This window comes from Pantherophis guttatus, chromosome 9 (genome assembly GCF_059756535.1).
Source record: "Pantherophis guttatus breed Tessera chromosome 9, ASM5975653v1, whole genome shotgun sequence".
In the NCBI taxonomy this organism is placed as follows: Eukaryota; Metazoa; Chordata; class Lepidosauria; order Squamata; family Colubridae; genus Pantherophis; species Pantherophis guttatus.
Window position 1 is genome coordinate 15,058,543 of NC_142071.1, and position 143,672 is coordinate 15,202,214.

General features: G+C 42.2%; 5 protein-coding genes and 1 non-coding gene across 15 annotated transcripts in view; 3 read left to right on the forward strand and 3 right to left on the reverse strand.

Moving 5' to 3' along the window:
* DUSP26 (dual specificity phosphatase 26) overlaps positions 1-2,379 on the forward strand; it is an 11,318-nt gene extending 8,939 nt beyond the window's left edge. Inside the window, exons 3-4 of the mRNA XM_034436901.3 lie at positions 1-75; positions 1,755-2,379. The exon at positions 1-75 is cut by the window's left edge and continues 140 nt beyond it. Coding sequence (XP_034292792.1) covers positions 1-75; positions 1,755-1,954 — 275 coding nt within the window. The 3' untranslated portion in view covers positions 1,955-2,379. The remainder of the gene's footprint in view (positions 76-1,754) is intronic.
* Positions 2,380-17,024: 14,645 nt separating this feature from the next.
* RNF122 (ring finger protein 122) lies at positions 17,025-60,507 on the forward strand. 8 transcript variants are annotated; one of them, XM_087875713.1, is made up of 8 exons: positions 17,086-17,407; positions 17,702-17,852; positions 38,113-38,261; positions 38,361-38,517; positions 46,725-46,770; positions 52,973-53,014; positions 56,321-56,400; positions 59,513-60,507. In XM_087875713.1, exons 4-8 carry the CDS (start codon positions 38,408-38,410, stop codon positions 59,625-59,627), a joined length of 393 nt encoding a protein of 130 aa, XP_087731839.1. In that variant the 5' UTR covers positions 17,086-17,407; positions 17,702-17,852; positions 38,113-38,261; positions 38,361-38,407; the 3' UTR covers positions 59,628-60,507. The 8 variants fall into 8 exon arrangements, with proteins under 8 accessions (XP_034292787.1, XP_034292789.1, XP_034292788.1 ...); XM_087875711.1 differs by having other exon boundaries at positions 17,105-17,407; positions 56,318-56,400; XM_034436899.3 differs by lacking the exon at positions 38,113-38,261 and having other exon boundaries at positions 17,068-17,407; positions 56,318-56,400.
* Positions 60,508-70,825: 10,318 nt separating this feature from the next.
* Positions 70,826-70,923, reverse strand: LOC117677077 (small nucleolar RNA U13). The gene has a single exon (XR_004594636.2). It is a non-coding gene; the product is annotated as a small nucleolar RNA U13 (small nucleolar RNA).
* Positions 70,924-70,932: 9 nt separating this feature from the next.
* On the forward strand, positions 70,933-79,384 carry TTI2 (TELO2 interacting protein 2). Of its 3 annotated transcripts, none has more exons than XR_015729364.1 (7): positions 70,933-72,545; positions 74,166-74,352; positions 75,127-75,219; positions 76,181-76,368; positions 76,467-76,610; positions 77,291-77,422; positions 78,034-79,384. XR_015729364.1 is itself a non-coding variant. In XM_034436902.3 (7 exons), exons 1-7 carry the CDS (start codon positions 71,884-71,886, stop codon positions 78,202-78,204), a joined length of 1,608 nt encoding a protein of 535 aa, XP_034292793.1. In that variant the 5' UTR covers positions 70,933-71,883; the 3' UTR covers positions 78,205-79,384. The 3 variants fall into 3 exon arrangements, 2 of the variants coding, with proteins under 2 accessions (XP_034292793.1, XP_087731835.1); XM_034436902.3 differs by having other exon boundaries at positions 77,260-77,422; XM_087875709.1 differs by lacking the exon at positions 77,291-77,422.
* MAK16 (MAK16 homolog) lies at positions 77,510-86,694 on the reverse strand. Its single transcript, XM_060693519.2, has 10 exons — positions 86,575-86,694; positions 85,649-85,698; positions 84,495-84,604; positions 83,792-83,856; positions 83,006-83,157; positions 82,803-82,857; positions 81,650-81,724; positions 80,337-80,447; positions 78,909-78,965; positions 77,510-78,632 (listed from the first exon to the last, which is right to left on the reverse strand). Exons 1-10 carry the CDS (start codon positions 86,587-86,589, stop codon positions 78,438-78,440), a joined length of 885 nt encoding a protein of 294 aa, XP_060549502.1. The 5' UTR covers positions 86,590-86,694; the 3' UTR covers positions 77,510-78,437.
* Positions 86,695-88,571: 1,877 nt separating this feature from the next.
* Positions 88,572-118,445, reverse strand: SLC18A1 (solute carrier family 18 member A1). The gene is made up of 16 exons (XM_034436903.3): positions 118,319-118,445; positions 116,885-117,074; positions 115,736-116,084; positions 114,995-115,053; positions 113,406-113,489; positions 112,309-112,401; positions 110,947-111,036; positions 110,649-110,692; positions 110,269-110,329; positions 109,183-109,278; positions 98,400-98,478; positions 97,362-97,413; positions 91,988-92,051; positions 91,493-91,612; positions 90,345-90,478; positions 88,572-89,555 (listed from the first exon to the last, which is right to left on the reverse strand). The coding sequence occupies exons 2-16, from the start codon at positions 117,024-117,026 to the stop codon at positions 89,442-89,444; spliced, it is 1,581 nt and encodes a 526-aa protein (XP_034292794.1). The 5' UTR covers positions 117,027-117,074; positions 118,319-118,445; the 3' UTR covers positions 88,572-89,441.
* Between the last annotated feature and the right edge of the window lie 25,227 nt (positions 118,446-143,672).

The following is a 143,672-nucleotide window of genomic DNA, read 5'->3' on the forward strand; positions in this document are numbered from 1 at the left end:
CGCCCACCTTTGATATGAGCCCCTACTTTCAGCCTGCTGCAGATTTCATCCACAAAGCCCTGAGCAAGAGTGGAGGTGAGTCCATGGAAAAGGGTGACTTGACTCATGACTAGAAGAGCTATATAGTATGTGTGCATGTTTCTCATTCAAACTGTACAATCAATTGATATTCCATTGTTTACAAAATAGAGTATCTTTCTAATGCAACATTGCTGACATCCAGTTCATATTCTCAGGTTGTATATCCAGCTTGAGTTTAGCATATAGCAGCTTCCCAAAATATATCAGTTGGTATTTAATAGATTTATTTTCTTCTTTTTTGCTTTCTAAGGTGTTTTTTTTTCTAGCTAGATCCCTCGCCATGGGGAGAGTTGGGGGAGGTTTAAACATTGGAGTGCAAACTACGAAGTAAGGATTCCTTGAAATCATACTGGACCTTTGATGATGAATATGTCTATATAGAGTAACTGGTAGCCCTCAAGCAGAATTTACATTGCTAAGCAAGATGGTTCTTAAACCAGTTGCACCCAATTTTACAACCATTTTGCCATAATTGCTTAGTGAATCATTACAGTTGTTAACTGAATGATGTGGTTGTTAAGCGAAAGTGACTTCCCCATTGTCAGAAGCCGGCTGGGAAAGTCACAAGTAGTGATCACATGACCCAGGATACGGCAACAGTTGTAAATACATGTTGGTTGCCAAGCACCAAAATTTTGATCACATGACTGCTGTAATAATTGTGAGGACCAATCATAAGTGACCCCCACTGCTTTCACTGGTTTTGTAATTTCAAATAGTCATTAAATAAATGGTTGTGAATCGAGGACTATCTGGATCTGGGAATTTTCCATCTGTAGTTCTCGGTGGGGTTGCACTCTCCCCAGGCAGAACTGGCAACTAACATAGGGATCCTCTTAGATTCTCAGCTCTTGCCTAAATAGCTAATAGTCAATGACCAAGAAGGCTTTTGCTCAGCTCACAAGATCTGACAGCACGTGCATGTTCTGGATCCTCTTTATAAAACATCTGGTGGGATTTGGGAAGTGTACCATCTCTCTTTTGGTACTTGCCACCTGGAATGGCCTATCCCTCACCCATACCCTAAGATGTAGGTAATTCAAATTTGTTGGTGTTCTGTAAGGCCTTGAAGAGTTGGTTTTTCCTCCTAGATATAAAGTCAAAATATTGGATGATCCCATCTGTAATCATTTGAAATTGAAAGATTATAGTGTGGGATCGATGGTGATATGTTGTGATTTTTGTTTCTGGCTTCTGGTTTGCAATTCTATGGAAGCTGCCAAGAGTCAGTTTGTGAATTGGGTGACCATGTAAATAGATCGATCGATTAAATAAATGTCAGGTGCAAAGAATCAAGACTACACATTAAGTTCCAGTGAAGCTGATTTATTGCTTTTACCTATAAAAAAAAATTAGTCAATTAATGGTCAGCACTAAATTGGTGCTAGATAAGAGTTAATTAAAGAAGGGTTGGACTGGGACCACTTGTGGGAACATAAACTGCAGGCTGATTCCTCTCTTGACTCCATCCCCAGATTATTGCTCTCCTTCTCCTACAATAAATAAATAATTTCAAATTATGCCGGAAAGCTAATAAGATGTAGTGTAGTATCAGGTTCCTCAGGGCAGCTGACAAAAATCTGAAATAAATGATTTCCCCTGAATCTCTGGGCCCCAGATTTCTTCATGATGTTTGATACTGACATTTTCTTAAATTGACCTTCTTCCCATAGGGAGAATCCTTGTTCACTGCGCCGTGGGGGTAAGCAGATCAGCTACCCTGGTCCTTGCCTACCTCATGATTTATCACCGCTTGACTTTGGTGGAGGCCATAAAGACCGTCAAGGACCATCGAGGCATTATTCCCAATCGGGGTTTTCTACGCCAGTTGATGACCCTGGACAACTCCCTAAGGCTGAACAGAAGACTGTAAGCAGATGAGTCATTGGGAAACCACGATAGTGTAGTTTGTGTTGGTAAACATGAGGCATTACTAGCATAATTTGGGCTCAAGTAACCCTGACCTTCCATAGATCCTGCCTCACAGAAGTTCAGCTCTAACATTTCAAGATGTACTTCCAGTGTTCTCAGTTCTCAGGTTCAGGAGTCAACTAGAGACGAGCAAGTTCAGGTTTCTGAGAGGAAGAGGTTTTCTTTCTCCTTTTCCCCGTTGGCTTTCCAAAGCCACTTTCCAAGACAATGTCCCAACCTCATACTGAGGAAGTTTTTAATGCTGAAATTCCCATGGAGTGATATGACTTGTGATTTGTTTCCTCCTATTTGTTTCTAGCTTTTGTTTTAAAAAATGGCAAGCCCCAATGTATTTTAACAATCAAAATAAAGTTCTACAGAACACAAGGATGCTAAATGGATTTTATTTTTCATATCCAAGCTGAAATTTCAGCTGAACCTTTCAGAAATTTCTGCCACATTAATGAATGGAAAAACATGCTAGAAGATTTCTTTGAATTAGAAAAAAGAAAACATCCCCATAACACTACTACTAAAAAATTCGAAAGGAGAACTTGGTTTACGATATCTTCCATTGGTATTTAATACAAATAGAAAGGCTGCAGACTAAAGAGAATGCTATAAAATACGCCTCAATTTATGACCATAATAGAACCAAAATTTCCATTGCTAAGCAAGACAATTATTATTAATTTTACAACCTTTCTTGCTACAGTGCTTGTTAATCACTGCAGTTTTTAAGTTAGTAATACAGTTGTTAAGTGACTCTGACTTCTACATTGACTTTGCTTGTCAGGTCACAAAAAGAGATCACGTGACCTTGAGACACTGCAACCGTCATAAGTATGAGTCAGTTGCCATGTATCTCAATTTTGATCAGGTGACCATGGGGATGCTGCAATGCTCATAAGTGTAAAAAACAGTCATAAGTCACTTTTTTCAGTGCTATTGTAACTTCAGTCACTAAACAAATGATTGTAAATCGAGGACTGCCTATGGGATTAAAAAAAAACAAAAGCTTAAAAAGTTAAGCTTAACTCCTGATGTCTATAGGAACATATCCATCTTGTTTCTTTGACAGCGTTGTAGAAATAGCCTTTTTTCTAGCATAGTTTTGAAGATGTCAACCTACAGTACTGAAATTGCTACCCTTCTAAATACTAATCCGGTCTGACCCTGCTTAGCTTTGGAGAATCTGTCAGGTCAACAGGGAGCCTGTCTTCGGCAAAAGGAAGGTATCTATTAAGTAAGTGGAAGGGCACTGAAAATTTCAGTGATTTTTTTTTTCTTCTGAAAGGAAATGTCCTGGGGTTGAGCTCAGAAGGCAAAAGAACAGCAGGCATACCTTTTCACTGAAGACAAATCATGGAGTGTCTGGTTAAAAAAAAAATTATTATTATTATTTTGGTCTGCATGCTGATTGAAAGCTTTTCTTACATTGGAGTTTTTCTGGCTCCATTTAGCCTTAAAATAAACTGGAGGATGGATCAAAACCCATCAGCATGTCTAGTGCAATAGTTTTATATGCATAAATGCTAGGCTTAATAAAGAAGCAGCTTGTCATACTTCAGAATAAACACCAAGGGGCGGTAGAACCTGGAGAACTAATGATAGCAGCTAAGCAGAGAAACAGAAATGGAAAAATATAATTCTATTTGGCTTCACTGTTGAAAAATAAAGTCCTTCTGTTATTAATATTTCTCAATCCCAGAAGCCCATCTAATATGTGCCAGGGGCAAAAAATAATGGATGGAAACTAATCAAGGAGAGAAGCAACCTGGAATTAAGGAAAAACTTCCTAAAAGTGAGAACAATTAACCAGTGAAACAGAAGTTGCCTTCAGGAGTTGTGGGTGCTTCATCACTGGAGGTTTTTAAGAAAAGATTGGAAGTCATTTGTGTGAAATGGTATAGGGTCTCCTGCTTGAGCAGGGGGTTGCACTAGAAGACTTCCAAGGTCCCTTTTCAGTTCTATTTTGATTGATTGATTGATTGATTGATTGATTGATTGATGAGGACAATGCTGGGAGCTGTAGCTCAGCAACTTCCGGAGTACTACCAGATCCTCAACCCTGCTATAGAAGGTTAATTATAGGATCAGACTCCTCCCTAAGCTACTTGAAAATAGATATACACAAAGATTTTAACTTCTAGAGTAGCGCTGTGCACCTCCATTGACCAAATATAGCAATCAGAGAACAGGTTTGAAAGAATTTGGGTTATCAGTCCAGACAAAATTGGCAAGGAAAGAACGATCAAAGGCTGCTGATCCCAGTAGCTTATATTACATTATATTTCAGCTAGAATTAAAGGCAGCATATCTTAAATACTGATTGTCTGGCTTCCAGACTAAAGATCCATTAGGCTGGACACTGGAAAAGCTACAGTGGCCTTATATCATAATCTAAACTTGGAAATAAAAATTGGAAAATTTGGAAGAGATTAAATGGAATCAATATCTCCTCCATATTCCCCTTTTAATTGCCTAATGAGAGAAAATGTGTAATAAAGATCTGGAAACAAAGAAAGGCAGCTCACAAAATATATCACTTTCAGCCCACTAATTAAAAAATGCAAAACAATTTTGACACCACCACCCCCATCTGTATGCACTGACACTATCACAGAAAATGTCTCATCCTGAGACTTCCTGTGACGTCACAGCAGCCGGAGGAGGCAAGGGATTCTTCTCCCGAGCCGATTCTCCATTTGCTGTACCCGGCGGCTTCATTGAAGCTTCTTTGAAGTCAACACCGAGTGGGAAAGCTTGGTGGAAAAGAGGGGAGTTTGCCAGCTCCATGTGGAAAGTGCAGGCTGCACGAAGAGACTGAATGTGCCCCGATGTCGGCACAGTGAGAGGATGCCTGTTATGGTGCCCCGAGGCTGTGGCTATACTGCTTGAGGAAGTCTATTCATCCAAACCAAACTAAAAGACTGATTCGGTAATTTGAGACTGTGATTCGATTGGAAGCCGCAAGGTAGTGGAGTTTAAAATCTTTCCTACTCCCAGAGCCTAAACTGAGTGAGGTGGCAGTGAAGTTAGTTGGCAGTTTGAGAAGATTATCAACCTTAGATTATAACTGATTACTGCGATCTGATTTCACCCTGTTTTTACAACTGGTGAATTTTGAATTTTGACTTACTGTTTGGGAATGTGATCCCCCACAGACCTTGAAAGAAAGAGTGCTATGCTTCCTTTGATTTTCCTATCTTTGACTTAGTACTAACATTTTCTGTTTTTGAAAAATGCCATTTGTATGAGCAATCACTTTTGAATTTGCTTTTGTTGCAAGAAGAGCTGGAGAACTGGAGAAGTTGGTGTCTGCTGCCATCTAGTGACCAAAATTGCTAACTACACCTAGATTCATTATAGTTGGACTTTTCCACACACACACCCTTTTTTCCCCTTTTCCTTTCCTTTCCTATTTCTTTTTAGATAGCCAGTAGGAATTAGATACCCAGTAGGAATTAGTGAGCAAATTTACCCCTAGTGTGGTTTGGACATTGGACATAGCAAAGTAAGAGTGAATTTTGATAATAGGTGGTGAAACCATTTGGTGTTGTATAATTGCTTGGAAAGACTTTTTAGGAATATCCAAAATGGCTACCATGACTACTACTTTGAAGAAGAAGGCAATCACAACCTCTTCAGCCTCATCTCCAGCCACTACCTCTGTGACACTACGAAGATCATCTGAAGACGTGGCTACTCCGGAAAAAGCATCGACGCAAGATATTCTCCAGTCTATACAGAAAACATTGATTAAAAATCAAGATTCAACATCAAAAACCTTGGAAGAGCTGAAGAGGAATGTTGAAACATTAACTATTGAGACAAGGTTGTTTCATGCAAAGTTTGAGGAGGTCCAAAATACTTTGACTAATCATGAGGAACAGATTCAAGCTTCCGAGATAAAGACCGAGAAGGTGACATGTAGGATGGAGCGGCTCGAACTCCGGCAAGCTTTGGCTAATAAAAAAATTGAGGAAGAGATTATCTTCCTCGAAATGGATAGATCTGGCTACTTCTAACGATTTCAGAATGTCCCTGAAGAGAAAGGTGAGCGCTTGGATGTACTAATGGGAGAGATCATTGCAGGAATTACTGGAAGAGATTTTGCAGAAGTTTCAAGAGATATTGTCGATGTGTACTGAGTATATACCAGCTATGCTCAGCACAACAAGCTCCCTAAAGAGATCCATGTTCAATTTACTAGAACAGCACTAAGAGATGAAGTGTTTTGGAAAATGAGGGACCAAGCTTTTACCTACAAAGATAACTGACTAACAGTATTGCCCCAGCTCCCGAGACGAGTACTAGACATTCGGAGGAAATATGACTTTTTGACAACATGGCTGAGGAAGCAAGGGACACGTTATCGTTGGCTTCTACCGGAAGGCCTGATGTTTACCTGGCAAGAACAAAGGTTACGATTGGAATCCGTACAGGAAGCACAGGATTTCGCGGAGACCTATATTAATCTTAGTGACCAAGAGAGTGAAGGTGGTAACCTAGGTAAGAGCCAAGAAGAGGTAGCCCAGGAAACAACAGCCACAGAGCATATTGGACATGACAAAGACACAGCCCAATCTGGAGAAGAAAGAGGAACAAATTTCCAAATCAAGACCAGATCCCAGAAACTCAAGAACGCAGGTAAGTAGAGGTGCTCAACCTATTTTCCGTTAACATCAATGGCCTGAATGCTCCCACTAAGAGGAAAAAGGTCTGGGCTAAACTTCAAAAAGATAATTATGATATTATATGTTTACAGGAGGCCCACATAAGGAAAGACCACTCTAAGATTTTAATTTATCCTAAACTGGGGAAGTTGTATGTATCCTTGGCCGACCAGAAGAAAAGGGGAGTTGTTGTTTACGATCAGAGAGGCCTGGTGAAACGTCAAGTATATGCAGATATAGAGGGTAGGATACTGATGTTAGAGATTAGTATTGGCCAAAAAATAGTATTGTTAGTAAATATATATGCCCCTAAAGTTAACCAAATGGGTTTCTTTAAAGATTTGTATAAGAAAATTAATGAATTAAATTACGAGCATGTATGCATAGTAGGTGACTTCAACACGATTACTGATACTTCAATTGATTATGATCCAGGAAAGGGCTCTCCTAAATATAAAAAAGGGCATAGGAAGGTACTCCCTAAAACATGGGATAACCTAAAAACAGAAATAGGGTTAAGAGACGTCTGGCGAGACTTCCATCCTATGCAAAAGCACTTTACATATTTCTCCCCCAGGCACAGATCATGGTCTAGGATAGATATGGTCTGGTCAACATCAGATCTGAAAGAAGACATAAATTCAGTTGAAATAGGGACGAATATATGGGCAGACCACCACCCCCTGGTAATAAAATGGAAGGGGTCCACTAGAAGAGCGAGATGGTCTATGAGGGCTGAGATCATGAAAGACGAGGGATTTATAAATATGATTAAAAAAAGAATTAGATCATTTTTTTACTGAAAACAAGAGAGAAGATACTTCCCTTCAAAATATTTGGGATACTGTTAAAGCAGTAGTTAGGGGATTGGTAATAAAATATACAGCTACCAAATGGAGAAAGGAGAAGGCCAAATGGATTGAGTTAATGGCTGAATTGGAGAAAGCTGAAGGAGAGCTGCGTTTAGATCCGCATAATAATTTGATTAAGGAGAAAATTGACTTGATTAGGCATGAGTTATCTATCCTAGATCAAAATGATTTGGCGAATAAAATTCGGAAATGTCGACAAAATCAATTTGAGCATGCTAACAAGCCGGGCCGGTGGTTGTCATATAGATTAAGAAAAGAGGCAGAATCTAGAAAGATTGAATTTTTACAGGACTCTATGGGAAATTTGGTAGGTACTACAGAGCAAAAAGCAAAGGTGGCCCAAGATTTTTATACCTCCTTATATAGCCAAGAAATCTATCAGGAAGATAAACTCAAGAGTTATCTTCAGAATCTACAATTGGAGATGATTCCGGATCACTGTAAAGAAATTTCAAATGCAGAAATTACAGTTGGGGAAATAGCAGTAGCTATCAAGAAACAAGCCAATGGCAAAACTCCAGGACCGGATGGGATTCCTAGTGAATTTTATAAAGGAGTCTTGTTGTGGCTCCGTTACCTGAGCCTGTGTCATCGGCAGGAGAGGACTCCAAGAGTGAAGGAGAGGAGTTGGCAAGGCCTCCCTCTCCAGGACCCTCCTCTCTGGCAATGCCTTCGGTGTCCGCCGAAGGGCAAGAGATAGGGCCGGGGCCAAGCACGTCCATGCAGCCACAGATGGACAGTAATGAGGGTAATGAGTCTTAGCTGGATCCACGCCAGCGTCGCAGAGATAAGTGCGCACAACAGAAGAAAAGGTGTGCCCGAGATTAGGCTGAATCACTGGACCACACCCCACAAGGTATAAAAGGGAGCATGGTGACGAGTCAAACCTTGTGACGAACAAAGCTGAAAGCTTCCACGCCATTCTGCATTGCCAGACTTTTGTTATAGACCTTGCTGGATTATCTCTGTAATTGACTCTGTAATTATTGAGCTGTTTCTTTTGATGTACCAGAAGTGGGGAGAAGTTATCTCTCCTCTTCGTAAGTAATAAACTCTTGGCAGGCAGCCACTAGGTTGTTGCCAAATTCCGTTATCATAAGGAAAAGGATTTTGCCGGCTGGTTTGGTCTTTAACCCTTGAACATCTGTTGGTGTGTGTGCGTGTGTGACGGGGACAGAACATCTTTGACTCACTTAGTTTGCATATTAAAGATCTATTTAATGAGGTTTTACTATACTCTAAGATACCCCGGTCCTGGACGCAAGCCTACATTTCCCTAATCCCGAAACCCGAAACAGATAAAACTCTGATCCAGAACTATAGACCAATCTCGCTCCTGAATGTGGATTATAAAATTTTTGCGACAATACTAGTTGAGAGACTCCGGGTGTTCCTGTCCTGATTTATCCACCAAGACCAGAATGGTTTCCTGCCTCATAGGCACCTAAGAGATAACGTAAGGGTAGTATTGAATGCCTTAGAATACTATGAGACACACTCTGATAAACCAATTGTAATGATTTTTCTGGATGCCCAAAAGGCTTTTGACAGAGTCAACTGGAATTTTATAATACAACAATTGGAAGTGATGGGTTTTGGGCCTCAATTTACAAGGGCAGTTCAAGCCATCTATTCTAAACAGTCAGCAAGGCTATTGTTTAATGGATCACTATCAGATGAGATATAGATTTATAAAGGTACCAGACAAGGATGCCCTCTTTCACCGCTGCTATTTATTTTAACACTTGAACCACTTCTTAAGACGATCAGGCAGGATTCGGAAATTAAGGGCTTAAAAGTTAAAGGGGAAGAATACAAACTCCAAGCATTCGCCGACGATTTGGTTTTCATATTAGAAGATCCCCTTAATATGGGACCAAAATTACTTACTAATTTAAAGTAATTACCAAAATTACTTACTAATAATTAGATGAATATGGGGGGGTAGCGGGATTAAAAATCAATAAGGATAAAATCAAAATGTTAACAAATAATTTGTCAGGTGCCCAAAAGGAACAGATATTTAAGTTTTTTGACCCAATTAATCCCCATAATACTTTGGATTATGGGGATTAATTGGGTCAAAAAACTTAAATATTTAGGTATTTGGCTTACAAATAGATGTTCTTCTATCAAAGAGCTCAATTATTCTAAATTATTAATAGACACAGCGAATGAAGCGGAGAGATGGCGGCATATTCAGATCTCATTTTTGGGTAGAATTGCCACGATAAAAGCCCATGTTTACCGAAATGGATCTTTTTATTTCAAACGGCTCCTGCAAGATTGGATATTTTTTTTTTTTTAGGAAATTAGACCAAATTCTAAGTAAATTTATTTGGCAGAGTAAAAAACCCTGTATAAAAAGAAAAATGCTGCAAGTGCAAAAATAAGGGGCGGCTTGGGACTCCCTATGTGGGAGCTTTATTACCAAGCTTCATCCCTGGTTTGGATAAAAGATTGGGTGATCCTCTCAAGAAAGCACATTTTAGCAATTGAAGGATATGATTTGCAGCAGGGATGGCATTCCTTCTTGTGGTCTCAGAAAGACAAAAAATCCAAATATTTTACAAATCATTATATTAGAGGAATTTTATTAAGGGTTTGGGAAATGGTGAAGAAGCAAGTTTACACACAGATTCCTAAATGGGTGTCTCCGTTAGAGGCAGTGACCCTTCCGACTGTGCACAACACAAAGAGGAACTGGGTTTATGGTGACTTGTTGGATGAAGTCGGGAGACTTAGACCTAGAGCCGATCTCCAAACTAGAGGATTAGATATAGATTGGTGGTCCTATGCGAAAATTCAAACTAGATTTGCTAGGGATAAATAGGAACATGGTATTTCCCTTCATTTACAAACTTTTGACAAGCTTCTCCTAGGTGGCCGAAGGAAATTTATTTCCAACGTTTACAATTTTCTTCTGTCCAATTTTATGGTGGAGGAGATTGTAAAGGACACGATGATTGCCTGGGGGAGAAATATTGGAACAACAATTCATCTTGATGCATGGCAAAATGTATGGAACAAAACTATGAAACTGACCCTTTCTTCCCTGTTCAAAGAAAACTTTTATAAGATGATCTACCATTGGTATCTCCCCCCCGCCAGAATCGCTAAGATGTTCCCAGGATCCTCTGATAGATGTTGGAAATGTGGGTTGGCCAAGGGTACTTTCTTCCATCAGTGGTGGATTTGTCCGTCAACTAGACGCTATTGGGGGGAAATACAGCAGTGGCTGCTGGAAATAACAGGTGTGAGCTTTCCCCTGCACCCAGACCTCTACTTACTCGGAATAAGACCGGACCACATTGACAACAAGGATTGGTATATATTTGTCCATGTCTCAACAGCAGCGAGAATGGCATTTGCTCAACTGTGGAAAGATGCAGATACGCCCCCTGACCATCTGATAATAAATAAGATTCTTTGATGTGCTGAGATGGACAGGCTAACATATATCTTAAAAGATAAGAAAGATTCAACATATAATAGAAGTTGGGACAGATGCTTTGTCTGGCTTAAAAAAAGGTTAAACCTAGGAGATAGGTGATAAGATCGTCTAATTAGATTAAATAGATACTTAATAGGTTATATAATTCTTTATAATTTTGAAAAAAACAGGCCAATTGTTTTGCAGATAATTAAAAGAGCCTGATTGTATTGAAATGTTTGGTTAGGATGATATTAATTAATATTAATTGGAGAGTGAGCTTAACTCTCGGTTAGTCATGTTTGTTGTTTCGTTTTAGTCTTGTGTTTATGTGTTCCTACATTTCACTTCTTATATTGTTTTCCAATCATTATTATGTGTTAATTTTACTGTAAATATTTAATAAAGATATTTTTTTAAAAAAAGAAAATGTCTCATCCTGTTTACAGACGTACAAATGTATTTTATACTTATCTCTCAGAAAGCTCATGAAATCAGCTTCTCCAGAATATATTGATTTTATTGCCTTCATAGTTCATACCTTTTTGCTAGCATTTTAAAGTCAGCTGATTGAAACTTTGACAAACGTCCATAAGACATCAGAATTTTGTTTTGATACAGCAGTACAATGGAGTCATATTACAATGATGATAACAATCACTTGAAATATTTTCATTTTGCAAAATATCCTTGGATCCAAATTCCTGAAAGAGCATCATGTCCATTTATAGAGGAAATAAAAGATGACCTGGCTAGAAGTGTGGGCATCGTAGTGCAATAATAAATGAAGCCCTCATTTGGGAGAATCTAACCAATGCCAGACTGGGCTATTGGCAAGCAGTACTTAGTTCTTCTTGTGTGTAGTAATTATGCACAATTGTGCACAAAAAGAAAGAGAGGAACTGCACACTTGGTGAAATTAAAGCCCTTCTTCAAAGGGCTGGACTCATCAATATGAGTCCATCCAATATGAGTCCATGAGTCCATCTCGGTAATCTGAGGTCATCTAATGACCACTTTTCTATGTACAGCCAACATATTGAGAATTCCTCTTATTGTAGTAATGGCCTTGCAGAGAAGACTTTTTTGTAACAAGGAACCTTAACTAAGTAGTGGGTGATACTGATACCAGATGTATTAAATAACCAATCCTCAATTGCTACAAGGTCTCAAGAGTTAAAACAGAATGTTATACCTGTTTGGGTTCCAAATCAGATGTTCCTATCGTTACTTCTTTGTTGAAAATGTTGTATGATTCTCTCTTCATTCTAAAGTGGTCCACAAAATAAAAAAAGCCAGGTGATCTCTGCCTTTTGGCTCAGAAGTTAAATATGATATAAATGCAGAAGGGAAAGAGGGATGGGAAGGAAAGGAAAGGAAAGGAAAGGAAAGGAAAGGAAAGGAAAGGAAAGGAAAGGAAAGGAAAGGAAAGGAAAGGAAGGGGGGGAAACAGAAGATATTTCACATCTATCAGACAGCTGGAGGCAGGGCAGAAGAAGAAAAGCATCAGTGTAATAAACCTTAGCGTGGCTGGCTTCACAGCAACTTTTTGCTATTTTTAGTTGCCCAAACAAAACTAAAGCAGTGGCAGTGATATGATCTCACCCGATTCCCTTGTTGTCTCTTTCCATTTCTGGATAACAAAGCTAAATGAAGAAAAATAGTTTAGACCCTTCTTAGATCCAGGGTTGCCTGGATTATACTGTTCATATAACACATCAGCCCTCCAAACACATGTGTCAACACTGGGAGTAAATGAACTACCCTGAGTAGGCCTCCTCCAATGTAAATCATGCTGAATTTAAGGCTAACTCAATTACAGTGGAAATGGGCAGGCTGGCAAACCAAGTTCCTCTTTGTTGTCTTTAATAGGCAACTTTTGCATACATTTAAATCTTTCATCTATAGTAGATGGTCAGCAGTTTCCTGGAAGTTTCAAACTCCAGGTGGGAAAATGAATAAGGGAGATTGTCACACCCCAACATTTATAATTTTCTTCCAAAGATTCTTTCCAGACACATATTTATTATCCATTCCAATTTGAACATTTTGTAAAGCCTTCACCTTAGACAAGATGGATACTTTCTTGGATGTTTTAAGAGTATTCCTATGCACAGGAATTTATAATCCATGTGGTGATGGTTCAACAGAAACTTTAGATCATGGGCTATTAAACTGTTTCCTATAAACAGATCCTTACATATCCTGTCTTGAAGAAATTTCTAAGTAGGGATATATACTTTTATTCAGTATCTTGTTTGTACAGTATCTGGGCTGTATTACAGTCACAAGGCTGTAATAAATAAATATTAAGGGAGATCTATCACTTGTAAAAATCTATAGTTTTCCTTCAAAAATGCACAGCTCATATTTCACAGGCAATGTTCCTGTTTTGCCAAAACAGAAAGGAAAGGGGAAGGGAGAGAAAGAGACAAACACAGAGAGAAATATTGCTGCAACTAAATAATGGAATACTGGTTTAGCCCAGCCTTTGTTTGAAATGGCAACATTGCTCAAAGACACACTGGCACTAGCATATGGTAAGTCCCTCCTCAAACAAATATTTGAAAGCAATGTCAGATATTTATTGTTGTTACAAAATACTCATTGTTTTCAGTGGATCTTGGGGTTATGTGCCTAAGACATGAAAGATTGCAGGCTCGGACTATAAATCTATATGAATCCAGTTTGTGTAGATACAACAGGGAGCAGGAAAGACATCTGGAGGGACAGGAACACTTGTTTCTTGGGTACCTCTTGGGACTTGTAGGAGAGGTAGGTTCACGGTGGCAAAAATCCCTTTTAATAAAACATACTGGTCAAAAAAGATGCTACTAAAGCCCTAATTTTTGGAAGAACCAAACACAACACTGAATTAATAATGCTGTGAAAGATAGTCTTCAACTTGAGTCAAATTCCAACACTGTTATTCTGTTTTTTAAAAACAGCTCCTATTTACTATGTAGATACAGACAGTGGTGGGTTCCTCTCAGTTCCGTCGAGCCGGTAGCGGTAACGATAAGACATCACCGAACCGGTTCTGGCCCTCCCGCCCCCCCTGCATTATTCTTACCTTTTATTTGGCCCCACCCCCAATCTATTGCTGCCTCCTGAGTCCCAGCTGATCGGCTAGAGGGGAAAAAACTGTTTAAACTCTTGCCATGGGGCTTCAAAGGGCCGCCCTACAGCTGATCAGTGTTAAAACAAATGAGTAGACTGGTGCCTACAAAAATAAATGGGTAGACCAGTGTCTGAAAAAATAAATGAGTAGACCAGTGCCTGCAAAAATAAATGGGTAGACCAGTGCCTCCAAAAACAAATGAGTAGATCGGTACAGCTCTGCAAGCAGTTAAAAGCCTGGTAGACCAGTACCTCTGCTAAATCCTAAAGAATTGTCACATGGCCATCAAGCCATGCCCACAAAATAAGCCATTCCCACAGAACCAGTAGTAAAAAATTTTAGAACCCACCCCTGGATACAGATATTACTTTTCTAGCAGGAATGCAGAAACAATCTGCCAACACCTTTTTCTCAGATGTTTTTCAACTGCTTTGTGGTCTTTCTAAGCATTTACCAGTTCTGATTTGGTTACTTCTCAAAATCAGCTCAAGTTTGATAATTTCACCTGCAATGATTTTACACATCATGTTTTCTCCAGCCCTTTCATCCATGTTCAGATAAGTTTTTAATCACAGTTGGGGCAAAAACCCTGATAGGAAAAACTTTTTTTAAAAAAAAATCTCTAGTCACTGCTTCAATCAAATTCTTTGCTGTGGTAATTTAAAAAAAATGAAAACTAATCACACAGAACTATCTTAGCTGTTGGTAGATGAATATCACTGTGAATTGATTTTAAATGCTGCATGAACCATCTGAGAACTGCCTATATATTAGAATGTATGAGACATAAATATTTATATATATAAATAAAATATAAGAGACAAGGGATTTGATTTCAGGGCAAGTGAATCCATCTCAAGAATTTTATCATCTTCTGTTAAATATAATTATGCCACATGAAAGATTCAGTGTGCAAACTATTCAGTCGTCACCTTGAGAAATAGGATGCTATTATTTAGGCCCTTTAAAAATTATTAATGCAATGTTTGCACTCCAACCCCCTCAAAATTCTTTCCTTATTTCTCTCTTTTGCCAGAGTTGGTGATGATGATGATTTTTCCACCAAAACTATTGAAACCTTGTAATGCACATGTCTAGAGATAGGTGAGATTCCCTGCCTTTGTGACTATAGTTGATCCAATTTTCAACCTTCCTTCAGTTCTCCCACACATGCACACCCCTTCAATGTGTGGGTCCCAAAACTACTAATTCTCTTCACTTTTCTCCTAAAAAAAAACCTAGGCCTTGAACAATACATAAGCAGCAATCACAACCAGGCTGAGAAAATGGATGCCAGACAGTGCCACACAGTCTCCAGAATGAGACTAAGTGGATGGATTTGGAAACGGCAAAGAACGATAACAGAGAAACAGCATTGGAAGTGACCTTGGAGGTCTTTTAGTCCAACCCCCTGCTCAAGCAGGAGACCCTATACCATTTCAGACAAGTGGCTGTTCAGTCTCTTAAAAACCTCCAGTGTTGGAACAACCCACAACTTCTGAAGGCAAGTCGTTCCACTGATTAATTGTTCTCACTCTCAGGAAATTTCTCCTTAGTTCTAGGTTGGTTCTCTCCTTGGTTAGTTTCCATCCATTGCTTCTTGTCCTGCTTTGGAAAATAGGTTGACCTCATCTTCTTTGTGCCAGCCCCCTAGTTATTGGAAGACTACTATCATGTCACTCCTATTCCTTCTCTTCATTAAACTTGAACCTAGACATACCCAACTCTGAAAACCATTCTTCATATGTTTTAGCCCTCTATGCATTTTTGTTGTTCGATGGAATAGAATAAACCACCACTAGGGGGGAAAGGATTTAATGAATTACATGGCTTCATGGTGGTGACCTTTCTCCATGTTTATTCTGCAGCTCATTAGATGGGACACCCACCCATTGTTTGCCAAAGCTGTGATCAGCAAAGTGTGACCCAAACAGGTCAGATTTGTTTGATGGTGGATTACAGATACAGCCCAGTAGGTAGAGGAAAGTGCAAGGTCTTCTGTGGAAGGGTTGATCTCAGTGAACAGTTTGGCGTTCACATGTGGTGTCTGTCATTATTTGTCCCAGTGAAGAATCTTCCATTTCAAGACATTTCAGTCAGTTATTCCTTTTCCCCCTGCAGCCCACTGATTTGGGGGGATTCAGTTAGTCCTGTGTGACTTAATTGCAGGAAATACCATGTCACACATCTTCTTGATTAGGCCTGAGAAATGTCTACATGACACCCTGTAGCAGACATCAACGTGACTTCCACCATCTCCCTTGAGATCTGGCAGTTTCCTTTCCACCTCTTCACTTTTAATCCATAGATTTTGCAAACTTCTATCTTCTGGCATCACCTTGATACAGTACTTTGAGTCCCCTGGAAATACAACAGCTATGATTGCATACTTTAAAAAATGGCAGCTCAAAGGAGCCCTGGACTTGGTTTCGAAGTGTGCCCACCTCCAGAAAAAAAAAAGGCAATGGGAAACAGGGAGAATAGTCTCAGTCAACTGATGGGATGCAGGTAAGGTATTGTTATTGTGCGGGAGAGGGTGCAGGAGGCAACCCTCTTTGTCTTGTACAGAATAAAGGAGTAATATAAATCTAATAAAGAAAGGAAGAGTCGCCAGGTCCCTTGACATAAAGAGCTGGAAAGGTGATCCTTTTAAAATATCAATAAAATCGGGATTCTCCACCTCCATCAGCCAAGCTCTGCCTTCCATCCAGAATACCTGCACCGCGAGCGATCCTAAGCGCAGCAACGATTGATCAATCTTGTTTTCTTTTTCTTTCTTTCTATTTTCTAATCCCCATTCTTCGTTGTTCCTCTTTTGGTTCGCAACGCTATAGGCTGGAGCCACGTTCCAAGCCAGCCAATCCCGACCCACTGCTTGGCTACTTCAAAAGCGAAGATGCTAATCGGCTCCTCTCGTCGAGGGCCCCGATTGGATGGTTGACTGGGATGGGGCGGGATTGGCCAGGCGGAGGGTCGATTTCCGAAGCCGTGTGTTGGACGCAACCCCGAGAAAGGAGCTGTAGCTCGGGTCGGTCGCTTCGCTGTGGCTCACTTCGGATTGAGCCATTCGAAACAGCCGCCCGTGGCCGAGCTGCAATAATCTCCTTCGGAAAGTCTGCCCCGGGGAAGGAGGATTCCCCGCGATTGGAATGCTGCGTCCCGCTCCAGGGCTGGGCGGAGGACGTGGGCAGAGCGCCTGATAAAGCGAGATTGTCATAGGCACCCCGCGGAGTTCGGGGTATTGTTTGCCTTTCGTTCCGCCAAGCAGCTGCTCTGGGGCCTCTGATGCACCCCTTCCAGTGGTGTAACGGTAAGTCCGCTCGATCCCCGGCAGGGATTAGGAAGGGCAAGCAAGCCCCCTCGCAAGACTCCCATGAAAACACCCTTCTCTTTCCTCCGTCCAGATGGAGGAGGCAGATTCACTCGTGGGAGAGAGCCTCTCCTTTATTGGCAGAGCTGCTAGCCCAAAGGGTGTGTGTGGAATCCTCCCCCCCCCCGCTGTATTTAGGAGATCAAAAGGGGAGCTGAGGCTGGTGGAGGGAAGAGTGGTGAGTCCGCCCCTTCCAGAAGCAGATCGGCCGGGTGTTCTTTGTCTCCACTTAAGGAAACAGCACCGCCTTGAGGTTCCCCAACCCTTCCGAACAGCGAGGCTGGAACGGGTCTATGCGTCGCCGAACGGACGGAGTTGAATGTCTTTGTTGGGGTCTCCGGCTAGTGTGGCAGGATTAGGGTTCCCTATCCCTATCGGAGGGCAGGTACTGTATGTTCCTATCCACCCTAAACACTGATTTGCGTGGGATCTGCGCGACCCTACCACCAAAGCCTTTGAAGCCAATCCTGTGGTATAGCAACCTTACTAGGTTAGGACTGCAAAGTCTGTACACCTTTGGCACATGAAACCCACATCCAAAATATGCTTGGTAGCTTTGTGCAGCATGGGAGCTCTTGGATTGGATGACCTGGTGTTTATCTTGGCCTGTTGTTAGTTTTTACCACCTTGTGCAAACCCAGCCTTTTTAGTTTATTTAAAATTCTGTATCAGTACAAACTACATTAATCCAGTAACTTGGTTCTGTTGTTCAAAGGTAAAGAAAGGTTGTCAGATAATTAGTCAGTTCCTTTGGGTGCACATTGTTCCCTGTTGAATAGTATCTAGTGCTGCCAATTTTGGACTATGACTCCCATCAGCCACAGCCAAATATTTAAAGAACATGAACACTGAAGTAAAAAGTGGACATGAGGCTGCAGGCCCCCTGCTCTGATTCTTTCACTTAATATTATTTAGTTCCTCTTGATAAAAACAATAAAGCTGGATTTTCTTACAGAGAACTATGTGCAAAACTTTTTTTCCCGTCAAACAAGACAGCAAAGCCAAGCACTTTGAATAGATCCAACAGCCACAGTCTCAAAATGGCAGTTGGACAATAAAAACAGCAAAAAGAGGATCTAATGAGATCAGCCAATCTTGTGAATTTTATCCTGGCACTTGCTGCTTAACTACTATCCTATATTCACCTCCAAAAAGTTGCTGAGCTGATCCCATTTTTGGGTTGTTTTTACTCCAAGGAAGATTGCTTGGCTGGCTGGCTGGCTGGCTGGCTGGCACATTCCTTTTGCTCAAACTTTTTGCATTTGGCTTTGGGATGTTTCTTTTCCTCCCTCCAAATGAGGAGAGGCAGGTTATAATGAATCCATCTTGGCTGAAGACACAAAGAAGCACAAAACACTCCCACCCTGGACAGTTTAGCCGGGAAGTTTCTTAAAATCCTATTTTGCGTGTTGCATTTTGTGGCAGGGTGAAGATTGGTTCCCTTCAGAAGCCTAGCAGATGATGACTGCTTTTATCATCAGTTAATTATAAGGGTAAAGCTGAACTTGGGATGAATTACTTCAAGCAGCTTTTGTTGTGTGGCTTCCTTCTTCATTTCCTCTTTTTTATCCCTCCTTCATCTCACCTCTCTATTTCATGAAATTTAACAAACCCACAATCTCTGAGCCATGTGCTTCCCAGACAATGGCAGGGAAGGGAAACAGAAGGAGAGATGGTCTCTTCTGAGTATCCACAAAGACACAGAGTGAAAGTCAGAGACTCAGTTAACCTCTTCTGCTTTGCTTGAAGCAAAGTCAGCTTCTTCCACCACCTGCAGCTTCATGGATAGGATTAGAACAAAGCTGGTTTGGGACAAAAGTCCCACCTCCCACTGTCAGGATTATTTGCAAACAAGATGCAGTAAATAAAGTATGTTTTGGAATCTTTTCAGTAAAATCTAAAACAGTTTTTCAATTGTAGATTTGCAGGTCTGCTAGCTAAATAAATTCCATTTTTTTTTCTTAGGAGGACATATGTTCCTTGTGTTAATCAAGGACTATTTCTATTTTTCCAATTTTGATGGTGGCCCAGCTAATAATGCTTGAACAATCCTCCTTCCTCCTTCCTTTTTCTTCTTCTTCCTCTTCTCTGAATGATACAAATATTAAGAGCTATTATGTGATCAGGACTATGATCTGTCACTATATGTGTGTTTCATGTACAACAATCCTACAACGTAAACAGGTTATTTCTTGTTATTGAAGACAAGGATAAATATGTAAGAATTTCATTATTTTTTAAAAAAAGAAAAATAATATGATCTTATCAGATGAGGCAAATTTCTTCCTTAAACAGGATAAAAAGAAACAAAGATTTGACTATTCCAGGCAGAGCATTTGAAATCTAATTTTTAAAAGTCAGAATTGGAACCATCTTTATGGTGTGGAACAAGAGTTGCTTTCTCTTTTTATTTCTCAGGCTTCTCACCTTTAACAGCTACATGTCAGACAGGAACACCCTGGTTCCTTCCATGCTGAAAGCAATTGTCATCTATTCCTCCTTGGCACTTCAAGGAGGATGAGAATTTAATAGTTGGTGATACTAAGATACCATCACTCAGAAACAATTTGAGGTTTTAAACATTTCAGTGGAAAGTAAGCAAAACTCTTTGTGCTCAACTACAAAGTGAGGGATGAAGAGAAAGTTGCTTAGAGTAAAACTAGAATTAACTTGTTCATGGAGATTCTCAATCATCCAGATCATGATTATCCCAAAGGTGCTGTTCAAAAAGCAACTGGACTTTCTCGGTTTTTCTCCTTGAAAACATTTCATTTCTCATCCAAGAAGGTTCTTCAGTTCAACTGAAGAATTGAAGAAGCTTCCTGGATGAGAAGCGAAATGTTTTCAAGGACAAAAACCAAGAAAGTCCAGTTGCCTTTTGAACAGCACCATTGGGATAGAATTAAAATGATAGAAGTCCAGCAGCAGACGCTCATGAGCCAGATGGTGTTCACACATCATCAATTATTTAGTTTGGGGTTAATGTATCTGATTGATTCATTGAACAATAAATCATGACTTAAAAGTATGAGTTAGCCAGGCCAGATTCACACATACCCCAAAGCTGGTATCAGCATCCTTGGAAGTGAGAGAGTATAGGGCTTATATTATGCCAACATTTTTTTAATCCAGAAAAGGCTACTTACAATTTCCAGAGATCAAGACAGTGACACAGTGACAGTGACTCTTTTACTAAGGATTGGTGATCAGATCAAAATCAAAGCTCTCTATGGTTGCTTTAAAGGGGAAAATGGTTCTCCTCTTATAGATTATCCTTTGTATATCTGGTAAATCTCTTAGAAGTAAAGTCCTAGATAAAACATTTTGGCAGCATCTAAGGAGCTTTGAATAATTGGAGACTGTAAATCTGAAAGACTGGGGAACAAATGGGCTTTTAAGAAATAAGATGAAGCTCAGTGATAAAACAGCAGGTTTCAGGGTAGATCTTGGCTTCTCTAGATCAAAAGGATCAGACAGTAGGAAGATCTAAAAGCTGCTGCAGTTGAAAGAATTAGAATTGGGTCAAGTTGGTATAATGCACCTTCCAAAATGCCAAGATAAGGAATTACTACAACCAGGCCACAGGACATTTATCCATTATATCTTGATTTACATTGCTCTTTGTCCAAACAAGCTATTCAGCCCCTGAGTTTTAGAAGTAAATATAAATATGGTCTGTTTTCAATACTAGGGTAGATTGAGCTTGACAAGTATGTTGACAAGAGTCCTTCTTTGAGGTAATGGCTAGTTTTAAAACCTTTGATAGATAAATAAATATAATTTGTGGAGTGCCACAGTACTCGGTATCTCTTCTGGGAAGTCACTTCTCCCTCGATAAAGTCAAAGGAGACTTGGTCCTTTTGCTAGAAGATCAGAATGTTCAGATGAGGAACCATTAATGTTTGGGGCCTCAGTCAAGCTACTGTCCTGATCCATTACAGAATGGACTTCTCACCTCATAAGTTTTTTCTCAAGAGGTGAGATTTACTTTAGGGAAATGAAGATGCATCACCTGTCCACCCATGGACAAGCCTACTGTATCAATGTCCATCTTTTTTCAGGCTTTCTTTTTAAAAAGCCTGTGGTTCATTCCTGGCATTGTAGCATGGTGACTCTATCTTTGAATTTGACATTTATTCCACCTTAGTTTGGAATTAGTTAAGCTTATGCTGTGTCCAAGTCTTATCTGGAGTTTACATGAAATTACTGTCTGGATGATTTAATCTGTTGATATTTCTTCTGGGTAGGAATGCTTGGAAGTAGCCTTGCAAGGAACTATCAATTGAATCCCCTCCCCACATTCTGTTGGGTAGAAACAACTAGTTAAGATTGCCTCGCTTAACCCTGAATTTGTCAGTTTCATTCTAGAAAAGAAGGAAGGCCTGGGAAAGAAGAAGTAACAAGGAATGCTCAGTTGCATATTGGCTGCAGTCATGCTTTGCAATAAGTCATACTGTGGCATGTTGGTTTTGATTTAGTGGTCTGGGCAAGCCCCGCCCCTATGCTTTCTGATTCACTGACACATCTGAATCATGCTCCTGTCATTAACTATGCCAATATCAATTACTAGTCTCTTGGTCTCTAGTCTAGTCTCTTGGTCTAGTCTCTAGTCTCAATGTGCACAGATGCTTTGTGAAGTCACTTGGGGACAAGATCAACTTAAGGGCAACTTTGCCTTTACAGTTTACATCAAAATTGTACAGCAATTCAGTTACCAACTTTTTTTCTTAAAGGTGATAAATAATGGAAGACAGACTATGCCAAAGCAATCAGGCAAACTTCAGAATCCAAAAGAAAATAAAAAAGACATCTCAATGCTGTGTTACTCTACACATTGGTGATCTGAAAGGAACTCTATTTTCTCCCAATTAACCTATTTTTAAGAGAGTCAGAGTGGAAAGGAGGTGGTACCTTAAATTTTCTGGAAATATAGAAAAAGAAAGCTATACATTCTCTAACTTTCCTTTAGGAGAGGTTGATGTTACATTCCGTTCTTTTACCCTGAATTACACAAGGTAAACTTTATTGTTGCTATTAAATCATATAGACAAACTGTATTCAAACTGGGAAAAGAAGGAAACTCCTTCTTGTTCCTTGATGCTATACTGATGAGGCAGCCTGCTTCTGGGAACCTTCTTTGCACACCAAGCAGCCAAGTTTCCATCTGTGCAATCCTCAGTGGACAGTCTTAGGCACCAGGTGGTGGAAGAAACATCAGTCAGCGGTTAGTAAACCACCTATCAGTACCAGTTGTAGCCAGCTAGATGGAGAAATAATCTGAGGTTTCTTCTAATCCTTCTCACCTCTCCTGGTAGATTATACTCCACCACTCATCTATCCACCCCCAATCTTCCTGGTAGCCTATCCTTCTCCTGCTGCCTCCTTGGCTGCTAATGTCCTTGGGTTTTTCCTCTCCTCCTTGCCTGGAACAAAGCAGCTATTTTACTGCATACGTAGACAAAAGACACCTGAAATTTGCATATTTTGATTGGGGCATAGAGTGTGCTTGGAATGTTTTTCTGGCTCCTGCTGGTGGATCATTGCTGTTTGTGCAGGCAGAAGGGAGGGAGATAGGTCAATGGTATGATGTATTGATGCAGAATGGCACATATGACAAATCTTCTACTCAATGGGCTCCTGCATTTTATTACTTACGGTTATTATTATCATGTTTCCCCAAAAATAAGACCCTGTCTTATATTTTTTTGAACCCTGAAATAAGCGCTTGGCCTTATTGCCATGCGCTCAAAAGCCCGATTGGGCTTATTATCAGGGGATGTCTTATTTTGGGGGAAACAGGGTATTTACCTGTCATGCTTGACTGCATAACAAATGAACTCTTGCTGTCTCCTTGGGAGCAGTAGTGGAACTTGCTCAGAAAGAGAAGAAAAGTGATTTTTTTTAAAAAAAAAAAACATATCAGAAAGGATGGTAAGGGAAACCAATCTACTAAACCTGCATCCTTCTGATAAGACTGACTTCTTCAAAATAAAACAACTTTTCTCCTGGTTTGGCATGTGGGCAATCAGAAGCAGTCTTAGTTGTATCAGTAATATCTGTCTTTATGGAATATAATAACTATTTTTAGTCTAAGTGTCAGTGTTTCTCAACCTTAATAACTTTAAGATGTGTGGACTTCCGTTCCCAGAATTCAAGCTTGCTGTGGGATTCTGGGAATTGTTATTCATGCATCTTCAAACTGCTACCATTGAGGAAAAGCTTCTGTGTATCTTTCAAATTCTACAGCAGTTGGAAAAATTGTCTTTAGTGCGGAGCAATGGATTTGAATTCTGTACTAAGCTGTTTCTGAGGGTCTGCTGTAGAACATATTGCAATAATTGAACTAATCTGTGCCTCCCCCTAGATAACGTGCTTAATCAGCTTTTACTGAAATGGCCTATTAAAGAAGTAGCAATGTTCCCTTCCTTGTGCAGTTTCCTACTATTATTTGGATATTCATCTTAAGAAGACAGGTATAACTTCAAAACAAACCAAAGCAGATGTATGGAAATAGTTCTGGTATATTATCAGTTCAGTGATAATTCCTCTATAGCAGGAGTCTGCAACCTTAAACACTCAAAGAGCCATTTGGACCCATTTCTCACAGAAAAGAAAACACCAGGAGCCACAAAACCCTTTCCGTGCCTGACTATTTCTTGAGCGGCCACAAAACTAGCATATGTAGTTGAATTAAATGTTCTGTTTTCTTATGAAATTTTTCTTTTCTTGGATTTATCCATGGCTGGCCTACCAGGGGTTGAAAAGCTCAATAAATCGCATGCCGGCAGATTTTGCACATTGGCAGTTGTGACACATATTTTGAGTGACAGGGAGCCGCAGCAGAGGGGTGAAAGAGCCACATGCGGCTCCTGAGCTGCAGGTTGCTGACCCCTGCTCTATAGTCATCTTCCAACTTAGAATATCATGCATTCTTTAAACAGCCATTCCTCAGTCAGGTACCTGCCACAGGTGCTGGGCCTTTGGCCATGTTGATCTAGATTTTGAAGAACCATAATCCCAGTTAACTTGGGTGTTTTCTCTGAATGCAATTTTCCCTTCTCAGAATCCCTGTAGAGGTGATCTTAGGGAAAATAGGAAATGGTTCAGATGTGAAATAGACATATCAGTCTTGCTCAACTATGATTATTCTGGTAGGCAGTAAATTCAATTTCATTGTAACAAGCAAGCTAAGAACAGGCAACACTGTTTATATAATGTAACCTCTAAACTAATAATCATGACAATTCAATAAAAACAAAGAAATAGAGGGGAAAGGCCTCAAAAGTTAGCTTATTTACAGGATACTTTCAAAAAAATATTGTGTTCCTTGCCCTTTTATTGAAGAATTAAAAAATCACATTTGAAAAACAATTCTTGCAGTTCTGTAACCAGTATTTGCTTCCTTTTTTATTTTCTGTGCATATCTGTGCCATTGGATGCTATCAGAGCTTCATGCTTTTATATGTTGGCAAGATCTTGCAATCAAATGATGCAAGACATCAAATTTAGTGGTTGATTCATTCATAAACCAACATGTGATGTGTGTGTGAAAAAGTAAACACCCCCCTAGATTCTTTGACTGGTTTGCAGAATTCTAACTATAACCAAACCAACCTTTAATAAGCATTTTCTGAGGTGTCCATTACACAAACAACATTTTTGTTGTGTTTATCTCAGTTTAGGATCCTAGGAGACCAATTAAACACTATTTACCAGGAACAAGAACAAGATTGTTAATTTTCTTTAAAATACAAAGCATGGGACTTTGTTCCTTCAAAATTTCCCACCTTCCCAGAACTTCAGAAGCACCAAATAGCACATGGGCCAGTCAAGCTAAAACACAATTGTTGGAACTAAAGAAACTGTCAAGAAGTACTAGGATGGGTGTTGGCAACCCACGGTTCCTGAGCCACATGTGGCTCTTTGACCCCTCTCCTGCGGCTCCCTGCTGACCCAGTCATGAGACCTGCTCTCTGCCCCGAGACACTGGCCCAACCCTGGTATGGCCAATGCCAACCTTGCTAACACGAGAGCTGGTGGGGTGGGAATGGGATCTGGGAGGAGGGTATGACGGAAATTAGCAATTTTATGATGTTTGTGTGTCTATATTTTTCTTGACTGTACACCGCCTTGAGTCCTACGGGAGAAAGGCGGTATAGAAATATAATAAATAATAATAATAATAATAAAAGGGGGACAGGTCAGCAGCTGAGGAGCAAGCACGAGCTGCAGCAGCAGCTTCGCAATCCCCTTGCCAGCTGTTGCAGGGCTGGGAGGGCACTCACAAGCGGGGATGCCCTCAAGCAAGTGGGGGGGTCATGTGAGGAGAAAAAGTATGGTCATCTTCAGCGAAGCTGCCGCCACCCCGGCTTGTGCTCCCTCCTCAGCCAGCCCGGATTTGCCAAGAGGAAAGAAAAGGAATAGCGAAGAACCCCAAGGAGAGCTCGCTGGGTTGGCCCAGCCTCAGCTTTCCGAGAGAGAGAGAAGAGACGCAGAGACAGACAGACAGAGGGTGGGGGGGGGAAGAGAGAGAGAGAGAAGGGGAGAAAAACAGAGAAAGAGAGCGAGAGAAATTAGAAGATGATGGAGGGAGAGAAAGAGAGAGGAAAAAGAGAGAGAAAGAAAAGAGAGAAGGGGAGAGGGAGAGGGAGAGAGAAATGAGAGAGAGTTAGTTGGAAAGAATGAGAGAGAGAGAAAAGAGCGGGATACAAATGTGAGAGAGAGAAAGAAAGAAAGAAAGAGAAAGAAAGAAAAAAAGGAAAGAAAGAAAGAGGGAGGGAGGGAGGGGGAGGAAAAAGAGAGAAAAACAGAAATGAGAGGGAGGGAAGGAAGGAAGGAGAGAGAGAGAGAGAGACCCATTTCCCCCAGAAGACACTGGGAGCCACAAAACCTGGGTAGGCATGGCCGGTGTGTGTGTGTGTGTGTGTGTGTCTGTCATGTGACTGGGTGGGAGTGACCCAGGTTTTGTGGCTCCCGGTGTTTTCTTTTCTGTGGGAAACGGGTCCAAATGGCCCTTTGAGTGTTTAAGGTTGCAGGACCCTGTACTAGGAGATAAATCAAACTTTTTTATTCCACAAAGGTTTTTAAACATAGTTTCCTATTTGAGCCAAAGTCAATAGCAGCTTTCAATTGACTTGAGCAAATCATGCCCTCTGTGAGGTATTTTGATTTTCAATTTACTTCCTCGAGTTGAGGACCTGTCATATAATTTTAATAAAGAAAAGTAAAATAAAATCATGTATTTTAATAAGAGAGTGGAAATGAACTCCAGGAATGCTGTTGTCATAGGTGGTGGCCATAATTTTACAGTTGTTCAACCTAATGGTTGTGGAAACCTACCACTAGTGGGACACAGGACAGGATTAAGGCCAGAGAGATGTCAGAACTGATTCTAACTTTTGGCCTTTTGAGACTCATCATCCTGGCAAACCTCTGCTATGGTTGGGAGAAAGTGAGCTGTTCACCCCTCTGTTTTCATTTCATCAGCCTGCAAATTGGCTTTTGCTACCAAGGTGATTCCCCAACACCACTGAGGAGGAAGCAAGAATGTAGAAGCTCATCCAAGGAAAAGTGTTTTGGAAAAGACAAGGAAACCTCGCTGTTTTTCTGCAAAATAAGGTCTTTTATCAAAGGAGAACCCCTCTTCCCCTCTTGCTTTGGGACTCAGAGCATTCCTGCATTCAGCAACTCAATAAGTACACCAGTTCTCCTTGCTTTTAAAATTCCTGCCTTATTTCTGCCACTTCTGCTCTCTTCAGGGAAAGCAAAGGTCAAGTGCTATATGTACCTATGCTTGTTGTTTGGATAATTAAAACAGTGCATTCATCCTGAAAAATCACCTTTTCTACTCTTCGTCTGTTGCTTGGTGCTGAATGGCTAGCATTTAATTATCTCTGCTTCAAGATGAAATCTCCTCTCTCAATTCATTTGCATACCTTGCTTATGGGTTTCTGCCTCTAACCTGGTATTGATGCTTTGAGTTGCATTTGTAGGGCTTTTAAGACAGTCTTCCTTTTATTGCTCCTAGATGATCTGCGTTTTACATGAAATCAACACTTTCTATTTCTTTTTTTTTAAGTTTTTTATTATTTTTTTAAAAAACATAAACATAAAACACTTCTTTTCAAAACAAAGCTTTTGATCCGGTCACAAATTAATACAAATCACTAACAAATCTTAATTTTCAATTAACATAACTTAATATTTTACTCAGTTATTTCCCTCAAATCTGTCTATTTAACTATGCCATTATCCCCAAAAACCTGTTACTTAAATCTTAAATCCTAACCAATTATCATTTTCCCCTTTTCTCTTTCATTTGCTTAGATGGATATATTTTAAAAGTATAAATCATACAATTATTGTAAACATTCATAAAATATTTAATTCTAACATAATCATTTTATTTTTACTATTGAACTTAACATTTATAATCTTTATTTCTGTTATTAAACCTAATTTATTCATTTCATTTTAACTATTAATTTCAACATACTCCTCCTTATTTTGGCTATCCCACCTCATTTTATTTTTGCTATAAAACCTAACATCTTTGTCTTTATCTTTGTTGTTAAACCAATCATTTTTATTTCTTGGCTGTTAAACACAGCATAACCATTTTGTTTTTGGCTGTTTAACACAGCATACTCATTTTTGTTTCTTGGCCGTTACACAGCATATCCATTTTTATTTTTGGGCTGTTAAACACAGCATAATCATAGTTGGTTTAACTATTGATCCCTTCTTAGTCTTTTCTTTGTTGTTTCCATCCATCTATGCATTGCTTATTTTCAAATAATCATATTTATCCTTATCCTTTTCCATGGCAATTCAACATTGAGACATGTTTCTTGCTTAAGTCATACCTTTAAATATATTTATAAATTCCTTTTAACATTTTTAATTAATCATATTTATCCTTATTCTTTTTCATAACAATTTAACATTGAAACATGGTTCTTGCTTCAAACATACCTTTAAATATATTCTTAATTTCTTAACATTCTTAATTTCTATAAAAACCTCCTTTTTATTATTACAATCCATCTTTACATTATTTTATTTTAAATCACATTGTTTAAATCTTCTTTTTTCTTTTTCCAGTCGTGTTTATCTTACTTCTTCATTTCCTCACCTGCAAAGATATATTCCTTCCATTTTCAAAGTTTTCAGTTTTGTCCCTCATAAATCATATTAAATCTTTTTCTTATTTTTATTCCGGATATAATGTATTAAGTCTCCCTCTTTTGAGCCTGTGCTTAATCCTTCTTTTGTTCCTGCACCAATATTTTAGTTATTATTGTTTCAACTATAGGAGTTCCATTATAATTTCCTTTTCTTTTCACCAAAATCCAGCTGCCTGCAGACAGGAAAAAAAAAACTCCTCCGCAAAGTCCCATGGCTTTTATCGGTAAAGCTCAGAATTTTCCATAACAAAAAAAGTTACAAAGTTTCTTTTTAAACCAGATGGTGTCTCTACAATCCACATTTTCCATTAGTCATACAAGTATTCATTTTGTGCAATTATTCTTTTAATTTTAAAAGTATCTAATCTTTTTTTTTTAGAATCCAATTCGAATTTTAAAGTATCCAGTCTTTTTACCATATCTCAATAATTAATTCCCTTCATTCTGTTCAAAAATTAATTGTTTCTCAGGTCTTTGTCTCTTTAGGGTTGCAGTTAAAACTTTCCAAAGCCCCTTTGTTGCACAGCTGCTATTTTAGGTTAGGGGTCTTCTAAATAATAATATTGCTCCACACATTGTTGCAAGCCTGGGTTTGTTGTCACTCACCCAGCTTCAAAGAGCTCGGCTTCACTCCACTTTCCTCCAGCACTTTTCTTAGCCCAGTTGTCCCAGCTTCGTGGCAGCCTCCATGGCTGCCTCCCCCCGCCGCCAACTCTCAGAGGGTTCCCTCTGACCTCCGAGGAACTTGCCTGTTCCTCTTGGTCATCCGAGGTGCCCCGCCTTTTCCCCCCTCCCTGCAGGATTGTTCCGGTCTGAAGACCCATCGGCGGCGGTTTGGCAGCCGGGGTTTTCGCAGGACTCATCAGAGCCCACTATTTCCCCGACTGTCTCGCCATGATGCCAAACCGGAAGTCAACAGTTTCTATTCTATCCGGGTGTTTCGCTGCGCTCTGAAGACCCTGTTGTTCCGCCAGGCAGGGTTACTAACATAACGTTTTAAATTGGGGTATTTTAAATTTCTGGGATTTTAATTGGAGCCTAATTATTTAATGATTTTAAATTTTAAATTGTTGTCGTGTTTTTTGTGTTTTTAAATAGGCTGTACACCGCCCTGAGTCCTTCGGGAGAAGGGCGGTATAGAAATAAAATTATTATTATTATTATTATTATTATTTCTGTACCATTTCTTTAAATAGTTCATTTGACTGGGCTTTCATCATTTCATACTTTGGGCTGGGGGAAGTTGACTCCATTGGCTTCTGTAACTGCTTTCAACCGTGGAAGTCTAATTGCTATGGCCTCCAGCCAGCATGCACCTAACATCTTAGTTGGTGAGGATGATATTTTAATCCAACATATCCAGATTGACTGTAACAAGAGGAGGCAAGGTCTTCTGAGCCTTTAACTGTCATGGTTAAGCTGATGCTGAGGAAAATTCTATTTTACTATTTTACTTGATGGCCTCGGATACTAGAGTTCTCTTCAAGGCATAGCCATCTGGGTCTGGTTTTGTGGTTAGAAGATATAAACTACCAACACATATACCATATATTGCATAGTTTTTGTTAGGGAATGGCTATTGCCTAACTGGTTGGGTTGGCAATATATATAAACCATCAATGCATGTTTGCAGTCAAAAGGTATTGTATAGCTTTAAGACTGTAATGCTGTATTGCATCATACTGTATTCTGATTGGCTAGCTCTGTAGCCAATGTCCTTAAGCGGAAGCTTGAATCATGGCTTATTTCTTATTACATTATTATTACATTATTATTGCTACCTCTGCTCCTCTCTGCCTGTTTTCTCTGCATGATCACTGCTTGATGATTGCTACTTGTTATTTTTCTACTATTTTATTGATTGTTTTAATGCTGTACTTGTTCCTGTTTGCAACTACAAAAGAACTGTTTTATTGCATATGACTACAACAACTGGTAATAAGACTTTGTTCTTGGAGTATCCCTGGATTGACATTTTAACTATCTTTATCTGTGTATGACCTGGATTTTTTTATTGGATTTTGCTTTACTTTTTCCTAAAAGTAAAAGAATATCACAACTCAGTGTGTCTGTGTATTGACAGTGCTTATTCATTATCACTCTCAGCCGTTTCTCATGTGCACACCCTTGCTACTCAAGGGTTACTCTGTGCATATTCCTCAACTGTTTTGCTACTCAATTCCTTGAGGAAGGAATGCTTTGCTTGGTATTCATGGTCTCTTCCATCTGTCTTTTTCTTTGCCATTTTAAATGTCATAATACCCTGAGCACCATAGGTCTATTTAGCTAAATGCATGAAAATAAATGCGCATCCATCTCTGCTTATCATTATAACTGCAATCTTGGTGCCCTCCAATTGTTGATGGATTACCATTGCCAGTAGCATCTATGAAAATGATTAGTATAAGTATAAGTATAAGTGTAATTTTATTTCTATACCGCCCTTCTCCCAAAGGACTCAGGGCGGTGTACAGCCTATTTAAAAACACAAGACAAACATCAATTAAAAATTTAAAATTATTAAATAAATTTGGCTCAATTTAAAACCCCAGAAATTTAAAATACCCCAATTTAAAATTATTATGTTGATAGCCCGGCCTGGCGGAACAACAGGGTCTTCAGTGCACAGCGAAATACCCGGAGGTCGGAGATCTTACGTATTTCCGGGGGCAGTTCATTCCACAGGGCTGGGGCTCCCACAGAGAAGGCCCTACCCCTGGGTGTCGCCAGCCGAAATAACTTGGCTGATGGCACCCTGAGGAGACCCTCTCTGTGGGAGCGAACTGGCCGGTGGGAGGCTATTGGTGGCAGAAGTCGGTCTCGAAGGTATCCGGGTCCTATGCCATGGAGCGCTTTAAAGGTGGTGACCAACACCTTGAATCGCACCCGGAAGACCACTGGGAGCCAGTGCAGCTCGCGCAGGAGGGATGTCACGTGGGCACAACAAGTTGCGCCCATAACCACCCACGCGGCCGCATTCTGGACCAGTTGGAGCCTCCGAGTGCTCTTCAAGGGGAGCCCCATGTAGAGAGCATTACAATAGTCCAGCCGGGAGGTGACAAGGGCGTGAGTGACCGTGTGCAAGGCGTCCCGGTCCAGAAAGGGCTGCAACTGGCGAATCAGGCGAACCTGATAAAAGGCCCCCCTGGCCACGGCCATCATATGCTCTTCTAAAGACAGCCGTGCATCCAGGAGGATGCCCAGATTGCGAGCCCTCTCTGTGGTCTTAGTGATGGGGGATATGAGGAGTTCTACAGCCAGAGAGCCACAGACTCCCCATCTCTGCTTTAGAAGTTGCATGATCAATTGCTGTCCCAATTTCACAAAATTCATTCCTTGGTTCCTTAATGAATTAGCACAAGTAGATTTTCTGGGCATTGTCAAGAGAAGGCTTGTTATGCTTTCACCTTCTCCTCTTCCTAAGGCACCCTTTCTGACTTGACTTAAGGGCAATAGAGTTATCACCCAATCTGTGTTGGTCACCACCTTTTTCAAATTTCCAACAATTTAGAGATCAACAGTGTTCTAAAGGATCAAGGGAAATTTACATGGTTTCTCTCAATCTGTTTGTACTTGGTGCCAATGAACCTTGTACTAGTGTTGAGTTCCCAGTAGCCACATAAGAATGTTATGCATGGATATCAGATGTAGCATCAACATAAGTTTCACTTTTTCTGAAATGTTCCAAGCAATATCATGATTAGATAGATAGATGGATGGATGGATGGATGGATGGATGGATGGATGGATGGATGGATGGATGGATAGATAGATAATATCATGATATATCAATTCTAAAATTAGCTCAACAGACTCTGGGAACTTTGTCCATCCACAAGATTGAGCCTAGCTTATTCCAGGCATGTTCTCAGTCACGGAGGAAACGCCGGTCACATGAGGGATGTGACTTATCCAGTTACTCTAGGACCGAGTCTACCAACAAAAGAAGTCCTGCCTCTTCCTGTATCCAGTTTTTCGACTCGGTCTGGTAGAGGACAGTCGTGTCTGTTTAGCTCTCTCTTCAACTCCACGTGGGAGAGCTTTTTGGCCATTGTTTGCTAATTTCTACCTATTCTGCTTCGTTCTCCTTAATTTGCTGGCATTTTACAAGAAAAGCGGCTAAACTTAATTGAAATCAGCTGGGGAGCGCTAGAAGCGCTCCAGCAGCCGCGAGCAGCCCCGCAGCAGCGCGCACGTGCGTTTGCACCGCCGCGCCTATTTACAGCAGTTTTCGGCGATTTTGGGGCGTTTGGAGAGGTTTCCTTGCTTCCTGCTGCTGTTGGAGCATTGTGGCTGCAGATTTGTGGCGCGAAGGCTTTTCCGCGCCTAATTTTGCCGCGCCTTTAAGCCATTTGGCTAGCGGCCATTCCAGCCTCCTGTTTATCCATCCTGGCTTCTGGATTCTTCTCTGCTTCTCTCCTGGCGCAGTGAGTTACCTGAAACACCAATTATCCCCTGTGGGTGGATTTTTAAGGGTGATTTCCCTCCTTTGCAATTCATTCTGAGCTGTAAAAGTAAATTCCTGCTCCAAAATGGCAGATGCTGGGGGCAATAAATCCCAGAGCAAAGGAAAAAGGGGCCATACTTCTGATCCTAAGGAAGGTTCCTCAGGGGACCCTGTTCCTCCCAAGGCAGCCAGAGTTTCTACTAGATCCACTCATTCCAAGAGTGCTAATCCTGCTGCATCATCAAGGGAAGAGACCAGGAGGCATAAGGCCATGGAAAAGGTCTTTCAAAAAGCTGCTTCAGAGGCCTCTAGAGTGTCTTCTGCTGTGGGGCCTTCTAAATCATCTGCCCTCCCTACTTCTAATGTGGCTGTTCCCCCTTCTCAAATTCAAATTGAACATGATTTTTCTCCTGATCAGTCTACTCTGGGGGAGCATGTGGCTGCTGATGCTTCTTCTGTATTTCCTGTTGCTAGGCCTCTATCTCCAATTGTGTCTATTCAAGCCCCTCCAAGGCAAGAACCCCCTGAGGCTCCAGCTCAATCCAGCAATCAAGGGGCTGAGGCTCCTTTGTGTTTAACTCCTGCCCTAGCTGAACTTATTTCAGTATCAGTTAGGCAGGGTATTGCTGAAGGCCTGCAGCAAAGGGCCTCTTCTGAGGTCTCCAGTTATGTGAGTCAGCAGAGTCATTCTGTGAGGGCCCAGGCTGTTGCTGATCCTGTGCAATGTGAGGAAAGGGTGGATTCCCAGGAAAATGCAAGTCAAGGTTCCCTATTTGAGGGGGAAATTGCCCCGGATCAAGATCTCTCGGATGATGAAGGTCTGGAACCAGACCAGCCTTCCTTCATTGGGCTTTTCAAGCCTCAGTTATTCAGATTCTTATTATATAAAGCTCAAAATGTTACTGGCCTGGGAAGTTCTTCTGCTTCTTCCACTCAAGGGGCGGCTTCTACATCTTCATCTCAGCATCCCTCTTCATCATTATTATTTCAGGAACCTTCCATTCGTGCAGAGGTGGTTCCAGCTCCCAAGCTGTTTTCTTATGTCATCCAAAGACAGTGGTCTTCTCCTAGTTCTGGCCTGGTTCCTAATGGTCTAGATAAAAGATTTTATAATATGGCTTCTGATTTTGCTAACATCCTTCAAGTTCCTTCTGTAGATGCACTTGTCGTGGCTCTCTCTTCTGCATCTCCTCTTACTGGCCCGTCAGAGGAATCCCTGCGCCCTGAAGACAAGAAGTTTGAGCGATCCTTGGTCAAGGACCACCAGGCCTCAGCTTGGTCCATTCAGGCCTCCTTGGCCGCTTCCTTTTTTAACAGGGCTTCCATCCTTTGGCTTTGCCAACTGCAGGAACGGCTGCCTTCTTCTGATGTACGATCTCACCAGGACATCAACAAGGTCCTAGCTGCTGTTGAGTTCTCTGCTGATGCTGCTCTGAATGCTGCCAGGTTTTCAGCGAAGGCTATCGGGGCTTCGGTCACTTCACGACGGCTTCTGTGGCTTCGTCAGTGGCAGGCGGATGTCCGGAACAAGTGGAGGCTTGCATCGGCTCCCTTCTCGGGGAACAACCTCTTCGGCTCAGCATTGGATCCACTTCTCATCGAGACGAAGGATCATCGCAAGATTCTGCCCTCCTTATCGAGGAGATCTGATCCTCGTCAGCAGAGTTCCTTTCGAGTCCATTCCTTTCGCTCTGACTTCTCTTCCTTCCAGTCCAGGCCTCAGCGGTACTCTCAGCCCAGGGGTGGACAACAGCAGGATTTCCAGGTCAGGCAGGGGTCCCGTTTCCCTTCCCGCAGGCCCTTCAGGGGGGGTAGGGGCTGTCCCTTCCGTAGGTCCCGTTAATTCTCCCTCACCTATCCCTGACTCCTTAATTAGAGGTCGGTTAGCATCCTTTGCTGACCAATGGGATATTTCAGTTTCAGGCCCCTGGATTAGATGTACGATTAGATTTGGTTTGACCCTTGAGTTCTCTTCTGTTCCTCCTAGCTTGTTTGTCAGGTGCCCAGTTTCCCATGTCAGGACCAAGCGGGTTCTGTTAGATGAGGCTATTCAACATCTTTTGGAGATTAGGGCTGTTCAATGTGTTCCCCAAGGGGAAGTCGGCCAGGGATTTTACTCTCGTTTGTTGCTAGTTCCCAAGGCTTCAGGAGGCTAGAGGGCCATATTGGATCTTAAATCCTTGAACAAATATATAGTCTATCGTCGGTTCAAGATGGAATCCCTCCAGACCATTCTCCTTTCTATCCATCCAGGTGATTTTTTGTCCTCCATCGACTTGACAGAGGCATATCTTCATGTGCCCATATTTCCGGAACATCAGAAATACCTCCGTTTTTGTTATCAGGGTAGGCATTATCAGTATAGAGCCCTTCCCTTTGGCCTTTCCTCGGCTCCCAGGGTCTTTACGAAGATCATGGCTGCCTTATCAGGCTATATGAGATCTTTTCCTGTTAGAGTTTTGTTTTATCTAGATGATATTCTTATTTTGTCTAGTTCTGAGGTTCGGGGTAATGAGGATGTTCAGGTCACCCTTCAAACCCTGCAGTCCCATGGTTTTTTGGTTAATTGTTCCAAGAGCAACCTAGTTCCTTCCACGTGCATCCAGCATTTGGGGGCTGTTATTGATACTGTCAGGTTGCAGGTTTCCCTTTCTCAAGAACGTCAGGACAGTATTGTTGAACTGGCAGGTCAGGTTAAGGCTTTGAGCTCTTTTTCCCTCCTGGGTCTTTCCCACTTGTTAGGGAAGATGGTATCTGCCTTCGGCATCATGCCCTGGTCTCGGTTTCATAGCCGGGAACTTCAGTGGTTTTTACTTCCGTTTCAGCGGTCTCGCAGGAGCACGTCAGTGGCCAGAGTTCCCTTGACCCCAGCAGTTCTTCGGTCCTTGGCCTGGTGGACCTCTCCGGCTCTTGCTCAGGGGTGCCTGTTCAGAGTTCCTCAGCGAGTGAGCATCACCACGGATGCGAGCCTCTTCGGATGGGGGGCTCACCTGGGGTCTCATCTGGCTCAAGGGCAGTGGTCGGTCCAGGAGAGGGGACTTCACATCAACATCTTGGAGCTCAGAGCCATCTTCCGGGCCCTTCGCAAGTTCGCTCCTCTCCTTCGGGGTCTGGATGTCTTGATCAGAACAGACAACATAGCTGCCAAAGCCCACATCAACCGGCAAGGAGGGACCCACTCCAAGGCTCTTATGAGGGAAGCCTCCTGTCTCTTCAGGTGGGCAGAGAGTCACTTGGCCTCCATTCACGCCTCTCACATCTCAGGGTCATCCAATGTACAGGCGGACACCCTCAGTCACTCAGTGGTGGACCAGACGGAGTGGAGCCTCGATCCACTTCTGTTCCAGAACATTGTGCATTGCTTTGGTCTTCCAGCAGTAGACCTCTTTGCGTCCGAATCCAACCACCAGCTCCCGAGGTTTTACACGAGGTTTCCTGTCCAGGGGGCCGAGGCTGTGGATGCCTTGATCAGCCCGTGGCCTTGTGGTCTTCTTCTCTATGCTTTCCCACCTCTTCCCCTCATCTCCAGGGTCATCAGGAAGCTGTTGCAGGAACAAGCCGAGCTCATCCTTCTGGCACCCTTCTGGCCCAGACAACCGTGGTTTGCAGATCTGATGGCTCTCTCCGTCGCTCCCCATTGGCAGATTCCGGCCGACAAGATCTCTCTGTGGCAAGGCCGCCTAGCTCATCCAGATCCTCAGTGGCTCCGGCTGACCGCCTGGAGGTTGAGCAGTTCCTCCTGTCCTCGGCCAGGGTTCCTTCGGAAATAATATCTACGATCCAGGCCTCTCGTCGCGGGTCAACAAACCATATTTACAATGCCACTTGGATGGCCTTCTCTGCCTCGTGTTGACGTAAGAAGGTTCTTCCTACTGCTGCTTCCATTCTTGACATTCTAGGTTTTCTTCAGGATGGCTTCAAGTCGGGACTCTCTCCCAATACTCTCTGGAGGCAAATCTCTGCCATATCTTCTATCCTTACCTGCGGCACCGCTGAGTCTGTGTCCACTCACCCTCTCATTCGTTCATTCCTCAGAGGCGCTGCCAATCTACGTCCTCCGGCCGTTCATCGGTTTCCGACCTGGGACCTGAACAAGGTTCTATTGGCTCTTACTGGTCCTCCCTTTGAGCCTCTCCAGGAAGTCTCACTGAAGGTTTTGTCTTTTAAGGTAGCCTTTCTCGTAGCGATCACCTCGGCTCAGAGAATTTCGGAGTTGGCTGCTCTCTCAGTTCGCCAGGATCTCTGTATTATTCATGCTGATCGAGTAGTTTTACGATTGGATCCAGCTTTTATTCCGAAGATCAATACAGCCTTCCATCGCTCTCAAGAGATCATTCTCCCCAACTTCTGCCCTTCCCCCCATCATCGCCTGGAAAAGGTGTGGCACAAGCTTGATGTACGTCAGGCTCTCAAGATTTATATCTCCAGGACGTCTTCCTTTCATCGTTCTGAGGCTCTTTTTGTGTCTTTCCAACCCCAGTCCATGGGGTCAAAGGTTTCTTCCACTACCTTGGGTCGGTGGCTCAGGGCTTCCATTTCCTTAGCTTACGAAGCTCAATCATTGCCAGTGCCTCGTAGTGTTACAGCCCACTCTACCAGGAGCATAGCTACTTCGGCTGCCTGGTCTACCCAAGCTTCTCTCGAGGAGGTCTGCCGAGCTGCTACATGGACGTCTCCATCTCTATTTATCCGGCATTACCGGTTGGATGTTTATGTATCGGCGGAAGCTTCATTTGGGCGACGTGTGCTGCAGCGGGTATCCTCCCAGGACCAAGAGCGGTGCTGGCCTTCTCCCTCCCAATAGGTACAGGGGCTTTGGTATATCCCTCATGTGACCGGTGTTTCCTCCGTGACTGAGAATGGGCATTGGTCTTACCTGATACGCCGCTTCTAGTCACTAGGAAACGCCGGTCACCCCCTCCCAATTGGTCTGGCACCCCTCGTGCTGGATTTTGGCTGTTGAAGGACGGGGTGGGTCCTGGGGATTTTTTACTTCTCTTTTATCTTTACAGACACGACAGTCTACCGTTCGTCCTAGTCTCAAACTGGATACAGGAAGAGGCGGGACTTCTTTTGTTGGTAGACTCGGTCCTAGAGTAACTGGATAAGTCACATCCCTCATGTGACCGGTGTTTCCTAGTGACTAGAAGCGGCGTATCAGGTAAGACCAACGCCCATTCAAACAATTGTAGTTAGAGTATATCTTAGTTTAGCATTAGGTACAAATACAACTTTACCCCCCTCTCTTTCTCATTTCTAGGATGCTTCTGTGGTCTGGGATTGATCTATACCAACAAAACGTGCACCATGCCTCCCATCACTTTCCAGGACTTGCCTCTGAACATCTACATGGTGATTTTTGGCACAGGTGTCTTCATCTTTGTACTCAGCCTTATTTTCTGCTGTTACTTCATTAGGTGAGTCATGTTTCCAAAGGAAGTCATGAGTGCAGATGGCAAAAGAGAGGAAACTCAACAAATGTGCCTAGGCTACTGGCTACAGTTTTGTATCCTCTTGCTATTTTCAGCTGAATCGATTACTTGCAAGTATTGATTTTTCTTCAATCTAATCCCTAGTTAGATTGAAGAAGAATCAATGCTTGCAGTAATTTTAAACCTCTTTGAATTAGAGCAGCAGTTTTCAAACTAAATTCCAAGGTCAACAGTAAGATCCATAGGAGCTTGTTGTAGATTCTTCCATAAAACATTGGTTGGGCTCATATATCATAAGAAGCCACTCTTTCTTTTAATCATGACTTACTAAGCAGAGGCTCTTCATAGTCTCAGGCAAAAAGCTCTTTTGCTTGCTAATCTACTTGATTCTAAATGTCAAGGCCAAAACTGAATCTGGATATTTTTGCATGCAAAGAGATTGCCCATGGAAATGTATGATCCTTTGGCATTCAAATCACATGCCAGAGGGGCCAGGATATGAAATCAGCCCTGTTGATTCAAGATAACCAACTGTGCTGTTCTTGATTTTGTCCATCTTCTCTGTTGACTTTGATTGAAGCCTCCATTATTAAAAATGTAAAAATTGGTGGGTAGAAGGATAGAATATTAGAAAAAATTGCCCATTGTTATGTCAGTTATGCTAATTGATTAGATAGAGAATTAACATATCTGAGTTCTGCAAGATCCCTCATTTTAGTGTTCCTGAAGCAAATACAAAGTAGAAAATTCCAAATGTAATTTGGAGTTTTTGTCATCTTAAACCAAGTCTTGCTCATAAAATTTCCAGGGCAACTCCTGCTACATGCTGGCAAGCCATTTCTGGCTAAACAAAAGATGCTGCTTCTCTTTAGTTTGTTCAAACCAAACTGTTACTCATCAACACACACACCTCCACAATAGACATAAACAATACAGTGGCTGAAAACTTGGTACAAATCTTAAACCGACAGTTCAAATGGTTGCTAAATGAATGACTGTAACTTGAGGTCTACCTGTACTGTAACTTATTATTAGCTGGGAATACTACTCCTGAAAAATTAATTTCTTTTCTTTGCTCACTGATTTAACTGGGCCATCCTAGGGGGTAAGCAACTTTGCTATCCATATGGTTTGGATTTCAACTCCCATCAGGCCTAAAGGGACTGTGGGAAATGTGGTTCAAATAATCTGTGCACACATGCATTCTTTTTCTCCTTCCAAACTTAAAAATTCCAAAATATTTTCATCATCATTTCTTGAATGAAAGGCGACTTCATCATGATCCTGCAGTTGAGTGTTTAAATCTTTCCAAGGATATAATTGTGACCCAATCCTGAGAATAATTGCCAGCCATTTCAGAGGACTGGTGCTTGTTCAAAAATCTAGCAGGAAACTATAGGAAGTTGGGGGGAAAGGGTCTTATTCAGAAGGCTGGAATAGATCTATTGTCCCTATGGAAGATGTCCTGACTCTTTATCTATTTATGGAAAGCTTATTTTTAAACCTTTGCAATCATCTGTAGCCAGAATGTCTAGAAAAAGCCTGGTGAATGACACAGAACTGCTGTCATCCAGCTCATTCTGGAGCTTTGGGACCACAGAACATTAAATGGAAAGATACAGGAAATATGTGGTCAGGTTTGCTTTTTTCCAGCTAATCAATATTGGCTTGGGTGTGTGTGTGTTAAGGTCAAACTTCAATTGTCCTAGTTTTGAAGTGTGAACACTGAGCTGTCAGGTTAATAAATCATGACTGATGTTTTCTCAACAATATTTACTGCAAGCTTTTCAAATGTTGTGTTGCTCTGTCAGGGGCTTAGAGTGGTCTTCAGTCTTGCTTTGGTAATTCAGCTCAGATCTTAGGACTTGAAAGTGGATCAACAGACCATCTGTCTCTAATCGGGTACCCTTTGAATGTGGTTGGGCTGCAGTTTCCTCAATTGTGGATGTTGCAATCCAATTGTATAATGCACACTGCAGAACTGTGTCCACATTGGCACCCCAGATTGGACCCATCACATTTGCTCCAACTTCATTCTCTCATTTCTTTGGTTAAGAACTGTACAATTATTCCTTTTTCTCTGATCATAATCCATATGGCTGAAAGCCCAAGATACATTGAAATGGTTGGCCTTTTATACTAAAGTAGGAAGAGGAGGCACCTTTTCCCTCAGAACACCTTCCAGATGGAAACTATTGCAGGGAAGTACAGATTATGATTTACATATGCAGAAGGTTCCCAGATTCAGTCACTGGCAGCTGCAATTCAATGTCTCAAAGAGCAGATGATACAAAAAAAATAGACCGTCTTGCTCAAGATGGACCGGTTTCCTGGTCTGATGTAAGGGAGCTTTATATCTTTGTAATATAGCAGGATACATGTCAGTGTTCCAGTGCAGGCAATGGAACAGCCAATGCACATTTATCCTAATTTCCCTAAATTCTGTATGCCAAATAGAACCACAATGCACAAATAAGAGCAGGGAGGGAGGGAGATCTTATCCAGCAATCAATGATGAAGAGAACCAAGAGGAAGAAGCTATGATGTCATCAAGATCTGCTGGAACAAATACAGTTGTACTTGCCACATCCTGTGCTTCTGTCTCAAAGGATTGAAATTCCCTGCATGAAAAATGCATCAGGAGGCAGGGAAAGTGCCATTTCTGGAGCAAAGGATGGCAACTCCCACCTATCTCAGCAGTTGTTTTGTGTTGTTTGCCTAATTTAGTTGCTGATCACACATACAATGCAGGAGGAGGGTATTATGCATGCTTGCATTGTAGACATTCCAACTATAGAAATTTGCTAAAGAATAAATAACAGAAGTGGAAAGGAGCTTGGAGGACTTCTAGCCCAAACCCCTGCTCAGACAGGAGATCCTATACCATTTCAGACAAATGGTTGTCCAGTCTCTTCTTAAAAACCTCCAATGATGGACCACCCACAACTTATGGAGGGAAGTCTTTCCACTGATTAATTGTTCTGTCTATTTCTTCTTAGATCTAGGTTGCTTGTCTCCTTGATTAGTTTCCATCCATTTCTTCAGTGCTTTGGAGAATAGGCTGACTCCCTCTTCTTTGTGGCAGGTCCTTACATACAGGAACACTGCTATCATGTTGCCCCTAGTCTTTCTTTTCATTAAACCAGTCCCCAAAATGTACCCCTGTAACCCTTTTAACAATACGTAAAGCAACTATTGCTGCTTGTATCCTTCCTTGTGGACTGATTAACATTTTAGATGTGAGATGGCAATAGGTGAGAGCATCTCCTTTGCATACAAAAGTGCCAAATCTAACACCCAGGACCTCCAGGCATGGTTGGGAAATACAAGCTGAAAATGGATTCTGAAAGGTGCAGTTACTATCAAAGAAATGAGGTGGGTGAAACAATAATTTGAGAACTGCATTTTTCGGACTATAAGACGCACTTTCCCCCCCCAAAAAAAAGTGGGTGGAAATGACTGTGCGCCTTACATAGCAAATGTTGCCGAAGCCCCACCCACCCACCGATTCCCACCCTTTGGCCTTTTTCAGCCTCCTTGCGTCATGTTTTTGGCCTCCGCATGCCCCATTTTAGACCCATTCCAAGCTGCAGGGATCTCCACAGCACATCGCCGCCTTCACAAGTCACCTTTTTGGCCTTCACACACCCCTTTTTGGCCTCCGTGCATTATGTTTTCATCCGGTTCCAGGTGGTGGGGAGCGGGGGTGGCGATCCCTGCTGCTTCGAATGGGCCAAAAACATGATGCAAAGAGGCCAAAAATTCGGCATGCGAAGGCTGAAAATGCGACGCACAGAGGACAAAAACACGATGCGCGGAGGCAGCAATTGGCGGCGATGTGCTATGGTGATCCCGGCAGCCTGGAACGCGTCTAAAACAGCATGCAGAGGTCAAAAATGCAATGTGCGGAGACTAAAAATATGATGCACAGAGGCGGAGGTGGGCTGTGACGATCCCCACAGCCTGGAACAGCTAATTGGTGGTATTCCGGGAGGCCGATCCAACCGCCAATCAGCTGCTCATGCTGAATCAGGCTGCAATAACTTGCTGAAACTGACCAGGCTGTTTGTTGCGTGCTTCAAGGACGCTAGCCAGATGAATACCGATGGATGCTGGTAGGCAGAGGCAGATTTTTTTTTTTTCCTCCCCAAAAACTAATGTGCATCTTATACTCTGGAGCATCTTATACTCCCAAAAATGTGGTATTTCTCAAACTCAGTTCCATAGGCTAGGTATAGCACTCATCCCTTTGGTACTATACACTTAGCGTTCCTCAAAATCTTACTACAGGTACTCCTCAATTTATGACCACAATTGAGCCCAAAATTTATATTGCTAAGTGAGATATTTGTTAAATGAGTTTTACCCCATTTTACAACCTTTCTTGCCACAGCTATTAACTGAATCACTGCAGTTGTTCAGTTAATAGCACAATTTTTAAGTGAATCTGCTTTCCCCATTGACTTTGTTTGTCAGAAAGTCATAAAAGGGGATCACATGGTCCCAGGACACTGCAAAGGTCATAAAAATGAATCAGTTGTCTGAATTTTGATCACATGACAATGGAATGCTGCAACAGTCATAAGTGTGAAAAAAGTGTGAAAAAGTCACTTTTTTCAGTGATGCTGTAACTTTGAACAGCCATTAAATTAACTGTGGTAAATCGAGGATTACCTGTCCTCAAGTTAATTGGCAATCTCCCATCTCTACCTCAAAAATAACTCTGGTTATTTTATCACTCTATCCCCAACATGTTTACTGCTAAAACATGCCATTTACTTTCCCAAAAGAGCTATTCTTTTCAAAGTTGCAGAATGCAACTTTTGGTCTGCGCTCTCTCTCTTTAATTTCCTTCAGCAATCCTGCCACCTCACAGAGCAATAGATTAATCTCTTGTCTTCTAGAACAGCCATGGCAACAGCATCAGTGTTTGTCTCTTATCCTGCCCCTGGCTCCAATTTAGTGTAGCTTGGACACAAAGAAACCTCTGTCCACACCAAACAGAATGATTATTCAGAGTCAATTTTCTGCTTCCTGCGGCTTAGACCAGCTGGTTTGCCTTCCTCAGCAGCAAATGACATTTGACCCCAGCATAATGTTAACTAAGCGGTGACCCAAACCTTCAAGCAGCAGAATACATGCCGGGTTCACTGTTAACGCATTTGGAACCTTTAACTGCTCTGTGGCAGCTGACTTGGGCAGCGCAAGACTGAAGAAAAGCCAAATTCTTGATGACTCATCTCTAGCCATAGTTATTGGGACAGCAGCAGTGGTGAAATCTGAACCGGTTTACTACCGGTTTGCTGGCTGTGCATGCGCAGTGCGCACTATGCACCAAATGCGAGGTGCTTGCACGCAGTGCATGCCAAAAGGAGGCCTGCGGTCAGTAGAACAGTGCACGGGTGGTGGTGGTGATGAGCTGCTGTGTGCAATCTTTTTTTTTACTTTTAAATACATTGCTTTTGAAAGTAAAACAAAAAAACCTCTGATGATCGTGCGGCTCAGCCGGGCATGGGCGGGGGTGGCAGGGATTTTTGCTACTGGTTCTCCGAACCACCCACCGCCATCACTACCGGATCAGGGAATCTGGTCTGAACCGGGAACATTTCACCCCTGGACAGCAGGGTTAATCCATGCGCCAGGTGCTATCAGCTATCAAGAGGTGAACATCAACCATTTTATTTTTTTAACTTAATGGAACTATTCCAGCCATTATTTATGGCAGGGGTGTCAAACTGAAGGCCTGCAGGCAGGATGCAACACACACAGGCCACGCCCACCCTAGCTCTGTGAAGGAAAAAACATCACAAAATGTCACATGATGGCAACGTGATACAGCAAGTTTGACACCTGTGATCTATGGAGATTTTCTGTCATGGTTATCCCAAAGGTGCTTTTTCAAAAGGCAATTGGACTTCAGTTCCGAACTGAAGGAGCTTCTTGGATGAGAAGTGAAATGTCTTTAAGGAAAAACAAAGAAAGTCCAATTGCCTTTTGAAAAAAAAGCAACTTTGGTAAGTGCAATTGTAGCAATTGATCTCCATTTGGAGGTTCATTGATTGGTTTGTTTGATGGCATTTATTTATTTATTTATTTTGTCGCATTTCTATGCCGCCCAACTCCCAAGACACTCTTTATGGCACTTCTGGGCTGCCCCCCACCCAGTAAACCCTGAGCAATGAGATTCACAGGTTACAGGTAGCCCTTGATTTATGGCCAGTTCCTTAATGACCTTTGAAGTTTCAATTGATCTACTTGGGGTGGGAGGGTACTTAGAACTTGGATTAAAAGTTCTGATGGTCACCACCATTTCCTGCAATCACTTTGGGCACCTGACAACCAGGTCATCTATGGAGCATCCTGCAGTCACATGACGTTTTTGGATGGCATTTATTTCTGATTTTCTGCAAAACTAGCCCATGGCAAATTATGAGTTTGCTTAACGACTGGTATTTGTTTAACCATCACTGCAAAAAAAGGTTGTAAAATTGGGTTGGTCACATGACTGACTCACTTTATGACCATCAAAAATTACAACTACAGTGAGCAAGCTCCATTATGGTCATAACTCAAGGCAATAGTACTATAGATGTATATACTTCTTCTTAGAGCTCTGATATTTCATGGTTTATTAGCCATATAAATGAATGCAAATACTATTGCAACCTTATTAATAAACATGGAACTCTTTGACTTTTAAGGTTCTGCAGGTTGCTACAAATAGCAGATGAGCATGGTGCAGGTATAAGTAAACATACTTGTTTTGCTTCAGCCACTTCCTGTTTTGTTTTGTTAGTTTGCCTTCCCACCACAAACCACAGGGAGAAATATAGTGGAACTAGGAGCAGACCTGGTGTAGTCTTTGCAATCATGATCAAGTGCATTTATAATATCAGGGTAGCCCTTGGCTTATGATCACAATTGAGTCCAACATTTCTGTTGTTAAGCAAGACATTTGTTAAGTGAGTTCTGCCCCATTTTACTACCTTTTTTTGCCACAGTTGTTAAATGGTTAAATTAGCAACATGATTGTGAAGCAAATCTGGCTTCCCCATTGACTTCACTTGTCAGAAGGTCACAAAAGGGGATCATATGAAGCTGGAACACTGCAACCCTCATAAATACATGCCAATTGCCAAACATCTGAATTTTGATCACATGACCACAGGGATGCTGCAATGGTTGTAAGTGTGAAAAATTGTCATAAGTCACTTCTTTCAATGCCATTGAAACTGCAAAGGGTCACTAAACAAATGGTTGTAAGATAAGACTACCTACTCTTGTGATCTATAAGTTCCTTTGTTTCTCATTTGCTTAACATGATTTATCCTTTTGAGTCTGTTTTATGACTCAGTCTGCCTTAGAAATTATCCAAGAAGTTTAAGGGAGAATCTAATATCTAATTTTCCCCCATCCTTCAAGTTAGAGACTTCTATCTATCCTTGAAGGAAAGAAAGAATCCCACAACTTTCACTTTCTATTGTATATTTAACCATTATATTTGCAATATTGTAGTCTGAAACATTTTCTCCAGCGTTTTTTATAAAATCCATTATGATTCCTTTATAATTTACCTATAAACTTGATTTTATTAGTGAGGAATTACTCTGAGAATTGGGATTAAATAAGGTAAAATGCCTATGGAATAATAATAAAAGTCAAAATAAACCAGGGACAGTCTTTCCCATGCTGAGTGTGTACTATTACTAAACTGATCAACAGAGTTTCCTTTTTTTAAAAAAAATACACAAATGTTTAAACATATCTTTAAAGACACAATGGATCGTAATGTTGTCATTCTAGGAAAACTATAATCCATTCAGCAATATTTGCCATCAGGGGACGATAGCTATTGAAGGCAGGGTTGGACTGGATATATATTTTAGTGTTTTTCCATGACAGATGGCAAAATTGTCAGTTACTGGAACAAAAACTTCTTGCCAGGATTAGAAAAATTTAACTCTAGCTAAAAATGCTGGTACCTCCTAACATATAAAGCAAAGTTTTCAAAGGCAAAAAACCCCCAAATCTAAATATGGCAAGTTCTAAAGAAGCTCATCTTTAACAGCATGACAACGACAACAAAAGATTTTGTAATCCTGAGTTCAAAAAACAAGAATTATCCTCATACATCAGTTGAATTGGAGATGTTCATTGATGATTACTAAAAATATTCCATTTTTTTCCTGCAGCAAACTTCGGCATCAAGCACAAAGTGAAAGATTTGGATACAAAGAGGTAAGTGAGCATTTTGAGTCATTTTCCTTTTTTTCCTTTCAAGAGAAAGGCTTTGTTTACAAGTGGGTAAAGAAAGGAGCCTAAATGTCACCTTCTTGACACATTGTAAGAGTTCCGTCTGTAATTTTGACATTCAAAAACCACTGCAAATTTGTCTTTAAAAACATTTGGATATTCTGATCTTCCTCCTACAGCTGGTGGGATTTGTTTATTTGCTTGTTTATTTATATTCTGTCTTTATTGTTTTTATAAATAACTCAAGGTGGCAGACACCCACAATATTCCTCCCTTCTTCTCTTTTCCCCACAATAAGCGCTCCATGGCATTGGACCTGGGTACCTTCGAGACCGTCTTCTGCCACCAGTAGCCTCCCACTGGCCAGTCCGCTCCCACAGAGAGGGTCTCCTCAGGGTGCCATCGGCCAAACTATGTCGGCTGGCGACACCCAGGGGGAGGGCCTTCTCTGTGGGAGCCCCTGCCCTTTGGAATGAACTCCCCCCAGAAATTCACAAAATCTCTGATCTTCGTGTATTTCGCTGTGCCCTCAAAATGTTGTTCCACCAGGCTGGGCTATCAATATAATGATTTTAATTGGTTTTAAATTGGGTTTTTAAATTCGGGGTTTTATATTAGGCCTACTATTTAATAATTTTAATCAATTTTAAATACTGTTTGTCTTTGTGTTTTTAATTAGGCTGTACACCGCCCTGAGTCCTTCGGGAGAAGGGCGGTATAGAAATAAAATTAATAAATAATAAATAAATAAATAATAAATAACCCTGTGGGGTAAATTGGACTGAAAAAGAGTGGCCCAAATTCACCCAGCTGTCTTTCTTCTCTAAGGCAGGACTAAAACCCAGTCACCTAGTGATGGGCCCAAAATCACGCAGCTGGCTTTCACACCTGAGACAGGACTAGAACTGAGCCTGGCATAGATGGTTTCATGCTCATCCTATGACTTTCTGAAACATGCCCACCTAGGCTTTGCCCTAGACCATGCCAACTATATACCCATCAACACAAAGCCATCTATGCCGGCAAGATGTTATGGGGTTGCATATATACAGAAGTATCCTGCCCAGGCCCTTGCAAGACACATCAAAGCACATGAACTCTGGTGGAATAAATCAATAAACTCTACTTGAGTAAACCAAGTTTCTAAGAGCTCCTGATTGTAACTGCATCAGTGCTAACATATTAATCTGAAGCACTAAGCCCTGCCATTCAGTTGCCCTCTAATCTATCATATGCTGGAAACTCTGAAGTTTTTGTTGACCACCTGTTACAGAAAAGGTATCTGATTCACTAGAGCATGTTTACATTTAGAAACTGAGGCTACGTAGTCAGGATCTCTTCCCCCCCTCCCCCCCAATCTGCTGCTTTCCAGACAGAGTAGGATTACAACTCCTGGAATTACCAAACTGATATTGACTATGCAGAAATGATTAAATACCATTTAAAACTTTAAAATACCCCAAAAATTATTTTGCTAGATGGGAAAAAGAAATCTTATGCATCCTTTTTGGGGAGTGGGGAATTATCCTGCAACCAGCTATGCTGCAAAACAGCATTAATAATAAATTTCAAATAATGTGAGGAAATGACCAAAATGATGCTCTATGCATGAGGGAGGACAGGAAGGCTTGAGAAGTGAGAAACTCTACTGCTGTAAATAATGCAAATATAAAGAACTAGCTGAATAGCTGTGCTCCGCTAAGAAACTATGTGATCAGGCTTGATAAATGGACACTTAGAGTTTGAAAATTAATGAGTAGTTACAATCGGCCTCTCCTCTCCCCTTCTCTCCCTTAGGCTAGCCCCACAGAAGCCTCTCCTCTCTATCCCCTTCTCTCCCTCAGGCTGGCACCATAGATCGTCTGGCAGTTAGGAACTCTCTTCCAAAACTGAGAAGTGTTCCTTGCAACCCTGACATCCTCTCCACTCTCCTTCTCTCCCTCAGGCTGGCCCCATAGATCCTTCTTATCCACTTCTCTCCCTCAAGTTGGCCCCATAGATCCTCCCCTATCCCCTTCTATCCCTCAGGTTGGCCCCATTGATCCTCTCCACTCCCCTTCTCTCCCTCAGGCTGGCCCCATAGATCCTCTCCTCTCGCCTTCTCTCCCTCAGGCTGGCCCCATACATCCTCTTCTCTCCCCTTCTCTCCCTCAGGCTGGCCTCTTAAATCCTCTTATAGTTAGGAACTGTCTTCCAAAACTGAGGGGTGTTCCTTGGAACCCTGACATCCTCTCCACTCCCCTTCTCTCCCTCAGGCTGGCCCCATAGATCCTCTCCTCTTGCCTTCTTTCCCTCAGGCTGGCCCCATAGATCCTCTCCTCTCGCCTTCTTTCCCTCAGGCTGGCCCCATAGATCCTCTCCTATCCCTTTTTCTCCCTCAGACTGGCCCCATTGATCCTCTCCACTCCCCTTCTCTCCCTCAGACTGGCCCCATAGATCCTCTCCTCTCGCCTTCTCTCCCTCAGGCTGGCCCCATACATCCTCTTCTCTCCCCTTCTCTCCCTCAGGCTGGCCTCTTAAATCCTCTTGTAGTTAGGAACTGTCTCCAAAACTGAGGGGTATTCCTTGGAACCCTGACATCCTCTCCACTCCCCTTCTCTCCCTCAGACTGGCCCCATAGATCCTCTCTTCTCCCCATCTCTCCCTCAGGCTGGCCCCATAGATCCTCTCCTATCCAGAATCCGGAAGCGGCGCAGCGTGACTGGCTGGGAAAATGCCGGGCTCCGACAAGCTTGGCGAAATCCAGCCAGATGAACCGGCACCGGGGGGGTCTTCGGACCGAAACTGTCCTGTAGGGACAGTGAAGAAGGAGAGGCAGCTCTGTGGCTAAAGAGGGACAGGCAAGTCCCTTGGATAGCCCGAGAAACTCTTCGATCTGGTGACAGGGGTGGCAATCAGGTTGAATCGCCATGAAGCTGGAGCCTCTGGAGCAAGCGATGTGCAGGAGGGAAGATTTGGACAGAGTGTTGGTGCTGGGTGAGTGATTGGCCACTCATAGACAATAAAAAGAACTTCACATATTTAAACTATTAAAATTACCCCGGCGTGGAAATAGCGCCTAAATAGTGACGGGGGGAGATGGTGGATGGAGAGAGAAAATGGGAATGACAAGCACGCCATAGAAGAATCCCGACCAAAGAATTAAAAGTAATTGATAAATGGAAATGTAAATTTGGAACTTGGATCTAATTTGGATTGAATTACAAACTGATTGGTTGTATATAACTGTGAAAGAAGAACTGGAAAACTGGCCTTTTCTCTTTTTTGACTTGGTAAAAACAGATGTGGATTACAAATAAAATGGCGATTTGTTAATTAGCTGAGTGGAACGGTGGATTATAGGGAGACATCTGTAGGAGAAAGAAGAGCATGACATCGAATTGCCTGTTTTGAGAAAATCTTTGAAAAAGCGAGGAAAAAAAAATTCTTGAACTTTTAAAATGATAACTGGCGAGAACTAAGGATGATATGTTTTCCTACAAGAGGATACACTTTGATGATTAAAAAAGAAGGACCTTAATGTGACTTAAAACTGGAATAATATTAACCCGGAAAGAATAAAATGGAGCAGGAATTTAACGAACTGATAAAAACGATGTGTTTAGAAATAAAGGAAATGATTATTAATTTGCATGGAAAATCAAAATTCGAGGATGTAAAGACTAAGGTAGAATGCACTGAAGATGAAAAGGAAATGACTAATGAGAAACAAGAAAGAGAGATGGATAACAAAGAAGACAAAGACAAAGAGATTGACTATGGAAAATTAAACAATTGTAATATTAAGTATGGACAAAAAGAAAAGAAACAAAAAAGGAAAAGAGGGTGGAATAGAAAAATATAAAAAATTTAAATGATTACACTGGGATTTACAGTGAAAATATAAGAAAGAGGGAAAAGAGATGGAGAATAACAGGAAATAAAGGACAAAATAAAAGATTTTATGATTTTAAAATACAAAATAAGTATACTGGGATTAACAATAAAAAGACACATAAAAGGAAAGAGAAAGGAGAAACAATGGAAAATATAGGGCAGAATAGGAGTGCAGAATTCTAAAATACAAAAGAAAGGAAGAAGAAGGAAAAAGAAAAGGCAAACAAAGAAAAGAGGGTGGAGGAGAAGAAAAAAATATTAAAAACATAAATGATTACACTGGGATTTACAGTGGAAATATAAGAAAGAGGGAAAAGGTATGGAAAACAATGGGAAATAAAGGGCAAAGGTTTCATGATTTTAAAACACAAAATAAGTACATTGGAATTAACAATGAAAAGATACGGAAAAGGAAAGGAAAAGCAGAAACTATGGGAAATATAGGGCAGAAAAGGAGAAAGACAGAAAGAAATGAAAATATATTCAGAACTGTAAAATTTAATAGATGAGTTTAACGTCAGAAAAAAAGATAAAACAGTGATATTAAGTGATTTTAAAATAAGGGGAGTATAGAGCTGTAAGAAATAAAGGGAATAAGACTTATACTCTATATTTTAAGTTTTAAATATGTTCTACTGAAAACTGGAGAAACTGCAATAAATATCATATGCTTAATAATATTGGAGGTCTATAGAATGATAGGTTTTAATAATATGAATAAACTTGTGGAGGGAAATGCAATAACTGGAATATTTCAAACTATATATCTGAAACATAATCAAAAAGAGAAAAAAAGGCAAATTAAGAATATTTTAAGAACTAATTGGATTGGGTAAAATGAGAAAGGATTAAGATGCACTTTATAAATACTGAATATATTTGAATAAGTGGAAATATATTGTTAAGATATTTTGAGAAATATATTCAATAATTGAAATTGAATGTAAAACTGAATGAAATTGAAATGATAAAAATGATTTAAATGTTATACTTGCAAGAAGCAAAGCCGAAAAAGTACATGGGTAAAAGTAAAAAAGACAAACGATTAGAAGATTGTTTGAGTAAGGGAAGGAAAAAAGGGAACAAGATGAAATATACTGTTAATAATTAAAAGGACAAGGGATCGGGGCTGCCTGGACTCCACAGTGGAAAATATTAAATTGAAAATGAATACAGCAATAGAGAGAGATGAAGGAGAAGAAGAGAGGTGGAAGGGAGGAAGAAGGAGAGAGGGATGGAAGAGTAGGGAGGAAGGAAGGGAAGGAAAATTAGAGTAGGAGAGAAGGTAAAACGGGGGAAGGGAGGAGGAGAAGGAGAAGGGAAGGGGAAGTAGAGAAGGGAAAAGAAAGTAGGAAGGGTTAGGGAAGAAGGAGAGGGAAGATTTGAGAAGATAGATTGCTGTACAATAAAAAAGATGAAGTGGAAGAAAGGCAACGCCAAACAAACAAATATAAATATACAGTATTAAGATAAAGAATGAACTGTTTAAGAATAAAAGAGAATAAATATGCAGTAAAGTTAGAATTCAGGGACAAATGAAGATGGTGTTTATGTATGCAAGTATAGAAATATTGAGATATGTTTTTAAAAAAAAGAAAAGGGGGAAACAATTTTGGCAAGAATTGTAATTAAGTAAAATGTATTTGAATTTGATTAATTGTAATAGATAAGAAATGGCCAACACTCTGTTCAAAAAAACCCAAAAAACCGTGGGTGAATGTGGGAGAGGAGATAAAACCATAGAATCCTCCCCCCTTCTCTCCCTCCGGCTGGCCCCAGAGAAATGTCTCCTATACTATCGCCTTCTTTCCCTCAGGCTTTCTAGCCCCTTCTCTCCATGAGGCTTGCCCCACCGAAGCCTGTCCTATGCTATCTCATCCTCTCCCGAGTTATTTTCAAGTTGGGAGGGGGAGTGGAACGTCTAACTAATTAGCATCAGAGCGTGTTATAATAATATAGGAAATACTAATGCTCTGATGGTCATTTCGAAAAATCCTTTCTTCGTGAGCACCTAGAAGCCAAGAGGAACATATGTGGCAAATTTCAAGTTTGTAGGCATTACGGTTCTGGAGATTTCGTGATTAATGCGTGAGTGGTTTTTGCTTTTATATATATAGATTGTAATGTATAGGCTGGGCCGGATCTCCCCAACTCAGAAAGTCTCTCCGTGGTTGTACTGTGGTTTCTGCATCAACCAATATTGTTGCTGTTTAGTAACTGTTGCTGTTTGTCTTTGCAATGTTCAATGGGATTGGCTGCTTTGGTCATTCAGCAGCAGTGCTCTGATACTAATCTACTGCCTTCCTTCCAGGTGGTTTTGAAAGGTGATGCCAGAAAGCTAAACTTACATGGGGTGAGTAAACCCACCAATGAGTCAAAAGAGTTGATTTCTCAGCAAAAATGATACTAAGACATCCTTTCATGTATTTATAGTTTGAATATGTATAGATATGATTATGCAAATATATGTCTGCAGAAGAGAGGTTTGTTGTAGGTTAGCCTGGGATTCTGTCCTGGCCTTTCAATATTTTTATAAATGTGATTAGGAGAGAGAAGGGATGTTTAGAAAATCTGCAGCTAACCCAAAGTTGGGGATGAATGTTAACATCTCATAAAACAGGTTCAAAATGATTTTAATAAAGTTTAATTTTGAGTCCTTTCCAGCAAAATTTACTTCAATGATGAGAAATGTATGATGCCACACTTAAATAGGAAAAAATGAAATGTGCAGGTACAAAACAGATGGTACCTGGCTCAACATAACCCCATTTATAGCTGTTTGCAATATGCAGGGTGAAATGAAAAGCATTTTACAAACGTGCTGAAAACTAGCACATACTTCTAGGTTTTTTTGGGGGGGGGGATGTACCATAGCAAACAATGGGTTCACGTAATGACCATGGAATTCCACTGCCCCATTCACTTAACAAATACTACAAAAACATAATGGTAGTAACATTTTACTACTGTTATAATTTACAACCATAATGTGCAGGTTCCATTTGGTCAAAATTCTAGGACTATCTATGCAGTGAGATCTATATATGGAGGACTTTCCTGACTGTTAAGCAGCACCTGGAGTCATGGGTATTCCATCACTCTGAATTTGAAACAATAGTTGGACAGACATTTGTTGGGGATAGTCTGAAAATTCATGATCTGGACAGAGAGTTGGACTAGAAGACCTTCAAAAGTGCTTCCAATGGTATGATTCTATCATTCCATTTAATGATCAGCTAACAAAACAAAATCCACTGCAGAAAACAAAAGAGGAAAAAGCCCAATATGACAACATAGTTGAATGGAGAATTGTATATACTGTATTTTTTGCAATATAAGATGTTCTGACCATAAGATGCACCTAGCTTTTGGGGAGAAAACAAGAAAAAAAATCTGCCTCTGCCTCCCACCAATTTGCTTCTTTACAGCAAATAGCCTGGTCAGCTTCAGCACAGCCTAATTTAGCACAAGCAGCTAAGTGGTGGTTGGATCGGCCTCCCAGAATACTGCCGATCAGCTGTTCCAGGCTGTGTGGATTGCCACTAGCCATTGCTGCTATCACCGCCATCACCGCCACCTATTACCACCTCCGCACGCCCTATTTTCGGCCTCTGCGTGCCCCATTTTTGGCCTCTGCGCATCCCATTTTTGGCGTGTTCCAGGCAGTGGGGATTGCCGCCGCTGTTTGGCGGTGATAGGTGGGATGCGCGGAGGCCGAAAACAGGACACATGGAGGCTAAAAATGGGGCATGTGGAGGCAGCGATAGATAGTGGTGCCTCTGGGCAGTGATGGCGGCAATGGGCAGCAGTGATCCCCATAGCCTGGAACAGCTGATCTGTGGTATTTCAGGAAGCCGATCCAACTGCCAATCAGCTGCTCATGCTAAATCAGGCTATGTTGAAGCTGACCATGCTGTTTGCTGGAAGGTGGCAAATTGCTGGGAGGCAGAGGCCAAAGGGTGGGGGCCAGCAGGTGGCGGGACTTTGGCAACATTTGCTCTACAAGATATACAGACATTTCCACCCATTTGGGGGGGGGGAGTGCATCTTATAGATCGAAATGGGAATATGTGTTATTCCTTTACGAGATATCTCTCTTTTGTTGCAAGAAACAGGTTATCTGAACAGCCTGTTTAAACTGGTTATTGAATTAACCTATTTTCCAGCTTTTCCCAATACATTCTAATAGAATACACTAAGTTGCAAAAATCATAATCAAGGTTAACACTTATCAGGCTTAAATGTTGTACAAATAGAGCTACTACTTCTTCACCTGAAAAGTTTAGGTAAACACAACCCTTAAAGGATTCTGAACTCTGAAACCGAATGCCTCTTATTGTCTTTCCAAACAAAAATTATCTTCTGATGACCATAAAAGCAGCACAATTTAGGAGAGAGGTTAGAGATTCATATTATTACCACTATTTTGAAATCAGAAATCTTCGACAATCCACTGCAAATTACTTTAGATTTGTATGCCTTAATCTATCTTTGAGATGGTAAATGGTAAGGAAAATCTTTTCCAAAAACGTTCAAGAACTGTTGTATGCTGGAATCCATTAGGCTTCTCCAACTGATCTATATTGGAACTGCCAAGTCCAGAATACCCAACCAACACAACCAAGCTAGTTGGAAGTTCTAGATATGCAGTACCCATAAATCTAGAAGACATTAAACTGGGGAAGGCTGGATTAGATAATGCTGATAGACCCATAATCAAATATGATACAAAACAATTCTCTAGAACTATTTAGGCTATGTTGTTCTCTCAGATCTATACAACCACCTATTCTCAGAAGGTTTTATATACTGCAAAGATAGTTTCTGGATTGTGGATGATTCATTTGTAGACCAATTCTATTGAATAAGCCCAGATACTTGCTGATCTGCCTTGATATCCAAGGAACCTTGAACCATGAAGTAAGTAATTTTGTATCCAATAAATCATTATTAGAAGCAAATGACTGGGCAGAACTTTTTTTTTTTTAATTTGATTTATATGCCGCCCTTCTCTGGAGACTCAGGGCGGCTTACAATATGCTAAGCAATAGCCTTCATCCTTTTGTATATTTATACAAAGTCAGCTTATTGCCCCCACAACTGGGTCCTCAATTTACCTACTTTAGAAAGGATGGAAGGCTGAGTCAACCTTGAGCCTGGCGAGATTCGAACCTGCAGTAATTGCAGGCAGCTGGTCTTAATATTAGGGTGCTTTAGACCACTGTACTACCAAGGCTCCTTTGCCTTGGTAGTACAGTGAACTTTGCCTCTTGAACACTCCCATTCTAAGCTTTTCCTTCTGTTTCCCACCAAAAGTATTGATCTGCCCCCCCAAAATCAGCCATAGTTTGCTGTGGATTCTACAACAGGTAAGCATGCATAATTCCTGCTTTGAGGGGTCTTCAGTGCTTTCTGAGCTTGTTGAGTTTCTTACAGACATTTTATTACCCAAACTAAGTAACATCATCAGTGCTAGTCTATGTTATGACTAGCACAGATGATGTTACCTAGTTTGGGTAATGAAACATCTGCAAGCTCAGAGAATACCAAGGAGCCCTCCCTTTCAACCCTGAGCTACAACCCTATTCTCCTTTATTGATGTTTTGTGGTGCTTTGTGATGTTTGCCCATTCTTTCCTCCGCCTCTTTCTCCGCAGCAGACTTGTGCCGTCTGCCTGGAAGACTTTAAAGTGAAAGATGAACTGGGAGTGTTGCCATGCCAACATGCCTTCCACAGAAAGTGAGTAGAAGCCAAGGACAGCCCCAAAAAGCTGTCTTGTGCCTCTCGTCTTGGCGAGTAGCCACAATATTCATCCAGCATCCAGCATGCCCGTGGTGGTGGTGAGGAGGTGGGCGCCAAGGATGATAAAGAGGGAGGCTATTTGTTGTATTTTGAGATATTTGAGCCAAGGGACAGCAAATGGGAAAGGAGATTAAGCACAGACCTGAATTAAATGGATAAAAACCTATCAGAGCTAATTCATCACACTCGGGAATTGTGCCAGGATGCTGTAGCCAAGAGCCTGAAGCAAACAATGAAGCCAAGAACATCTAGGCCTAGGCTTTTTTTGTCTTGCGAGTTCACTTGAATTGTGGGGGGGAGGCATTTAGACTTGGCTCCAAAGTGGGAAGGATGAGTGAGTTGAATCAGGGACGAAGAAAAAAATATATTCTTTTAAAACGGGGGGGGGGGAGAGAAGGGGAACATTAATTTTCCCAAGCAGTCAAATGAGAAATTGGGACTGTTGTGGAACACCAGCCAATAGGGCTATGAAGGTGTATAGGCATGCATGCACACACATACGTAAATTTTTTAAAAAGTAGCTGTCAACTTCAAAATAAAAGCAATCCACACAGGCCTAGCAGGGACAGTCAAAGGGCCAGATATTGCCTGGGGGCCATAAAATGCCCAGATCAGTTCTAAGGGAATGCAAATCTAGTGAAGGATACACATCTGCATCTTCCGTTTCAGGACGGAACAGATCTGTGTTTTGCAGATATCCAGCAGATCTGATTTAGAAGCAATATTTTTAGAGTGAAATGTCTATGGAGATTATCAGTCATCCAGGTGATGGTTGTCCCAAAGGTGCTTTTTTAAAAGGCAACTGGATTTTGTTTTTCCTTGAAGATGTGCTTTCATCCAAGAAGCTTCTTCAGTTCTGACTGAATGGTAGAGAATTGAAGGATTTTTATTCCTTACAGTCATCACTTGGAGTTTATCTGTGTCCTTAGGGTCACAGATTTAGGGTGAAATAATCCTGTTGTTTTACTTTGGTGTCCCATTTCTTCTTCATAACACAACTCAAAGTGACTCAGATGGAGTTGTTAAAATATTTCCCATCTTAGCATATACCAGGCTCAAATATGCTTAGCTTTAATTACTGGCAAGATCAGATGTTCTCCCTGACATCCATGGTACTGACAACAGCAGCTGGGAAAGGGGCTTTTCAGTTCATACCTCATCTGAAACCAGCATGGATGGCTGTTGCTTTCAGTTTACCTGGTTTCATACGAAAGTCCAGATATGGAAGATTTAACTGGAGCATGTCCACGTATTATAATAAATCTTGTTCCTGTTTCTTGTTAAAAGGAACAGAAAATTGGGTAATTGCTGGGCTAAAAGCCGATTGAGAGTGAGTTACAAATTCATTTTAAGGGTTTGCCTGCCTGCCTCCCTCCCTGCCTCCCTCCCTCCCTTCCTTGCTTCTTATAACCAAGTCTGGACGGCTCCCAATCAAAAGTAAAAACACCATAAAAACCATAACAAAACTATAAAACTAAGCACATTAAAAGCAACAAAAATCTGATGTCAAGCCATATCATCTCTTATCCAAGCCCTTTGGAGGGAAAGCCAGGTCTTCAAAACTTCATCTTGCCCACTTTCTTAACTTAAGTCCTTATTCCTTTCTCATATGCAGTCCCAAAGAATGTGCAGTGGAATTTTGTCCCAAGGATGTAACAGAGTTGTCACTGGAATTCCAGCATCTGCTGCACTGGAAAAACCTAAGAGTTAAATAATAGCAGGTTTCCTGAATATTTTTTCTGACTATAGCCAAGCTGGGCCTATTTTATCAGAAATTTTCTATGTTCCAACTGGGAAACCTTAGTTATGTGCAGCTGCCCTATGCGGAGCCACTAGCACTGTGATTTGAAGCATGTTTCATCAAAATTTAAATCTTATGACTAGTTTATTATTGGTCCTGCTAGGCTGAAAGACCTTTAAGTAGGTTTCCTTTTTGGATTGAAAACCCTGACCCTAATTCAACAGTTCATGTGCAAAGGTGGCTGTTTCAGTTATCTGTCTGACCAATTTTTGCATAAGGCTTCTCAGCTCTTTGAAGTATGCCAGAGAAAGACCACAAGGAATATTAGAACTCTATTTTATTGTTATTAGGTGTCATAATCAAATCTTGAAGACTGACAGAATTTCCTTTTGCCTTTCCTGTATTAAAGAGAATCAAGATGGGGATATCTTGAATTTATTTATCATCTACTCTTCTTTTCCAGGACCAAATTTACTCAATTGTTCTTGCATTCCATCTTCAAAGTTAGTTTCAAATTTCTCAGGAGGGCTGCAATATGTGGTTCCCTGTACTCTCTGCACTGATGATGTTACCTAGTTTGATAATGAAATGTCTGCAAGAAAATAACCGAGCTCAGTGAGCACAAAAGACCATCCCTCCCCATAATCACTTAATGTACAAAATATAGCTAAATAAATCCTTAACTTTTAGAAATCATATGATCAAATTAATAAGATTTTTACATTTTGGCTGATTGCATAGATTTTCTTTGCTAAAAAAGCAAATATTGAATTGATACTCATCTCAAAGTAAATATGCTTTGAGATGTTGAAAGCATTTGAATACATTTTTTGGGGGATAGTGATATAAGGAAGACAGAATAAAATGGTAATATTAGATTCTGTGTACAGCTATTTACTGATGCTGGGTAAATCTAATCTAACCTGTAAATTGGCTTCCAAAACTTGAGGCTTAGGGAATTGTAATGCAACACATTTGAGAGCAGGAAATTAAGTAAAATTGCTGCAAATTAAAAAAGAAAAAAATACTCTATAAATACAGTACCCTAATAATTTAGTCATTCAGCCAAAATAAGGTATGTTAATGCACCACCAGGAGCAATCTTTAAGATGGGCATGAGCACTTCAATGGGAAGTGGCCCAACATCAGTTGGCCCAGGAAAGGGAGGGTAAAATTGGGAAGGGATGCTCATCAGAAAGCAGATGCTGTTTAGGGTCTTCTCAGAATGTCATAATCAAGCTTTTAGATCTGTATTTTCAAATTATACCTCCCCATCTCTTGACACTCCCACCCCCATTTTGTATGCAGGTGCCTTGTCAAGTGGTTAGAAGTTCGATGTGTTTGTCCCATGTGCAATAAGCCTATAGGAGGTCCCTCAGAGCCTCATCAGAACATTGGAATTCTCCTGGATGAACTAGTGTGACAATCTTCCTGCCCATGTCCCCCCCCCCCAAAGAGCCTTTATTGACACTGATTATTGCCTTGGGATTGTGAACTTCAACACACAGTCACAGTCTGAGATTGTTTCCAAGTGGATGTTCATCTTAACCTTCTTAGAAGGCAGCGTGGACCATTCCGAGTGCCAAGATGGAAAGCAAGCTGGCCTTGTTTTCCATCTACCATCTGGGAGCTATTTCTGGGGAAGGCTGATCAGAAGTGCATGGGAATCTCTATTTCGGATGATTAACCAATGAAGAACTTGAAACAAGAATGTCTGAACTTTCCCAGGATAACCCTGGTGAACAATTGAACTCTAGCACCAGGTTTCAGCAACCATTTGTTGTGATGCCAACTGTGAGATCAAAGTCTTCCCTTTTTCTAGGACTTGCTGGTCAGAATCCACAGATGGTGATACAGCCTCTCCGATTTCTAATTAGACTTTTCTTTTTATAGTAAGTCAGCTCCTGACATTTGGACTATCTTGATTTCTGCTCCTTAGGGATCCCTTCTGCAATTTGAAAACAAGAGCTATTGCCGACTTTGGCTAGATCCTTCTCTGCAAAATCTACAGTGTTTACATAAGACTTAAGCAGAAAGCCTCCCGCAGGCTGTAAAAGGGGCACCAGTCAGCTAACACCATCAACCCAGCAGAGCTGCAAATAGCCCATCTTCTCCAATATTGTGGAGAAAGGGAGCCAAGTTGTGGCATTTGGGTCACCCATATAGGTGGCAAAGTGACGAAGGTAGGGGCATGAAAACTTCTCTTAGTTTTCAGATGAGTGGGACTATTTTCGTAAGTGGCCTTTTAACTTTTTTTGTCTATTCTGTCCTTGTATAGAAAAATAAAAGTACTTTCTCTGAAACTGGATTTTTCCCTTTTGATTATGTGTTTGCATCATGAGTAATCACTTAGCAGGAAGGACGGATTAAGGCAACATGTTACATTAAAGGGTTGTTGAAACATTGTATCATTTTCCCCCAACACACATAAACTAGGACTACACAAAGATTCAGATATGATACCAAGAAGATACTCTGGAGTACATGAAGATAAAACCATAGTTGAGCACACAATTTTAATATTCATCCATCCCCAGAAGTAGAAATGCAGCTCAGCCAGAGGTGGTTTGCAGCCAGTTCGGACCGGTTGAGGCGAACTGATTAAGATTCTGCAGAGTTTGGCTATGTTCTGTCCCCGTCTCACACACGCACACAAACAGATAGCCAGGGGTTAAATAAAACTGGCAGACAACAAATTCTTTCAATAAGAGGATTGGCAGCAACCCAGTAGCTGCTTGCCAAGAACTTTACTCATAGAGGGAGGGGTTGTTCCTCCGACAGATAAACCCAAACAAGATACACACAGTTCAAGAATTGTCAAGTCCAGTCCGTATTAAATCCAAGGCAGATAACGTTGTTTCAAAGATACAATGTGACTCACTAGTAGTTAGTTTTGTCCGTCACAGAGTCTGAATGGCCACCTTACCCCCCTTTTATCCCATGGGGTGTGGTCCAGTGACTCAGCTTAATCTCTGGCACGCCTCCTTTTCTGCTGCGTGCGCTTGTCTCTCCGACACTGGCATGGATCCAGCCAAGACTTATCTCCATCACTGTCCGACTGCGAGGAGATACCTAGCTCCTGGCCAATCTCTTCCCCTTCGGGAGACACCTGAGGCATTGCCAGAGAGGAGGGTCCTGGAGAGGGAGGCCTGGCCAACTCCTCTCCTTCATGTTCGGAGCCTTCTCGCTCCGATAAATCGGCCTCGGGGGTCGGAGTCACAACAGGCTAACCAGAAAATCCCACCACTGGCTAGCCCTGCCCTGCCCAGTCACTCCTTATCTTGCCTGCTTGCCCAGCATAGCTGATGCTGCTCTCTGTCTGGCTTCCTCACTTGCCTCGACCACACTGTCTCTGGGCCAGCCAGCTTGCCTGGGTGAGCCTGCGAGCAAGGCCCGAATCCCGGCCTATCTGCCTCCCACGTGGGTCAGCCAGCTGGCCTGCCTTCCACCACGGCTGCATCCCACACGGTGCTCTCCCCGTGGCCCAGCTGAGCGGCCCTGATTGCCTGGGTGAGGTAAGAGGTAAGTGCAGCTAGGCGCCTCCTTGGGGAAGTGGGACTGGGAAGAGTGCTTGTCTCCAAAGCCTCCTGTTTCTCTCGCCCTCCGCCTCCTACCACTTCTCTCAGCCTTACTACATTTCTCTGCCTCCTATCGTTTCTCTCCCTATGCCTCGTACTGCTTCTCGAAGCCCAAGACAAAGCTCCTGGTCTGGGCACACAACCCTCCAGAGAGCCCTTCCTGGGGAGCAAAGCCTTGGACAATCTGATCTGTCCTGAAGGCCTCAAGGAGCTCCAGACTTTCCACGCGTCTCCACCAGCCCGAATGCCCTGCCCTTTACAGATCCCAGTGGGGCCAGCGCCTGGCAGCAGTGTTCCAGAAGGACAGGCAGATGTCCCAGGGTTGCATGCGCGCACCCCAGTGGAGCAGCAGTCTTGCCCCAGTGTGGCGTCTCCCCCAAGGGCCGCCTGCCACCAGCCTTACCTTCACAGGCAGCCGTGCGCTGGCCCCATTAGAATCTGAATGGCAGGGCGTTCAGGCCGACGGAGGCGCATGAAAGCTCTGGAAGGTAAGGCCAATGCTGATAGTGGGAGAGGGAGACCTGTTGTGCTCAGCCAAAGAGCTGCCTTTTGGGCTTGACATGCTCAGCTTCCGTGGGGCCTCCAGGCAACTGCTACTTGCTCGCTTCCCCCTTCGCCTCGGGTCCCGCATCCAGCCCATGATGGGGGGACGCACCACTTCTGAGCCTTGCCAGCCAGCAGGTGGGCAGGCAGCCCTCAGTGGAGATGCCATGCTGGGGCAGAGACTGCTGCTCTGCTGTGGTGCATGTGTGCAGCCCCGGGACATCCACCCACCCTTCCAGAGCGCCACCGCCACTGGCAGCACTCTGGATCTCGCTTTCCACTTTTTTTTTTTTAATTTGATTTATATGCCGCCCTTCTCCGGAGACTCAGGGCGGCTTACAATGCATTAAGCAATAGCCTTCATACTTTTGTATATTTATACAAAGTCAGCTTATTGCCCCCACAATCTGGGTCCTCATTTTACCTACCTTAGAAAGAATGGAAGGCTGAGTCAACCTTGAGCCTGGTAAGATTCGAACCTGCAGAAATTGCAGGCAGCTGTGTTAATAACAGGGTGCATTAAACCACTGTACTACCATGGCACTTCCACCGCCACCACTCTGGAGCTCAGCTTCTGCCTTCCACCGCTGCTACCACCACCACTTTGGAGCTTGCCTTCCGCCACCGTCGCCCTGGAGCTCCGCTTCTGCCTTCCGCCGCCACCACTCTGGAGCTCCACTTCTGCCACTGCCACCGCCACTACTATGAAGCTTGCATTCTGCTGCATGCACGGGAGGCAGGATGCATGCATGGGGGACGCGCACACATGCATGGGGACAGGGCACATGCATGGGAGGCGTTCGCATTGCATTTTGGGGGTTCGGGCACGCACATGCTTTGGGCACTCAGCACCAAAAAGGTTAACCATCACTGATCTATAATATGTAGATTCAGATAATAAAGTTGAAAAAAGGTGAACAACAATTTTACAGAACTATAGATACATTGAGGCCGGGCGTGACAAGGAGTGGCTGGGAGGGGAGGGGTCAGTCGAGACACCCTTTGACGTGAGTGATGTTGAGTTGGCCATGCCCACCCAGTCACATGACTACCCAGCCACGCCCACCCAGTCATTAGGCAGAGAACCAGTTGTTAAAAAATTTGCAGCCCACCACTGAGCTCATCTACCAAAATTTCCTACATGAAACCCTGGGAAGCTATGATTCTAACTATATTTGCATAACACAGTGACAAACTAAACACATTTTAGCCTAGGATGTTTTGCAAATTCAACCTATAATGGGGTTTCTTAATTTAATGTAATGTACAGAAAATTGGATTAACAGACTAAACTAAGGTTATGTTACTCTTGTAAAATAAACAGCTGTTTTCCTCTAGTTGACTTCAACAGTGGGCACTGGGAGTCAGGCAGCATATACATTTAAAGAAAGAAATAAACTTTCATTTTTCATGTCAGCAATACCAAAGTAGTTGGTCACTGCTCCTGCCTGGAAATGTTTAGAGATTTTCCATCAAAGTACTAGCCCTTTTTAACATCCATGAAGGTGAGTTACATGCTAGTCAGTCATCCCCTCAGTCGACTAAAATTTGATCCACAAGAAAACAATATGAGGAATGAAGACAGGAAAAATGTTTTACAGGCTTGGTAACAGAATTTAGAGCATGAGTAGTTGGGCACTAAAACTTAGTGGAGATAATGAACTATGAGAATACATCTAGTGACAGAAAGGCCATTGATCATGCAATTCGAAAAACAGTATCTTTTTAGAAAACAGATACAGAAGCAGATGAAGGAAAAGAAAACAATAGGGTAGCATATATTGGATTATATGCATAAGGGAGAAAGAAGAATAGAAAATAAGTCATAGATCTAGGTCTTTTAGAGAACTTGCTTCATCTGAATTTAAGGTCCTCAGCAAAACCTTCATATAAAAGTCTGCTTAATACTGTATTAAACTTTTAAAGTGTAGGGTCAGTTCTGATTTACTCTAAATATTTTATTACATTGTGCTGTTAAAAAACTAAGACATATATGAACATGAAACAGAAGCATAAGGCTTCTGGACACCTCTGGAAGCATGCCTTGTTCAGTGAAGAGCAGAGGTGACCAAGCCAAAACAGAGCTGTTGTTAAATGAAACATGGAGACAGAAATTCTGACTGGCAACAGAGTAGGACAAAGGTATTTTCAGGCACATTTAAAGAGACATATCTACATTAAGCTGCTCCTTTTTTGGGGTGGGTGCCTACTATACATTGGAAGTACCTTGTTTCCTGCTGTGCAAAGCAGCAAATCCTAGAACAGTGCTCATGTTTAATTTAGACATTATTTGCTATCCTTCACAACCAGATGACCAAATAAATATATACTCAAGATCACAGGACAGAATCAGAAACCATATATCTTGAACTGCATTTTTTCTGTGTCTTGGGACAAAGGAACCACTTTTGTTAACAATGTTGCATTTGTACTCAGTTTTCTGTGCAGAACAATGAACTTGGCAAAAGTTATTGTCTTGTGTTATCCTCCCTAAAACTTCAGATAGACTTGATTGATCAATATCGCCTGGCCAAATATCAGCTCTCCCCTTCGTAATTGTTAGAACATCTAATGCAGATATCATGTCTTCAACACTTTTTCTGTTTAAATGTTGATGCTTTTCCTTCATTGCCTGCCACTTAAGTCTCTGGGTCGCCATAAGTTTTAATTGTTTTAAAGCAGCGGTCACCAAGTGGTGGCCAGTGGTCCATGAGAAAATTTTGGTGGTCCGCAGAAAAATTATTTGCATTTTTTATATTGCACTAAATCAGGGGTCCTCAAACTACAGCCCCTGGGACAGATACATGCAATGAACATTTGTGTTGCTACAGAGTGTCTCCCCCTTTGGGGTCTTTTTGTGTGGGTTGGAAAGGGACAGAATTTCCAACTTGGGATCTGCTTCAGCCTCCTGGTGCGGGGCTTTGGGCAAGGGCTGGAGGGAAGTACCGCTGGTGGCGAAGAGCCAGAGGACCTTGTTCCAGTGGGACTGCATCATGGCCTGGAATTGGCTGACCATCTCAGCCCACTGAGCCTACAGGCACCTGTACCTGGCCTTGCATTCCCACAGGTCTTCCCTCTGATTGGAAAGCCTATGCTCGTAGTCCTCAGTGAGGTGCTTCTACTGAGCCTCCTTCTCAGTCAGATCCAATCTGAACTGAGCTGTTTTGCCAACTCTTTCTCGTGGTGGCTCCCTAGCTCCAACAACTACAGTTCCGTTGACAGTTGCAAAACAAAATGGCAGCTCAGAGCTGAAACTCCAAGGCTAGGAGGGAGATGTTTCGACATTTTCAAGAGTGTGGGGGTCAATTAACCATTCACAGACCCCCCCTCCCAGCAAGCTGAGGTATTTTCGGCTCAATAGAGCTGTGGATGGAGCCCAAGGATAAAATCCGAGCCGAGCCCGAAGATCAGCTGTTTGTCAGTAAAAAGACTGAGGGCGGTGGGGAGGATGTCAACATCAAAGCCTAGCTGTCATGACCGGGTCAACCACTGAGTCTAATACAGCTGATGAAATGGTTGGCGAGACGGTGGCAACAGCGACTCCGGATAGGGTGTTGATAATGATGCCTGGGCTAATAGGCGCTGCATGTAGCAACACGGCGGCGATGATGTCTATGGCAAGGGGGTTACCACAATGGCGAGGGGAATGGCGCTAATGGCAGCGACAGCGACGGCAACACCAGGAGGCTGCAAGGAAGCCCTCGTTGTTAATAGAGGAGAGGGCAATGCTGCAAAGGCTATAAATGTTAGGATCCCTTCAACCTCTAGGGATCTGTTGCACTCCTCTTTCTTGAAACTCTGAGGACTTATTAAACTAATTGAACTAAGTAGCCTGAGCAAGGTGATGGATAGGGACTGAGGATTACAATCTGGAGATGATGACTTACTCTCCCCCTCAACTGTCCCTCTCTCCTTTATCAGATCTAGATCTATTACGACCACTCAGCGTTAACTTGCAATCTTAGATCGATCTGCAGCTTTATTTACCACCTATTCCCCCAAGATTACCCTGATTATTTAACCCTAAATACTTTGTCCAGTGGCTCTGCCTTACTTTTTTGATCTAATCCTCGGCCATCGCTGGTATCAGGACTGGAGGAGATACAGACATCGAGAGTCTTGGATTATGGGGAGATAGACCACCTTCTCTTTGTTTGTTTCAAATGGTTTGGTCGTGTGAGAGGACGACCCTTTGAGACCTCTACCCCCACCTCCTTTGGATGGACTTACTACAACCACAAGACTTCCCATCGTCGTGAGAGGGCGATGATGTTCCGATGTATTGACATTTGTAACATACTGGTCTCCCTTTTACATCTATTTCCTCCCTTATTTTAAATTACCTGTCTTAACTATCTCTAACACTCTTAGAAGAAAATGATCCTTCATCTCCTTCAATTCGCTCCTATCTTTGATGTATTCAACTGCGGAGCTCCTTGCACTGCGAGATTCCCCCCTCTCACATGTCTGGCCCTCTCAGTTATCAAGGGCCGCCCTTGAGGACGGGTTTTGGAACCCCGAGAGGTGGTTTGCAAAAAACCGACGGCTTTGGGGTTTTTTAGATAAATCTTTAAGTTCTATTTTAAGGGGTTCTGGGAGGGATTGTGGGAATGGATCTGGGGGGATCCATAAATCCACTGAAAGGGGTAATGGGTTTGATAATCATGGTGGGGAGGATGGGGACAGAAATCTGACAAGGATGCAGGGGGATGAAGCGATGGGCATTAGTATAGTAAGTGGGAGGGGCAGATATGATGGCTGCAGGGGGCCATATTATGTTTCGGGAGTGCGCACTCGATGTTTACGAGCGATTGCCCACTCCGACCCCCAAAGCACTGCTCATTTCCCGGGTTGTTCAGAGTCTCAGACCCTGGGTCTACGGCTGATGTTATGTAATGCCAGGTCAGTGGTAAATAAAGCCCCCCTCATTCATGATCTTATTTCAGAGGGGGGTGCTGACCTGGCAGGGATTACGGAGACCTGGTTAGGCCAGGAGGGAGGAGTTCCCCTTGTGGAAATGTGCCCGCCAGGTTTCCGTGCATTCCATCAGCCAAGGACTCAGGGAAGGGGTGGGGGAGTGGCAGCAATCATTAGAGAAAGTCTTTGCCCGAGGGAGGCCACTGTTCCTCAGATAGCTGGATGTGAGTCCCTCCTTGTGAAGTGGGGTCGGGGGATTCAGATGGGCCTACTGATTGCGTACCTGGCTCCCTGCCACGTAACAGCGGTCCTGCCTGAGCTGCTTGACATTATAGCCGGGGTGGAGGTGGAAACCCCCAGACTTATTGTTATGGGGGATTTTAACCTGCCATCTGCTGGTGAGATGTCGGAGACGGCTCAGGAGTTCATGGCTTCCATGACGGCCATGGACCTGACCCAGGTAGTTCAAGGCCCCACCCACTTGGGGAATCACACTTTGGACTTGATTTTTGTCTCTGATCAGTGGCTGAATGATCTAGGAATAGGGGATATAGACATCAAGCCCTTGTCATGGTCTGATCATTCTCTCCTTCACATGGACTTTCAAGTCACTTCCACCCACCGCAGGGAGACGGAACCAACCAAATGGTTCCGTCCCAGGCGCCTGATGGACCCCGAAAGGTTCCTGATGGAGCTTGGGCCATTTCCTGAGACTCTGGCTCACGACTCGACTGAGGACCTGGTGGTCGCCTGGGACAGGGCGGCTACTGGGGCCTTGGACCGCGTCGTGCCTTTGCGGCCTCTGACCCGATGCCGATCTCGTCTAGCTCCTTGGTTTTCCGAGGAGCTGAGAGAGATGAAGCGTCGGAAAAGACACCTGGAGAGCAATTGGAGGACAAGCCGATCTGAATCTGACCGAACACAGGTGAGATCTTATATTAAGACCTACCTAGTGGGGATAAGAGCGGTGAAGTCTAGCTACTTCTCTGCTCTTATTGCATCTGCAGAGAACCGCCGAGCTGCGCTGTTTAGGGTGACCCGTTCCCTACTTCAGGTGGGGGTACGGGAAGATCCCTAAAGGGTCGAGCTGAGGATTTTGTACAATTCCTGCATGATAAAGTCGCTCAGATTTGGGAAGGCCTGGACTCCGATTGGGTAGATCCAGGGAAGGAGACGGGGGCAGGTCTTGAGAGCGTTATCTGGGAAGAGTTTGACTCTGTGGCTCCTGAGGACGTGGACAGGATTCTGGGCAAGCTTAACGCTGCCACATGTTTATTGGATCCATGTCCCTCCTGGTTGGTACTGGCCTCCCGGGAGGTTACACGAGGCTGGCTCCAGGGGATTATAAATGCTTCTCTGAGTGAGGGTGTCTTTCCCACCGCCTTGAAAGAGGCGGTTGTGAAGCCCCTCCTCAAGAAGCCTTCCCTGGACCCGGCTATATTATCAAATTATCGTCCAGTCTCCACTCTTCGCTTTGTTGCGAAGGTTGTTGAGAGTGTGGTGGCGCGACAACTACCCCGATACCTGGATGAAGTTGTCTATCTGGATCCGTTCCAGTCGGGCTTCAGGTCACGATACAGCACAGAAACGGCATTGGTCGCATTGGTGGATGATCTCTGGAGGGCTCGGGACAGAGGTTGCTCCTCTATCCTGGTCCTATTAGATCTCTCAGCGGCTTTTGATACCATCGACCATGGTATCTTACTGCACCGGCTGGAGGGGTTAGGAATAGGGGGCACCGTGCTTCGGTGGTTCTCCTCCTTCCTCTCTGACCGTTCGCAGTTTGTGTTGGCAGGGGGGCAGAGGTCGACCTCGAGGCACCTTATTTGTGGGGTGCCGCAAGGGTCAGTCCTCTCATCCCTTCTGTTCAACATTTATGTAAAACCGCTAGGTGAGATCATCCGTGGTTTTGGGGTGAGTGTTCATCAGTATGCTGATGACACACAGCTATACATCTCCACCCCAGACCACCCCAATGATGCCCTTGCTGTGATGTCCCGTTGCCTGGAGGCCGTGTGGATCTGGATGGGGAGAAACAAGCTCAGACTCAACCCCTCCAAGACCGAGTGGCTGTGGCTTCCGGCGTCCCGGTATAGTCAGCTGGTACCATCACTGACAATAGGGGATGAGATCTTGCTCCCCACAGAGAGGGCCCGCAACTTGGGTGTCCTCCTGGATTCACGGTTATCTTTAGAAGATCATTTGACGGCCGTGGCCAGGGGTGCCTTTTATCAGGTTCGCCTGATCCGCCAGTTGTGTCCCTTTCTGGATCGGGACGCCTTGCGCACGGTCACTCATGCCTTAGTTACCTCCCGTATGGACTACTGTAATGCTCTCTACATGGGGCTTCCCTTGAAAAGCACCCGGAGGCTCCAACTGGTCCAGAACGTAGCCGCACGGGTGATTATGGGCACAGCTCGTTACGCCCATGTAACACCTCTCCTACGCGAGCTGCACTGGCTCCCGGTGGTCTTCCGGGTGCGATTCAAGGTGTTAGTTATCACCTTTAAAGCGCTCCATGGCTTAGGACCTGGGTACCTACGAGACCGTCTTTTGCCACCAATAGCCTCCCACCGACCAGTTCGTTCTCACAGGGAGGGACTACTCATGGTACCGTCAGTCAAATTATGTCGACTGGCGACTCCCAGGGGGAGGGCCTTCTCTGTGGGGGCTCCAACCCTTTGGAATGAACTGCCCCCGGAGATACGGAATATCCCTGATCTCCGTGCTTTCCGCCGTGCCCTCAAGACCCTGATGTTCCAACAGGCAGGGCTAAACATACAAACATGTGAATGATTTTTTTTTTTTAAATGTTATCTAATTCTGGGTTTTATTTAATTGACCAAACTAAGTAATAATTTTAATTAGCAATTTTATGATGTTTGTGTGTCTATATTTTTCTTGACTGTACACCGCCTTGAGTCCTACGGGAGAAAGGCGGTATAGAAATATAATAAATAAATAAATAAAATAAACTGCTTCCTGTTGGGGCCCTAAGGAGCCTGGGCGAGGAGACAAGGAGTGGCTGGGGAGGGGGGTGAATAGAGGCTGGCGAAGCGCCCCTCCATGTGATTGACATCGAGTTGGCCACGCCCACCCAGTCACATGACCACCTAGCCATGCCCACCCAGCTGGTCATTAAGCAGATCATATTAGTGGTCCGCGGGATTTAAAATTATGAATTTAGTGGTCCCTGAGGGCCGAAAAGTTGGTGACCGCTGTTTTAAAGGATTCATATACTAAACACAAATAAATCATATAAAGATACCCAGTCATTTCCAGATTAAGCCACATTTCCAGCTTGGATTTACTGGCACCTGAGAAAAGCCACAGCACAGCAGCCAAAAAAATCAACTAATTCACACACTAAAAGAAACAATAAGATGATGGACTCAACCACAACCAACCAAGTAATTTACGCACTAAAAAAAATAATATGAAGTTGGATACAGTGCAAGCATCCATTCAAGCGGTTAAAACGAAGAGTTTAATATGTAACACAACCACAACTAACTCATATACTAAAAGAGACAATAACAAAAACACAACCCTGTTCCATAACTAGAAGAACTCTCTAGGTTCTGATCAGATGGGTCCTGTGCCCCGTCGTAACATTTGGGACGGCACATCTCACGCATGCGCATGAACACCCCACTCATCATATGAAAGAACCTGAAGGATCAGAAAACCATTCTAAAACCACGCTAGCAAAGCCATGCCGCTGGCTTTCAGGTTATGATGAACCCGCTCTGAACCACTCTGTCCCAAATTTGGAATCTTGAGTTAAAAACACAAGCAGGGCCTCTTGGTTTCTCTCTTTGAGTCTTGGCGTTTCTTGTTTCCCCCACAGAAACCAATATCGGGCGCTCTCATTACATATGCTAATATATTCGCCGGCAGCCCCGCCTCCGGATACTCTTGGCAACGAGGGGTGCTGTTTTTCAGACAAGGGCTCAATGATTAAGGGAAAGCAGAAGTGTCAAACCTTTGCAGAGGAAATTCTGCAATAGAATCAGCTTCGACTGAGGAAAGCGACATAGGAAAACAGTCAGGAGAAAACGGCGGAGCCGCCGAGGAAACTTAGAGAAAATATAGACTGACTCAAAGTCTTAATTTCCGCTCAAATCCGAAAGCATACGTTTCGTCCGTTATGAGCCCCGATTCACGCAGAATGAAAAGAAAGCGCTTCTTTTCCTATGTTTTTGGTTTAAAGGAAAACACAGTTTCCGGTGGGCCCAAATTGTAGAACTACCGCTCCTCGGAGCCTCTTGACCGTTCCCGTAACACTTTTTTCTGTTACGTAACACTTTTTTCTGTGCTTTCCTATGTCTGAGGAAAGAAGACTACATTTCCGCTTCCGGTGGAAAGCGGCAATCCCGATGGACTTCCGTTTTGCTGCAAGCGGGCTGCTGCTGCGGTTCCTTCCATGAGTCTCGTAGGGATTGGACCTCTCCGGCGTAATCGGCTTGAGTCCGGATGGCGCTGAGAACGATTCGAATTGAAACCCAGGAAATCCAAAGAAGGAAGCCCGAACTTTAAAGTTTGGAGACAGCCGGGCCTGTGAGGCGGGGACTCGGGAGGAGAATCAACGGGAGAGGCTGGGAGTCGGCGCTGGGGAGCGTGAGGCCTTCGCAGGCCGCTATGTCAGGGGACAAGGCCCGTCCCAGCCCTGCGGGGCAGCACCTCTCGGTGGGTCTTGCCACGGGGAACCTGGGGGACCCCGCTTCTTCCCCAGCAGAACAGGTTCTCCCCCGGTTCTTGCGGCTCTTTGGAAGCGGGGCTTCCTGCACAGCCAAGCTGGGGCTCGTCAGAGACCTTTCCGCCCTGCTGGACGCTGCGGACCCTCGGTGGCTGTTTGGGGCCGCTCCGGCCCTGCTTCAGGAACTGGTGGTTGCCCTGAGCCGCTACGCAGCGCCTCTCCAATGGGAGCCACAGGGAGAAAGATCCCCCAGGGAAAACCCTTTTGGTGCAGCAGGAGCTGAGCGAGCAGTGGAAGTCAGCCTGGTTTTCTGCAACATCCTGGCCAAAGTAGAAGAGGCGAAAGACTTTGAGGGGTTGGACTCTGCAGTTACCAGCTCAATCCTTCACCAAGTGGCAGGACCCATCTTCATCTGCGCAGTGACCCATGGGGCAGAGAGGCCATGGACCCAGCCCAGGAGTCAGTGTGGGGCTCAGGAGCTCTTGGATGCTCTGTTGCGTGTTTTGGAGTATAAATCAATACCCGAGTTCCTCAGAGGCACACGTGAAGGTGAACGTGGCTGGTTTGTTGTGGTGATGCAGTGCCTGAAGCCAGAACTAACCAAGTGAGTGAGAGTGTTGATCTCTGAAAACAAAGATGTAGGTTCTATTGTAGCCTAAAATAAAGTCTGAAATGTCCTTCAGTACAGGTACAGTACAGGTCAAGGACTACCTGTAATCTTGTAATTGAACTTGACTGTGTGATTGAGTTTATAGATCAGGACACATCATTTGTATAGTTTTACTTTGAAAGAGACCACTGAGAAACCTTATGGGAGTGATGATTTAGGATTGGGAGTATGCTATTTTCTCTGGTCTAGGATCATGTTTGCCTTCAAATGTTCTGCCAAAAATTGTCATCTTAAGAAGTGGATAGGGCCAGCGCTCAGAAGTGAATGTAATCAGAATAAATGGGAGTTTTGATTTTAAACTGAAATAGGATGAGAAATTTCTAGATTGATAATACCACATGTAAAAAGGAATATTGCTGTTGAATATGTCAGCAGTGTTTCATAGTTGCTAATTAGGCAAATGTGGCTTTATTCTGCATCAATACAAACAAAATTCACTTTATTTTCTGCAGTGGCTAAATAATATGGTCCCCTTTAAATACATTTTCAGAAAACTTCAGAGAAGCTGAAATAGGTTTAAAGAAGAGCAAAAAAAGGTGAACTCTGGACTAACAAAAAGAATGTCAGGCTTGGAAGCCATCTTTTGCATTAGGCCTTCAGACCTGCCACATTTACTATTGTGGGAAACAGGGAGGGGGGATTGTATGGAGCAGGGGTGATGTATAGTCATAATAACATTCCTTTCTCAGAAAGTCAAGGACAACTTGCCCTGGACCTGGGAGACATCTCCAGTTGGGACGATGTTTGATTGGACCATGTGATGGACTTGTGGGTGTTGGGCAGGGACTTGAACTTTTCTTTGGGTGGGGAAAACCTGGAAACTTTCAGATTCAGGTTTTCCCAGATGTGCCAATATGGTATCTCTAATAAAATATAACTTTGAGGAAACTCGAGCCTTGGAGATTTATTTCGTTGGGGATGTTACTTAGAACCCTGACATAGAAATTGAGAAGTAGATGTTTAGGCTTGAGAAAATTCAATGAAGTTGGAATGCAATTGCATTCTCAAAGTACCTGAGGGAACATCATGCAGAGGTTCAAGACCTGTTCTATCTATCATTCCTAAAAGCAAGACCCAGAATAGTAAACTTAAGTTATAGGAAGGCAGTATTGATTGTTAGAAAAATCTTCCAAATAATAAGAGTAATTTGACAGGTCATCCACTTACCAGGCAAAGTAGTGGACTCTTTGGAGGGTGCATTGAAAAAGATTGTACAGAGATGATTTACAATAATTTGGTTTCTTTCATGCCTACTGTGAATTTGAAGTCCAATGAAATGAATTTCAAATAAGTAATTATTTGTTCTTCCTCTTGGCACTATTTTCACTTTCAAATGCAATGAAATCTATATAGAAGTAGTCCCACAAGGTAGAGTTTAGTTTTTTTGTTTTTGTTTTTAATTTGATTTATATGCCGCCCTTCTCTGGAGACTCAGTTCACTGACAAAATCAGCTTTCAAGAAAAATAGTCTCTGCCATCTCAGTTTAAAAGAATCATGTACTAAGGGGTGGGGAATTCTCTTTGTCTAACCCTTATTTTCTTTCTTTGATTCAGAGAAACATGGCAGTGTAACCCAGCAACAAAGTACGTGTTTTGCTTCGTGCTCCAGGAGATTCAGAGACCTTGGCTTGGTGATCACCTGGAAAAAGTTCTGCCACCTTCACTACTGCTGTCAGATGACTACCGAGTAGAAAATAAAATTCTGGGTGTACGGTGCCTACATCATATTATTCAAAATGTGGTAAGGAGAAACTGCATGCCTACACTATTTTGCCCTTTCCCTGCAAAAACATGCAGTGGCTATAGTCTCCTAAATTCTCTTCTCTCCAGACAGATAAATAAGATGGGGGAAATGGCTATTAAATCTCAGCTGATTAGAACAAAGAATTATTCTCCTATATCAGCCTGAAGCAGACACAACTAAAAACATTAAGGTGTCTTGAAAATTGTTTTGACATTGAAATAGTAATGAGAATAAGCAGCATTAGACAGATAGGGTTAGCGTTAGGGTTAGTCTTTGATTTAAATCACTTATTCAACTCAGTTTTCAACATCCCTATTTCACTAACTCAGTCTTTGTGGAAAGGAGATGTTTATGGCTGCTTTTTTAGATTTAAATGGGGATAAACATGCATAGACAGGAGCTAATAAGTATACAGTATTAATGGAGATAAATATTGTATTTATGCAGAAAAGAGATATATGCAATCTGATTATTTCCACATGCCTCTTCCTCCTAGGAATAGGAGTTTAAATAAGCAAAAGGGAAAACAATATGCAAAACCTAGCATATGAACCAATGCTCTTAAAACTGTTATATTAAAACCTCAGTTGTATGTTTAGTGTCTTCCTAGTCTTCTTCAATTTTAGCATAAATATAACAAAAAAGGAATGATGTTAGATGTGTATTTGCATGTACCTGTAAATTTCATAATGTCATAAAATGATTCTGTTGCATAACCCAGCTAAATATACCTCCAGCTGAGATAATCATATGGATGTACTCTTGTTGCAGCCAGCAGCTGTCCTTGGCCAATTTAACAGAGTTCAGGTTGTGTATCATGCTCTCTTTAACCATCTCTACAGCAGGGAGGCTCAACTTGTGCAGGTAATGTACAGCATAATCCTCTGCAAGTATTTATTCAAAAATAATTGTCATTGATTTTAGCTGGGCTCATTCCTTATCTAAACAACCCTAGAATTTCAGCCTTAACTTTGCTTATACAAGCCATCCCATCTCAACATATTCCGGTCATAGAGAAATGATAAATCTTTAGATTGCTGCTCTCTTCTCAACATCCCTATTTGAAAATGATTAATCCATATTTATCATATAATTGCTGTTGGGCTGAATTTGGACCCCTTGAAAGAAATGCCCTGCAACTCTGCTGTTCCTCTCTTGACATAAAATTTTCTTGTTCTTTTGGCTGCCCAGTTAATCAAGAGATGTACAGAGCATGGCATTCTCAAGACAAGGTCCACTATGGTGTTTGCTGAGGTTCAAAGCTGAATCTTGGATGAGAATGGAGAAGGCTTTTTTAGAAATCTTGCCATTGGTTTTTCTAGAATGGTAATGGTAGTTGTGCTCTGTTTTATTTTAAATTTTTGACTTTCCAGATTCTGTGAATTAAATCTGGGACTTTCTTCACATAAACATCTCCCTAAATGGAAAAGTAAGGAAGACAAGTATTTAAAATTCCACCTTCAAGTAAACCTTTGAGAATTATTTTACTTCTGGATAATTGTGATCAAGCCTGTGCAATAAAAACAGTGGCCGAGTTCACCCAAGGTGTATTTAATATAAATACTGTGTTTACCTGACTTACACTTATTACTTGGGCAAGTGTTTGATTTTGCCAGATTCTGTACAAGACAGCGCACATTAGCTCGAACATATAATTTCAACCACCTGCTAAGTATGTCAGGCTTAGAGGGTGACAAGCTAACTGAGTATCATGGCAGGGAATCTCATGACAGAATAAAAGAAGAGAATTCACCTCTCAGCCACTCTTTCTGGACATCTGTCCCTAGCAGATGCTCAGATACAGCTGTTCTCATCCCTAACCCAGGTTGTGTTGCTGTGCATACTGGACGTGCTGCTAGTCTTGGAAAGAGCCCCACAGCAGTTGTCCCCTAAACCCCGACGTGTCACAGCCTCTGACAGAGTCCTCCAGCTGTTACTGACCCACATGGAAGCAGAGAGCCAGCTTTCTTTGCGGAGAATATATGCCAAGAGCCTGCCTGCCTTTGTTGAGAGGTAAAAAATGCCCCATCTATTCATCTTCATTGCTTGGTAAGGAGGGATGCCCTCTTCTCACATGGCTTCTAATTCTGAACCAATTTGTCTTTTGAGAGGCTCGGCATCCGGATTGTTCATCATCTGAAGCGGCTGCAGCGAGTGATTGTGGGATACCTGGAAATCCCTGATGGACCAGAGGAAGCTGCTCGGATTGCAATGTTAGAAACACTGAAGTATACGATAGAGTACGCCTGGCCTAGGTATTTAAGAAGAGGCATGAACCCTAAAAGCTTTGGGTGCCTCCCTTACAGAGCCAAAGAAAATCGCCACAAAACTTGATAGATGTGTATATATGCATTGTATATCAGAAGGGGAGAATTGTGGAATAAATGATCAGTAATCCTATGAGGCAGAAGCATTTGGGGTACAGTTCAGTGAGGAAAAAAGTCCCCAAACTGCTGCTTTTAGAATCAAAGGGGCATTCATGCCAAGAAAACATGCTGAAAAGTAGATTCTTTTACTCCAGCTCTGTCAATCGGGGTCCCCAACCCTGGGCCCCAGCTATTGGGCCATGGCTATTCAGAACCAGGCCACGCAAGCATGCACTGAGATAAGTTGAGCTACGCAGGTGTGCATGCACACGCCAGCCTGCTGCTCACACATCCCAGTTCCCCTCTCCTTCCCAGCTGGGTCACTAAGCCCCAGAGGTCAGGGATCGCTGCACTAAATAATTGGTCAAGGCTACAGTGGTTATCTTGACTATTATAATGATCATAGGCCATCCTGTGTCAGTAGATCCCAGGCATGTAGCTTTTCCAGCTAGGTTGGATTTGGGTTCCCAGGTACACCAGGGGATCATTTGTCTCCAGAAATAGTCCTACCAACCAAATCTCCATCTTCCTGCCACAGAATGACTTGTCGTCTTGCTATAATTCTCAAGGCTTTGCTGAGGATGATGTGGGATGTGGTCACAGATAGGAGCATCATCCCTGAACCTGTGAAAGCAACTTTGCTTCAGAGAGCCACCAAATGCCTCCTCTTGTTGAATCACTGTTCCCAAGGACAGGTGAAGGTGAGCCAAGTTTCATTCCTAAGGTAAACCGAAGGTGTGGAAAAAGCAACTTAGGTTTTCAACAGAAGAGAAGGAAACTTTGGGGGATAAGTTTGATTTGTATATCTATTTGCTAAGAGTTGATCTAACATGCTCAGAATTCCTCTCATTTCGTAGAAGTCTAAATATACACGTCTATTAAAAACCCATTTAGAAGCATTCTTAATATTCTCCTTTTCTTATTTGAACTTGCAAAGGGACCTCTGAGGATATTTTTCCTGGTCTTAAAAAATGTCCCTCCCCTCCCTTCGGAAGGTATCTCTTCCAGGGCACAGCCTGGTAAGATGACAAGAATTCAGGACAGAAAGCATGAAATCTAATGTGAGAGCATAGACAGTTATAAACTAAGTCAGTATTTTTCAAACTTTGGCAACTCTAAGATATGAGAACTTGAACTTCCAGAACTCTTCATCTCCACCAGCATGGGGAATTCTGGGAGTTTGAAGTCCATCCATCTTTTAAAGTTACGAAGTCTGAAAAGTTTATCAGTGATCTAAGTGTGTGATGCTGCCTGGGAAACAAACAGGACAGAGCAAAAAGCAATAGATAATCTCTTCCTCCTTCTCTGCCAGGTCCTATTGCAAGGAGTCTACCAAAGCTGTGAAAATGAACACCTCAAGGAATGCCTACAGCAAATACAAGAGGATCCTGTCACAAGTTTGTCTGCTGAAAAACTCCAGAGAGATGTTGGTGAAGGGGATGCCTGTTTTTTGAACCTGGACGGAAAAACTTCAGTTTTTTAAGAATGAGAGAATGTTCTTGCTCTTTAACAGTAACAGTAAAAGAAAATAACTTTTTTTTTTTTGCACGTCTGCTTGTTGGGAAGGACAGCAGAAGCAAATACTAAAAACAGAAAGCCACTGTCTCACTTGTTCTAGTTTGCTTATTCCTTCATCTCTTTTATACAAAAAGCCTCCAGGCAGTTCCATGGTGAAGACATGTACAATTATTTCACAGTCCAAGTATTTTTTTGTCCTCAACTCCCAAGTAATGTCTCTTTGGACTTGGACAGAGGTTCCACTTCCTGCTCGTACTCTATTTCAACATAAGCTCGTTTCCGCCTAAATGGCCCTTTCAGTGGAGTTTTCCCCTTAGACTTGGGTTCTAATTCTTTCTCTTCCTCCTCGCTGCATGTCGCCTCCTCGCTACTTGACTCCAGTTTATCCATTTCCTTCAATAGAAAAAAAAAAGGAAGGTTAGAAACAACAGGGAGGCAATCCAAACACATTTTACTTACTCCCAACACTGTATATTTCCTTGCTGCCAACATTCTCCACCAAATGGCTGCACTGCAGGAACTACCTCTGAAAGTCGTTGCTTTCAATTTGAGGTCTCTTTGATCCCCAGAAACAATAAGATTAACATTAAAATTACTTCATTGCTGTTCTTGGATGATCTTGGGGTCTTATAAATTGTTGAATTGCAATCTTCAATGGGCTGCACTTACCTCAAAATCGCTGAGATCACTCTCATCAACTTCTACATATTCCCTCTTGTTCAAATCCTACAAGGAAAGCATAAAAAAAGATAACTGATCCACAGAGCAGTAGCACTTGTTCATGTATAACAACCATTCCTTTCTCTGTTCATATCTTGATTTGTTATCTCTGTCATCTTTGTTCTCATTTTCTGTTGTTTTCTTGTATTTTTTTAACAATTTGTAAACCACTAAAAAGAATATTTTTTACTAGGACTTATGGACAGTCAACTAGAAAAGTCTCATGGACCAGTTTTATATATAGTATACAGCTGTTACATGCACAAAGATGGAAGGCTCCAGACATATCCATAATGAAGATGGCTGAGTGTGCAGAGATGGCTAAATTGACTTGTTTAAGTAGAACTACAGTTACTTTTGTAAAAGGCTGGAAACTCTTTATGGACTTTTTGCTGAAAATCAATAAAAATGAAATGAAACTGAAATGATTTTTGGTTTAAAAGGTCCGTTTATGGGGGAAAAGAACCACAAAATGCGATTTGGAATAGTGGAGATGGCAATTACTATGAAGACACTTTTTTAAATACCTTTTTTTCTTTCTCTTTTGTTCTTTTACATTTTACTTTCTCTTCCTACCTTTTATATTTCTAGTTGTTTAAACTTATGTAAAATCTTATGATAAAATTTTTAAAGAATAATTTGTAAACCATCCAGAATTGCTCAGAATCAGGTAGCATATAAATGTAATGTTGCTTATTGATTTATTTAATATGGGAATCTTTATGGATTTTCCTACCTTTTATGTTTCTGTAGTTTTTTAAACTTATGTAAAATTTTTAATAATAAAAATTACTTAAAAACAATTTGTAAGCGCCCCTCCCCCCCAGTTGCTCAGAATCAGGCAGCATATAAATTTTATTTATGATATTTCAACCCCCAACTCCCAGCCTTCAAGGAAGGAAATAGGACCATCTTTGTGGACACCTCATTTGGGGAAGCAGGATGCATCAAGTTAATGAACCTACTGTACTGCAACCATTATGAAGCTTGGCTTTTTTAACACAATCTAAAGTTCTGGGTTAGCCATAAAGTAGGGCCCAAGACACTATTCTACCATCTTACCCTCCTCTGAAGTGCCAAGTTAGGACTACAGATCCTAGAATCCCCAGACAGATTATCTCTGCCTTCTGGGGGGTGCAATCCTAATTGGTGGAAACTTTATATTTACTGACTGGATGTTTATTCTTTCTGTTACTCTCAGTAAGACCTCCCAACAGAAGAGCAGATTATGACGACGATGCAATAGAAAGCTGTACATTGTAGCCTTTTTTTCCTTCAATACATGCAATCCCCCACTGCTGCAGGTACATATATGTGTTCAGCACTCTTCCCCATCCACTGGTTGAAGAAAATCAGCAAGAATTTTAAAAGCTTTACTTGTTCCTCCTCTGCCTCTTTCTCCACCTCTGAGTCACTTTCGCTTTCAGCTTCGTGCTGCTTCAGAGCTTTGTCAAAAGCATGGATGGGGAAGTTGTAGATATCGCCGTACTAATGAAAATGTCAAGAACAGGAACACGTTAAGACAACTTCCGAAGATCTGTAACAGTGCTAATTTCCACTGAAGTCACTTTAGAAGGCATTGCTGCATCTTGCCTTATAGTGAAGCTTTGATTTAAGGCAGAGGTGTCAAACTCGTGGCATCACGTGATATATCGGGACTTTTTCCCCCTTCACTAAACCGGGCAGGGGTGAGGCCAACACATGACGCATCCGGCCCGTGAGTTTGACAGCCCTGATTTAAGGGATTGAGGGGACCCACTATTCTCAGATGTTTGTTAAATCATAAGTTACATCCTTCACAATGATCTTCATAAATCAAATAGCCTAAAATTAACTGCTTCACCTGGTCTATCTACTTTGACAATAAGATTGGTTCTCCATATGGTAATTTCTAAAGGTTAACTATATGTTTCATACTTTTTTTTCTTTTATGTATCCTTTATTGGAGGGTTTTGGAATCCTGAATAGATTCGCCACCACTATATCTTAACTCTTATTTCTCTTAACAACTAACAGCAGGGGTGTCAAACTCAAAGCCCGGGGGCCAGATCTGGCCCGTGGGGTGCTTAGATCTGGCCCACAGGGCCACCCTGGAAACAGCGAAGGACCGGCCTGCAGTGTCTCTGTCAGCGAAAATGGAGCTTGTGAAGGCTCCGTTTTCACTGGCAGAGGATTACAGGAGGCCATCACAGCCGAAAATGGAGATCAAGGGCCACGGGTGGCACTCCCAAGCTCTGTTTTTGCTGGCAGAGGGTTGCAGGTTGTCGCAGCCAAAACAGAGCTTGGGAGCCTGTTTTCGCTGGCAGAGCGCTCAGGCCACCACAGACACCCCCAACACAAGTGATGTTGGCCACACCGACACTGGCCATGCCCATCCTGGCCCCCCAAGGCCAAACACAACCCTGATACGGCCTTCAATGAAATTGAGTTTGACACCCCTGACTTAGAGGAAGCCTGGGAATCTCCAGTCCAGACTACTTGCCAGCTGTTGAGTAAACTCTTCCTGAATTCCAGGGATTATTTTCTGCTCCCTCTCAGAATCTGTTGCTTAAACTAAATATCACAATTCAGCTCTTGCCTCTGAGACATAAAGGCCAGAGCAGATAAGCTACCTGAGTGCCTTTCCTCCACACTATGTAAATGGCCTGGCAACCCAACTCCTTTTTGATCTTCCTGCTAAGAGATCATACCGTATCTTGCTTGAGTCTCTCCAGTAATTCCTTTTCAATTGCATTGTCCAGCTGAGCAGCAATTAAGGCTTTTTCCTAGTAGACAAAAACGAACAAGTCAACGGGACAGTGGAAGATGAAATACAGTACTATGTGAGAATGGGTTGGTTCCTTCCATCCTCCTCAAAAAAAAAAAAAGGCTTTTCCAAAGGCCATTTTTTTAAAAAAAACTTTAGCGTCATGCATATGTACTTTTGGTTATCATGCTCAATACAACTCTGTATAAACAGATACATTCCAAAGGGGTGGACAGGGTGAAATCTTAGCGCTCTAAACTGGAACACCATCTGAGGATTTGTTCATCAAATAGGCGAACTCCTGGAGTTTATGGGGCAAGGGTGTCCACTAGGTGCCAGCACCCAGAGCTTATGGTCAAAATGTTGCAACAACTAAAAACAGCAGCAGAGCCTGGGAATTTCTACAGGGGCTGCTTTGAAAGCCAAAACAGCAAAGCCTTGCTGGCGCAGCAGACTAAAGTACTATTAAGTAGCACCAGCTGCCTGCAATTACTGCAAGTTCAAATCTCACCAGGCTCAAGGCTGACTCAGCCTTCCATCCTTTCGAGGTAGGTAGAATGAGGACCTGGATTGTGGGGGCAATAAGCTGGCTTTGTATAAAAACAAACACCGCTTGGGGGGGGGGGCGAAAGCCCTACTAGGCAGGTATATACAAAAGTATGAAGGTTATTGCTTAATGCATTGTAAGCCGCCCTGAGTCTCCGGAAAAGGGCGGCATATAAATCGAAGAAAGAAAGAAAGAAAGAAAGAAAGAAAGAAAGAAAGAAAGAAAGAAAGAAAGAAAGAAAGAAAGAAAGAAAGAAAGAAAGAAAGAAAGAAAGAAAGAAAGAAAGAAAGAAAGAAAGAAAGAAAGAAAGAAAGAAAGAAAGAAAGAAAGAAAGAAAGAAAGAAAGAAAGAAAGAAAGAAAGAAAGAAAGGAAAGAAAGAAAGAAAGGAAAGAAAGAAAGAAAGGAAAGAAAGAAAGAAAGAAAGAAAGAAAGAAAGAAAGAAAGAAAGAAAGAAAGAAAGAAAGAAAGAAAGAAAGAAAGAAAGAAAGAAAGAAAGAAAGAAAGAAAGAAAGAAAGAAAGAAATCTGTGTGCCAGATAAGGTGTTTTACCTCTCGTCTTTTTTCACGCCTTTCAATCTTTTTGCTTAACGGAACAAGTTTCCTCCTGAAAGAGACAGATGTTGTCGATAGAACAGATGTCAAGCAAACCAGGTGTCAAGAAGCTGAAGCTCTCTCAGGCCAGCAACAGGCCTGTCTCACACTTATAGCGGTAACCCCTGCTGAACTGGACAAGCCTAGGCAATGCCACTTACTGCCTCTTCAGTGTCAGCTTGCGGATTCGGATCAGGTACTGGGTGATCTTGGTAAAGCGCTGCTTGCATTTGTGCCGGATGAAGCGAGGCCAGTAGATGAGATTCTCATCAATCTCCTCTAATGCTTTCTCGTAGTTTTTGCTCAATCGGACCTGCCAGAAATGAAAGAGGAGGAGGCATGCAGCAAAGAGCCATGGTGGCGCAGTAGTTGGAATGCAGTATTGCAGGCTGACTCTCTGCCTACTGCCAGGAATTTGATTCTGACTAGCTCAAAGTTGACTCTGTCTTTTATCTTTCCAAGGTCAGTAAATTGAGGACCCAGACTGATGGGGGCAATATGCTGACTCTGTAAACCAGTTAGAGAAGGCTGTAAAGCACTATGAAGTGATATATAGGTATATATAAGTGCTATTGCTATTTCTGAGAAAGGGCAACACTAAAACCTGAAGCAGAATGAGAATCTACAATATCAGCAGGAAGCAGGAGAACATTATTTTTTTAGAGATGGGACAACAGGAAGTAAATAAGGGTCACATTCACACCATAGATTTGTGTGCATCAACATTAACTTTCACAGAAATACCGATGGTCGATATATTTTCCAAGTCAATAATGCCAGCAATCAGATCATTACAACTGGACACTTCTTCATGCTTTCTTTACTGAATATCTTTTTTTTTAAAAAGGCTATCATTGTCTACAGGGATAGTCAGTCCCAACTGTAAACTTAAAAGGAATTTTTTAAAAGATCCCAAATTCAGTCCTGGCACATACAAAAGAACTTACTCGTTCCCAGAGCCGATTGGGAAAAGCAGACCGTTCAATGGTCTTCATGTAAAGGTAACATTGTCCTAAAACATGAGCAAAAATAAGCAGTGATATGAAACATTTTGCCACATTCTTACTTACAGATAACAAGCTATCTGCCCCAAAAGCATTAACCCATACATTGTACAGGTTCCTGTGATTGATGCTCACAACATCCCAGCCTTTTCCCAGGAAATTATCTTCAGGGTAAATGCCTTATTCTGGGCTCCATCAATTAAAGAATGCCATCAATTTGGACCTCAGAAGTGCACCTTCTCTGTCACGGCACCTGCCATCTGGAATGAGTTTCCCCCTGAGATTTAAAGAGGTCACACCCTGCTGGTATTTCAAAGGGCCTTAAAAGACCTGGCTCTTCAGCCAGGCTTTTGGTGAGGACAACTGACATCCCTTTCTTTCTTTTCCTTGTTCCCTTTCATGTTTGTTTCCTTTCCTATCTTTTGTCTTGAACTGTTTCTGTATTTTTGTATTATTCTTTGTTATTAACAGCAGTAATCACCCAGTCACTGTCAGCATGTAAATTCGTATACTATTATTGCTTTTGCAGCAATCTAAGCTGCCGTTTAATTTTCTTTCAAATCTTACTGTTGATGGACCTTAACAAGTCCTGCTCTATTAAAGCAAAAATACTGTGATATTGAAAAGCCACAGTAAGAACACTTACCTTTCTCTTCCTTAACAGTAGCATATTGACTGTTGGCTAAGGGACAGGATGAGCGATTGCACAGGCCTGTTATATTATATTCATTTCGGCAAAAGCTCTGAGTTTTTGTTCTGTAAAGGAAAAAGTTGTAAAGGTAGTCCCTTTTAAATACCATGCATTATTTCTCATCTTCATTATTGAATATTACCACAGAATCACTAGGCCTAATAACAAACTGCAATCCAGGTGCTTTGGGACTGCAATATCCAAAATCCCCATGGTCCAAATGCACCTTTGTATATAGGAAGAATGCCAAGAAAAATAAATCCTTAAAAATTCACTACTGCTCCCTATGTAGATATACTGTAATTTGAGTAATGCAAAAACACGATTTCTGGATAGTACAAAGATTCTAAAAGGTAAGTGTCCTCAGGTCCCAGTCCTGCCTTTCTACAATTTCTTCAGCAACATAACGAAAGTGGTTTAGCATTACATTCCTCCAGGATGTTTTAAAACTCTCCATTTCAGCAAACAACCCTGGAATTCACAAGCAGTCTCCCATACAAGTCCTGACCAAGGCTGGCCTTGCTTACTGTGTAAAATCAGTCAAAGTGGGCTAGGTGTTGCTTTGAGCTATGGCATTAAGGATTCTACTCAACTGCAAACAGATATTTCTGGGCCGAGATGAGCTGAGGTGATTCAGCAGTTAAAGAATGCAGTATTGCAGGCTAATTCTGCAGATTGACAGCCATTAGATCCTGACCAGTTCAAGGTTGACTCGGCCTTCCATCCTTCTGAAGTCGGTAAAATGAGGACTCAGATTGTTGGGGGAAATATGCTGACCCTATAAACCGCTTAGAGAAGGCTGTAAAGGGCTATGAAACAGTCTGTGCTATTGCTATTGCTGATAATTTTTATAACAGTCTCCTTACAAGCATGCTGGTTGAGGAAAATGTGAGTGAATTCATTATTCAAATTCATTGTACAAAAAAATCCAGCCCAAGAGAAAACCACCTGGAGTGTCTCAAATGTTCTGACCATAAATCTCATAAAAAGTAATCACTGGCATGGCGCCTGAGATAGATCAATCATGTAATCCAGAACATTAGAAGACACTAGTTATCTTCCCTTCAGTTCTAACCCTTGAATTCAGCATATATAGTAAAAATACTCACTTGATCTTAAACGAGCAGAACTGTTTATTTCCAAGAGTATCCCAAACAATCTAAGAGGAAAAGACAGTGTTACTGATTCTTCCCATTCTTTTCAACTGAAAACGTAGACATCTTGGTGAGGTTCTTTTGGTGAACCAAACAAATTATCTTTTAACAATGAGGCACACTTGATGCCATTGTTTTAGTTTACCGATTTTCATCTTACATTAGCTACCTTGGGCACTCTACTAATAGGGACATACAATTTCCTTAATAAAATAGCAGGAAGATGTCATGTGGCTACAACATCATTCAAGCAGAACAACGAAGCAATGCTGTTCTAGGGATCTACCGTATTAGTATATTAAAATACATATGTTGTATGCAATTGGCAATATGTACAAACAGGGAGCGATATAGACTAAAAGGCCATCAAAGCAAGCATATATAAAGCATATCTGTACCTTATATAGTTGAGCTTTCTATTGAAATGTAAACATGTTTTGCCTTTTTTGTCTTTTGTCTGCAAATTTCCACACACACATTCTGGTTGCTCTTCTTTCCTCTCCTCTCCTCTCCACACCCAGATCTTAATGCTAGAGTCAGGTATACAGCAATAGCATTCTGTACATGCTTAGAGTTAGCGTCTACACCCAGACCCTAATGCTGGAGTCGTGGATAAAACCGTACATGCTACCGCATTCTCTTCTCTTGAGGCTGTAGTTAGGAGGAATAGGGCTCTTGGCAAGTACTCGCCCTAAAAGCTCAATGCAGCCCAGGCGCGTCCAGCCTCAACAAGCTCCGCTCCCACGTGGAAGGAGGAAGCCCATCTGGGAGCGACAGCGCATCTGGCGGTCCCCGTAGCCTCCGAACGGAACCACGTCCGTTTCCCACAATAACTCCTCCCCGCCCGCCCGGGATCTCCGGTCACCTCTCCCCCAACTCACGTCGTCTGAATGCATCTCACCGCCGCGAAGCAACCGCGCCAGGAAGACGAGGATGGAAGCCTGGACGCGGAAATCTCGCGAGAACTCAGAAGACAAACTCCGCGAGGCAGGGCGACGACTGCGCATGCTCCACCATAGATTTTGGAAGGCGTGCGCGCCGTGGTGCACGGGTGGGTTCAGTGGAACTTTATCCTGCTCGCTTCTTCCCCTATTAGAAATCAGTTCCATTGATTTTCGCCCACCTTGGGGCCTTATCTCCCCTGACAAAAAAAATCTATTTAAGGCATCTCATATTAAATTAAAGACACTTCTTTTTCTTAACTTGGGGTTAATTTTATGCCAGGATAAGATGAAAACATTACTTGAAAGTCGCTTCAGAGAGATGGATGGAAAAAGCAGACTGGGGCACATTCATGTTCCTGGTTAGGAGTGAGGATGTCTGAATAGAGCTTGTTCTTGGAAAGATGCAAAAGAGATATCCAAAGCCTTCCAAAACTGGGCAGAGAAGAAAGCTATCTAGGATTGTATAATTGGATGGGTTTTTTTTTAATTTCAGGAACAAACAGCATATCTTAAAAATCCCATGGTTGAGAAGTCAAAATGCATGTTTGGGGGTGGGTTGTGTGTGGAAATAAAGCACACCACTTCCATATTGTTTGCAAGAATATTATATAGAGATGTTTATGCAGTCAGCATTGGAGCTTGACTCACCTTTCATCTTTCCATTATAAATCTTGTTTTGTGACAATTGTGACCAGCCTCAGTCATTAAGCAAAGAAGTCATGAAGTGAAAACGCTTCTGTGCTTATGATCTGACTTCAGCTTTCCTTTGCTTTAGAGTCCTGCGAAAGTTGTAAGAGGGACGTTTGGTCATAAAGTTACCTTTTCATCAATATTATAAATGTAAATGGTCACTAAATGAGGCAATTGCTAAACAAGGATGTTTTGCATAGGAAACATGAGAGGCCCAATGCTCTTTCTTTGTTTGGCCACTGGGGATGGCAGAAATCCTTGCAGTGGCTTCTCCTGCTTAGAGTTACTAACTGTCTGATAAAAAGAATCCATGTATCCGGCAGGTATAGCTTCAAAATCAAACATTGTCCAACTTTTTGAATATCAAGCTGCCTTTTCTCTGAGGGGCAAATCTTTCTTAATTAGTGATAAGGCACTTTAATACTGTAAGTGACCTTAATTCAAGGGGTCCTTGGTGCTCTCTGAGCTTGGTTATTTTCTTGCAAACGTTCATTATCCAAACTAAGTCACATCATCAGTGCAAAGATTCTATTTCAAACCTGTGTCACAAATATTATTCTTTATGGTTGACCTTAATTTGTTGATTAGTACTCTACCTGCCAGTTTTTGCAACTGCCTGAAACACCTTAATCAGTTACCACCCCCTGAAGACTTTTGCCTCCTAACACTCCAGCACCTTTCTGGGATTGAAAACCTAGCCTTTCTGGTGCTGGAAAAAAATGTAATTTCTTATAGGTCTTTGAGAGGGGCAGCTTTTCACCATAATTTTTGTTGCAGAGGCCAAGAAAATTAAAAGGGTTTCAGCATCCTCCTTTCTCCAATTTCTCCTCTTTTCTAATCGTCTGCAACCTCTTTTGCTTGTTCAGATCTCTACTGCTGCTCTACTTCTCAAGCCAAATTGGTAAATGAATCATAAGGCAACAGGATTGAGCGTATTTTATTACAAGTATTTTTTTAATTTCAGGACAAACAGTATAATGGTTATTTCCCTCCCTGCTCCACATGCAAGCAGTCCAAAAAAATTAATGTACAAGAGTGCCTCTGAGTATACCTTCTTTGCTTTCCATCAACTTGATGAGCATTCATGTTTTAAGCTTATTAAAAGTTAGTTCACCAAATAGCTCATACATAGGTTTGATGAACCTGCGCTGATCAATTCATCCACAAGAGGGCATAAACATGCATTTGTAGAATATACCATATTCTGTAAAAAATAAATAATAGAATTATACCGTACGTAAAGATGGGAAGGAAAACATAACTAAGAAATATCTTTATTGGGATTACCCAAAATATCACAAAATCTGTGTAAAACAAAATTTTTGAGAATGAGAGAAATGCTGCCTCTAACATTCAAGTATGCTTCCAGCATCATTTATACACAGGCATCTGTAATAGAATAGAATTAGAATAGAATTCTTTATTGTCCAAGTGTGATTGGACACACAAGGAATTTGTCTTTGGTGTATATGCTCTCAGTGTGCATAAGGAGAATAAAATACATTCATCAAAAATAAAAAGAGAAGGAGAGAAGGCCAAAAATGTCAGACTTTGCACTCCTAATATTTTGCACAATGACATCATGAGCCATTTGTTTTCACTAAGAGATCATGACAATCTATAACAGTTGTCACTCTGCCAATAAATGCTTGGAGCTGGGTTGGGCTGCAGAATTGATGGGAAGTGGACAAATGTATCTCAGACTGTTGCTGAGAAAATTCCAAGGACATGTAAAAGCTGAGCTCAACTTGAGGGCAGTTTTTCTCTTTCTGCAATGCATATTTTGCTACAGTGCCAATCATGTGGAAGCTGTGCAAGCTCCTATTAAAATCAGTGAGGCAGCTAAGAGTGTTAAGAAAAAGTTCTATCAAATATTGTTCTGAGATGAGGGTAGAAAGGCCTACAGTACAGTACGCCTCCCTCTCAGAACTGAAAATCACTCCCTAAATAAACAACTTACAGCCATAACATTCTGAAAGAAATGTCTCAGAGTTTTTTCTTCTTTGGTCATTCAACAAGCTACAGCAATGGAGTTTGCCAGGGAAAAATACAGGATACAGTTAATAGAAGAGGATTTGGAAGAGAGAAAGAAGGGGGAAAGTGGATCCCTCTTTTTAGAAATCTGTTTCGTTTTCTTCATCGCTGTTGTCTGTGAGTGGGAACTCTTGAAGGGTCTTTTGAGTGATGGAACTTCTGAACTGCATGGAACACTCCTGGCTTAGAATTGCCTGAGAGAGGAGACAGGGAGAAGGGAAGCAAAAGATGATAATAAGCATCATTGTTACACCCCGGTAATATCAATCTAGAGTTTGTTTTTCAAAGGATCTGTTATGGTATCTAAAATCACTTATTTCCTCAGCCTGCCCTCCCTCCCTCCCACAAAGAAGAACAATTTGAGAAAAAGTTGAACTTCAGGCTCTTGCTTTAGGACAGTCATCAGCCAGCTCAAAAAAGAAAGAAAGAAAACAAAATGTGAACAAAACCACAGAAAAAAACCCAATTGTTATTAAAGGTGTGTCATCATTTGTGATGTATTTTGCAAATGGAAAAGCAAAACCAAGTATGAGGGATTGTGTTTACAAAGGGGAAGATGGTATGAAGGGCCATAGTGAGGTGGCAGTTTCCCTGGATGGAGGGAGCACAATTTGAGGAGGCAGTGGATGAGATAAGACACAACAGGATCCAGAACTGGATCAGGGAAAGAGGAAGGGATTTAAAACAACTATTCCTTAAAATCTCTAAGAGATTTTACAATGAGAGTGGTAAAGGTTGAGATTCTCTCTGTAAAATGTAAGCAAATAAAGAACTAAACTTGGCTAGATTCTTCTATCACCATTCTTGGGATGGGCCTAACATCAATTTTAAATAGATAATTAATAATTAAAAATAAAATAAATTATTAAGAATGGTTAATCAATTAATAAATTAGTTAATAATATTGTCCTTGGATATTCTTTATTCCCCTTGGGGTTCAACCACCAGAGAACCATCACCACCCCATTTTTATTCAAACTCACAATCTTCTCCTCTTTGGCTGGGGGACTTCGTAGAAACCAACACAGAGGCGCATATGCAAAGTTGATCCCTGCAATGATGGCCATGAGCCAAGGGAAGCCAATGGCTCGTATGAGAGCACCCCCTGTAGAAGGACCTGTCAAAAACAATACATTATTCTGACTGTGGAGAATTATCCTTAGTTTAGTCAATGAAGACGGTGAAGGAAGACTGTGCAGCGATTCTCTACTTTTAAAATGTGTTTCTCTATAACGCAGCATAGTTTTCAAGTGTTGTTACTTATTGGCTTGTTTTTGGGCAGAAAATTAAAATGTGAAAAAAAAATGATTTTAAAAAACCTAAGAGTGGATTTAGAGTTCAGGATTCTTTCTGAGAAAAGAATCACCAATCTTTAAAAAAGTAAATTCCGCAATCAAGCAGCAGCATCTATACGCTGCCCAGAAGAATCAGCAATTTGGGAAGAGCTGTAAAAGTGCTGAAGTGCAGATCTCTTTTAGGAATTCATATGTTTCAAACAGCTGGTAAAGATTCCACTCCTTCATTTCTGTTCTTCTCATATAGAGACAATGAACTAAGCATTGTTCATAGAGAGACAAGGAACTAAGCATTCATTAGAGGAGATTCAGTCGTGGGGTCAACATGGGTGACTTCAGCCCAATCACTCCCTCTTTGCCCAGCCTTTTTTTGTGTGGGGAAATTGAAGGAAAGATAGCACTTTCAATTCCTGTATGAATGTCAGGATGTAACAAACACAGTAATTAATTCATAATAATTCCCACTTCTCTGTCTTCCAGAAAATTGCATCTTATCAATTCAAAACTTACAAACTTACTTCTAACAAACTAAACATCCATCCCACCCACTCCCTCTCTCTCCAGTTAGACCAAGACTTAATGATGCATGCATAGACTGATTGAAATTCATTTAAAAAAGTTATCCATGATAACATTCTGTGTTGATTGGAATGAGTCTCTTTGAAGCATAACTAAATCTGGCTTTTGCTTTCGTTCTTTTTCTGTCATGCACATGCTAAAAAATGTTATTTTTGTAAATATACGATTAGTCAATTAGTCTTCTAGGAATTGCCAGCATACCAAATGAATGAAACAAAAAAGTAATTTATATCATTATGATTCATATTAGTCCATACCAATAGCAAAGCCCAGACAGAAAGCCACATCAGCAATGGCATAGACGCTGCCATAAACAGAAGTATGGCGAAGATCCACCAAGTATCCCATGATAGGCATCATTGATGAATCCACCATGCCTATCCGCAAAATAAAACATAAAAATCTGATAAGAAATAGCATTTCATCCCCCATTCATGTTTCATGAACAACAAGCCATGATGCTTCCAAAATATGCTTGCATTCCCTAAATCTGGAATGAAATAGCCATCACAAACAATCTGAAATATACATTGTACTCCCTTCAGTTTTGAACCTCAGAATAGTGGCTCTTCCCCAACCCCATAGTAAAATCTTCTGCCAAGAATTAGTGTGCCTATAAAATTACTCAGCTGGGCTTGACTGCAGGAAGGTTTCACTTCCTTTTCTACAACAATTCAGTTCCATCTGTACCTAGTAAAATTAACTGTCCTGTATTGGTTTGTCACAGGTTATCAAGTCTTTGAAAATCTTACCAAGGGCAAAACCAAGTCCACTGTTAGGTCCAATGAGTCCATAGATATTATGAGCCAGGGGAATCTATGGTGCACAAGAGAAAGGACTGTTATTTCTGATGAAAACTTAAGGTGTCAAGTTCAAAGTGTGATTATGCTGTTGCAGCCATTTTCGCTTCTCAGCTTGCCACAGAACCAGGGGGAGGGAAAACTAGGTTTGGAATGCCAGTTCCAGAAGATGGAGGGGGAGTGAAGAAACTAGTCTTTAACTATGCTAAAACTGCTGTGCTGAAATGATGTAGTCAATAAAGTTTTGCATTAAGTTTTGCATTAAAGTTTTGCATTCGTCTCAACAGTGCTTGCTTGCTTGGGTTTGTCTGTTGGAACCTTGACATTAAACCAGCTCTGCCAAAATCCAACTAAACAAACCAAAATTTGGGTCCCTGAGTCCCAGCAGCCTGTCCAGTCACCTCCGGAAGAGTGCAAAGACTCAGAGATGATCGCAGAGATGGAGTGCAAAGGAAGTCCCAAGGGCAGCCCAGGCAGATTTTGGAACCCAGGCGATAGCAACCTGCCCGAAAGCCCAAATGGAGAAAGTCAAGTGATAGATAGTGCGGGACGAGGGCACGGCACCTGGGGAACTCTGCCAGGCAGAGGAAGAATTCTGATGGAGCAGAGCACCAAAGGCAGCCAAAGCCGAGTTCCCATTGATTTCCCCTAGAAAGAAGAAACTTTCTTCCTAAATCAGGTGTGAGCACACCTAGACCGATACGCCCTGGCATACCCTAACAAGGTAACGATGGTAAATGTCATTGTCACTAATCTCGAAGGGGATGCAGCAGATTGGGTGCTGGAGCTCCACCACAAAGGGACACTGGAATTAGGGAATGCTGATGCTTTTCTGGTGGAGCTCAGACCCAAATTTGAGGATCACACTAAATCTGGCTAGCCGAATAGGAGATGCAAACCATCGGGCAAGAGAAACGACAGGTAATGGAGTACATTTGTGAGTTCTGGAGAATTGCAGGGAAACTGAGGCACCGGCTGGAGCAGCTGCTGGTCTACCATTTTAGAGATGGCTTGAATCAGGAGCTCTTCCATACCTGCTTGACCCAGGGAATATCCAACTGGATCCGTGACTGGTATCGATTGGCGACAGTGGTGGAACTCGATATAAAGGAATACAAGAGGCATGGGGGAGTGAAATCTGGCCAAAAAAGAGTCAGAAGTGACGTCCATTGGGAAGGAGCCCACCACCTGTATCAACACCAGCCCCCTGGAGGCCCCAAGGCACATATCCATCTTGTGCTTCCCATGTGGCCAGGAAGGCCATCGAGCAGCTGTGGCAGTGGTGAAATCTGAACCGGTTTACAACTGGTTTGCTGGCCACGCATGTGTGCCATGCGCCAAATGCGCACTGTGCATGTGCATGCGCAATGCACACAAAATGTGAGCTGTGAGCACTCACGCACAGTGCGTGCCAAAAGGAGGCTTGGGAACATAAGTAGAACAGTGCAGGGGGGTGATCAGCTGTGGAGTGTGTGGGAACCTTTTTGAAAACTTTTTAAAAGCATTTTTTTACTACCGGCTCTGGCGAATACGTAGTAAAAAACTGCTTTAAAAAAGTAAAAAAAAAAGGCTCCAGCTATCGCGCGGCGGAAAATGCACCATATCCTGTAGATCTTGGGAATATTATATACAACAACAAAAAGAGAGAGGGAAATTGAGTGGAGTGGAAGGGAGTAGGAGAGGAGGGAAGAAAGAATAATGGTAGAGAGGGAAAAGAAGAGAGGGAAGTGGAGGGGAGGAGAAAAATAGAAAGGGAAGGAGAAGGAAGCAGAGAAGAAGAGAAAGGAGAAATAGAGAGGGGAGAGGGGAGAGGAGAAGGAGAGAAGGAGAGAGGGAAGTAGAGGGAAAAAGAGGAGAAGGAAAGAGGGAAGTAGAGAGAAAGAGAGGGGAGAAGGGAAGAGGGGGGGAGAAAGAAGAGGAAAGGAGATGGATTGTTATTGTAAAATTGGGAAATGTGTACAGGAGAATGTGTACAGGAGAAAAGAAAACAGTTTCTTATTTTTTTCTACTTGAGGGTTATACTATTGAAATTATAACAAAAGATAATACAGTGGACGTTAAAGCATATCTATTTAGATGTTATTGCATACTTGTTAATATTTATATGAAAATAAAAGTTTTGTGTAAAAGATGGGGTAAATAATATGGAATAAGGAAAACGGAATGTAATAATTATGAATATGTTTATCTGTATTGAAATGTATGATACTCAAACACCACGCCATCCACATAATGATATGTATAATTTAAAAAAAAAATAAAAAATAAAAACTTGATGGGAAAAAAAGCATGATTATGCTGTTTCAGCCATTTTCGCTTCTCAGCTTGCCACAGAACCAGGGAGGAGGAAAAACTAGGTTTGGAATGCCAGTTCCAGATGACAAGAAGAAATTGTGACATGGGAACCAAGGTCATCTAACCAGATGGTCGGCAAGGACCTGGACAAGGACCATAACAAGGTTAAGAGCCTTGGTGGCGCAGCAGACTAAAGCACTGTTAAGTAACACCAGCTGCCTGCAATTACTGCAAGTTCAAATCTCACCAGGCTCAAGGTTGACTCAGGCTTCCATCCTTTCAAGGTAGGTAAAATGAGGACCTGGTTTGTGGGGGCAATAAGCTGGCTTTGTATAAAAAAGAACACCGCTTTGGGGGGGGCAAAAGCCCTACTAAGCAGGTATATACAAAAGTATGAAGGCTATTGCTTAACGCATTATAAGTCGCCCTAAGTCTCCGGAAAAGGGCGGCATATAAATCGAACCAATAAATAAATAAATAAACAAATAAACAAATAAATAACAATACCTAGACGTCTAATTGGACAATGTGACCTGCACTAATGGAGGGGGGAGGAAGAAACTATTCTTTAACTATGCTAAAACCATGGGAATGAAGTAGAACTGGTTTTGGTTTCAATCTGTGCTGAAATGATGTAGCCAATAAAGTTTTGCATTAAGAGATTGGATTGTCTCAACAGTGCTTGCCTCCTTGGGTTCATCAGTTGGAACCCTGGCAGCAGAAATATTGATACAACATGTGGCGAAGGTTGTTGAGAGTGTGGTGGCACAACAACTCCCCCAGTACCTGGATGAAGCTGTCTATCTAGATCCGTACCAGTTGGGCTTCAGGCCGGGGTACAGCATGGAAACGGCATTGGTCGCATTTGTTGATGATCTCTGGAGGGCTCGGGACAGGGGTTGTTCCTGTGTCCTGGTCCTATTGGATCTCTCAGCGGCTTTTGATACCATCCACCATGGTATCATGCTGCACCGGTTGAAGGGGTTAGGAGTGGGGGGCACCATGTTGCGGTGGTTCTTCTCCTTCCTCTCTGACCACACGCAGTCTGTGTTGGCAGGGGGACAGAGGTCGACCCCAAGGCACCTTGTTTGTGGGGTGCTGCAAGGGTCGGTCCTCTCGCCCCTCCTGTTCAACATTTATGTGAAGCCGCTGGGTGAGATCATCCGTGGTTTTGGGGTGAAGTTCCACCAGTACGCTGATGATACTCAGCTGTACATCTCCACCCCGGACCACCCCAATGATGCCCTTGACGTGATGTCCCGGTGCCTGGAGGCCATGCGGATCTGGATGGGGAGAAACAGGCTCAGACTTAACCCCTCCAAGACCGAGTGGCTGTGGTTTCCGGTGTACCGGTATAGCCAGCTGGTTCCATCGCTGACTATTGGGGGTGAGATCTTGGGCCCCTCAGAGAGGGCTCGTAACTTGGGCATCCTCCTGGATGCACGGCTGTCCTTAGAAGATCATGTGACGGCTGTGGCCAGGGGGGCTTTTTATCAGGTTCGTCTGATTTACCAGTTGCGTCCCTTTCTGGACCGGGACGCCTTGCGCATGGTCACTCATGCCCTCGTCATTTCCCGTCTGGACTACTATAATGCTCTCTACCTGGGGCTCCCCTTGAAGAGCACTCGGAGGTTCCAGCTGGTCCACAATGAGGCCGCGTGGGTGATTATGGGAGCGACATGGCGCACCCATGTAACACCTCTCCTGCGCGAGCTGCACTGGCTCCCAGTGGTCTTCCAGGTGCGATTCAAGGTGCTGGTTACCATCTTTAAAGCGCTCCATGGCTTAGGACCTGGGTACTTACAAGATCGCCTTCTGCCACCGATAACCTCCCACCAGTCAATACAGAGAGGGACTCCTCAGGGTGCCGTCGGTCAAACAATGCTGACTGGTGACTTCCAGGGGGAGAGCCTTCTCTGTGGGGAATGAATTGCCCCCGGAGATACGTATGATCCCTGACCTACGCACTTTTTGCCAGGCCCTCAAGACGCTATTATTTCATCAAGCTGGGCTGGCCTAAATACTAAATTTTAACGGGTTGTTTCTGTTTTTAACACGTGGCAGCCAGATTATTTAATATGTTTTTTAAACTGTTTTTTAACTTTTATATATTTGTTGGTTTTATTTTTTGGCTGTGCACTGCCCTGAGTCCTTCGGGAGAAGGGCGGTATAAAAATTTAATAAATAAATATAAATAAATAAACATTCAATCATTAGACAGAATGAGGTGAAGTCAGCTCCAATCCTTAAAACCTCTTAAAAAACCCTCAAAATGTACTTTTCTATCAGTCCTGAGCAGGGGTGAAATCTACTTACCTTCCCTACCAGTTCAGAAGTGCACGCACCATGCATGCACCCTCTGCGCATGCGCAAACCCTTCTATGCATGCACAGAGGATAAAAAACAGGTTACTTCCTGGTTAAAACCAGGAAGTAACGACGACCGGGCAGGTGGGTGGAGCCTCACGCTGCCGTCGCTACGGTTCAGCTGAACCAGTCTGAACTGGTAGCATCTCACCCCTGGTCCTGAGGATCTCCTGGCACATCACACCAAGATATGATTTGTTTAGTCATGGTTTAATCAAACTAACTGGAGTACACAATAAATCATGGTTTCTAAACTATAATGAGTTGATTTGCATAAGACACTAAGGAGAATAAAACGTGGTTGCTTAGCTAGGTTTATGTCCTAACCAGGTCAGATTCTAGTTAATTTGAAGGAGTTCACTAGACTAGAACCATGAAGGTCCAGAGAAGAAACTGGTGACATAGGATGGGAAAATCACACAAGAAATGGGTGAAAGAATGTGAAAAAAAATTTTTCTTCACTTTTAAATTTTCCCATGTTTTGCCATTGTTTACTAGTATATATCTTTTCTCATAAAATTCTGTTAGGATGCAGGCTGCCACCTCCATATCGTCTTTGAAATTCCTGTGCTACCTGCAACAAGGTTGGCAGATATTAAGCTGGAATTAAGACTTTTTGCTTGGTTTCTCCAATTTTGGGTTATGCAATGTGTTGTCATACTCACACAAAGGAGGCTGACTCCTATGACCATCATCCCAATCAATGAACACAGCCAGCTGCCAAGAAAAGCAATGAACAAACAATATTGAAGGCTGTTTGAAAGTTTCATCTTGCAAATTCAATAAAGCCATCAATACTGGGACACCTTTCTTTGCAGAAATTAGCAATAGATTCCCCTGTCAGAAGTGTCCTAAAATACCTGCAATAAATCTCTGTGGAATTCTAACCAATAGGTAGGTAGGTACAGTAGGTAGGTAGGTAGATCTTTTACTGCAGTAAGCTAAAGAATGCAGGATAGATATATAAGGGAAGGATAGATAGATAAGGGTTAGGAATGGATGGAGATGATAGATGATAGATAGATAGATAGATAGATAGATAGATAGATAGATAGATAGATAGATAGATAGATAGATAGATAGATAGATAGATAGATGATAGATAGATAGAGTTAAATCCTGATTTTTTTTCTCCTGTACATCACAAAGGAAACACTCCCAAGAATCACTCCCTTCTTCATGACAACACCATCTAAGATGCAACTGTAAGGATCTGCCTCTCCTCCTTTCCCAAGAAAGTATATAGACTTTTGTAACATGGTATTTCAAAAGGAACCTTTTATTGAAAAGAAGTGATAGCAGAACAGGCAAAGCAGACTCTAAATTCCTTCCCAAACTACACAGTTAGAAATAGGGCTTTAGAATCCCTCCCTCCTATCCGAATGTGGATTTAACCAATCCAAAGGTGTGAAGATGTTTATTGTAATGGCCGTCTTGAGAAACAGATAAAGAGCCATTCCCAGGATCTTCTTCCACCTTCAGCAAACTGAAACAATCCACATGGCCCTCCCTCCTTATTACATTCCAAAAAAGGTGAGAATACTGCAGGGCACTTAGATGCCAGGAAAAAGGTTATAAAATATAGCTTATCCCCATGCTCCCCCCTCCCTCCATTTGAATGGCAATATCATGTTAGGGATCTGACAGCAACAATAATTCACAATACTTCAACATTCAAAAAATTTTTGAACTTCTCTACTTACCGCCCCATTTTATTGGCCAGTATCCCAAAGAGATTGGTCCCAATTAGATAAGAGATACTGGCGGGCAGAAAAGCTACACCTGTAAAACAAAAGAAAACCATCTGAAAGGAAGGCACACCATTTCCAAGGACAGAAGTCCCTCCTGAGCCTTTGCTTAGAATCCTATTGTGTATGTGTGAGTTTATGTGTCTGTACACAAATTAGTCGAATGCAAAAGAAAGACATATTCTTCAACAAAAATAAGGAACCAGAGTGTCACTCCAGGTTGTCCTATAAAGAAACTCAGTGTTCAGTTGAAAGTAGACAATGTATGGAGCTCAGTTCTAACAAAAGATACTAAGCATGATAATTCAACTCAATCTTTAGAGGCAGCATCCAGTTGCTAAGAAATAGCTACTTCCTGGCTGAACTACAAAATTTATCTAGTGCTTCATAAAATTCATTGTATTCAAAACAAGTTTCATGGTCAGGTCCTTGCAGGCATTGACCTACTCTATATTAAGCCCATCCCTTCCTCCCTCATTTCTACTTTACATGCTGCACCAATCAAAGAATAATTTGCTTTGCAGTTATAATTGAACCAAAAGCAAATATTTGACAGGCTGTTGCTTATCATTAATTTATTCTCCTGCATATGACATATGTTATCACCAGCAAGCATCTCTGTTTGCCTGAAAATGACAGAATTGGTTTATAGAAACTTTGTTTAATTTCCTATAGAATTTTACTTGTTTTGCAGGTCCTCTGGGGAAATTTACATTCTTTTCATTTTGCTAAGAAACAGCAGGTTGAGCAAATTAAAAAAAAAAAGTATTAATTGTTCAAACTACTCAGTGTGTAAATTTCAGCCAATAGTGTCAACCTGATTTTGTAGCATATCTTTTCAATGTATTTATATTGCATATTGAAGATCCATTGTATATAATTATAAGGTTTTTTATTAAAGAAACAAACAAAAGTGTTCTAATATTTATAATTGTGGGTTGGGGATCCTTGAATATGAAATGAAATATGATTCTTTTATAGCTGAAATGGTGTTGAAGTGCAATTCTTAACTTCCCCATCCATTAAAAAAATCATAATCTGAGCCATGTGGAGATGGGTTTTTTTTTTTATTAGTCTGCTCTAAATGACATTAAATCTGGATCTCATCCATTGCTGTTTCAATTGTTAAGCAAAACTAATACATGTTTTGGCTTTCCTTTTTCCATGAAATTCATCCTGGTTCAATTTTCATTTTATCTTCATCTTTACTTGGTAGATTAGAATTGACTAAGAAAGAAAATGTGGCTCAGGGTCACTCAGTGAATATAGTGACAAAGCAAGGATTTGAACATCTGTGCAAGAAACAATGACAAGTGGTAGACAAGAGCCAAGAGTTTCTATTGGTGATGTGTCTTTGGTGATGTGTCAGTGACTTAGGGTCACTGCTATGAGATGGACAGTTTTATAAATCAAATAAATAAATAAGTGTGCCATTTGGCTCAAGATCAAAGCATTGCTCCATTTCCCCCACCCCAGGTCTATTCAGGAAGAGGGAAGCACCTGGGAGAACAAGCTAGGATAGACTCCAGCATAGACACTTTAAATTTCTGCTATATTTTGTGAATGCAAGTTATCATTTTAGAGCTCTCCAAGGTCCTGAAATACCGGTTTTATCAGCAATCCTTAGATCCATAATGGCAAACCTATGGCACTCATGCCACAGATGGCATGCAGAGCCCTCTCTACGGGCACACCAGCCACCGGTCCAGCCCAGCTCCACTGTGCATGTGCATGCTCCTCCCGCCAGCCAGCTGGATTTCGGGTCTCTGCCGCGAAATGGGGCATAGGGTGCTGAGTGCTAACCTTTTTGGTGCTGAGTGCCCAAGACGCACGCGCATGCCCGAACCCCCAAAATGCAATGTGAGCACCCCCTGTGCATGCATCCTGGCCCCCATGCATAAACCCCCCACATGCACCCCGGCCCCCGCACCCCCCATTTTGGCTTCCAGGTTGGTGCAGGAGGCTTTCCAAGCCCAAAATCAGGCACAGGGGGTTTGGGCCTGAAAAGCCTCCTGCACCAACCTGGAAGCTAAAAGGGGGGTGCGGGGGCCGGGGTGCATGTGGGGGGGTTATGCATGGGGGCTGGGACGCATGCGCAGGGGGCACTCACATTGCATTTTGGGGGTTCGGGCATGCGCGTGCGTCTTGGGCACTCAGCACCAAAAACGTTAACCATCACTACCTTAGATGATTAATGTACTGCACAGAATGTTCCTTCTGGTAATGACCAGAGGAACTGCTCAGATTCCTACTACTTGGGGATCCACATATTTATTGTTTGCATTTTTTTTAAAAAGAAAATCAATGTAGATTCTACCAAAGGCATTCAGGATAAAACAAAGGTGCCATGCACAAGTGAAGCAAAGCAAATATCAAGGGATATAAAAATAAGGAGAATGGATATAGGAAATAAGTAATGGGACAATATTCCAAAACTAGGGTAGCACAGGTCTAGAAAGATTGTGGAGAATTTGTCTTGCATTGATGTGTCTCCAGTCTCAGAGTGGGCACCACTTCACCATCATCATCCCTATATTTGCCATCCTCTTGATAACAACTTCACCCATCTCCCCCTTGCTGTTTTTTCAGAAAGGCATAAAGAAGGTGGCAAGTCATCCTCAAAGACCCTCCGTCTTATCAAGAGTTTCTCCTGGCTGCTTAGTTTTAGCCAGCCTTTAAACTGATTAGCAACCCTCAGTCACTTGGCTAAGCCAAGGTAGCAATTCAATTGTGGCAGAAAGTGTCATTGAGAGCATTAGTCTTCCATAAATTCAATTTCAGTGCCTTTTACAGAACAACACAGTTATTTCATCTCATTATTCCATCTCTGTGGTGGCACATAATTGCTGTATGCTGAATCACCAACTCTCTGCCTCTAAAGAAGCTTTTTCCTTAATCAGTAGGGAACTCTTCAGTAACCATAGGCCCACATTTCACTCTTTCTTTTTCTTTCTCTCTCGACTGTATCAGTTTTCATTAATAAATAAAGAAAGACCTTTTTAAAAAATTTAATATTGCATTACTCATATGCATCAGCACGCATGAGCCTACAGGTGCTGCTGCCAAGATGACACTGAATGATAAGGCAGACAGATATGAGACTAGGAATAAAGCTGAGAGACATACAAATCCATACAAGCATTAGAAAGATCACTGTGGTTTGGGCAAGGCTGCAGCCCAAACAGGAAATTTACAATAGCATTTCTTTTCCAGGTGAGGCTAACAGCCAATCTGCATGAACAGGTCCCATTTTGAGCCTGTTTCATACAGGAAAAAATTTATGATTCTTCCAACTTATTCAAAACTGATGCATCAAAAATACAATACAGTGCCTCTTTGTGTAACTAGTGAACACCCTGAATACTTTGTCGATATCACATTGTATTGAGGCTCTGTCTACTTCCAGGGCTCCTGCTACCATCTCCCCCACGATCTCGTCCAGTCTTTCTCCCTTATCTTCTGCCACGTTCTGGAGCCTAAGAAAAAAGGAGGATTTTTCCATCTCGAGAAAGATGATCTCGTCTTCAAGCACCCTGTTAGGCATCACTTGTTTTTTTCCCATCCATCTATCCGTTGTTCACACCTTTCTGTCCTTGTCTCCACCTCCCACATCCTTTCCTCCTGTTAAATTATTGCCTGTTGCAGTTCTCCAAGCCTCTCACCCATCGGCTAGATCGGCTAGACAATGTCGGCTGGCGACTCCTAGGGGTAGAGCCTTCTCTGTGAGTGCCCCCACCCTTTGGAATCAATTTCCCTTGGGGCTCCAGTTGGCCCCTGACCTTCACACCTTCCGCTGTGAATTGAAAACCTGGCTATTTATGTCCCCCGGCCTGGACTGATCGGGTAGTATATTTTAAAAAATTTTTTTTTAAAAATTCTTGATTTTTATGTATATTCGTTGTTTTTAACAGTCGCTTGGTCAACTGTTGTTGTGAGCTGCCCTGAGTCCTTGGAGATAGGGCAGCATACAAATTTTATAAAACATTTTTAAAAAATAAATAAAATAAATAAATTTGCTTAACCTCTTCTCTGACTCCTCCCATCTCACTCTTAACATCCGTTCTCAAGTCTTCGAAATTCCTAAACTTCATTTCCTGATTCTTGGTCATCGAATCCTGGATAGTCTGGAGCATAGCTTGGAAAGCCTGTATAGAGGAAGACTTTCCAACCGATGACATATCTTCAGCAGATCTTGTTGAAGCCAATGGAGATGCAGGTGCAGGGAAAGCCAGGGTCTTCTTATTCACTTTAGTAACCGTAGACGTTGTGGACATTTCTGGGTCACGCCAGAATTTCTTCCAAATCAGCATAGGCTATAACCCTTAAAAAACTATTTCCAACACAAGCCAGTTAATTCTCTTTCTCAGTGACTCAGATTTTCTCTTCCCTGCTGTACCAGTTTCAGCCACAAGGTGGAAAAAGAACTCTTCCAGTTGTAGACAACTCCAACAATAACGATCAGAAAGCGAAAGGGAAAAATGTCAAGTCACTATGTATCCCTCAGTCCAGCACGCACCAGGAGCTCTTTAAACAGAGAAATCTCAAGAGAGTCTCAAATAAGAAGCCAAAAGGAAATAACCACGGCTAACTCCAATCACTCCACTGCCACTGTTCCCCCAAAAAAAACAGCTGGCTCCACACCACAAAAGTAAAAAATGGCCAGTCTTCGCTCCACTCCAGCCGCTCACTTTCACTTGGCCAATACAGTTCAAAGAGGCTAGTATTGTTCTCTTCTCTTCCACTCACTCAGCACAGCAATCTCAGTCCAATAGTTTACACTGTGACAGATTGGCTTTCCTTTCCAAGAGGATCAGTCACTACTTCGGAGAGGCATTCTGCCGCCTCTTCCTACAAAGGCACCCCGGGGGGTTTCTTCAGTGTGTGGAAGATGCCACCTCCACACATGCCTTGGTATCCTCTCTCCTTCGCAAACTTCTATGTGGTTTGCGATGGCTAACTAAAGCCGCCGTTTGTAGAAAAGGGAAAGCTGGATATAGAGCTTTCACTCTTTCCAGCCATCCATTGCAGTGACGTCACCGGAGGCACAATCTCCCTCATGAAGTTCATGTGCGTTTTAATAAGAAGGCCCTATGCGAGGAATTTTTCCAACGCACGAGAGATCAGACTATTACTTATAGGAGCCACCAAGTGACAATCCTAAAGCAAATTCCGAGATGGGTCAGAGAGCAAAGAAGGAGGTACCAATTCCTCACTTTACATTTGAGGAAGAATGCAACCCCCTACCGTTGGCTCCTACCAGAAGGATTGCTGGTGACTTGGTGAGATAGACAAATCAGAATAGGGAACTTGCAGGACGCGAAAGAGTTTTTTGAACAACAACTTAATGTTGTGACTCCGACTCCTGAGCCCGTCTTATCAGAGGGAGAAGACTCCAAAGGTGAAGGAGAGGAGTTGGCCAGGCCTCCCTCTCCAGGACCCTCCTCTCTGGCAATGCCTCAGGTGTCTCCCGAGGGAGAAGAGATTGGCCAGGAGCCAGGTATCTCTGAACAGTCGGACGTGACAGAGATAAGTCTTGGCTGGATCCACGCCAGTGTCGGAGAGACAAGTGCACGCAGCAGAAAAGAAGGCATGCCAGAGATTAAGCTGAGTCACTGGACCACACCCCATGGGATAAAAGGGGGGTAAGGTGGCCATTCAGACTCTGTGACGGACAAAACTAACTACTAGTGAGTCACATTGTATCTTTGAAACAACATTATCTGCCTGCCTTGGATTTAATACGGACTGGACTTGAAAATTCTTTGACTTTGTGTATTTGTTTTGGTTTATCTGATGGAGGAGGAACACCTCCCTCTGTTCTTGTTCTTGGCAAGCAGCTACTGGGTTGCTGCCAATCCTGTTATCGAAGGAATTTATTGTCTGCAAGTTTTATTTAACCCTTGGCTGACTGTTTGTGTGCGTGTGTGAGACAGGGACAGAACACTTAATATGGTGGGTTTGGCTATGGAGGAGGAGGTAGAAAGTAGAAGTTTGGAGAAGTCTCAGGAAGAGGATAATATGAGAACTGGTGAAGGTAAAAGTGAGAGAAAGAATGGAAAGGAGAACTGAGGAAGAAGAGGAACAGTGACGGCACAAAGAGAGACAAGACAGATGAAAAAAGTCCAAACAGCGGGAAAGTAAGGGCTGACTAGGAGGAAAGGGATGGGAGAAAATGTACGCTTGCTATCGGTAAACATTAATGATTTAAATGCTCCTATTAAAAGAAAAAAGATAATGAATAAATTAAGAAAATGTAAATATGATATTATTTGTCTACAAGAGATGCATATAAAAAAGTCTCAAGATAACTTATTAGAAAATTCTAGATTAGGTAAAAAATTTACCTCATTAGCTGATCAAAAAAAAAAAAAAGAGGAGTGGTGATTTATGTGCAGCATCATTTGGTGGCCAAGGAAGTATTCGCAGATCAGGAAGGTATTAATGGTGGAATTGGAGATTGGTCAGCGGAAGTGTCTATTAGTTTGTATTTATGCCCCCAACTGTAACCAAAGGACCTTTTATGAAAATTTATATAACAAATTCGCAGAAATGGAATATGAATATATTTGCCTGCTGGGTGCTATAATGCTGTTATAGATAAGGCCAAAGATTATGTCCTGGGGAAAAGGAAAGGAGGAGGGAGAGATGTGAAGAGGGTGCTACCAAGGATATGTGAGAATATAAGAGAGGAATTTTGTATATATGATGTCTGGAGGTTACAGAACCCTGGAAGGAAACAATATACCTACTTCTCCCCCAGGCATCATTCATGGTCACGTATTGATATGATTTGGATGTCTCCTGACTTGAATGAGATAACCTCAGAGGTAGAAATTGGTGCTAATGAATGGGCCGACCATAACCCTTTAATGTTGACTTGGAAAATATTGGGCCAAAAAAGGAATAGATGGAGAATGAATGTAGGGATTTTGAAAGAGGAAGAATTTATAAATATGTTCAAGAAGGAGATGCGGCTTTTTAAAAATGAAAATAAAAAGGAAGACACCTCAATATATAATACTTGGGATACAGCCAAAGCAGTGATGAGGGGACTGGCGATTAAATATTTGGCGGGCAAATGTAAGACTCAAAGAAAGCAGAGGGAAGCCTTCCTGAGCAGTTTACAAAAAGCTGAAAAGGCAATGCAAAGGGGTCAGGAAACTGGAAATTGGATAGAAGAGAGGAATTTTTGGCAACATCAAATTAGGCTGTTGGATCAGGAAGAATTAGCCAATAAAATAAAATGGGCAAAGCAAAATCATTTGGAGAATGCCAATAAGCCAGGGAAGTGGTTAGCCTATCGCCTAAGAAAGGAGAGAGAAAATCGAAGAATAGAAGGGTTAAAAGATAAGGGTGGAAGGTTGCATGTTAACATGAAAGGTAAGAGAAGGGTGGTGCAAGAATTTTTTACTTAGCTGTATAAAAGGGGTGAAGAAGGGGAGCAAGATATTTGGACATATTTAGAGAGGACAGACTTGCCAAAAATTACTGGGACAATGAAACAATTGCTTAACGCAGAAATTACTGAGGGTGAGGTAGAATTGATTATGGGAAAACAAGCGAATAGGAAGACACCAGGGATGGATGGATTACCTGTAGAATTATACAAGATGAGTTTTGAGGTGCTGGGTAAGCACACGGTGGAACTATTTAATGGGGTGATGAAAGATTCCCAAATACCGGCATCTTGGTCAGAGGCCTATATATCTATTCTACTGAAGGAAGGCATTGATTTGACACTTATTAAAAATTACAGACCAATTTCATTGCTTAATTTGGACTATAAAATATTTACGGCACTTCTGGCCGCGAGACTTGGACATTTCCTTAACCAATTTATACACCCAGATCAGAATGGATTCCTGCCCAACCAACAGCTACGTGATAATATGAGAATGGTGATGAATATTTTAGAGTATTATGAAAATTGTCCGGACAAACAGTTATCCTTGATTTTTGTTGACGCCCAAAAGGCATTCAGAATGAGCTGGGACTTTATGATTTCTCCGATGAAATATATGGATTTCGGTGAGAGGTTCATGGGAGCAGTGCAAGCAATCTACCATGAACAGATAGCAAAAGTATTAATCAATGGGGAGGAAACAGAGAAGATTTGGATTGGTAGGGGTACACGGCAGGGTTGTCCACTCTCTCTGCTATTATTTGTGCTAACACTAGAACCATTGCTTAGGGAGGTTAGGAGGAACACGGAAATAAGAGGAATGAGGGTTAGGCACCAGGAGGTGAAAGCTCAAGCATATGCGGATGATCTAGTTTTCATCCTGGAGGATCCATCAGAATCAGGACTGAAGCTATTACAGGTACTTAGGGATTTTGGGAGAGTAGCAGGATTACTAATTAACGAGGAAAAAATGAAAATATTAGTTAAAAACATGATGCAGAAGCAGAGAAGTCAGTTGGAGGGACTCCTGGGGATGCAGATAACTAATAGAATAAAATATTTGGGAATTTGGCTGACAGCAAGGTGTTCATCGGTAAAGGAAGATAATTATGTTCCCCTTTATAACCAGACAGTTAGAGATTTGGAGAGGTGGAAAAATTTACAGCTATCACTTATGGGAAGGATTGCTGCCGTCAAAATGTACGCTCTCCCCAAATGGTTGTTTTTGTTCCAAACTGCCACGGTAAGTTTGGATAGGGAATTCTTCAACCCCTTGAACAGAGTTATTTCTAAATTTATTTGGCAAAGTAAAAAATCAAGGATTAAGCTCAGGATGATGCAGGAACCTAAAATTAGAGGGGGATTTGGACTCCCAAATTGGGAGCTTTACCATCAAGCAGCCATTCTGATATGGGTGAAGGACTGGACTGCCCTGAAAAGGAGGCGGCTATTGGCGGCAGAAGGTTACGGCCTTCAACATGGTACCACTTTTTATGGCCAGGACAGTCAGCCCAACCGAGGTATTTTCGGAATCATTATTTATGTAAGATCCTAGGGGATACCTGGAAAAAACTTAGGAGAAAGTTGTATCTGAAGATACCATGTTGGATCTCGATTCAGGAGGCCCTGGTATACCCGACATTATATAAAGGAGAGAAGGTCTTGACCTATGAAGATATTTTGGATACTCGGGACAGGCTGAAGACACGGGAACAACTGAGGTTGGAGACATAGACTGGTGGGCCTACACCCAAATACACTCAAGGTGGAAGAAAGATCAGGAGAGTGTAGGGATATATCATGGAAAACAGGAATTGGATAAAATCTTATTAGGTAATGACAGGAAAGTCTTATTGAAATGCTATTCTTACCTATTATCATTGAAAGCAGGGGAGGAAGTCGTTAAAGACTCCATGATTGCTTTGGGGCGAAATATGGGTTATTCATTGGATCTTCAAAAATGGGAGGAGATTTGGCTTAAAAATTTAAAATTAACTATGGCATCCTCTTATAAAGAGAATATTTATAAGATGGTTTATCGATGGCACATATCTCCAGCAAGATTAGCTAAAATATTCCCCGGGACATCCTCACAGTGCTGGAAATGTGGGCATAGCAATGGAACTTACTTCCACCAATGGTGGACATGCCCGCTGGCAGCTAAATATTGGATGAAAATACAATGATGGTTGCTTGAAATCACATACTGTAGAGGGGAACTGAAACCGGAAATCTTTTTGTTGGGGGTTAGACCCGCAAATATTGGATTGACTAAATGGTATTTGATGCTGCACATAATTATTGCAAGGAGACTGGCATTCGCACAAGAATGGAAGAATGAGGACTTACCAATGGACTCAAAAATAATTTATAAAATCATGGAATGTGATAGGCTTACAAAACTGATCAAGGGTAAAAGAGACTCAGACTTTTATGGTAGTTGGAATATGTGGTATGATTGGACCCAGAAACGATGGGAGAGAGACAAAGGATAATGTTGGATTATAATTATAGATGATGATATATTTATAGTAATCAATAAGTATTGAAAATGTAAATTTGTATACAAGAATCTGTAAATATTTTCTATTTTTACTCTCGATTATTGATGTATATATATATATATGGATATTTTGGCAATGTTACACCATGATAGAAAAATTATTATACATTTGTTTTTGATTTTTTTTGAACTATAACAAAATGCTCTAATAATTTTTTTTTTAAAAAGATACAATACAATAACTGTCCCAGAGTTCCTTTACAATTTCTACTGAATACTTTTCATTGGACAGAAGAGAAAATTATCTTTTTTACAAGCAGTATTTTCATTTCAATTAAATATTTTAATTTCAATAATAAACACAATTAAAACAAATCTATTTACTCCTGACCCATATATTATTTTTGAAATATGGTTTCTAGCTTGCCATTCAAAGACCAAGTCCATCCCAAGAAACACAAATGGTTTTGAAGTCCTCCTGAATTGATTTTAAATATATACAATTTGCATCTTAGTGTAAAATTTAAAGACTAAATTAATCTAAACATACACTGCTCAAAAAAATAAAGGGAACACAAGCAGAAGACATCCGAGATCTGAATGAATGAAATAGCCTTATTAAATACTTTATTCATTACATACAGTAGTTTTGTGTTCCCTTTAGTTGTTTGAGCAGTGTATAAACTACTGTATGTAAAGAACAAAGTATTTAATAAGGCTATTTCATTCATTCAGATCTCGGATGTCTTCTGCTTGTGTTCCCTTTATTTTTTTGAGCAGTATATTTTATTACCATCCAATTCCTATGACAATTATTTCTTTTAAAAACTTACCAAGTTGCCATTCTGGGGAGCACATAGTTTGTATCATCCAAATGGGCAAAGTAGCCTCTAAAATAGCAACTCCCATGTTTCCAAAGCAAATTGAACCTGGAAGAAGAGAAAAGATGCAGACCCTTTATAAGTTTTCTATCAATTAGCAGAGCATCAGCCAGACTCCCAACTCAATTAAGTGTTCAGTTGAGAGCATCACATTTGAAGAAAGACATGGGGAAAGTAGATGGAAAGAAAGGCCCTCTTGGCATGATTGGGAGATTGGAAGCCAACAATGAGGGATGGAGGGAACTGATATGTTCTTGGACTTGCAAAACCTCAAGTGAGCATGGACATGAGAGCCCTTATTCAGTAACTAAAGGCTCTCCCAGAGAAAAAGACCAAGAAATGCAGCCTTTGCTCTAACCCAAGAGGGCAAATGCAAAATATGAAATAACACCTTTCAGACAAAGAGAACTTTAGGAAAACTTCCTAAAAACTTTCTATTAGTTTGACAATGGAACCTTCTACACAGGCTGAGCTCACATTTATTTGATGTGTTGAATGAGAAGTTGGACAGCAATTAATTTGGAAATCCGCACTGCATGCAATGACCTAATACTGTCAGATGCAAAGAATCAGGACCATATGTTAAGTTGCAGTGAAGAAGATTTATTGGACAAGCCTATACACAAGAATCTAGTCAACTAATGTTCAGCACTAAATTGATACTAGAGAATTCAAGAAGTGTTGGTCTATTTGTGCAAAGAAAACAATTCTAGGCTGATGACCCATTTAACTCTGCCCCTGGCTCTGCCTGCTCTTCTCCTACAAATACCCCCTTTAGACTCTCTGATTCTACATTTGCTACATAGGACAATAGAAAGAGTAGGGTGCATTTTGCTTGGAAAGATGTAAAACCATTCTCAACTATACAGCAGACAACCATGCTTTATTCTTCCAGCAGGCAGGACCAGAAACAATAAGCAATGCTGATAATCAGAAGAATCTTTTCTAAACCCACCTCAGTTCCACAGAAGCTAAGTTGAGATGGTGGTTATTGTATCCTCAAAACCAAATGCCCATAACAGAGGCACTAAAACTTACCTGCTGCAATCAAAATATAGGGATCCCACAACAAGGTCATCAAGGAGGTTCCTTTGATACTCTAGAAAACATACAGGGAAGACAGATATGCTTCAGAGGAAGATGTTAATTGGAGTTGTTTTGTTTTGTTTTGTTGCAAAAAGCCTGCTTTTCTAGCAGCTTTCAGAGTTCCTGTATTTTTGCTCTGAGTAAAATGCTTGTTTTGCTCTTGATTTTATAACTCCTAATCTGATATTTTACACTGCCACTTTTAAACAGTCATTTTATTTTGCATTAAAAAGTAAAAGTAAATAGATGTGTAGAGACTTTGCATCAACAAGTAGGGTAAAATATTTTAGTACATATATAAAAGGAAACATGAATGGGTATTTTTGCCCTACCTCGGGTGAAATCTTTGTTGGGTGCAGGATACAAAGCTGCAAAGCTTAAACAAAAATATAATTATTTCATGCTTAGAAATATCTTTCCACCTTTCCTACTAATTATATTCAACCTTATTTCTATTCAGTAGCTCAGTTCTCCCTTGACCCTGCCATCTTCTTAGGATGTTTTCTGAGAAGTAAGCCCCACTATGGTCAGTGGGATTTACTTCACAGAAAAATTGGCGTCTGGAGCTGTCTTTTCCAACTCAATGATTCAAGGTGGGCCCTGACCTGACTACTTCAAAGGATGACTTACCTCCATCTAAGAGAGCCAAGACTGCCAGGATCAGAAAAGGAGATGATTTCCCAACAAACTCATACATCACACTTCCAAATGGAGCTCCCACTGCAAAGAAAATACATCAGTGGTGCTAATATGAAAAGGGACACACATCATAAAAACAAGTATGAATATAGACTATGTTGCATTTGGGGTTGGTTGCTTAACAAACTGTTCTTTTCCTGATTCATTTCTGTTTTTTAGACCAAACAGTCCAACCACTTTACTATTTCCAATAGTATCAAACAATAAAAACATGCTTTCTTAACAGGATGTGATTGAACTTGACCATAAAACTCATCAATTTCCTTGTCTTCTGCATCAGTGGATAACCTAGACAAGGGTTGTCCATGAGGTCTACCTGATAGTATCTGGCCATTGATTATACATTATGGCCAAGAACTGTCTTTACTATATCTTTTCTGACTATCAAAGCTACAATATTCCTTCTTCGTTGTCACTGTTGTCGTGCTATGTAATAAACAGTGTGATCTTCTGACTAAATGTTTCCAGTTCCAACCTATTGCAGTTCATATCATTTCACACACCTGTCAGTGTGTTGCCAATTCATTTTATATTTGATTGTGTTGAACTTCCCCATGTTCATGCTTCTAATATTTCATGTTTCCATTGCAATTCTGATTTTGCAGGTTTGGATTTTCTCTTCCTACATATCAACATAGCCTTACCAGAGTCGCCCTATCAGTGAGATGAGCAGCATATAAATTTAATAAACAAATAGATAAAAATATCACCAACAATATGCATTATAAGCACCACTAATACTTCAAAAGAACTTCAGCTTCTCCCTAGTAGCATGTTGAGCATCATCCAATATATGACACTATATTGTCCAGCCATTTAGTTTTCTTGGTCAGATACAGGAGTGGTTTATCATTGCCTTCTCCCAGCAGGTTGAAAATGATGTCTTTACTATTATCACTACAGTGATCACCTTCCAGTATCTTCCTATATCCTTGCCACCCAATATGGATCCCCAATTGTGTTTGGGAGGGAGGGACTAGAGTGAGCTTCATGCCTTGGGTGACCTTATTAGAAGTATCTACTCTTGAGTATCTACACTCCAATGTTCTTCACTTATTCTCTTCCAGGAATGCTAACCAATAATCCATAGTAAATTGTGCTTACATGCAAAGACCCATTTGGATATAAGCAGATCTATCTTTTTCCAGCTTAACTGTTGGGAAATGAACTAAAGACAAAGACAATTGAATAATGAACAGAGTCTTAAAAGGAAGCAGCTGGGGAGATGCACGAAAGTAAGCTCTGAATGAGTTCCTACGTGCCCTAAACAGTATTAAATGTACATTTACTCACCCAGCACTCCCAAAGCCAGACCTCCCAATGCTATTCCCATTGCATTTCCCCTCTCACAGTCATCAGGGTACACACTTGCAAGCATCCCCAGACCTGCAGGCAGAGACAGAGTGGAGCCAATCAGTTTTGAATTGCTGGAAATAAGCAACAGGCATGGGTTAGTGTTAGCATTATTGCACTGTACAGAAGTGAAAGACTGAGACTACCTTCATGGTCTATGGAATTCTTCTTTTCCCCTGGTTTTTACCACCAGCTGTTGTGGAAGGTGTAATTTCATCTGTGATAAGGGAGAAAGTATGCTTCCCCAATATTCCACCCCAAATCTCCTCCAATATTGAAGATTTTCTTTTTAAAAATTTCTTTTATCACCACAAACCTTTCAACTCAATAAATAGATTTTCCCTTTATAATTTCAGCATCAGTCTCTTTACTCCAAAAAGCAAAGTAGAACTGATATAGAAATTATACGTTGCAGGAGGTATATCCTTCTTGGTCCCTTGTTTGAGAACAAGGAATGAGATCTTTGGTCATCCAGCTAAGCGATGTGAATAGGAACAATCAAAGATTCCAGGTGGGCAACTTTCCTGTCCATCACTGGAGATACCAAATGTAAAGAAGAACTTTCACTTTCAAGATGTAATATTCTCCCAACCTATCAGAGTGGGAAGGCAAGGAATGTTGCAGGTCCCATCTATTAAAGAAGTAGACCTAATAGAGCCTAGAAAAGGGGCCTTCTCTGTAGTGGCTTCTTCCCTTTGGAACATCATTCCCCTTAAATAAGGTTGACTCTCCTCCTTGCTACTTTTCTGGAAGCCCTGAAGACATGATTTTGTCAGTCAGTCTGGAGACTTCAGGTTCATTTGGAGCTGATTGTGTGGTTTGTATGATCATGTTTATCATCACTGCAATGAGTGTGTGTGGGGGGGGGTTGTATTGTTGATTTTTAATATAATATGCTGGTCAGAGTCACCAAGTGTGAGTTGGGCAGCCATATAAATCTATTTAATTAATAAATAGATGCCTCCTGGCACTCCAGGATATTGTCCCAGCTGTGCAAGATCTATAGCATTGCCAATAATACCTGCCAGCATGTTTACCTGCAACAGATGAGCAGGAAGAACCAAAGCCTTGCAGTGCTCGAGCGATGAACATCAAGGTGTAACTCCTTGAAAAAGCAAACACTAAAGGAAGAAAAAGGCACAGAATCAGATTACTGGAATTATGGATGCTTTCAAAAAAGGATTTTTGGAGAGAACTTGATTGCCTCATTGCTAAATAGCAGTAGTACTTAGACTTATATACCACTTCATGGTGCTTTACAGAGCCCTAGGTTGTTTACAGAGTCAGCATATTTCCCCCAACAATTTGGGTCCTCATTTTACCAACCTCGGAAGGATGGAAGGCTGAGTCAACCTTGAGCCGATCAGGATTGAACTCCTGGCACTGAATGGATGATTGCAGTTTATGAATTGGTCTGATTTGCCAAAGCAATTCATGAACCTCAATACCTTTATGTGCCAAAACCTGCATTTTTCAGATTTTTTTTTCAATGTTCAGAACAAAAAAGTTAAATGAAAGGAATTAAGAATAAAAATGTATTACATTAGGAGAAGATTACTTACAAAAAGTGTTATATAGGAGGAAAATTACATACAGCAATGCAGATGAGAAGAAATGCATATGCTGGAATTTTCATGTAGAGTTTTTAAAAATAAATTGATGGCAGCCTAAGCCAACACTGATTTTATTTTGGGAAATGAGGAATAAAACAGAAACTGCTAGTTATCCATTCAATAGACTAATTGAGTAATAACAGTCATTTGTAAAATAACAAGAACAACCAATTTACATTTAAAGACAAAGTACATTGAAATTCTGGTTACATATTATTTTATTGAATTATATTGGACAAATATCAAGATGAAGCAAACTGAGCTGTTCTAATATTTTAGTCTCTCAGCATCTGTAGTCAGTATAACTTAAGGCAAAGATATTATGGGTTTTGAGACCAAAATATTTGCAGGACGCTAGATTGCCTGCCCCAGAACCAAAACTATTCAATATTATTCCACAAACATAGAATCGGGGGACTGGAAGGGATTTCAAAGGTCTTCTAATCCAACCCTCTGCACAAGGAGACCTTATACCATTATACCATCCCACTCAAGTGATTGTCCAGTCTATTCTTAAAAGCTTCTAGCAATGGAGTCTCTGCAACTCCAGGAGGCAAACTGTTCCACTGATTAATTGTACTCACTGTCAGAAAATTTCTCCTTACTTCTACATTGAATCTGTCCTTAACAAGCTCCCACCCATTACTTCTTGTCCTGGCCTTGGTGTTTTGGAGGATAATTCAATCCCCTTTTCTCTGTGACAGCCCCTCAAACAATAGAAGACAGCTACCATGCCCCACCTCCAATCCGTCTCGTAGGCTAGACCTACTTAGCTCCCTCAACTGTTCATCATACAATTTAGCCTCTAGACCCTTCATCATCTTTGTTATTCTTCTCTGTACACTTTCTAAACTTAAAGAATAGGTTTCTGTATTATCCACATCTCTATTCTGTAAACATAGTTGAATGGTACTGTAAACAGGGTCTGTTGTATTCTACTCCCATAGGTTCAAATCCAGCAACATCAGAGGAGATACATGTTGTGTACATGTTGTGTAGGTGTTCATACTTACATAGTGTAGAGACGAACATAATAATAAATCCAAAAAACATGGGGATATGGTATCCTATCCTACAGGGACCAAAAAATGGTTTTGAGTTCACTGTACAACACAAGCTACTTCATAACATTTCTTGAATGACCGGGAGGAAGAAGGAAACAAGATTTTCTATGTGTCTGAGCACCCATCATAGTAGGGGACACAATTTTCATTTCCTAAAAGGTTGATCTAATATCAGATCAAATCAGGTATTGGAGATGCTTTAAAACAGCAGGTTGCAGTCGCCTGCTTTAGTTGCCATTACGCATGTCTTCTGTTGTGAATCATCATAGAGGCCCTATTGCAAATATGGCAACTGTAACAGGCTTAAGAAGTAAGAGGAATAGGAAGAAAAGCTGCAAGATAATGGTCAGATAGAAGAAATATGGGTCCAGGGCAGAAATATAGTTTGAAAAAGCATCTCAGACAGGACCCTCCCCAGTTTTTGCAAAATTAACAAGAAGTCCTGCCTTGGGCATGAAGCCAATTCTTTCTTGGCAAGACTTCAGAAGTAACTTGCCATTGTTTCCTTCCTAAGGCCAAGAATGAGTGACTGGCCTAAGGCAAGACTAGAAGTCAGAGTCTCCTGTTTGCTAGCCTGATGCTTAACCACTAGCCGAAACTAGCTCCTACTGAGTATTTAGAAAGTTTACAAATTGAGTGTGTTGCAGTACAGAAAGTCTTTCTGATTTGTTTGTTTAAAAACTGACCTACCTGTTGGTCAAGGGTCCCACAAAGGGATTTGCTATGAGTTGCATCAAAGCTTTTGAGGCAAAGATCAGCCCAACACGAACATTTTCATTTGAAAGAGAGTCCATTCCAGCTGTACAACTATGGTTGAAAGCATCCATGGGGAAAGGGGAGGCAATTGTTCCTTCTTGGCTCCCACTGACACTGACTAGAGTATCACGGCTTGAGACTGTTGTGATGTTGTCATAGTCCAACAAGCCCGAAGTAGAGGGATCAGCTGAGAAAGGCACAGGAATCCTGGGAAATGTGGCCTGAATTGCAGAGTGGCTGATATTTTTGTGTGCAGCATATAGAAATGAAGGGATGATTGGCACTGAAAAAAAAAAGAACAGCTAGACAATATTTCTCCTGCAAAAAAAAAAAGTTTGCCTTTTTGTTTTTATCTTAAATATATTTGCTTTCTGCCTTCTACCAACTGCTTTTTTATCTATGCACACAAACACATACATAGAGATGCCCAACCTTGGCAATTTTAAGACTTGTACATTGTTGGCTGGGGAATTTTGGAAGTTGGTCCACAAGTCTTAAAATTGCCAAGGTTGGACACCCCTGACATACACACTAACTATATTGCAGGGCTATCTGATTAGGTTTGGGATGATGGCAGTCAAATACAAACTTGGGGTATAAACTTGTAAAACTTTGGGATAAACTTGAAATTTTTAGGTGCTAAAATGAACCCCCCCAAATAGGGTTTGGCTTATTTACAGATGGACGTATCCACAGTTACATATAATGGCACTTTTTTAAAAGTACAGCATTCATATTTTCCATATGCGTATACACCCATCCACAGATAAGCAAACCCTTGAATTTTTAACCAATATACTGTACCATGAAAAATAGGGTGTGGCATATCCACTTATCCACAAGTATATATTGCAACTAATAAGGTTATCTGCTTGTACATGAATATATACAGCAACTAATATCATTCCAACTGGCAGCCAATATTATTTTATTCAGAATGCCCTTGAACAATCTATGAGGAATTCTGGGTAAATTGAATGGATACTATTAAGAAGCGGCTGCTGAAATAAGCTGCTGTGTGAGGGAAAGCAATATAAAAGGCTCCACATTTAAGAAGAATGAGCAAACCAAAACACTACATACCCACAACTGTGAAAAGCATATTGTCTACTAGCAGAGCCACAAACACAACCAGTAAAACCAAGTTCCGGGATTCTCTTCCCTCTTTTAACAAGAGCCACAGGGAGCATTCAGTTGCTAGTTTAGGAAAGAGTTGAATCTTCATTTCCGAATTTCTTTTCACTGCTCCTTAGAATTTAAATTTTTATGTATCCTGTAAGGGAAAGATTTTAACAAAATGTCCACCCAAATTCCAGCATCAATAATATATCTAAAAGGACAGTTCCAAAATTGACTTAAGGACAACCTTAAGGCACAAAACAGCAGGCAAAACTTTCCAGAAATGTTTATCAAGGATGTAAAAATCTTGCATTTTATTTCATGCCAGTGAGTTGAATAAATAAAGATATTGACCTAATAGGAATATTGATTCCCACACCCTTCACAGATATGCGGACTGCTCTCTCATTCAGCTTTCCAAAAGAAAGAATGAAAAAATAACAACAGAAAATTATGTTAGCCAGTCAACTGCTGCTTTCATTACCTCTGATCCAAATTATTGTGAAACATCCATATAAAAGTCCAAAATGATTCCTGAAAGAATCTTCTGAAAAGAGCATATTAGAAAACAAAAAAGGGAAAATAAATATACAGACCTGAATGACTGTTAAAGTATCATTTTAAATTAGTTTACTTATTCTGGATCCTGAACGAGCATGGAGCATCACCAAAATATGAATGTTTTTTTTTTTTAATTAACTAACAATAAGAAGGTTGGATTTCAGCTTCTGCCTTCTTCAGTTGTTCTGGTGTGAATCAGACAGCATTATAACCAAGTACATTCTTACAAACGTACACAAACACATATATTATTGTTTCTTTAATCTTTGATGCAGTATGAATTGAAAACTATTCAGCACGAGCAGTTAGCAGAGACTTTAGGTTTGATCAATCCTGACAAGCTTATTTTAAAAAAGTTACAAGTGGCAATCACTGGTCTTCTCCATCACCACAGTTTACAAAACATTAAATCACAGAAGAATCTCTATAGGTAAAACTTGAAAGTTTGCATACTAGTTGTGCCAAATTAATTCAACTTCCTGTATTGTCCTAACACCCTTTCTTTAAAGAAAGGCTCTAGTAAACCACAGGGGTAACTAGAGTTGTATAACCTAAAAGCATTGTCTTTTAATAAGATTTGTGTTTTAGAAGTTTCATAATATTACTCATAGGAAGGATATTGGAAGTTAGTACAACTCATTGGATTTGAGTTTATGCAAGTGTCAAATTACACTTTTAACCTTCCAACCTTCCTTCCTTCCTTCCTTCCTTCCTTCCTTCCTTCCTTCCTTCCTTCCTTCCTTCCTTCCTTCCTTCCTTCCTTCCATTAGCTTCTAGTGGTCTCATTAGTTTCCACTCTGTCATACCTCCCAATATTGAGAAATGGAGATTCCTTACCATTCTTGAATATATTACTGTTTGTCTTCCTGGTGCTTTCTCACAGTGCTCTGAAGATGCTTCGCCAAGTGAATTTAATATTCCTTTTTATCTGAAAAGGATATGAGGATTTCTTGACCAGGAAAGCATAACTGATAGCTCAAACATGCCCCAATCAGTTCAGCAGCTCCATCTGCGTCATAGCCAGGGAAATGGGAGTTAGACTACTGAGATGATTGGCATTAAGAGCCACCGCAAAAATACCCAATTTTAAAGTCAGAGTTTATCATTCAAAAGTACATACGTCTATCCTAGCTCAAAGAGGGACAGATAACAAAATTCCAGTTCCCATAGGAATATTCAGAGGACTCTGATATTCTTCTCTGTACAATATTCCTTCTCTACATCCTCTTTCTAAATATTTTTAGCAAAATTACTGATTTACAGAATTGAAGGGAATTAAACAATCTTATCTTGGACATTCTAGGAGAAGCCAGTTCTCCAGAAACTGCTAAGTTACCATTTCTAGTTGCCCCCAAATAATAAGGGCTGTGGTGAGCAACATCTGGAATGTGAGTTTGATTGCCCTTGCCCTTGATCTAATTCATTCCCTTGATTGCCCTTGCCCTTGATCTAATTCATTCCCTTCTTTTAAGCAACAACTATTCTACCCAATTCATTCTGATAGAGTAGCTTAATCCAAGAAAAACATGACAGGAAAACCACAAAGGGATAAGAGGAAGTATCTTTCAATTTTAAGCCTCATCCAGCTCAAACAATTGGACCATATTGTTGGGAATTCTAAGAGTGGACATTTATTTATTTATTTGTTTAAATTTCTATACCGCCCTTCTCCAAATAGGACTCAGGGCGGTGCACAGCCTAAGTAAAAACAAAGCATACAAAATTTAAAAAACAGTATTAAAATAATTAGATATTCTGGCCGTACCAAATATACCAGATATTCTGACATACCAAAACATCTGGATAGTTTTGTGCTGGGAAGAGCAGCCTTTGACAAACAGATTGTGACAATACTATTGTTGTTTTCCCAACATAGTTAGGTATTTTAGCAGTCATTTCAGAGTCAAAAAGAATAGCAGAATCTGCATCAGCCCTGCAGAGAATCAGCTCCACTGGATTTTGCCTCTCCATAATCCACTGGATTTGATGTTTCTCAATAGCTTTAAGATGTGTGGACTTCAATTCCCAGAAGTTGAGTGCTGGCTGGGGAATTCTGAGAGTTGAAGTACATACATCTTCAAGTTCCTAAGGTTGAGCAACCCTGTTGCAGCTGTTCCATTCAGCTAAAGCAAAGAGCTAAAGGAAATAAGATTATTGTATGAGCTCATCTGAAAAGCCAGCAAACTTTGTCCCTTCCAATCTTTAAACTATAGAAGTCCAACTGATGCTGTAAACAACCCCCACTTCCCTTTATATTTATACCACTCACTCTGCACTCTGTTGTGCATAAAAGGTGTTGGATCGGCGCAGGGAAAGGAAGACGCGACCAGCTCTGGTCCATTCAGTACCTTTATTTCAGCTCTGAATGAAGATGGACGGCTGTGCTGCCGGAGCTCTTTTATACGCTTCGGCAGACTCAGTCGTCCAATGACAGTTGTTTGAATCTCCCGCCGGTGGATTAGCCAATCCCCGGCGGATGTCCTTATAAGGACATAACACCCCTCCCCTCCTAGTTCGAAGTCTGTCTATCAGCGCGAATGAAAGTCACATAGTCACATAGGTAGGCGGGATGCTTGATTGTCCTGGTTGACCTGCGCAATTCCATTTGGGTTTCGCCGCCGGCTGGAGCAGGCAGAGCTCCTGTCCCCTCCGGCTCTCGACCCGGAAGGGTCTGGGGTCCGGCCATCGAGTGTGCGGGCCCTGTCCCAGGACCTTCAGCCGCATCGTCTGGATTTACCCGCTGGTGGCACTGGTCCTTCCCCTGACCGGGATCCCTGGGACCTCGCGGCTGGGCATTGCTGTCAACCCGGGGGTGACGACTGATGTCCGGTAAGTCCATTTTATTGTCTTTTGCCCCTTGCAGCTTCTGTTGGTGGCTCTGTTGTCTCAATTGTTGTTGCTGTTGTTGTTGTTGTTGTTGCATGTCGGCTTGTCGTGGTGGGTGGCCAACCCGGCCAGGGGGTCGCCCATCTACCATGTCGGGCTGTTGCAGGTCGACCTTGCTGGGGTGGTGTTGGTCGACCCTGCCGGGGTGGTGATGGTGGTCTCCCTCACGGGGGAGTCATTGGCTGGCTCTGTGGGGGCATTGTGGGTCTCCCTCCCTGGGTTGTCCCCGGTCTACTACCTTGCATCGATGGTGGTCTCCCTCACCGGGGTGTGGCGGGTCGCCCTTGCCGGAGGGTTACAAGTCTCCCTCTGTGCGTTGTCCCCGGTCTACTTCGTCATAGAGGTGGAGATCTCCCTCGCAGGGGTGGCGAATGGCCTCCTCGTCGACGCAGTGCTGACTCCCCTCAGGCTGCGGGTACCGGTCTACTCCCTTGGATCGGCGATGGCTTGACTTGCTGAGGTGGAGCGAGTCTACCTCGCCGGGGTGTCGCCGTCCTTCCTCGCTGGGGTGTGGCAGGCCTACCTCGCTGGGGTGTGGTAGGCCTACCTCGTCGGGGTGTTGTAGGCCTACCTCATTGGGGTGTTGTAGGCCTACCTCATCGGGGTGTTGTAGGTCTACCTCGTCAGGCTGGTTTCCTTCCGCTTCCCTCTACCTTTTCCGGAGCTGGTCGATGTGACGTCTACAGACCTGTCCATCTTCCAGCTCCACTCTATAAGACTTCGGGCCGGTTGTGCTCTCAATTCTTCCTTTCAGCCATTTCAGAAACCCGTGGAAATTGATCGCGAAGACCGGGTCTCCTATGGCAAAGGCGCGGGGGCAGGGGGCGGCTGGCATCCGATGGCACCTCCGGGTTGTACAGGGGGTGCAGCCGGCCCAGATGTGACCTCAGTCTTCTGCCCATCAACAGTTCGGCCGGGCTCTTGTGCGTCGTTGAGTGCAACATGATGTGTTGAGTGAGGAGGAACTGGTCGATCCTCTCTTGCCAGTCGCCGGTGCCCATCTTGGTGAGGGCTTCTTTGGTGAGCCTCACCATCCTTTCAGCTTGCCCATTTCCGGCTGTCTGCAGGGGGCAATCAGGGCATGACGGATGCCCAGTCCTGCCAGGAACATTTCCATGGGCTTGGATGTGAGCTGCGGCCCATTATCGGAAACGAGGACATCCGGTAGCCCATGCGTGGCGAATAGTCTCCGGAGTGCCTTGGTGGTGGCTTCTGTTGTTGTGGATGCAATGTGCACGTCCTCCAGACACTTTGAGAAGGCATCCACGACGATGAGGAGTTATCTTCCGCTCATCAGACCCACGAAGTCTATGTGGATTCTCGACCATGGATTGCTGGGAGCCTCCCACTCTGTGGACTGGGCACGGGGTGGTGCTGGGCGGACTTCCTGGCACGGGTCACATCTGGCCACCCAGGTCTCTATATCCTTGTCCAGCATTGGCCACCACACGTAGCTTCGTGCCAGCCCCTTCATGCGAACGATGCCTGGGTGCCCCCTATGCAGAGTCTCTAGAGTCTTATGTTGGAGTGATCTGGGAATCATGACCCTGTCGCCCCACAGGAGGCAGCATTTCATAGTGGCTAGTTCTTGCTGCTTTCTGGCAAATGGGGTGAATTCTTCTGCCATCTTCCCCGTGGGCCACCCGCGCAGAACCCAAGATAGTATCTGCTTCAACATTCGGTCCTTCTGGGTCTGTGATGCCACATCAGCAGAGGTGACTGGGCAAGTGAGGTCATTGTCAATGTGGAATAGTCCGAGTGTGGGGGCTGGGTCTTCCACCGGCTCCTGGGATGGGCATCTACTAAGGGCATCGGTGTTTCCAATGGTCTTGCCGGGTCTGTGGGTTAGTGTGTATGAGTACCCGGCAAGGAAGATTGCCCACCATGTCATCCTGGATGACATGTAGCTTGGTGTGGGTTTGTTGCCCGCGAATAGTCCCAACAGTGGCTTATGGTCTGTGATAACTGTAAAGTTCCGACGATACAGGTACTCATGGAAGCGCTTGATGCCCGCGATGATGGCCAAGGCTTCCTTGTCCAGCTGACTATAGTTCCTTTTGGTGCTGGACATCGTTTTTGAGAAGTAGGCGATGGGTGCCTCTGTTCCATTTGGGAGTTGATGATTGAGGACTGCTCCAATATCCCGTATGGTGATGCGTCGCAGGTCAGCAGGAGGGGCAGCGTCTCATGATATTGCATTAAGACGCTGTCTGAAGAGAGCAGTCCTTTGATGTTTTTGAAGGCTGTTTCCTCCTCTGTCCCCCATTTCCACGGAACCGCTTTCCCCAACAGGCGATGGAGTGGTTCAGCAGCTGTGGCTTTCTGTTTTAAAAAGACACTGTAAAAATTCAGTAGTCCCAAGAAAGCCTGAAACTCTGCTTTGTTTTTGGGGGCTGGAGTTTCATGGATAGCCTTAACTTTAGATTTGGTGGGGTGGATGCCAGTTCTATCAATGAGATAGCCCAGGAACTCGACCTCCTGGACCCCAATGATGCACTTGTCTCTCCTGACTTTCAAACCCTTCTCCTTAAAGCGCTGCAGAACTAACTTCAGTCGCTCAAGTAGCTGAGTTTTAGAGTGGCCGGAGATTAAGACATCATTGAAGTACGGCACCACCCCTGGAATGCCTTGAAGAAGGCGTTCCATCATAGATTGAAAAATTCCTGGGGCTGTGCTGACTCCAAATTGGAGACGGTTACATTTAAATGCGCTCCGGTGGGTGACAATTGTTTGTGCCACCACTGTTTTTTCATCTACTGGCAGTTGCTGGTAAGCCTGGGCCAGGTCCAGTTTGGCAAATATTGACCCACTCCCTAGTGAATGCAGCAGATGTTGCACCACTGGAACTGGGTATGCACTCTGTTGCAAAGCCTTGTTGATTGAACATTTATAGTCGGCACAGATGCGCACAGATCCATCATGCTTCATGGGGGTCACAATGGGGGTCTCCCATGCTGCATGATCGATTGGCTCCAATACACCTTGGGTGATCAGCTTATCTAGCTGAGCATCTACTTTGGGCCTCAAGGCAAACGGAACTCTGCGGGGCTTAAGCCTAATTGGTGTAATTGCCTTATCTAGATTGAAGGAAATGGGCTTCCCCACAAATTTCCCCAGCTTACCATCGAAGACTTCCTTGAACTCTTCGAGGAGAGTGTCGAGTTCGTCCTGTCGGATTTGGTGAACCCCTCTGATCTCGAGCCCTAGTGGCTTGAACCATTCCATGCCTAGTAGGTTCGGGCGGCTGTTCTGGACAATGGTGATGGGGAGGTCGCCCTGGAAGTTGTGGTAGGAAATCCGCAGTGACGTTCTTCCCAGGACTCCGATCGGGTTTCCTCCAAAATCGACCAGCCTTGACCGTAAGGGCTTCAGATCTCTCTTGGAGACTCCAGGCTTGAGGTGCTTCAGCTGCTGCCAGTCCATAATGGGGTAGATTGATCCCGAGTCTACTTCCATGGAACATGGGGTTCCTTCCACGTGCACCGTCACGTGGCACTTGGTGGTGTTGTCGTCGTCTGAGTGGTCTATGGTTGTCTGATGGACTGCTTTCCTCCGGCCGCCGTCACTTTCTCCCCGTCTGGGCTGGTAGTAGGACTGTCTAGATGATCTCGCGTAGTCGTCGCAATTTTCACACGGCCGGTGGCTGGACGGTTCTGGGGCTGGATCCTCGGCTCTGCAGGCTTTGGCGATGTGACCCCTCTTGTTGCAGTGTCTGCAAGTCGCATCTCTCCACCTGCACTTGGCCCTGGCATGGTCTCCTCTGCAGCTGGCACAATGCTCCCCCCGATCGCCATTTTGAGCGGTTTCCCGCCTCGGGGGTCTGGAGACCTTATGCACGGCCATCTCTTCCTCCGAATCCAATCTGGCAGCTGACTCCTCTGTGGAAGACTGGGGTGCCCTCTGGATCTTGTGGATCCCTTTGGCTCTTAGCATCGCGACTGCCGCTTTTTCGGATGTTTCGGCAGCTGTGGCTTCTTCCACAACATCCTTGAGCACTAACTTCTTTCTGCTCAAGAATTTTTTCTGGAGGGCCCTGTTTCTCATACCAAACACAATGCGGTCACTGATGGCATTGTCCACATTGTCGAATTCGCAGTTGGCTGCGATTTGGCGCAGGGCGGCCACGAATTCTTTGATGGATTCGCCTTCACATTGGTCCCTCTGGTGGAAGGTGAATCGGTTGGCAACCGGGGTTCCCGTCAGTGCGTAGTGGTCTTGGAGCACTTGCTGCAGATCCATCCATGACATCTCTTCGATGTCCCTCGGCGCCACAAGGTCAACGGCCATCTCCAGGACTTCGGTGCCACAGTGGGCCAGGAACAGGGCTCTTCTGCGGTCGTTGTCCACATCTCAGATGTTGTTGCCCCTCAGGAACTGGCGAAACCGGATCATATAGGATGTCCATTTTTCCTTTCCTGGATGGAAAGGGGCTAGTGTCAGCAATGCAGTTTCTGGTGCTGCCATAGCTTCGGGTGACTTCAGTCGGTGACTTCAGCTCAGTGACTAGCTCTTTTGTGGTGTTGGCAGGGTGCCATGAGGTTCGTTGCTTTGGTCCTAGGTACCTTCGTCGCCAGTGTTAGATCGGCGCAGGGAAAGGAAGATACGACCAGCTCTGGTCCATTCAGTACCTTTATTTCAGCTCTGAATGAAGACGGACGGCTGTGCTGCCGGAGCTCTTTTATTTGCTTCGGCAGCCTCAGCCGTCCAATGACAGTTGTTTGAATCTCCCGCCGGTGGATTAGCCAATCCCCGGCGGATGTCCTTATAAGGACATAACAAAAGGTTCTATAGAACCTTAAGAATTGGCCCTGATTTGGGTTATTTTCCTCTTCCCTCCCCATTTCTTTTTCCTTTTGTTATTGTTTGCTTTAGAGTGTAAATATAAATGCAGAGGTGGCCTTCTTCCCCCTCCCCTCCATTCTTTTATTAACTAAATCCAAAAAAATAAAGAAAAAAATAGACACAATTATAAAAGAAGAAAAAAGCTAAAATTGCTTCAGATTTGCTTTTTTATATATATAAACAGGTTATATATTCACAGGCACAAACAGCTCAGTTATATTGATAAATTATTGAATTGTAAATTGATGGTAACATCAAGGCCAACTGGCTGAAGAGTAGGATGGAAATGCTTTGAATCAATCATCTGAAATCCTTTTAGCTGGGGTGAAGAGGGACAGGCTGTTGCAGCAACTGACGTTAACCAAATGTACACTGAAGAGGGTAGCATTGTCATTGCAAATTATAATAGGAGCCAGACACTGTTATTACTCAGATATTGGATTAGATATCAGTCATAAGAATAATAAACCTCTGAAGAACAAACATACTGTTATAAATTGTAGACGAGTGGGAAAGATAACCTGGAAGATGACAGCCCATCTGCCCATACAGAGAAACTACATAAATAAAATGAGGGAGGAAATGAATTTGCAAAGAGAATCATATCTAAATGTATCCTGCTGATGTATACATAAGCTGGGTTGCTACACAGGAGAAGCTGTGTTTGAAGGAAACAAAATCATGGCTTACATTATATATTTTTCTGTTTGCTTTAAAATGGATATTGTAGTGTGAACCTTATGTGCAGTTGCTATTGGTAGGCAGGTCTAAATTCTCTATCTAACTCTTAGATTTTCTCCAAGCATTGTACCTACCTTCTCTTAGGTAGAGAAGAGCACTTCCTCTTCACCCTATTCCATATCAACCAAGGGTTAGATTGGGTTTACAGATTACAGATTAACAGAATTGGAAGGAACCTTGTAGATCATCTAGTCCAACCCCCACCCAAGCAGGAGACCCTATACCATTTCTGACAAATGGCAGTCCAATCCCTTCTTGAAAGCCTCCAGTGATTAAGCTCCCACAACTTCCAAAGGCAAGCTGTTCCAGTGGTTGATTGTTCTCACTGTCAGAAAATTTATCCTTATTTCTAAATTGAATCTCTCCTTGATCAGTTTCCATCCATTATTCCTTGTATGTCCTTCAGGTGCCTTGGAAAATAGCTTCACCCCTTCCTCTCTGTGGCAGGCCCTCAAATATTGGAACACTGCTATCACGTCTTCCCTAGTCCTTCTCTTCACTAGACTAGCCATGCCCAGTTCCTGCAACCATTCTTCATATGGTTAATCTCCAGTCCCCTAATCATCCTGGTTGCTGTTCAGTGATATCAGACACAGGGAATGGGTCTCTGTGTTCCCTGTGCTGAGTTCTTCCTGTTCATGGGCTCCAAGAGGAGCCAAAGCTGCCCTCTAGGGGTGGTGAAGCAAAGAGGGGCACCCTGTGTGTTCGAAGAGAGACACAGCTCTCCTGTCAGACCCGGGGGGGTTCTTTCCCTCTCAGCCATGGCAAGAAGAAGCAGCAGTAGGTGAACAGTGACTGGAACAGGGGGAGAGGATTATTTTTTTTGCCTTAAACTTACCCCAAGGAATAATTTGGAACTATTTGCTCAGAACTATTTGTTTAAGTGACCTTCAAGCATTCTGAGAAATACCAGACCGGAGGAGGAGGGCACAAGAGAGAAAAATAATAAATTTTGAAATGTATAGAAAATTGGACTCTTGAATTGGGAAGACACAGTACTGGGAAGGCATTTTACAATGCTGGAATTATTAACTGTCAGATGTTGCAGCAGCAATCACATCCAGAAAGCACACACAGGTAACTGATTCAGCAGGATTCATTAACTTCTCTTTATATATAATAGAACACATGAAAATAAATATACAATACCAATGGCTGATTCTTCCAACGTGGTAGAGAGTACAAGCAAACACAGGCAGAGGAGAGAACAGCAGCATTTTGGTTTCAATTCAGCAGACTAGTGCTAAGCTGTCTGAATCAGCAAACAGTCTCCATTGGCTGACCTTGTTGCCATGTCTATTCATTGGCTGACCTTGTTACCATGTCTTCCCAGTCATGAACTCTCACACACACTGACATTTACCTATAAAACTTATTCTGCTTTTATAATTGATTTATAACTAAAATGATAATTGCCGAGTGGTAATATTGAAATCTAAGATGAGAGTGCCACCTGCTGACAAATGGGAAAACTACAAGCTTAGAAATACTTATGAAAAAAACTGTGAAAATATCTATTGGATTATCCCCAGCCAGCCCAGGACGACTAGAGATTTAAATATGAAAATAGGCAAGCTACTTAATTAAAGGGACCCCTGAAAGACTTCTGATAACTTCTGGGACTATTCAAATGGAACTGACTATCTTTGGGATATAAAGAACTGTGATTAGCTCATCCCTTGAAGGACACCTTAAGGACTGAATAAATAGCTCTTGGACTGTTGAATAAAAGTGGAATTTTTTCTTAAAAACAAAATAAGATGCTTTATAAGGAAAAAACAAATGAAAGATTGAAGGAGATATCTTTGTGTTTTTCAAAACACAAAGATATTATGGAGCAAGGATTTAAGGAGATTATGGAAAATGCTATACAAGGGATGATGAGCAAAGATCAAGACACCCAGGAAAGGGAGGAGCTAACAATAGAAATGGTGGAAAAGACTGAGATGAAGAACCAGAAAATAAAAGAAGAAGACAAAGAGGAGACAACAAAGAAAATAACAGTGATTGATGAATCAAACCAGGGGAAAATATATTAAGGGAGTTGAAAAGAGAATTGGAGATACAGGAAGATACCTTTGGAAGGGAGATAGGAGCATGGGCAGAAATCTTGGAAACTAGGCAGTGGAGGAGGAGGGTAGAGGTGGGAAAAATACTCAGATTGAACAGCTAAGAAGCAGATGTAGAAAGAGATAAAGATCTTAGAGAGGAATATTGAAGACAATTCAAAAAGAAAAAAAGCATAGCAATTAAAGTATTGAAGCAGACAAGAGATGATGGATAGATGATGTCCATCTTTGGGGTTTGTTTTGATTTGCCTTCCTTTTCCTCTCTCTTTCTTTTCTTTTTTTCCTTTTTCCTTTTCTTTTCTTTCTTTCTTTTTTTTTTGTAGATAGGTGACAGGATTAGAAGTTAGGTAGGATAAAAAGAAAATGTTTTTTTAACAAAGGATGATATGATTAAAAGTTGGAATAAGATAGAAATAAGAGAAAAGGGGAATATTAGTGTACACAGTTTTATATAACAAAATAAGAGTAATAATAAGAGAAAACATGGAATAATTGAATAATGAAAGAGTGCAACTTTATATAAATATGTATCACTATTAGAAATATATAAATTGGATTGAAAGTAATAATTATGACTAAATATGTCAGTTTTATTTGTATTAGAATATAATAAAATAAGAGTAATAATAAGAGAAAACATGGAATAATTGAATAAGGATCGATTGCAACTTTATATAAATATGTATTACTATTAGAAATATATGTTGGATTGAAAGTAATAACTAATGCTATTATTTCTATTTGTATTAGAATGTATGACACCCAGGCGCTACATTGTCCACACATTGATTGATATGTTTGTAAAAAAAAAAAAAAGTAAAAAAATCATCCTGGTTGCTCTTTGTCAGTGTGTGAGAGTTCATGAATTGGAATAGACATGGTAACAGGTCAGCCAATGGGGACTGTTTGGTGACCCAGATGGCTCGGAGCCTGGGCGTGGTTTAGGTTCATCTATCTATCTATCATCTATCTATCTATCTATCTATCTATCTATCTATCTATCTATCTATCTATCTATCTATCTATCTATCTATCTATCTATCTATCTATCTGAGTGCTTCTGTGATTATTGATTCTGTACTTCTGGATTCTGATTTCTGATTCTAGCTTCTGCTGTATGGTATTGTATATAAAGAAATTTCTTATATAAACAAATCCTGCTGAATTCTTTAATAGTGTGCTGGTTGGATTGCTGCAAACTCTAACACTCTTCTCTGCACTTTTTCTAGAGTCTCAACATCTTTTTTATAGTGTGGTGACCAAAACTGGATGTAGTACTCCAATCTCTCCCTCCCTTCCCCACCCCACCCCCCCGGTTTGTTGGCAAGCTGTGAAGCAGTAAAAGTGAAAGCAGCCTGAATGTCAGCCTTTGCTTTTTCTTTACTTGCTTGCTCAGCTGCCATTGTAATGGGGGGAGGGGGGAGCTATTGGAATGTCTGGGAGTGGGGAAATGAGCTGGTGGAGAAGAGCAGAGAAAGTTTTCTTCAGCGTTTTCTTTGAAGCTGATAACAACTTAAGGTCCACCGTCGTGGCAGAGCAGGAGGATGGCACCATCGGACGTTGCACCCCACATGACCCCTGGGGAAATGTGGATTGGATAATTTTCGCTGGACGGTTGGGGGAAGGGTTTTGGGGATGCTTTCTATATATATTTTCCGTGCCTTTTGCCTCAGACCTTGCTTTCCTTTGGTTGCATTCAGTTCATAGTCAGTAAAAGTACCTTTCTCTATGAAAATGGAGTCGGGGGTTTTCTTTCTTGGGTATTGAAAGGAGGCAAACCTGACATTAAGCAAGGTCTGAGTTTAACAGTCATCCCAGAAAACTATCGTAAGGGCTGAGCAAACAATGTCTGACCAAGACAGTGACCAGGAACAGATGGGAGCAGCCGGCTCAGCAACTTCATCTGCACAGCCTGCCTGGGAAGCATCGGACTGGATGGCTAATTTACAACTGGAGCCAGAGAGAGCCAAATGGTCCATGGGCGTGGGGAGGTTACCGGAGCTGGAGAAGACTCCCCAAGGAGTAACAACTACCAGACGCTGAGGTGGAGCAGCTGCCTGGCAGCAAGAGCAGAAAGAAAATCTTCTGGTCGCACAGGCTCTGCAATTACTGAGAAAAGCTGAAGAGAGCTGCAAAAGCTGTGAAAGGTTTGAATGCCTTGCCGGGAGGGAGGATGTTACTTATTTGATTATTCTGGTTAGGCCCAATATAATAGACTGGAGGCTTTCTTATAACAAGGGTATTTATTTATTTCTTGTCTTCCTCAGGATTACATTTGGACAGCAGGGGCTCTGACAGGAGCATCAATTTATATACAGAGGAGGCGGGGCAAAAGGTAAGTAGGGACCAATGGGAAGGAGCATAGTGACATCATACATTTAACATATATACAAATATACATATTTACAGAAAACAGGTTAGGTATTTTCAATTGTAACAAATCCCCCTCTAAAATACCTAACTAATAATAAATTACTGATTTTAGATATGTACATTAAATTTAGAAGTCAAATATACATGTTGTTTGGTTGCTAAGGGTTTAGTAAGAATGTCAGCAATTTGTTCACTCGTATCGCAATGAACAGCTTTAATAAATCCTATACTCGATAATTGTCTCACATGTTTATATTTGATATCGATATGTCGAGATCTTTGGCCTATTGCCTCGGAAGCTGATATATCTATTGCTGCTTTATTATCTTCATTGATGATAATGGGATAAATGGGTTCAGCCCATATATTAGACAACAAATCATCAAACCAGGTTAGGTTATTGACTGCTTTAGATAGGCAAACGTATTCGGCTTCTGCTGTAGAGGTGGCAATTAAATTTTGTTTGCCAATATACCAATGTACCGTGCAACCATTTATAAGGAAAACATAACCGGAGGTACTTTTTTGACTCTTTGGGTCTCCAGCCCAATCTGCATCAGCATAACAGGTCAAAGTGGGCTTTTCTGAAATAAATGGTTCTAGATATAAACAGACATCAGCACTAAATTTTAGATACCTTAGAATTCTTTTGATTCCTTCCCAGTGATATACGCTAGGGCTGCTTACGTGTCTTGACAATAGATTAACAGCAAGAGTGATATCTGGTCTGGTCCAATTAGAAATATACAGTAATGATCCAATAATAGATCTATACAAAGTGTTTTCTTTAAATGGCTCGTGTTTGTCGTGCATGTTTCTAGTGAAATCAGTTGACATGGGGGTCTCGCAAGTTTTTGAGTTTATCATATTGCACTTTTGTATAAATTCTATAATTTTTTTCTTTTTGGGATATTTGAACCCCTTATCGGTTGTATCAATTTGGACTCCTAAATATTTATTTACTTTTCCTAATATTTTTAAGTTGAAGTGTTTACCCAATTGTTCAGCAAATTCATCACATTTGATTTTATCTTGTCCGAAATACAATATGTCGTCAACATAGATTAGTACATATTCAATAGAATTATTCTTTCTTTTAGTGAAAAAACATAGATCCGATGAAGTAGCTATAAAACCCATATCTTTAAGTATTTTTGACAGACATTCATACCATCGTTTACCAGACTGTTTTAATCCGTATAAACTCTTTTTTAACAACCAAATTTCTCCTTTTTTTGTATTCTTTCCTGGGGGTGCCTTTACATATATTTCCTTATCAAGATTAGCATGTAGATATGCAGTTTGTACATCAAACTGATACACGTCTAAATTTAAAATGGAAGCTAGTACTAATGCAGTCTTTATACTCTCTGCTCTAACAGTAGGAGAGTATGTGTCTTTGTAGTCATAAGGGAATCTTTGGGCAAATCCTTGAGCTACTAACCTAGCTTTATACAGGAATTTGTCATCTTCTAGCTCCTTGATTTTAAATATCCATTTAGTACCAATGGGGGACTTATCTGCAGGGGGATCTGCTGGTGTGTACACATTTAGTTCCTTCAAACTATCTATCTCCTTTTTCATTGCTTCCTCCCATTTAGTTTTCTCTTCCAGAGGTAATTTAAGTATGTCATCATATGTATTGGGTGTTAATTTTTTGGCATTGAGAGATAGTACATAGTCATCAAATCTTTTTGGAATTGTACCCTATTTGATCTAATGGGTCTACCAGGAGGAGATTCATCACCTTGCATAAATTTTGCTTCCTTCTCAGTTAACGGGTCTACTTTTAAGATAGGATGCCCTTTTTTCCATTCCTCATTAATTTCCTTTGGGTAATTGCGTTTGCCTGTCTTTATGACCTTGGGCTCAGTAACTGGTGAATTCAGTTTTTTGTGAGTGGGTGTAGTGTTCTCTGACTCGGGGCATAATTCGTTAAGGTGTATTTTGGACCAATTAGAGTATTCATGGAACACAGCAGATCTAGACACAATGAAATGGTTATTTTTATCTATGAAACGATATCCCTTAGTTCCTGATTCGTACCCCATGAATCTTAGTCTTTTAGATACTTTTTCGCCTTTGTGTCTCAACTGTTTAGGTACATACATATCTGCAGTTACGCCAAATATTTGTAGATGTCCAATTTTTTGTTTTTTCTTGTACATGAGTTCATATGGAGTTTTATTAATTACACTGGACCATAATCAATTTAGGGTATAATTAGAATAAATAAGGGCTTCTGCCCAGAAGGATTGATAAACCAGCATCATCTAACACACATCTAACCATGGTTTGTAATAAACCATTTTTTCTCTCTATGACTCCGTTCTGGAAGGGTGAAAAGGGACAAGATTTAAAATGTAATATTCCCTGCATTTTTAACCAATTGGAAAATTTGTTAGACAAAAATTCTGATCCTCTCTTGGTCATTATTTGCTTGATTCTTACATTATGTTGAGTTTCTACCCTTTTAAAGAATTCTTTGAATTTTTTGAAAACTTCACTTTTATGGTTAAGAGTGTACACGAACCCAAACCTGCTGTAATCATCGACTATAGTTAGGAAATATTTTTTTCTGTATTTGACTGATGGTTTCATTGGGCCTACGACATCCATATGTACCAATTGAAAAATGGATTGTGTGGTGCGAGTGGCTTTTTTGGGCTTAGGTTTGTTTTTGAGCTTAGATGATTTACATACCGAACACTCCAAATAATTTTTACAACTTTTTACTTTTATGTCTTCGGAACATTCTAACATTTTCTGTATAACAGGGAAACTTGCATGTCCTAGCTTCCTGTGAAGTAAATGGGTACAGTTGTCGTGTATAAGTTTACCATTGCATAATTTTTCTGATATAATGGGTTCAACTGTTGACATATTATCACTCCCTCCATGACTATCGGATTCTGCCTCTTTGCTTTTTAACTGAGTGTGTGCACAGATTAACTCGTTATTTTGTGGCAGTAGATATGTTAGTCCTTCTTTAGTGAATAGTTTGTCTATGTTCCTAATGTTTTTAGTCATGAATACTTTCCCATTTTTGAATGTGGTCTCTACTCCATTTTCTATGCTTAGTTTTAGAGTTGCCAATATATTATGCGGAATTTCGGGTATAAATAGTACCCCCTCTATTTTCCCTATACCTTTTATATGAGTGTTACCTACTCCTCTTACTAGAACTTCATTTTGATTTGCTACTTTTATGTAATACTCCCTTTCTGTGAAGTTGTTGAGAATTTTTCTATTGTGAGTTGGTGGCTTGTGGCTCCAGATTCAATGAGCCATGTGTTGAATGAATCTGATGTTGATGTATTACTGTCTTTTATTCCATATAGTGATCCATATCTGTTTTCCCTAGAGTTGTCTCTGTATCTTTTTCTGTCCTTTGAATAGGGTGATTCCCTGCGTTTATATCTGTAGTCAGGAGAAGTTCTATCTGAGAAATGGATTCTTCTATCTGACCTATCTTTGTGATAATATGTATCTTTATATCCTGCGTTCTTGGGGCAATCTCTTTTCTGATGTTTTTCAGATCCACATATTGTGCATTCAGGTGCGTATCTATCCCTGACTCTGAAATCTACTCTTTTTTGGTTTCTGCCTTCCCTTTGATGTATAGATTGTTCCCTTTTAAGTTTGTCTTCAGCTATAAGTTTATTGGTAAGATTTTCTAAGGTAAGATGTTCTAAACTTAAGCTATCAAGTAAAGTAATGTAATTATCCCAGCTGGTGTCTAATGAATTGATTATAATACTTTTCATAGTCCCATCAGATATATTCTCCCCCCTTTGGATGAGCTCTGCTCTGGTTGCATTCAGATTTAGAATGTGTTCACTCATAGGGGTACCATGCTTTAGCCTGGCAGAGTGGAATTCCCTTGAAATTCTAGTAGTTGTGGCTACACTTTTGCTATAAAATAAATTAAATATTTTTTGGAATACTTCAGATACAGTTAGATTATGTTCAAGGCTAGGAAAAATACTTGGGGATATAGAAGCAATGAGTATATAATAAGCCTTATGGTGGAGGCAGTCCATTTCATAAGTCCAGGGTTTGTCTGGGGGATCATTAATAAAAAAACAAAATGTTTTCTCTCAAATATATGATCTGGAGCTGCTGGCTCCATTCCATCAGATTATTTCCATTTAAATTTAATTTTATAAAGTCTGTAGGTAGTGTCTCAGAGTGTTGTGAGAAGTTACTTACATTCAGGAGCTGTCCATGGTTTAAAACCTTAGCATACTCACAATAAGGCAGAGGTATACTAGAGGCATGTCTGTATTGACTTATCTCTATGTTTTGGCTGGATCTGCGCTGACTTGTATTTATGTCTCCTTCTTTTTTCTTTGCAGGTTCGTTCTGCGCATGCTCAGATCTCATTCTTCCCCAGCAGTCAACGAGAGAGGATCCTGTGCTTGCGGCTCCCGGGATGAAGTCCCAGTCGGCCTTCTGGTCTTCGGCTTTGTCTCTGGAAGGCCTCTGTTGGCTGAAAATTGTCCGGGATGCTGTCCAGCTCGTCGGGAAGTCTCCGGAACCGCGGCGATCAGCAAAATGGTCATCGGAGGCTTGGCGGCCTTGTTTCTCGATGCGGCTGGAAAACGGAGCCTGATTCGGACTTTCAGTGGCGGTGAAGTTGGATCGCTTGGCAAGGTGTTCTGCGACAGGCAAGTATGTTACTTTAAATTTGGGGTCTTGGTTGTCCTGTGTGGGCCTCGGGTGGTATTTTTCAGGGTATGATTGTCAGTGCATTTTTTCTTGGGTGGCTAGTTCTTCCTCTGGGTAGTCTAATTCTTTTTGACTTTTGTTAGTTGTTAGTTCGGAGAGTTTTCTTGTGTCTTCTGATTGAGAGTTTGATAATTTTAGCTTAGCTCTGACTGCTGCGGTTAACACCTGCATGGCATTATTTATTTCTAGTTCATTAGGTTGGTTAGTATATTTGCTCCATAGTTGTTTTCTATTTATTTCTGAAATCGGTGAGTTATTTTCTTTGTAGGTTCCGTTTCCCGCCTGGTAATTTGAATTTCGGAAGTCTTTTAGTGATTGGTCGGCCATTTTAGAAGGAATAGATGCATAAGATGGCCGCCATGAAAAAGGCGGGAAACCATTGCCAGCTTCATTGTTAGTGTTGTAGTCAGGTGTTGACTTCCTTACCGTGGATTTTTTATGTTTATTATGTTCGATCTCTTCATCTGATGCTGCTCCGTGATTGTTTGCTAGGCTGTGGAGTTTCGCGATCAGACTTGAGTCATCTGGAGTCATTTGTATTAAGTCTAGTATTTTTCTTTTTATGTCACCTTCCCTGTTTGAGGCTGAGGAAGCGACTTCTGTTTCATCTATTGATTGTTTGGAGTTTGTCAGGAATTCCTTTTCTTGGAATTGTGTATATTTCTTCATTTCTTCAGTTAGTGTATTTTTTTCAGGAGTCAGCTGGGCTGCCATTCTTTTCATTAGATATCTAGTGACAGGTCTTCTTTTTTCATTTTGTGATTCTTGCATTTTTAGGTTGGTTGGGCCTACCAAACCATCCTCTTGCTACCAATTTGTTACTTATTTGATTATTCTGGTTAGGCCCAATATAATAGACTGGAGGCTTTCTTATAACAAGGGTATTTATTTATTTCTTGTCTTCCTCAGGATTATATTTGGACAGCAGGGGCTCTGACAGGAGCATCAATTTATATACAGAGGAGGCGGGGCAAAAGGTAAGTAGGGACCAATGGGAAGGAGCATAGTGACATCATACATTTAACATATATACAAATATACATATTTACAGAAAACAGGTTAGGTATTTTCAATTGTAACAGAGGATGAATGGCCCCGGGGTGGAACAGAGGCTGCTGCTTGTGTGGAAGAGAGAGGCCAAGCCAGGGAAGAAACAGCTCAGGCCTCCAGAGCTCAAGCGGCTGCTGCAGCCCAGGCCCCCCCGGCAGGACAGCCACCGCCACTGAAGAGAAGCAAGTCCCAAACTCCCTTGCTATCAGAAAGATACGGAGGAGACCCAAAGAAGTTGGGATTTTTTCTAACCCAAGTGTGGAACCACATGCAGACTGGGGGGAGGATTTCCTCTCCGATGTCGCATGTGTGAGATGCGTTACCAAGGCCCTGGAGGGGGTAGCAGCTGAATGGATGGTGGGGCTCCACAATGAAAATTCCCCCTTGCTGAGGAATTATGATCAATTCATGGCAGCTCTCAGAACACATTTTGAGGACCCATTAGCTGAGGGAAGGGCGAGAATTAGAATGAAGGCCATTCACCAGGGGCGGAGATTGGTGGCGGAGTACACCCAGAAGTTCTGCGAGTTGGCACCCTACATGAGAGGGTGGTCAGAGGTGGCCCTACTGGAGAACTATAAAGATGGGCTAAATGAGGATGTCTACAAGGATTGCCATTCCCGAGGGGCCCCTAACGATCTGCAGAGCTGGTACGTGTTGGCAGCGGACGTGGAGATCGACTTGGCCCGAGGTCGTCTCCGTGATGGGGTACCTGGGATCAACCACCCTCCTCATTCCACAAGGGGGCGCCAAAGGCCGTAATGGGGACGGCAGGGTTAAAACCAAAATCCTCCATGTGTTTCAAATGTGGAAAGGAGGGGCACCGAGCCGCTGAGTGCTTCTCCAAGCCTGGACCCAAGGCGCCCTCTACCAGAGGAAAGAGAGCCGATAAAGCACCCGTGAGAGCCTGCGAGACCACCCTAAAAGGAGTAGAAGTTGTTGAAACAGGGTGAGTTGGGAACTCTGACCATCACCGACAACAGCGAAACCGAAACCGATTCCAATGAAGACCTCCTGGTAAGTCAAAATGGGGGCCCCATGTCCATCCCAGTAGAACTAAAAGTACTATCCACTGGGGCCCACGGGCAGATGCTAGCTCTTCTAGATTCAGGATGCACCAGATGTGTCATCAGCCCAGACATTGTAGAACAGATGGGTCTAAGACTAAAAATGATGAAAAGGCGTATCGCATTCTGTCAGCTAGACGGATTGGTGGCTGGGGGGGGCAGCCCATTTTGTGACCAAACCAATCGAGATGAGGATGGGGGATCACCTAGAGACTCTGAGTTTTATTGTGGCCCCAGGCATGGAACGGCCCCTCCTACTTGGGTTGCCCTGGCTCCGAAAATGGAACCTGCGCATAAACTGGAAAACGGGCGTGTTGCGCATCCGTTCCAAGCAACAAGGGAAGAGAGGGGAGGAACCCCATTGCGTGACTGAAGGGGCGAGCGAAGGGGCCGCAACTGTGACAGACCATATTGTGGGGGAAGAAAAGATCCCAAAAGAGTACCGGGACCTCCGGGAGATGTTCAGTGAAAGGGTGTCAGACGTGCTGCCCCCCCAGCCAACGGACTGTACCATTGAAATCTTCCCTGGGGTAGAACTCCCTAAACCAAAAATCTACCCCATGACCCCCCGGGAGTTGGGGAAACTACAAGACTTTATCAACAAAAATCTAAAACACAGCTTTATCCAACCGGCTAGACCGCGGGTCAGCCTTCACTTTTTCTTTACTTGCTTGCTCGGCTGCCATTGTAATGGGGGGAGGGGGGAGCTATTGGAATGTCTGGCAGGGGGGAAGTGAGCTGGTGGAGAAGAGCAGAGAAAGTTTTCTTCAGCGTTTTCTTTGAAGCTGATAACAACTCAAGGTCGACCGTCGTGGCAGAGCAGGAGGATGGCACCATCGGACGTTGCACCCCACATGACCCCTGGGGAAATGTGGATTGGATAATTTTCACTGGACGGTTGGGGGAAGGGTTTTGGGGATGCTTTCTATATATATTTTCCGCGCCTTTTGCCTCAGACCTTGCTTTCCTTTGGTTGCATTCAGTTCTTACTCAGTACCTTTCTCTATGAAAATGGAGTTGGGGTTTTTCTTTCTTGGGTATTGAAAGAAGGCATATCTGACACCTCGAAGCTTGACAGCAATATTATGGGAGTTATTAATACATGTGCATGAAGGAGGATTAGACAACATTATGTTTTTGTGTTGTTGTTCAATTGCTATGTCGTGTCTGACTTTTCGTGACCCCATGTACCAGAATACACTAGGTCCCACTGTCCTCCACTGTCTCCTGTGTTTTGCCCAAATTCATGTTCATTGTGTTGATCACACTAACCATCTCATCCTCTACCATTTCCTTCTCCTTTTGCCTTCAGTCTTTCCCAACTTCAGGGTCTTTTCCAAAGAGTCCTCTCTTCTCATTAGGTGGCCAAAATATTTGAGCCATTCAGTAGCTGTCCTCCCAAAGAATAGAGTTGAATATTGCATCTAATATTTGTCTAATAAAAATAGACAATATTTTTAAAAGGAGTTATATTAATACTCAGTAATCATTATGTTATTCTAACTAACTATTAATTACAAATTACAAATACATACATACATACATACATACATACATACATACATACATACACTAGTTTCTGCAGGACCTTGTTTTTGTAAAAGAATTTTAAATTCAATTTAGTAACATGTTTTTAAAAGTGACTGCTTCAAGTTGGAAAATAATAAAATGGGTGAAATAAATCCTTTGTGTGAGAGTCCAATTGAAGTTATAGATCAGTTATGCAACATTCAATAGCTCCACTTATTGTGATAATTGATGTGCATGTTTTTTTAATTAAATTATGTAATCTGTTCAATCATAAGAAAAAAGAAGAGGAAGAGTATTTTGGACTTAGATACCCATAAGAAAACTATCCTACCATGATAAATAAACGTGTAAACAGCCTGCAATGGTTATAGGTGTGAGGACCTGTCATGGGTCACTTTTTCGGTGCCGTTGTAAGAATGGTTGTAAGTCGAAGACTATCTGTATGTTTCAAACCAAACGCATGAACATTTATTCCATTGGGACACATTTGTGAGTCTGAAACATGCACATATTAATCACTCCTCCAGAGGAAGAAGTGGATGGCACTTAGCCAGTTGTCCATATGCAAATTAAGGGAAGTAGGATGGTGATTCATCCTTTCCTTTTCTGCTTCTCTGAATTTGTAATATGGAAGAATCCTACTTGAGTGGGTCAAGCGTATAGGTCAAGATCTGAAGGCCTGCTTTGAATACAGAAAGTCCTAAATTCAATTCCCATCTTCCTCAAGAATGTTCCCTACCTAAATCCTATCAAAACATCCTTCTCAACAGGTATAACCCCCATATAACAAAGTAGATCCTTGTCATGAATGCTCACCAGAATGAGCATTATATTCCAATGCTTCTGAACGGCTTCAAGAGGATAGCTGTAGGAAGCAATAGTGACTGATACAATGCAGTCCAATGATGTGACCAGGCATAAGGAAGCTTTGTAAACCTATTTACTTCTACTCGCTGCTGAATGAGATTGGAAAACACATAGTTTTATACATGTATACCCAGCTAGAGGGGAAGAAAATGCAAAAACAGAGTGGAAAAGAGAAAAGATCTTGCCTTTATTATTAATGCTAGTCACACTAGGAATTTATTAGCAATGGAGATATCAGTCTTTCCTTAGCTAACAAAGCAATAAACCTTTGAGATTTCCAAGGACAAAAACAAAAAAGCTAAGAAAAGTTCATGCTGTCAAGACATAGGACCACGTCCAGCCGAGCTTCTTCCCGCCGAGCTCCAACGTTGGAATTTAATTATTTGTTTCAGCAAAGCTTGCTTATTGACTTTATACAGCCGCTCACCTTGCTTGCTTGTGACTCTGAGCAGTGCAGATAATTAAAAGAAAAACTGAACGATCAACATAATTATCCCCCTTCCTCTGCTTGTTTTTGGCCCTGTGGCAAAGGAGGTGTGGAGGATAACATTCCCTCTTCTGTCTTGTTGGTAACGCACACATGACAATAATTAATTTTATCTTGGGGAGGATGTGCGTGTGTGTATGTGAGGGGGTGTTGGGATGGATGGGATGGAAGGGATGGGTTTGAAATGGGTGAATTTGGGGAGAATGAGGGAGCCGGGGGCAAGGAATGGAGCCCCCTCTGCTGAGTGTGCAATCAGAAGCAGATGGGGGCTCAGATATGACCCTCGGCTCGGTATGAGTGGGTGCCTTGACTGCCAGGGAGGAGGGGGCCATTGAGGTGGGGGAGGGGATTTCTGGGGTGTTGGAGAGCTGGAGTATTGCGGTTATGACTGGGAGAGGTAGATATGGCGGGAGCCGAGGGGTAGACCGCTCTCGGGGAACTAGGACTCGCTGTCTCAAAGTGATTACTTGTTCCGGCCCCTCTGGTTCTGGTTCACCGGGCTCACCTCGTATACCTGGTGACTCGGGATGTCAGGGCCCTGGCCACAGGCTGCTGCTGTTTAATGCCAGGTCTGTTGTTAACAAGACCCCCCTCATTCGGGACTTAATCCTGGAGGAGGGGGCTGACCTGGCATGCATAACTGAGACCTGGCTGGGCCAGGAGGGATGTGTGCCCCTCTCAGAAATGTGCCCAGACGAGTTCCAGATATTGCATCAGCCGCGACTCCAGGGAAGGGGTGGAGGAATGGCAGCTATTGTCCGGAAGAGTCTTTGCCCTCGCAGGATCCCTGCCCCTGAGATTGTTGGGTGTAAGTGTCTCCTCTTAAGGTTGGATTCAGGGGTTCAGTTGGGCTTGTTACTGATGTACCTGCCTCCCAGCTGCATTACAACAGCCCTGCCTCTGCTGCTAGAGGCGGTAGCTGGGCTGGCGATGGAGTTCCCCAGGCTTATGGTACTGGGGGACTTCAATTTGCTGTCACTTGGCGAATCCTCAGATGTGGCTCAGGAGTTCATGGCTTCCATGACAACCATGGACCTGACCCAAGTAGTTCAGGGTCCGACTCATGGGGGGGGGACACATCTGACTTGGTGTTTCTCTCAGGGCAGTGGAGATATGATCTGGAATTAAGGGGTATAGATGCTTCTCCCTTGTCGTGGTCAGATTATTTCCTGCTGAGGTTGGACTTCAGGACACTACTCCTTCATCGCAGGGAGGCAGAACCGATTACGTGGTGCCGCCCCACGCACCTAATGGACCCTGAAGGGTTCCAGAAGGAGCTTGGGGAGATACCTGACTCCCTTGTCCACAGTCTGGCTGAGTCCCTGGCGGCTGCCTGGAATAGGGTGGCATCTGGGGCACTGGACCAGATTGTGCCTTTGCGACCTCTCCATGGCGGTGGATCCAGGAAAGCTCCCTGGTTTACCGAGGAGCTCTGGGAGATGAAGCACCAGAAGAGATGTCTAGAGCGACGCTGGAGGACTAGTAACTCCGAATCTGACCGAACACTCTTAAGAGCCTTTATTAGGACTTATTTAGTGGCGATACAGGCGGCAAAATGTTTGCATTTTTCCACACTTATTGCATCCGCTGATTCGCGCCCAGCCATCCTATTTAGGGTGACTCACTCCCTCCTTAATGTAGGGGGAGTGGAGGAGCCCTTGCAGGGTAGAGCTAAGGAGTTTGTGCAGTTCCTGTCAGATAAAGTCATTCAGATTCAGATGGACCTGGACTCTGATTGGGCAATTCCGACCGAGATGATGGGGGCAGGTCTTAGTCCTATTGTGTGGGATGAGTTTGAGCCTGTAACTCCTGAGGAAGTGGACAAGGCTGTAGGAGCAATGAGTTCCTCCACTTGTTTGTTGGACCCGTGGCCCTCCTGGCTGGTTTCGGGCAGCAGGGAGGTGACACGAGGTTGGCTCCAGATTTTAGTTAACGCATCCTTGAGGGAAGGGGCCTTCCCGCAACCATTAAAGGAAGTGGTTGTAAGGCCCCTCCTCAAGAAGCTTTCCCTGGATCCAGCAGAATTAAAGAACTTTCGTCCAGTCTCCAACCTACCCTTTGTGGGAAAGGTTGTAGAGAAAGTGGTGGCACTTCAGCTCCTGCAGTCATTGGAGGAAATGGATTATCTAGACCTTTTTCAGTCTGGCTTCAGGCCTGGCTACAGCATGGAAACTGCTTTGGTCACACTGATGGATGATCTCTGGTGAGCCCAAGATGGGGGTCATTCCTCCATCTTGGTGCTACTTGACCTCTCAGCGGCTTTCGATACCATTGACCATGGTATCCTTTGGGACGACTAAGGGAGCTGGAAGTGGGAGGCACTGTGTTACGGTGGTTCTCCTCCTATCTCTCTGGTTGGTTACAGTCGGTGTTGGTAGGAGGACAGAGGTTGACCCCTAGGCCCCTCGTTTTTGGGGTGTCTCAGGGCTCGGTCCTCTCTCCCCTCCTATTTAACATCTACATGAAGCCACTGGGTGAGATCATCCGACGATATGAGTCGAGGTATCAGCAATACGCTGATGATACCCAGCTGTATATCTCTAACCTGCGTCAATTCAGTGATGTGGTGGATGTGATGTGCCAGTGCCTGGAGACTGTGAGGGTCTGGATGGGAGTCAACAGGCTCAGACTTAACCCAGACAAGACCGAGTGGCTGTGGGTATTGCCTCCTAAAGACTATGTCGATTGTCCATCCTTGGTTCTGGGGGGGGGGGGAGAAATTGTCCCCCTCAGAACGGGCTCACAATTTGGGTGTCCTCCTAGACTCACAGCTAAGATTAGAGCAACATCTGACAGCTGTGGCTAGGGGGGCCTTTGCACAGGTTCGCCTGGTGCACCAATTGCGACCCTACTTGGATCAGGAGGCTCTCTTCACTGTCACTCATGCCCTTGTCACCTCATGGTTAGATTATTGCAACATGCTCTACATGGGGCTACCCTTGAAAAGTGTTCGGAGACTACAGTTGGTCCAGAACACAGCCGTGCGAGCTGTCATGGGTGCACCTAGGTACACCCACATTATACCAATTCTCCGCAAGCTGCACTGGCTCCCTATTGGTCTCCGGTCACAATTCAAGGTGTTGGTTATTACCTTAAAGCCCTACATGGTTCAGGGCCAGGTTATCTTCGAGACCGCCTTCTACCGCATAGCTCCCAGCGACCGGTAAGATCCCACAGAGTTGGTCTCCTCTGGGTCCCGTCAGCTAAACAATGCTGGCTGGCGGGCCCACGGGGGAGGGCCTTCTCTGTGGCTGCTCCAGCTCTTTGGAACCAGTTACCTCCTTAGGTCCGGACCATCCCCACCCTATTGGCCTTCCGAAAAGCGGTGAAGATCTGGCTTTTCCAGCAGGCCTGGGGCCGTTGATCTCACTTTGCGAGCTGACAAGATCCGGCCATGAATGGTGTGAATGGGTTTTAATGTCTTTAATGTTTTTAATTTTTAGGTGTTTTTATAGTGATATTTTGAGTGTATTGTGAGCTGCCCCGGGTCTTCGGAGAGGGGCGGCATATTAATTGAATAAATATAAATATAAATATATATATATATA

What these genes read in the sequence shown, in the direction of transcription:
- RNF122 (XM_034436896.3), top strand. Translation starts at nt 17,383, where the DNA reads ATGCACCCCTTCCAGTGGTGTAACG. An exon ending in TTCTGCTGTTACTTCATTAG is followed by an intron (nt 38,518 to 46,724) that starts GTGAGTCATGTT and finishes TTTTTCCTGCAG; the next exon opens with CAAACTTCGGCATCAAGCAC. An exon ending in GAAAGCTAAACTTACATGGG is followed by an intron (nt 53,015 to 56,317) that starts GTGAGTAAACCC and finishes CTTTCTCCGCAG; the next exon opens with CAGACTTGTGCCGTCTGCCT.
- TTI2 (XM_034436902.3), top strand. Translation starts at nt 71,884, where the DNA reads ATGTCAGGGGACAAGGCCCGTCCCAGCCCTGCGGGGCAGCACCTCTCG. An exon ending in CTGAAGCCAGAACTAACCAA is followed by an intron (nt 72,546 to 74,165) that starts GTGAGTGAGAGT and finishes TCTTTGATTCAG; the next exon opens with AGAAACATGGCAGTGTAACC. An exon ending in GTTCCCAAGGACAGGTGAAG is followed by an intron (nt 77,423 to 78,033) that starts GTGAGCCAAGTT and finishes CTTCTCTGCCAG; the next exon opens with GTCCTATTGCAAGGAGTCTA.
- MAK16 (XM_060693519.2), bottom strand. An exon ending in TTCTGCTCGTTTAAGATCAA is followed by an intron (nt 84,605 to 85,648) that starts GTGAGTATTTTT and finishes TTTCCTTTACAG; the next exon opens with AACAAAAACTCAGAGCTTTT. An exon ending in GTGATCTCAGCGATTTTGAG is followed by an intron (nt 78,633 to 78,908) that starts GTAAGTGCAGCC and finishes TTTCTATTGAAG; the next exon opens with GAAATGGATAAACTGGAGTC.
- SLC18A1 (XM_034436903.3), bottom strand. Translation starts at nt 117,026, where the DNA reads ATGAAGATTCAACTCTTTCCTAAACTAGCAACTGAATGCTCCCTGTGG. An exon ending in CTGGCCAATAAAATGGGGCG is followed by an intron (nt 97,414 to 98,399) that starts GTAAGTAGAGAA and finishes TTTTCTTGGCAG; the next exon opens with CTGGCTGTGTTCATTGATTG. An exon ending in TGGACTTGGTTTTGCCCTTG is followed by an intron (nt 91,613 to 91,987) that starts GTAAGATTTTCA and finishes TTTTGCGGATAG; the next exon opens with GCATGGTGGATTCATCAATG.